Below are 143,253 nucleotides of genomic sequence, written 5' to 3'. Positions count from 1 at the left end.
ATTTCAACGCAAGTTCATTCTTACTGAGTTTATTCTATTCCCTGTGTTATATTACATTCATTGAGGTTGTATTTGGAAGGAAGTATTTGATTTGGAGAAGGATTTGAAGAATGTATTTTAAATGTCACTTGTTTTAGGTGTATTGAATTACGTTACAATTGCTATAAAAAGGGCTTAACTTGATATTGATCACTTGGATTTAGTCCATCTAAACAAGTCACGGAGTTTGAAATTATTTTAAGTCATTAATCCAAGCGTAACCTACAGGAATTTTCAGGGTTTTTAAGATTTGCATATGTTAAACATGTGTTAATGATTGTTGAATTGAATATGTTAACGGAAAGGGGGTTGTGAGGGGAAAATAATTGTCCATGTAGCACATTATCAAAATGTAATGTTTTAGTTGCTCTACGACTTTGAACATTGAGTTGCAATGATCCCACTAGCCATAGTTTTTGGCGGTGAGGGCTGGTCAGTCCTGATTATTGTATTGAATAATTTTCTTTCTCAGATCTGAGTATGATACAATTGGCACTTCAATTAAAGCAGCTGTTGTTTATCTCATAACTACATTGGTTAAGGTTGGTCGTTTTGGTTGAGCTCTTTTAATGCAATCCCATTTGATTTTCCTCTTCGTTTTCAGGCGTTCTTATTCATGTATTTTATTTTGCAGCTTGTTTGTCTTGCCACATTTCTCAAGGTATCTGAAAGTGACAATTTTGACCCATATCAGGTATCCTTTTTCCATATGTTGACATTTTTCTCTTCTCCTATCTATCTCTATTCTTTGCGTGCGTGTTGCGAACTTCTGCTATCATATATCTGCAAGTCAAAACACTGTCAAATATTTGTATTCTTATTCTAAAAAAATCTAACACTCCACAATGGTCTCCATGTCCATGAAGACACATCAATTTGTTGTAAAATGTTAATTTTTACAATTCCATTAATTCCTAAAAATGTTGCTTAAATGTTGCCTTGCCACAGTGAGTACATTTTAAAGATGAGACATTTATCATTCTTTTGATTTGTAATTTTGTGCGTCAAATTTTAACATGGGAAATGGCTGAATTGATGCTTTGAGAAAGTTCTGATAAACAACCTTATATATATATTATGTGTTTTCTCCCTTCAATCTTCTGCGATTTCACTTTCGATGATGGGAGGAGATTTAAAATTATTTGAAAGGTATTGTTCCTGGTACTTGGTAGGAGACTATGAATAATGATAATTGGTCGCACTTCATTAAAAAAGCCTTTCTAATGCTAAGTCTTTAATTTCTTTTTCGTCTCTCTCGTTCTCTATCTCAGGAACTGATGAAAGCTATGATCGGGTTCATAGATGTTGCCGGACTTTATTTTGCTTTAACACGGCTGACTCACAGAAATATATCTCAAAATCACAAATTCCAAGCTGTTGGACTTGGTAAGTACGTATATGCTCATCACTATTTTTCTAATATTGGGTAGAAAACATATTTTCTTTTCAATGCCTCAGCTTTAAGGTTGAGCGGTAATGTTTCCATTTTCTCAGTTATAGTTCAGTTATATTGGAGGGTAAAGTGATTGAGTGCAGAACAATATTATACTTGACGTAAAAAGTAAAACTTCTCCCGCACTTGTGAAATTGAAATCATATAAAATCAAATCATTCATTTCAGGGTGTCTTATATGTTAAATTAACAACCGTTCATCTGGCCCCTACAGACAATCAAAAAGAATGGCCAGTTGTGACAGGTTTAAAATGTTTCATCTTGCATCATTGGTTTACTAAATGTTTTTTTTTGTTGGCATTATAATCTATTTCGATTTTGGCAGGTTGGGCCTTTGCCGACTCTGTCCTGCATAGGTTGGCACCTCTTTGGGTTGGTGCCAGAGGCTTAGAATTTACCTGGGACTACGTTTTGCAGGGTCTTGAAGCTAATGCCAATCTGGTACTTAATTGTTCCTCTCGTATTATACCAAATATCACTTTTTCCTCATAAATTTAATGAATTCAGCTTTGTTTCGTATGTTCTGATATTTTCATATAATTCCACGATATTCCAGGTATTGAGTATATCACTTGCAGCATTATGCTCTTTAATATGGCTTAGGAAAAACAAGCCCAAGCCTTTGATTCCTGTCATATACACATGTGCAGGGATTGTTGCCACAATGCCATCAATCACGAGGTGCATTTGTCTGCAACGCATGAAGTTAAACTTTTATCTATTCAGTTTCAGAATCCCTCCTTCAAAATATCTCTTATCAAATACCATGCACATCTCTACATTACTGTGTTTTATGTGTTTATCCATGTGTTTGCAGCTATCTGAGACGATGCCTGGGATGGCACTTCCCCAAGGTAGTGGGATTCGAGCTGTTCATTTCTTTGATAATGGCTTTCATCAGCTGGCAGCTGTTTGTTGCCTGCCAGAGATCTAGCTACAAGATCGCGATGACATGAAGAGCAAATGGTTTAGCGGCGTCTTTCTGCATTGAAGCAACGTTCTAGTTCACCAATTTTAGGTGGCTGTTGTAGAATTTCGAGGCAATACTCTGCGTCTTCTCGAGTAGTTCTCTTTATTCAAAACCTTATCTTTGTAGTTGTCAATCATTAGAAATTTTGAGTGGTCAGAAAAGAGTATTGTGCATTGATCTGAAGCTTGTGTTTCTCACCACGACAATATATCCACACACATTTTATCTGGCAGAAAACTAAGCCAGATCATTTAAGTTTTTTTTTTCCTGGCTATGTGCTAGAACGAATACTAAAGCCGGGAGTAAAACGGAGAAATATTTGGGATGCACGTCTTGTTTTGGAAAAATAAAAACATCCCTGCGGCCATCATCGGAATGATTAAAATATAATGTGATAATAAAGAATTTAATAACGATGTTTGGAAATATGAAAATGAAAGAAAAATTAAAGGAAAAAAAAGGAGAGAACAAGTGATCGTATATTCGTATTTACTTATGTTTTGAGAGATGCAAAATTGTTTTTTCAAACGAGAACAAATAGGATGCTGCTGCGAATGCTTCCTTGGATATTTTTATTGTTGGTTTGGTAGGATGTAATAGCAATGGACATGTTCTTTTTGAAATATGACATTGTTTTCCAGGTCGATTCACTCCTCATATTGCCGAACTGACAGCAGTAAGGGAAGGAATTTTGAAGGCAATACAACTTGGTTGGCCCAAGTGAGCCGTGGAATCAGATGCACTTGCTGCCATACAACAACCATCTTCTCTATCCACGATAAGCATCATGTCATTGTCTTATACTAACACAATCTAAAATTTTGTATACTGTGATAATTCTAATGCAATCAACATTTCAAAAAATCAAGTACAACACTCTCGAACTAAACACATTGACATTAGACATCACTTTATTCAAGATTTAATAGAGAAATGATTGATTCAAATTGAATTTGTTGGTACAAATAACCAACTGGCTGACATATTCACGAAAGCATTAGATTTTGAGAGATTCTCCAACCTTAGGAAATCTCTCAGCATGTGTTCTATCTAAACATACATAGATGTTGTCTAAGATGTTACAACATCTCAGACAACACCTAACATGCATGTGCATTTCTAGGACTTAGACATAGTGCATTTGCTTACATACTGTGTTATATGATGTGTTGGAATAATGCTGCATAATCTTCTGGTGCACCTACAATTTCTTGTTCTATCTAATCTTAACACACTTGGATATGCTTAATAATCTGATTAAATCACAAAGTAGTTGAAGGATGATCATGTACTCCGTGACATTGTCCCATACGAAAAGTGACTTGAAAAGATGAAGTAAAAAAGACAAATCAATTTTGCATACTTCATATGCTCTGTATCAGAAGAAAAGATTGGAAAAAAATTACCTAAAAGAGTCCAATGAAAACTGTGCTTTTAGAGTGAGAGCTACTTCTTCTGAGTTTAATACAGAAAAAAAAAACATAAGAAGTTGGGAAAAGCTACCTAGAGGAGTCCTAAAGAAGACCGTTCTTCTAGTGTGGGAGGTACCACTTCTATAATCAGAAAGTTGATAAGTCTCTAAGTGTGCAGAAAAATCGAAATAATTTTTGAAATTGGACGTGTTGTCAGAAGATGTTGCCAACATTTGCGACAACACTTCATTTGTGAACATATCTCATATTTGTTTTCATGTTTCTATTTCTGTTACATTCTGTTATTAGGCATAAATAGGTCATGCATAAACATAACATTGTGAATATTGTTGTGTCAAGAGGGTATACGTATTTCAACAGAGAAAATATGGCGAAAATCCAAACTTTGCTAGAAATTCAATATTTGTGACTTTTGATGGTTCAGTGGTGTTAACTCGGTGTGGGTTTCAAACCTGGAAATGTTTTTGAAATGATCTTGATCATAATTATCTCAGAAGTTGCTATAGAGTGATAACGGCTAAATTTTTTTACCATTGGAATTGTAGGTTGTGTCTGAGCAGATTTTGATTTTTTTTTACCTTTGTGATAATTGGGCTATTTAGCTGTTAATTCATCCTCCTTCACCTGCTTTATTTGCAATATCGTCATTGTTACTCCTATGAAAATTCTCGAAAGTTAATCCTAAGTGATTTCAATTTTTTTCTGAAATTCTTCACCAATTCTCCCTCACTCGATATTAATTTTAATGGCAGGCAAGTGTTTCGATCCTCATGATATTCGGAGTGAGAGGGAAGATGTTGCTCCTACTGACGCAACATCTGAGACAATCACCACCGAATCACCTCCTGTTGAGCCATCCATGACTTTGATATCGGCGGATGATCAACCCGAACCACTGGAAGCCATTCTCCCAGGGGAACCCGGAAATGCATTTGATATTGACAACCCTCCCTGGGATTATGATGCCTACAGACGTGCGGTCCCACCTTCTGCTCCAAAACGACGATCCAAAAGAATGAGAGGATACAACCCGGACCTCACCATAAACAAGAGATCCCGTCATAAAGGGGAACCCTCAAATGTTCCTTCTTTTGCTGACCCTGATAACACTTCTGGGGACGACTCGGTTGATGGTGACTATGAGTTTGTGGCCCGCAAGAAGACTACCTCTCCGCCTAAGGACATTAGTATTTCCTTCAGCGAAGCCACTGAATCTGATAAGGATGGATCTCATGTTCCTTCGCCAAAGCCCTCACCATCCAGAGAGGAGGAAATCACGTTGGCCCAGTTTATGGCCAATTTGAATAATCAAAAGGCTGAAACTCCGTCTGTTTCTGTTTTTTCTCAAGATTCGAGCAGTTCTACGAACGAGCTTGCAGAAGAAGATAACATTTCTGGAGAACATGAGTTTGTTGAACAAGATGTTACCCACATGGAGGACAACACGGACCTCAGTGACTACGATTTGGACACTGTCTTCTTTACCAAATTCTACACTGAGCACGCAGTTGCTCAGTGGCACCTTTATGCGCATCGCGACTTCCTTGAAGCAAAGAACGTCGATGTGGATGCCTTTGGCAGACACAATCTGATCGCATTTCTCACGAACTGCTGTCTCTACTCCACAGTCTCTGCTGTCACACCTTACTGCCGGAAACCAGTTCTGGAATTTTACGCAAATCAATCACCAGGAGTCGGTGATGAAAGGGCAGACAAATATGGGAAGGTATTTATTCGTAATTTAATTTTTGATTTTAACCCTGTTTTGATCAATCTGCATTACAATACACCAACTGATGCCGAAGATGGACTCCCTCTTGATATCCATGAGGTCACCTCTACCCTTATTGGGGGTCTTACGCATTTCCCAACACATCCAGCGCTAGTCGGCTGCAAATCTTACCTCTTTTTACTCAGTGCTTCATAAGCTGGCTTTCCGCAACTGGAAACCATCCACAAATACCACCGTTATCACTCGACACCAAGCATTAGTGCTATACTCCATTTGAACAAATGGGGTCTTTAACTTTGGGAAGCTTGTGTTCAACATAGTGCTGCAGTATGCTGATGGTGGACTCAAAGCGTCGAAGCTCCCATTCCCAAGTCTGATATATGGACTGCTGATCTCACAAGGTTTTATTAGGGATATAGATGAGCAACTGTCAGACATTGGTGAACCATTCAAGATTGCACCTGCTTTCTTCAAAGGCAATCGAAAGATTGACCTTCCCTGGACTGAGTCTCCCATAGCAACACCTGTTTCTGGACTTCCTAAAAGCTCCACCTCTACTCCACCGGCTGATGGATTTGTGAAGTTCACTGTGTCTGAAATTCAAGCTCAAATTGATCATGCCCTTACCAAGATCTTCCAGGCTAAGACAGACATTGCAAACTATAAGGCTCTTGTGGCCAACCACAGGCTATTTTTGGAGATAGATATCTTTCCAGGACAAAAAAGGGGAGATGGTACAACTAATCAAACACCTTCTTAAGCTGGTCCATCTGGGACCAAGGAACCTGAAGAGGAAGATGCTTCTGATGAAGGGGATAATGGGAATTAAGTGTTTTGGTTGAGGGTTGATGTTTTTTTATGTTTATTATTCTACTCTATCAATCATCAGTTTGAATAGGATTTAAGTTTTTTCTGTGCCTGATGTATTTGCTTAATGAAATGTTAATGAAATGATGCAGGTGTTGTCTCAAGTGTTGCCAACAAAACTAACAACACCCGTGCTAACATTATCTTATTCAGGGGGAGAAATTTCTCTAACTCAGGGGGAGATTTCGAGAGCATTCAAGGATATATGTGTTTGATATCATTTTATCCAGAAAGGCAAAAAGGGGGGAGATTCAAGAGAAATATTATTTTCTTTATTTAAGTGATATAATTTCTTATCTTAAATATTTTCATAATATAATTTTTCCTTGTTGAGTTGATTGTGTAAAATATTTATTGAGATTTTGCCTTTCTAGATAATGAGATAAATATGATAAGTTTTATCATGATATGGTATGATGTTTAAAAGTGGAGTTGATTTACTAATCAAATTTTAAACCTTTTTTATCTTATAGATTTGATAGCAAGGAATTTGATAAATAAGAGAAGAGGAGGATAGTCAAGGCAGGCGACCGAAGATCAATCATATACTCTCTTCTCTCGATCAAATATACACGCACTTGTGCACGTCATAGATTTCAGAGAAATATTTCATCAATGGACGTGTTGTTTTAAAGAGCGCAGAAATCGCGTGTTGCCTTGAATGTTGGAGACATCTGCAGACAACATTCGTGACGAAGTTGGCTGGAGATCGTTTTGCTGATTTAGTTTTTCGCACACATTTTTGTTGCTTTCTTGAATAAGTTTTATTCTGATTATTTGTTTTTAGAAAGTTTTAATTTTCTCAACGTGTTGAGGAAATTGATTTTAGTCTTGATCACTAGTGATTGATTTTTGTGTAGACGTTTCGTTTTCTAGTGATTAATTTTTGCCCTGAGGAATCTTGTCCATCTGTTTATTTAAAGTGAATTTGTGTTACAAACTTTAATGTTCCGTTGCATGTTGTCTCAAATGTTGTAACATTTGGCACAACACTTAATTCTGATAAAACACAAATTTACATCTTATACTAATATTATTATATACATTTGAATCTGTCGAACAACGTTCCTAACAATATGCATTTCAACGGAAAATTTATGGGAAAATAGTTTTGATCCACTCACTTGTTCAATTTTGAGTTTTGATCAACTAGGTTTTTAAAGTTTCGTTTTAATACACAAATTTTTAATTATCGTCTATTTTAGTTCAATTGCTGATGTGCACTGAAATAGCCACTCGTTTAGCCATTTTCGGGGTAAAGTAAATTTACATAATGACAATGTTTAACTATTTTATAATATTTTCGTTCAGTAAAAAATAGCGTATTTTTGTAATTTGACATGTGCAACACCAAAAATAGTCACTACAAGAACCTCATAATGTTGTTTTATTTGGAGTATTATTTTTGTAAAATATATGACTTATTGTTACATTTTGATATTTAATTAAAATACAATACATTTTTAAAATGTAAATAAATAATTATATACATACCGTAAATGTGCCACTAAGTAAAACGTCCCAACATGGACAAAGTGAAACATATCCTCATACTAATTTTAATAGTTAATTACATAAAATAATTGTCAATCCATCCAGGAGTATAATACTAGTGAATTAATTAAATTAAACATGTAAACAAGCAAGTTCGACCATGCATCAAGCTGTTTACAGATTTTAATTCATGAATTTTATCAAACAAAACCCATATTAATTAGCTCGAAACCAAGCTTCATGTGTGTGCCAGTGGCATAACCATAATTTCATTAAAATCAAGTAGGCTAAAACTTATATAATATTTTTTATGGGAAAAATATTATATTTTTATTATTCTAAAGTCAAAATGTTTGATTGTTTGATTAATAAAATGATATGATCTCTACTAGCAACGCAATTTGGTTTCAAAAAAAAAATGTTTGAACTAACGTTTTTACCCAAAAATATATAAATTTGAGATATTTCTGTTTCATTGTTCGATTTGTTACAATTTATTTTACAGAGAAATAGGAAATGAAGGCAATAAATAATTCGATGTTGATGCAATAATGAACCCTTGAAATATCAGGTTTTAATTTGGCAACAATAATACATTACTCATACGTTAATAAATAGCCATCAACAAAAAATATCTTAATATCACAATACATGTATATATATATTTTTGGTAGATCTCTTGTGAGACGGTTTCACGAATATTTATCTATGAGACGGGTCAACCCTACTGATATTCACAATAAAAAGTAATACTTTTAGCATAAAAAGTAATATTTTTTTATTGATGACCCAAATAAGATATCAGTTTCACAAAATATGACCCGTGAGACCGTCTCACACAAGTTTTTGCTATATATTTTATGTAGATACATGTATATTTTCCGCGGATAAAACACATACTTACAAATATTTTAGTAACTCGACTGTGTATGAGTGTTTATATATATATATATATATATATATATATATATATATATATATATATATATATATATATATATATATTCATGAATTTTAAAATGTATTTTGTCCATATCTATCTTGAAAATCATGTCCATTCAAATAAGATTTAATAAGATTATAATTTCAAATCTATTCTCAAAGAAAGGAATTGAGGGCAATAAATAATTGACATAAAAATGGCTACTTTATCTATAATTTTCAGATAGCAATTATTTTCTTTTTTGCAAAAAAAATCTTGTTTACTAATTTTACAAATTAATAACTTAAAAATGCAAAAAGACTATTCTGCTAGTCTCTTTTCTTTTTAAGATGTCTGGCTTAATTTACATCTATACCATATATATATAGTCTATTGTTGTCAATAATCCATTATCTCCACCTTAGCAATTGGAGCACGCATAGCACTGGAAAACTACGGAATACATGTGCATTATATTCTTCAAATTCAACAATAAATGGATTTTTTCGATCAATTTAACTTTTATTCAACTTAAGGAAAACTAGCTAAACTAATGGAATACGACATTGATCACCTCATTGGCAATTTTTTTTTTATAAATGTATAGATCAATTCATTAGTTCATGTGGCATTATATGCTTAGTTTAGTGAAAGCAAGTTGAGCCGTGTAGCCTGTGTGAGCAACTTGAATTGCGGTTAGACCAACGTACAGATCAGGCTCGGACACTGGAGTTCTATCTAAGAGTAAGAACACGTTAAAAGAAAACTCTCAATCGAAAGGTCAATGATTATTTGTGTTGTTCCTTGTTAAACTTCACATTTTATCTTGTTTTTGAGGAGAAAATTATCAGTTTCATCCTTTGACATAGTTTTATTTTTACGTCTGTCGCCAGGTTAGAAATTTCCTTAGTTAATGTGTGGGAGCATCCGGAATTTTTGTTCGAGTTTTTAAGTTTTTACTGTCTATTCATCCAAACATTAACGTATGTGCATTATGCATGATTTACGAAAACCAAATGCATGGAATGTGTCTGCTTTACTATTTTTCTACTTCATAAAAACTGGGGTGGACGAAGGATTTGGGACGACGATATAGTTTATAATTGTTTTTTTCATTCAAAATGGAGGATACTATGCTCGGTCTGCCCAAGAATTATAAATGTAATAATGATAGATGCATAGATGATACATCTCTGAATGTTACGTTCTGTATACATACGACCATTGACTCAATTAATGTACGATTTGTTCGAATGTGTTGAAGAATTTGGGCTCTATGCCCGGATGATCATTTATGTCAAATACAACATTTTCTTAACAGGAAGCAATTATGCAGCAGATCAAGAATTTGCTTTACACAGCAGTAGCACAATTGACTTTGATAGTGTCCAAAGATGGACGTGGAAATTTCACCACTGTTACTCAAGCTGTGGCTGCAGCTCCGAACACAAGTTTCCAAAGGACGGTTATAAAAATAAAAGCTGGTGTTTACTACGAAAACATCATTATTACCGAAGAAAAGATTAATTTGTATTTCATAGGTGAGGGAATGGACGTCACCAAAATATCGGGTAATAAAAGCGCCGGAATGGGCTTGAAAACTAAGAATACAGCAACAGTCCGTAAGTAGTTTCATAGCGTTGGATTTTTTCCCTACTGATCAAAGTCATGGAAACCGATTACTCTATCAAATTAACTGGGTTCGTTGATGTGTTTCAGGAATCAATGCTAATGGATTCGTTGCAATGGATATAACTTTTGAAAACACTGCTGGTCCACAAATGTTCCAGGCAGTTGCTCTAAGCAACTATGGCAACCATACAGCATTCTACAGGTGCCGATTTTTGGGATATCAAGATTCATTGAATCCCCAGTCTCACACCCAGTTTTACCGAGACTGTGAAGTTTACGGCACCGTAGATTTTATATTCGGTAATGGGGCAAAAATTGTCTTTCAAAACTGCAACATCTACGCACGCAAGCCATCAGCCGGGAAATCAAACACCATCACGGCACAAGGCAAAGAGACACCAAATCAGGAGTCTGGCATTGTGATGCAAAATTGCAGTTTTTCAGGTACGCCTGATTTGCTAAAGGAGTTGAACGTGAAGACATTTTTAGGCAGACCGTGGAAAAATTATTCTACGACGGTGATAATGCAAAGTTTTCTGGACAAACTAATCGATCCGAGGGGCTGGTTGGAGTGGGAAGGAGTTAGTTTGGACAAAGTATATAATGCCGAATACAGTAACCGAGGACCTGGTGCAAGTACCCACCAGAGAGTCAAATGGTCACACGTTATCAACTCCAGAGCTGAGGCCGCCATGTTTATAGTGAGGAACTTCATTGATGGAGAAAATTGGATTAAATCCACTGGAATTCCATTTTTCCCTGACTTGTTATGATATAGATTATAGTGTAACGTTGAAAGAGAACTTTGTTTCGACCGAGCAATGTATATAGCCATAGAATTTGTTTTGTGATATGTGTGTATGTGCCGTCATCTCGATATATTTGGTCAAAATATTTATAATTAAAGATGCATATGAAATCAGTTTGCAAATATGATATAACCGATCCTTTAGGCTTTAACATCACTCAGTCCATCCAATTATATCTGTTGCACCAATTAATTCAAATATAATAAATTGATATTGGGAATATCAGAGAAGGCAAAATATATAATAAAGTAGGCAAATTTGAATTTAGAAATTATAATAAAATATTTCACAAAATGGGAATACCGTATCGTGAATCTTGCTCAAAGTAATGGTTTATATCAATCCCTTATAAGATGCACTATATTTTCTATGATTAATACAAGATCTTTGTAGTATTAATTCCACGAGATTTAGTGTTTTAAATGTCCGCTTACTTATATAAAATACTCCATAATACAAACTTTGACATGTATCAAAGAAAATAACCTAAATATACATATATATTATATATACGAGTAGAGATCAGAAATGTCTTCTCCTGTCATACAAGTCTTCCTAATCCTTTTCTTTTTCACCCAAGTTATGTCGATGGCAATTAGCAACAAAAATGTTGCTTTGATACAGCAAGTGTGCGAGAAAACACATAATTATAGTCTGTGTGTTTCTTCTTTAAAATCCGATCCCCGTGGTCTCAAAGCCGACTTGAAAGATCTTGTTGTTATTATGATGTGAAGTCAATCAAAATCTCAGAACTCATCATTAAATTGAACAAAACAGCATCTGATCCACTTGTGAGATCATGCTTTAACGTATGTAGTATTGAATACGATACATCGGTAGGAAGTCTCAAAGATGCTATACGTGCTTTTGAGTCGAATTCTTATGACGAATCATATGGGCAGCTTACTGTTGCTGCAAGTGGACCGGGAAATTGTGAGGATACTTTTGCCGAACCACCAGCACGCAAGTCTCCATTGACAGCAGTCGGTGCATACTTTTATTCTATGGTTACCATTGCAGAAGATATTCTATCGATTGTCATGAAGCACAAGTCACCATGACTTTATGTACGTAATCTTATTTTAAGTTTGGATTGTTCTATTTATGGCTCGTTTGCAACTCCTCGTAAAATCGGAAAATTAAAAATAAAGTGCCCTTAATACTAAAATTTATAAGTTATTGAAGTCAACTTACGTGTTAAGTTTTTTTACTTTTGTATATTTCGTTCTTACTAAAATAAGTAGTTATGATAAAAGATATATTGGGAAAGAAAAATTGTTTTTTTTTTAATTAAAGGGTAAAAAAATAAACATTATAAGGATTTCTTTATTAATAATATAATATAATATTAACATTTCTCTTTGTTCGTCCAATCTTTATCTCTTGGACAGATCGGAAGGTAATAATTTGGTAGTGAGTATAATTGATGGAAAATTAATTAAGAAAATATTTCGCATTGATATCTTAAATCTTCTCAACATAAGGATATGAGTATTTTATGTATCATAATCTTGTGCTGTTATTTCATAATATTAATTCCACTAAATATTTATGCTGTTTTTCTTGTGTTCTCTTGCATTTATAAAATATTCCACAATATGAACAAGTGATGCTACCCTGGTAAATTTGGTGAACTGGATGACCAATTTACCGGAGTTAAATGATGTTTTTTTTTTCTTTGTGAGTGCTAATGACCGGGAAGAGGGAGCTTGATCTTTATGATCTACACAATGTGAGAGCACATCCCAAATTTCCAAGCACCGCCCATTTGATTAATTAAGTTAAATAAATAAAATAATAATAGTAAATCTATCGTAATCTTTTCTTTCTCCCCGACTGCAATTGTCTTCAAAAGCCTCAACCAATTTCGAAGCTTTGTCCGCCGATTGTGGCCGCTCCGATTGCCCAAAAATTTAATTAAATACATATTTGGGAAGTCATCGACGTCAACTTTTCATGGATACCTCTTTTGCTAAGAAAGATCGGAACTTCCGGAAAACATGTCAAAGGCTGTCGTCCGCTTTCGTCGAAATTCGTGGGACAACTTTTGTTCTAGGCTTCATAGAGCTTGGTCTATTAGCCTTGAGTTAGATTTCGAACTGTGGAAGTTAAATTTAGAACTCTAGGGTTTTGAAAATTGAGTATTTCTGTTCATTCGAGTTTTTATAATTGATATGTTTTATGTTGTTGATTGTAGGTGCTGTATCTGAGCTTATTGGAGATATTAATAAAATTTCAAAATTTATTTGAGCATAATTTTGAAAATTCAGATTTATTTAATTGGGTTTTCGATCTTCAGTGTTTAATAATTAGATGTTTAAATGCTATAAAATTGTCTTATATTAATTTTAGAAGTATTAAAGCCTAAATTATGAATTTTTAGAATTTTAGGCTAAATTGATGAATATTGGAAAATAAATGGAAGTTGATGTGAAATGAATTACTTGCCACATGATCAGATTCTTCGGGAAAATTCTTAAGCAATTTCAGTAGTAAATTAAGTGTTCAGTTGAGGTACGCATGAAATGTTTCATTATGACGTCTATAATAACGTGAGATGATATTAAGTATTTTGTAATGAATTTTGGCGTGTCTTATATGCTTATATTAATAATGTGATTGCATTCACACATTTTTTTTTTGAGTTCATATGCTTAGGTTGATAAATAATCCCTATTTGTATCCTTTGAAAATCATTTAAAAATATGTTTATTTTGAAAGGAATATTTGGAATATTTGTCGACTAGTCATAAACTATTAGTGCATAACATTTTGTACATTGACTCATTTGATTGCTATCATTATTGATCTGTTGAGATGTCGAGTCATTGATGGAGTGAGTGATAAGATTAAATCACTCCTGACATTTCATCAATGGAACGAATAATAGGATTAGCACACTCTTGATGACTGCATGAGGATTGACTGGGTCGCTACTGGACCCTCGATGCTACGTGCATGGATGAGCGGCGACTTGATGTCGTGTTGCTGCATTCCTGGCACGGGTGGCCACTGTTCATATTGCTTAAGTGATTCGTTTGGACTCTTTTTTGGTGTGTGTGTGTGTGTGTTATATCATCAAGTCAGACATTTGCCAGGGATGCCATGTGTAGTTGTACTGTTACTTTTACGATGTTTTTTTTATGGTTATGTGATCGAATCTTGTCTGTTCTGCATATGTTAGTCATGATCAGTGTTTGGTCATTAAACTCTAATACGGAGCACATGCCCCAAAGTTGGTATCGGAGCCAGTGTATGTGGACGCCGCATGTTGTGACGCGTTTTAAACCCATGAGGTCCCGGTCCAAAGCGGACAATATCACAAGTGGGCTGGGCTGTTATACTTAAAAAAACTAAGAACGTTAGTGGGGCGCTGAAAGGATTTCCGTCAAATCCACTATGACGCTCAAGTCAGTCAAGTATTCACACAAAGGAAATGAAAGTGAAATATAGTGAGTATATAGTGAATGCTTGTGAAAATGTCAAGGGAATTTATCCCAAATGATCAAGAAAACTTGTGTATTTATAGGAAAAAGATAACAATGACATTGTTTTCAGTGTTCGGTCACTTTTAGTGATCAGACGGCTGCCCATGGCATGCCTCCTAACAATGTCATAACTGACAACACATACTGTTTCTAGTCTTGTCACATCACCCTCTCGTGTGCTGATTGACATGTTAATGATTTCGAGGCATGTTGACATGTATCTGTGGGTCCAGAATCAGTAGATGTATCGAGATGCTCGGGCATTGGTCCTGACATGAGGACACAAAAGGTATTCCGGTACCTTGAGTATCCATGGACAAGGTCCCTAATCCATTTGTCTTAGTCCTCTTACGCTCCTCGGGCTATGCTGGGAGCCGAGGTTTTATATGTATGTAGTAGCCCAAGCGACTTCCTAGTTTGACGTATGTCCAGGGAAGGTTTAAATAAGTTATTTTTTCTTTACCTAATTTGGCTCTCGCCCAGTCGTCTCCAGGACCAGCACTGGGCTCTCGGTCTCTCTTTCTTTACCCGAGTCCAGAGATGACCCGGGCCTTTTACCAAGTATCACCACTCCCCTCGAAAACAGTTGGGCTAGAGCATTACTCGTTGTACCGAGTGGTCAAATTAGGCTTGGGCAAGAGAACAACTATGTTTCTAATTTTAGGCGAGCTAGGGCTGATGGAAGAATGACGTAAGCCTTAGCAGTTGAAAAGACAATTCTGACGGGCGTTGCTTCGTATTCCTGACTCGATTTTTCGTCTTATTTGATTATCCTGTTCAATTTCTGAGACGCATCATGTCCCCTCGTTAATCCCAAGATCTACAGATGAGATTATTCATCTACACCTATAAATATCAATCGCCTTCATCCATTTCCCACTTTTGCATTCTCTAGATTCTGCTCTTGTTTCTGCTCTTGTTTCTCTGTGATTCTGACGTACTCCTTACCTGCTACTCGCAGTAATTCTAGTCACATGACTTTTTCCTACCACCTTCATGAAAGTTTTAAGTCTTTTTTTACTTTAAAATATTTCTTCATTTATTTCTTCTATATCCGGAGTCAATGTCTATGGTTTTTTGGAATATGAATCCATGTTGTTGCACTTCGACTCCTCTCCTATTAAAAAATCTACTTCCACTAAAAATTTCTTTCCTGCCACCTCCTCCCGAGACCCAGTTTGCACCCCCCAAAAAATCCAAAAAAGCTATTTTGTGGAAGTATAGCTCAAGAAAAGTAAAAGATATATATTCAAAAGAGTTTCAAATATACATTAAATTATCATCAATAAACATGTCTATTACCCTCAATAATCAGAAATTTTTGACACTCAATGCATGCAATTCAAGATTTCCATAATTTGAAATAGTTAATGCATGATATAATTCTGTCAAAAGCACTCGCTGTTTGCATATTATACTGGAAACCAATTTTATTCTATTTATCTTACGAAATTTATGTAATCCAAAAATGAATTCTGAAATATCTCCTCTTTTCAGCACCATTTGTTTCGAGATCGAGAAATAAAAAACATTAGTATCCTATTTATACAAAATTTTAATTATTACGCATTTGCTAATGTGATAATTTTCTTCTATATTACAAATTTTATACTATATTTAAGAAAGTTTTTCAAAATTAGCGAAAAATAGTTTCTTATTTTTATTTTTTTATAATTATATATTTTTTTACAATTTAAATATCTATTAGTTTTTTATAATAATTAATTTTTAATAATATCATCCCGTGCATCGCACGAATTGAATACTAGTCTACATTAAAATGAAGTGTTTTTGGCTAGAGATTTTTTTAAAAGTTTGGGACGAGTTTGTTATAATTGGATCTCAAATTCGAGACCTCGTTCAAAGCTTGTGCTATTGTGGCCAGATGAGCCATAAGTCACCGGTTTGTTGCAGATTTTAATACTTAAGAGCTGGAAAAAAGGAAAATAGATACATATAGCCATGAAAAATCTCATATCTAAATTGCATACTAGTGCTCAATGGACCTGACAAGTACAAACATACAGAAAAAACTCAAAACATCTAAAAATAACCTAAAACAAGATTTACGAGAGATCAACGAAATTTAAAAAATTGTGCTTTCTTGCTTCTTACTTATATGCCGAGTGTCACCCTCTGGTAATCATCCTTGCTCCCATTGCTTGTTCAAATGAAGTCCAGTAGATAATCTAAGGATCCACTGCTAGATGATCGTGGGAGACTGCCGAACCAACATTCCAATTCATTCATTTCCTATCCAGATATATCTCAGGAACGGCGAATCATTTTACCAAATCAGTAAAGGAAGAGAACCATAACTACGTTATGGTCAACTTTCCTCCACGTCTGATGGCTTGGCATGATTCTTCGCTTCATTTCGGTAGTTTAAACCCTTCTTCCTGATGCCACATACGTGTACACGCATTTCGCATTTTCCTGTAAGCTCGAAAATGCAAATATCTACAACCTGGATATCGTTATCATGAACAAAGGCCATCCATTCTCCACAAAAAGTATGCAGTGTCTGAACCCTTGTAGTGGGGATCAAATTCACAGTCCAGCATTGTCCATTTAGGTTACGCAGAACAATCTTTGTTTTGAAGTTTGGCAGGTGTTCCATCGAAAACTGATATGGAATTTTCTAGATGATGAAAATAAGAAATTTTTGTGAATGAGCAATGACAAGTGAAGAAGGCAGTTTGCAGAAGAACAAGTTCTATGGTGGGAAAATAGAAAATCAGAGCAAATCAAGGAACATATGGGAAATAATTCAACAAATCCTAATAGTAAATATCAAGATTAAAATTAACGCGGTCTGCTTTTATACCATTAGAAAACAAAAAAGAAAAAAAATGAGTGAAGTTAAACAACATCATAATTTATAAATTCAAATTAGATACACGATTGTGCCAAAAATTGACCTATAAAAATAAAAAAGAATGCTCACCAGAGAGTACGAACAACAGACGTTGAACTTTTTCATTACTCCGACAAAATGAGGGAAAATAGATACGAAGTGTTTAGCAGCTACTTTTTCTCCTGGCGCATATTTCATTGACATACACCCTTTGGTGTGCGAACGCCTTCTGTCAGCAGAGCCAAAGCTATTACCAATCTCTGCTCAAATGCAGGAAATGAAACTTAGAGAAGGCCATGAAGGTTTAAAGAAAAGATAATGACATAAACTACACCTATCAAAAGTTCAAGCATGGGAGAATAGGCCAACAATAGATTTACAATTATTCGTGAATTTTAAATGGGATTGTGATCCAGTGCTTGGGAAGGTGCACAACAAATATCTTAACAGAACGCACATCAGTCAGCTTTCAAAGGACAGATTCGCCGCCTGATTCTACGAGGCAAGTATCCAATTGAGAGCCAAAAACGGATCCTCTGTCGTAAGGTATACTTATGATCTTTGATTTACACCTAGACATTTTAGGTGATGTTGTAAAACCACGGATACTCCCATCGCGAGCTGCCTCACTATTGTGACTACCAATTTCTTCCTTTCGAACCCTGAGAATTCGAACATGCAGCTCAAACTTGCGCACAAGCTCGAAGATGCATATATCCCCGATATCAATATCATTATCACGAACAAAACTCAGCCACCCTCCACAGAAAGTATGTGACGTTTGCACTTTTGTGTTGGGAATTGAATTAACAGTCCAACATCCTCCATTTAGATTATGAAGCAACACCTTTAATTTGCATTTGGGAAGGTGCTCCGTTGCAAATTGGTAAGGGATATTCTGTGCAAGGAATAACAAGAAGCATTTAGATGACAACGGTAAACATGGATGAAAGGACAAATTGTAAATACAAAACAATTGTTCAATAAAAATACATATAGAAAAACCCTACTATTTTACATGTACACAGAATTTAATCAAAATGAAACTTAGTATGAGATAATTGGCAAATCATTATGTTCAAAATAAAGTATGACAAAGCTCGAGGTAAAAAGATTGACTCACCAGAGTATAAGGACCACTTATGTTAAACCTTTTCATGACTTTTACGAAGTAGGGAAAAGATGAGGCAAATGATCGAGCTATTCTTTCTGCTTCCAATGGTGATAATGGCGTGTTTAGCTTGGTGTTTCTATTGCTGACAGATAGATCTGTTTAACAAGTTCATAAAGAAGATTAGCCTATATCTTTTATGAAATCGAGTATTTTTTTGGTTCAAATATGTCATTGTTAACATATCAAGTTGCATTCAAAACTCTTGGACATCTTAAATTAGTTTAGACAAGTAATAAACCAAGTGTCAAACAACAGTTCTGCATTAAATCACAATAGTTGTTTTTACTGGATGATTGGTCAAAACAAGCAGTGACAGAGCCAAAAGTATTGCACAGAGAGAATCTAATACCCGATGAGGTACTGATGTGAAACCATAATTTATAACAATATATAAAGTTAGGTCTCACTCTAGCTTTGCCACTTGCAAAAGCATTGCCCTACATACTAAAGTGCAAACATGCATGTGAATATCTAACAAGAATTGCTAGGAATTATTACCCGAGTGATCATTGTGAACTGCAGCACAAGGTGATACAGCAACAGTTACAGCATTATTCAATTTACTATTTTGACCAGCCTCTTATGTGCCGCCATTATCATCACAAATATTCGTACTGTCTAAATGGATCTTGTACACACATTCAGAAAATATTTCAGAGCATCTTGCTCTTTTTGGAACACCTTCGACTATGCTATCTGGTAAAGCTGATATATCCCTGTCTCTCTTTTTCAACACACGACCACCATTTTTGTTGATATCTCGACGGTTTTCAGCTTTAAGCGCGGCCTCCTTCTCGCACATACTCTGATAAAAAAACTAGTACTGTGAACTGCAAATCTCCATCGCATCTGAAAACTAAAAAATCTCCTTGTTCAAGAAAGTGATCGCTAACAAATGCTTCCCAACCATCACTGAACAATAATCCATCACCAATCAATACAAACTCCACATACCAAATATTCCCACTAGGACCAACCAAAGTAGCAATACCCGATGCTCTTCCTTCCATATGTTTAATGAAACTACAAGGTTATCCTAAGAAAAAGAAATACTTGTCATGAATGTACATGGTATCATAACAGAACTACGCTCCAACCGTAGCAACATAATTTACAAGAGTTCTCATATTTCAGCCAATACTCATCTCATTTTTGCAACAAATATGTACTAAAAACTTCAATTAGATGCATACACAATTGTGAATACAAACATAAAATTATTTTAGTTAGCAATTTGCCGAATTTTTTGAAACAGAAATGCTCACATCGAGGTAGAAAAATGATGCATCGGGCGGCAAAGCCAAAGCATACACCACTAACATCTATATCCCTATAGGTACTAAATGCAACATTGGATCCATATTTTTTACAAGCCTGTCATTGCAGATATTGAACATTAAGGTGTCCTCACACTCATCTTATCATAACCTTTCAAATAAGAAAGCAACTTTTTCTTCTTCCAAATCAACTATAAAGTTAAAAATTATCTAAATTTTCCCCAACTTCATACAATAGTACATTAACAAACCACTGCTATAATTTTCTAACACCACTCGTAAACTCCATTTCCTGGCCAATTAAAAAGAAACCTTGAACCACATTCCGTTTGGCCAAAACTTTCTCAATTCATTAACAATATATGTAGATAAAGATCCAGAAATGAAGTATAGTAAAGTAAATTTCTCCAGAAAAAAATTAACAATCTTTCTGAGCACGTAGAAGGGGCAAAACCCAGAAGAAAGTGAGGCCTTTTATATCATACATCGCCCCTCTCCTCGACTTCTCTCTTCCTTCTATATATCTCCTCTTTCTCCAAACAGAAAACCCATAAATTTCTTGAACATCACTTGTCTTAATTCGCCCTGCTCACCTCTTAGGTGGAATCAGGGAACTCGAGGTAGCTAGTGACTCGACGGATGCAAGATTTGTGAAATACCTGAGGATTTTTGTTTTTTTGAAGAAAAATACCTGAGGATTTTTTGTTTCTTTCACAAATTATAATTCTTAAGTTACTAATTTTTTTTATAATTCTTAAATAATATATATTTTCACTACCAAAAAATATTTATTTTTAAGTTATGTATATATTTTTTTTATTATAGTTTGAAAATAAGTTATTTATAGGTTAAAGTAGCTAACTTGTGCATAACAAATTTATTTTAAAAAAAATGTATAATGCAACTGTTTAATATCTGATTATAGAATCAATATAAACAGCCACCAAGTATCAACTTAATTATTTTTTATAATGTTATTTCACATCATTTCAAATATTTCATTATATAATTATAATAATAATAAATTTTTTTTTCCAGAAACACATTTTATCAAGAATTTATATTTGGTTGATCTTGTAGTTGGGCTCTATTAAAAGATTTCTTCATGATAAACCTCTGTTGCCTTATATGTTCTCACAAGATCAATAGATTGAATAGTAAGTATCTCGTGAGACGATCTTACGAATCTTTATCCGTGAGACGGATCAATCTTACCGATATTGACAATAAAAGAAATACTCTTAGCATAAAAAGTAATATTTATTCATGGATGATCCAAATAAGATATCAGTTCCACAAAATACGTCTCGTTAGACCATCTCACATAAGTTTTTGCCTAAATATTGAATTTGATGCAAATATTTTTTCACCTAGTATTTCTTCTATTTAAACAAATATTTTCTCAAGTCATTTTTTAATAATAATTGTGGGTTAATTGGACAAACCCCTTTTTAAAAATTTAAAAAATACATAAAATCTCCTAAAAATATTAATAAATCAATACATCTTTCATTTATAAAAATAAGAAACATTCCACTCATAAAACTCAGACATATTCACCACATCTGATAAGAAGTTTCAAGCATGATATTCAAAAGCATAATTGTATTTGCACTAACATAATCACATAAAATCTTGAAATTCATGAGCTTTAAATCGATAATTTCATCAACATTTATACTCTTTTTGTTCGTAGATTTTACTTCAAAGAAATTAACATATAATTAACCACAGTAAACAAACAATAATAATAACGAAAATCAATACCATACTTCCAATAATAAGTTTTTACAATTTTTTTCCCTAGAAACCACATACAAGATGATGGTTATGTAACATCCACCATGACCAAAACCATACAACTCAAAATAATTGTAGAACGCCCTGAACCTGAAATAACTTTGCCAGATCAAACCAGACTGTGTCATTTCATTCTTAGTTAGGAGGTTTAAAAAATTTAAGTTTCATTCCACTGTTCACCATGCTCCAACTGCCTCCAATGGAGAAAGCCAAGCTAAAAGCAATACCCAGCCAACCCAGTGTCCAGTTAAAATACCAGCCGAAGCTGTATTTCATTGGTTTTTTAATAAGAACCCACATGAAGCACGGGTATGCGAAAGTGACTGGAAGAGTCAGTCCTCCTAATAAGCCTGCGAGACTAGACAAGAATGGAAGTGCAACCCCGATGAATAAAGAGATGAACCCATAAAACACTCGGAAACCTGATCGGACCCAGACTGAGCAAGGCCGATTAGTCCGGCTCGTGTAGCCTGCTTCAAAGCTGTCGAATACTGGCATTGAGTATATCTGGAAGCTACTCAGGCAGCTAAACACGACAAGAAGAAATGTCATGGCAAGAAGTCCCCTTGAAATGTCGTGAACATGGAATGCAAATAGCGCGTTGAGAATCCCTCCGGAAGGCATCTGCAACGATCAGAAAAGCATCGAATATAGGTACAAAGCATCATTATAGATGTTAAGCTGCAGCAATTGCAATCACTATATATGTAATATGTGGCATCATCGTGTCGCTATTATCATTATATGGTTTAAAAGATTTCAATTGCAATGTCCCTGTCAACCATAACATTTGTACAATACTAGATACTTTCACCTAGAATTTGAATCTTGTGTCCAATTTAATATTTTCAAGAGAACCATTTCCAAAACTGGCGAAGCACCATACTTACAAGGTTTCCATAAGCCCAATAACCTCCAATGGCAACAGGGAAGACGCACATGGCAACAAAGACATAGGCGACCTTTGCTCCCCTCCACATTGGCATATGAGATGGCTTCTTGAAAGTCGATGGCATTGTTGCCTAAAAAAACATCATATAAACTTTTTTTCAAAATATGGACTTATCTATTGTGCATTCAAGTAATCAAGGTCAGTACTTGTGTAAGGAGATTGGACAGACCTGAATCTCCAGGGCCAAATTGTGGCCTCTGAATGCAAATGCTATGATTCCAAGGGCATTCATGACGGAAAACAAAGAAGCTGTTGCAGTAGGCAATGCGAGTGGTTGATATGAAATGGTTGGTGGTCTCGGTTGGCTGACAGAGAGCACCCACACCATAGTCGAGTACGTGATGGCTGTGACAGCTCCTACAAGCGAAAGTCCTGCTATGGAGTTGAGATTTGGGAGTTGGGATAATACGATACAAAGGGTGGTGAAAACCAGGTACCACTCTACAGTTGTTAAAGGATTCGATGAACAAAGTGGACCGCAAACAATCTGAAAGAATAATTTCATGGTCTCCCCTCCAACCAGAATTAGAGCTGTTGCAGTGCCAGCTGATAGGTAAACGGTGGGAAAGAGAGCAAGCCAGACACCCAATCGTTCACCTAAAAACAAAACTCGTACAAAATGTAAGAGCTTTTGCACGTAATAACATCTTAATAATGTTTAGGGTAAACATGTTTTTTGTGACTTGTGTGATTAGAACTTTTCTGACTCATTTTTTCCCTGAAATACGCATCTGCACTTACCAAATGCTGCTTGTGCAAGTTCTACATATCTATTGTATCGTTTTCCAGGGATGGCTTCATGCAGCTGAACCAGAATCCACAATGTGTACAATTGCCAAAGATAGGCTATTATTAAGGAGATTATTCCCCAACTCCTGCATCGAAATGACGAAATATATTTAATGGTTTTTAAACCAAATATTCGGAAGATGGGGGTGCAGTCATTCACGTTGTCAACCTCAAATCTTTGGCGACAAGTGAGGACTATTACCATGAAACTCATGTTTACCGAAACATAAAATTTTGGAAGATATGATAACCACCACCACATCACTAAAATATAGTGAAAGACAGCCGAGACAAAACACCACATACGAGTCTCAACACTACAAAACAACTTGGTGTGGTTCATTGTCAAATGAAAAATTGCAATTCAGGGTGACTAAGGAATTATAACATAAACATGGGCCAGTAGAAGAGTTAACTCGTTTGTTCAAAACAAATTACACATAGAATTTATTTATTTTTGTCATTTTTTGTCGAGAATGAAGGTCCCACTTGGAATGCTATGGATTTTTAGTCAAGAATCTCTGCACTAATGATACACAAGGGGTGTTGAAACAGTTCTGCACACAAGCTTATTTGAGGAGCTTGAATCAATAATTTTATATGTAAAAAGGAAAAAATAAAATCATAAACCTGAGCATTTGGAAAAAGAAACGGACACGCCGAAATTTTAAAAACAGAAATAATAATCCCAGATAATCAAGTATAAAGCAATTGCACTCTCTGGATTTCCATAAAATATCATAATTCTTGGACCCCCAGTTGAAGCGGCATTCATATTTGAAAAGCAAAAAGTGAAAGCATTTGCAAAAGAATATCTGTGGTTTCGATTCAAATCATGTTCATGATAGCATTTGGAAAAAGGTAAGAAAAAATATAATCCTGGCTTAAAGTAAATCGCCAGGTGGAGCCACAAGTGTGCTGGAATGCCAACAAGAATACAAGATTAGAATTAATGAGGATTGAACAGACAACGCAAACTTTTATCAAAGAAATCGTTTTCAGCGTTTATTTGTAACAGGGTTAATTAATCAGAAATTGCACCCAAAAAATGGGGTCGAGCATGCCAATCGAGTTAAAGAGATGACGTTTTTTGGTATAATTATAATGCTATGGACTCCAGATGAACCAAAAAATCGATAGAATTGAATTAAATTAAGTACTGTCTGAAAGAGACCAACCACAATCGATTGGAAAGCGACCACAAAATGCTATCTTGAATGTATTGAATTGCCCAAAAAAGGGGAGAGAGGTGGGAAGAAATGCAGCTAAAGTTAGTCCTTGCCAACCCCTCTTTAATGCAACAACACAATGAAAAATCTTCAGAACCGTTAAAAAGAAATAAATTAAGGTGTTTTTTAGGTCATTTTCAAGAATCATACTTAACAATTAAATAAAAAAAAAAGAAAAGAAAAGAAAAAAGAACTCACCATCCAAGAAAAGAGAAAGCAACAGGCAAAACCAAGGCCTGGAACCCAACACCAGCATTGAGATTGTGAAAAGCAGCATAATGTGCGTTCCCATTCCGAGACTCGGTAATGGGAAGCCATGCATCTTGAGGATTAAGCTTCGTCAAATGCCCAACTTCCTCCAAATAGCACTTCATATTAACCAAGACCCTATTCATCGGAGTGCCGATGGGGCTCAAAAACCTCGGAGATATAAACGAAGTCGGCGTCCATGACTTGGTCGTGGCCCCAGCCGCCGCTGACCCCCTCGGCGATCTCTGCCCAGAGGGAGTGAGTATCTCCGGAGTGGAGGTTCGTGGAGTCGCCGGGATCGACAATAGCTCAGTCTCCGGCCTCTCCTCCATGATTAGTGAAGTGGGTTCCGTTTCTTTTGCTTTTAAGCGTATGTTGTTTTCGGAGCAAGGAGTTGCAGAGCAGAGTGAGTGTGCGTGTGGGACAGAAGCGAGTGGCCAGCCCGAAGAATAATAATTTATAGCGAAGAAGACTTACTTGCCTGTGCTGTGCGGTGACATGCAAAATTAATGTGTGAAATGGTGGAGGTGAAATAAGCGCGTGAGAGTTTGCAAAAATGTGATCTTGACCATCTGTAGCTCTGTTCTGGCACGAATCTCCATGGTCTTGCTTTTGTTGACCACTGCGTTGAATTTTTTACTTCCGGTGATTTAATCTATTTTACCTTCGGTAAAATTTAAATTCTCCGTAAAAATTAGTTCTTGTATATACGATGAAATGAATTGATTTAAGAAATAACATACAAACACGGTTACTATTGTGAGATGAGTTTATGATCATATTTAATTTGTGAAAAAATATTAAAAAAATTACTTTAAAAATATTATATCTCATGATAAATATGAATTGGATTGATTTGTTTCACGAATATAGATTTATTAGATCGTTTCAACTCAATAAAGAATGAAAAAATAATCTCTCAAGTAATATATTATCATTATTATTAAAAATAGTGTAATTTGATATAGTGTAATTTTGAATTCAACGAGCAATCGATTCGAATCTTGAACAAATTCAAAACAAAAATCATCCATAGAACCAAGCGAAATTATAACAAAACAAATAGCTCGTGTCAAAAGCGTGTTTTTTTTTAAAAAAAAAAAACAATTTACTAAATATTGTATAATATAATATTTATATATCCTAATATATGTTTTTTTACTGTTTTCCCACGTATCAAAAAATTATTATAACTTAGTATTAAATTCATATGAATACAAATAATAATAAATAAATTTATAATATGATAAAAACGAGAATCGGTTAAATAATATTTACCATTATTATTCAGTGACCATTACAACTATTATTTTTATTAATTTATATTGTTTAGGATGATTCTCATTTTTTTGATTTATCTGTGATTAATTATTCTTTTTATTATTATTATTTTTTCATTTAAACAAAATATTAAAAGAAATGAATGAAATAAAACAGTACGCAAGAGGCAAAATATTTATTTCAGAAAGGCTGATTCAGCCTAATCATACCATGTAATATATATGTTTTTTTTAATGCATAGTTAATTATTTTATCTCTGTGCTTTTTTTCCTTTGAAATCTAGCAAACTCCCTTCTCAGAGGATCACGAGTTTAGTCGAGTAGAATCGAGTTGTACCGCTTGATGTTATGATCGAAAACAAATCAGCAGTGCCGTGCTTCTGCGACTGAATATGCGTTAGAAAGGTGAATTCCTCCTCTAAGACACCAAAAAAGGCTCGTGGCACGATTAGGTTGTATCAGTCTTTATGGAATAAACTTCAGCATCTTGTGAACTTTCAATTACTGTTTTATTCAATATTTATTCAACTGTGGTGAAAATAATTCAGTTATCAGCACGTCCATGCAAAAAAAAAAAAAAAAAAAGAAAGAGAAAAGGTGCGATAACGCTTTTCCGAAAGCACCGCGAGACAATCTACCACTAGTCTTCGGTGGGAGGGCTTTATTCCTGCCTGTTTCCTTCGTGGAATCCCCGAGAGTCGGGACCAATCTCAAGAAATGAAGTAAAGTTTCGCCCTTTCCATTTCATGCTAGTTCTAGCTCCAGCATGAAAGTCGAATGGTCTGCCGTAAATGTCTTAATTGAATCTCTACCATCCCCCTATTCAAGTATTTTCTGACCATTTTGATTGGCGTAGTAGGTTCACATTTTGCAAAATGGGGAAGACCTACAATTATTTACTAATTTATATAAAAAATTTCTAATTTTATTAAATTTTTGATTTTAATATAAATTAAATATAGAATAATAAAGTTAAATATAAAGACAAATGCAAGTAACACACGAGTGAAATATTCTTTTTTAAATCTAATATAACATATAGTAATAGTTCTAGATTTATATTAACTCAATTTAATGTTTGTGTGTTATTATTATTTTTTTTTTTTAGAGAAATATACTCAATCTATTATAGAAATATGATCAAATCGAGTTCATATCGGGGTGCGAATGGCATCCACAAAGTTTGGTGCCTCATCTCAAAGACAAGAATTAGCATAATACATTGTATTCTTAGCTAAAGTATGAGATAATTCATTCGCTATTCGTCGCACAAACCGCATTGTGTGATCAGGCTTGTCCATCATAAACAGCTTACAACGAGCCATAATAGAAGCAAATTCAGAATGATAAATTCGGAATATCAACATTATTCAGGAATAGTTTTAAAAAACCAACTCAAACTGTGGGTAAATTTCATTATAAATATTTGTTTGTGAACTTTTTAAAAAATCCCTCTAAAATCGAATTAAATCCATATGGCAATCTACGGTGTAGTTGAATCTGGTTGGTTTTCTAAAATTAAAATTAAAATAATCATGATAAAGTTTTTATATGGTCGTGTTCGTATACAATGAAACATCATTGACATATTTTAACATGATTTTTTTAGCTAAATTTTAATATTTTTTAAAAAAATTAAAATTTTGACATGTTTCTTGGTGGGACAATAAATGTGTATCCGTTTTTTTTTTTTTTATTTTAAAAAAAAACAAATGTGCATTCGCTGACGAGGATGACACATTATGGTCGACTCTGATGAAGTAAATGAAACGAATCGAGTTAAATATATCGAAAATTTTAAGGGTCGAATTCGGCTTGAAAGAGATATATTCGAGTCTGAGATCTATTCGAAATTGAAAATTTTAAACTTTTTTGTTCAAGTTCTGCTCTAAATATTCGTGTATATTTGTGAGCTATTTGAATTACTGAAAAATACTCGAAATCCTAGAATCTATCTATCTAACATATATTAATAAAATATCAAAATTCGTGAACGTCTCGAAAATTTTGCGAGCCGACACCCTAAGCTGACTGTCAAGTGTGTAGACTCAAGGGAAATTTTTAGATTTTGTCCAATTCCGTTAATGAAACTTAGGTACAGTTTGGTTCGTGATATGAAACAAATAATATGAAGATAAGTAATATTTTTTAATAATAAAATATATATTAAAATGATATTTGATATAATATTTGATCTGATTGATTAATTTGATTAAATTTGAGATAATGTGATATTATCGTTTTGCCTTTTTGAAAATATTTATAATATTATTTATTAAAGGTAATATTATAATTTCAATTCAATGATTTGATTGATGTGAGATGAATGATTGATGATTTGATTGATATAAAATAAATGATTGGTAGGTGAATAAATAATATAGTGCATCAAACATGATATTAGATTAGGTAAAAATGTGAATAAATATTATATCGAACCAAACGATATATCATTAATATTTAACATGAAGATCACCGACTTACTGTTACTTTTTCTTTAAAAAAATATATTTACTAATGCGTTATATAGTATAAATATTTAATTCAAATTTATAGATCATGAAAGAATATCAAATAGTAGTGGTCACTTCAATCAAGTACATGGGATTTGTCATATCATTTTGTATGCGTTCTTACTTGGAACAAAAGCAAAACAATCACCCATTTCTCTTCACGCCATTGGGACACAGACATTAAATTTTCTTTATTAAAAGTTGCACGCCACAATGTCACGTGGTCTGGAAAATTTGATTTTTTTTTTCATATGTTTACCTTTTTATTTATTTTTTTGAAAAATCATAACCGCAATGTAATTTGATTTAGTGTTGAATAATCAGGGAGATATTTAATAGATCAGTCAATTTTTTTTTAAAAAAATTGTTAATGTATAAATATTGGTTCGTGTTTGACAAACGCATAAGCAAACTATTTTTATCACGACGAAACCATCGTTGATAAGTAATATAATTAATTTTTATATTATATCGAGTGTTTTTCAACTATATGATTTATGTTATACCGAAGCGTTTCTCCGTAGGCCAAATTTTAGTTTCTAGATTCTCGGTACATTGTGTAAATTTCTATTAAAATGTGATGGACCGATAATATAATGGTATAGTAATCATAGACTAACCCTTTGGTATATTTTTTAAAAAATATGGTTTATCTAGTTTGATAAGATCTATCGTTCAAGGAAAAAAGTAAGAATTTGATTGGGTTTCGATTCCAACAGCTTTTCATTGGAAATCCAAAAAACATTATTTATTATTTTGGAAGATACAAAACAGTGGCTATGAACAAAGACAAAAATTTGTGTGACATGATCTCACGATTCTTATTTTATGAGACAAATATTTTATTTGGGTCATCTATGAAAAAATATTACTTTTTATTGTGAATATCGGTAAGGTTGACATATCTCACAGATAAAGATTCGTGAGACAGTCTCACAATAGATCTACTCACGAACAAATCAACTTATGCTCGAAATCATTGAATCAAATCTCGGTGTGAACGTTTTCGATTTTTTTAAAAAAATCGAACTTGATATCTAATTATTTTGTTCGACAGCCGGAGAGTTGCTTCAAAACTTAAATATTTTATCAATGTAATATAATTATATATCAAATAAATATATTTTAAATATTTCAAGTATTTATTTTCGAGGAGTAGGCAAGATACTCGGTTAGTTCCAAAAGGAATATAAACTTTATAAAAAACAAATGACAATGCAATGCAATTTGACTTAAATGAATAGTTTTTAAAAAAAAAATCATGGAAATTCGATAATTTCATAGAACGTGGGTTAGTGGCACTTGATTGTTTCAATGAAATTATTGAAAATAATAATTAATTATAAATAAATAAAATAAAGAGACAGTCAAAGTTCCCCATCGAAGCAAGCATAATAGAATAAATAAAATGGTTGCAACCAGAGTTGGTTAGTTAGGAGTTGTTGCTAGTGTAGTTACATTTGGAAGAATAGATCGATGTGTCTTATTTCAAGAAAATTTCTTTTTTTAAATTACAACACACGCGAAGAGAGAGAATCGAACCCAGAGAACCGGCTACTCCGGCAGGAGGTGATACCATTGGGCTACAAGTCCGGTCTCATTTCAAGAAAATTTCGATACTTGATATCTCTAGTGTATTTGAAATCCATGTCACGGTCCAACTCACTTGTGATATTGTCTGATATGACTAGAAGCCTCACGACTTTACATAATTTAAGTTGAAATTCTGTAACTCGACATGTAACGGTTTTAAAATTAATTTCAAATTTATCAACCCAAATAAATCAAAAAATCCGAATTCCATCTATCAAATACAACTTTAAAAAAATTGGAAAGCTAGAGTATTTTTAGCAATAACTTAAAAACATTGAACGGGGACTTCTAAATTATGAATCCACTTGCGCTGGACAGCTTAGCGGTTAAGCCTCGTTGAATTTACTGATGATGCATGCGCATGCGTCACACTACCTGCGATCCCTCTACGTGTAAAATTATTTATTTTATAGCCAAGCATTTGATCTGACTGCTACGAAATATTTATATTTATTTTTTTAATTGAGTAGGTTTAGACAGTCTCACGGATCTTTATTTGTGAAACGAATCAACCCTACTGATATTCACAATAAAAAATAATACTCTTAGCATAAAAAATAATATTTTTTCATGGATGACCCAAATAAAAGATCATCTCACAAATATAATCCATGAAACAATCTTTTTACCATTTAGGTTTACCCTTTAAACCATCAGATCGAGTGTTGGTATATAATTCCATTACGTGTTGACCTGGTCGAAAGTTCACACCCAAAATTTCATTTCCATCCATTTCCCCTTCTCCGAAGGTGCGCCGCCGCGATCAGGGTTTGCTTTACGTAATTTGCCCTTTCTCGCGGCTGTTACTTCGGATTTACCTGCTGATCTAAACCCACCTTTCAATTCTCCCCTTCTTTCTTCGATTCATCACTGATCTCCTTCATCACGATGTCTTTGTTTGCCTTGTAGAGCTCTTGCTCATCACACAGCCCGTCGCAGACCCCGAAATTTTCCTTTACTTCTTACTTTGCGTATTACAATTTGTATTCATGGCTCTACGATTTACCGTGACCTACTCAGGCTACATCGCCTCGAGTATGGTCACCTCCGCCTCCTCCAAATGTGCTGGTTCTCGATTCCTTCACGAATGTGCGAGTCGATCCAGAATCTTCCACCAGCCGCCGTGGCAGAAGCCCGACTCTGATTTCCGCAGCTCCAGTTCGAATTCTTGCCCTATCAGTCCGATGACTTCGATGTTCTCGACGCTGACTGGGGAAATTCTTGGTGGAAAATCTCAATCGCCCTTGATTTCTGGGATCATTTCTTTGATGAAGCAGTCAACGGGGGCTTCCTCCAACGTGAGTGAGTTGGGGATTTCGCCTCTTAAAGCTTCATCAGTCATTCCGTTCTTTCAGGGTTCGAAATGGCTGCCCTGTAATGAGTCCTCGAGCACAGAGGTTGATAAAGGAGGAACCCTCTGTAGCGGCGACGACGACGACGACAACGACAACAGAAAATCAAGTAGATGTTCGGAGGCCTTGTTCATGGCCAAGGATCGTAGCTCTTGTAACGTGAAGGTTTCTTCTCAAACATCGGGAAGTTGTAGCAATAGTTGGCTGTTGAAATTGATGAATCTTTGCTTCACCTCTGAAGATGCTAAGGCGGCTTTTACGGCTTTCAGTGTTAGCATTTTGTTTAAATCGTGTTTGGCGGAGCCTAGGTCGATTCCCTCAGCTTCTATGTACCCAACCCTTGATGTGGGTGACCGGATTTTAGCTGAAAAGGTATATCTTAAGCTAGGCGCATCTTATCAAGAATTAATATATATCATTTTTGTGAGTCGTTTTATTGGTTGGGTTGGACGGATATGTTATATGTTTACTGTTCAAGCATATGTTTTTATCTTTTGTTTGTGCGTGGGGTCGTGGTCATCCGTTCTTGAGATGTGTATTGCGAACGTTTAATGTATAAATTAATTGGTTATTTACAAGGAATCAGAAAACTTCTTTGTTCCACTAAACTGAGGGATATGGTATCTTTAGTATTTGCAGAGGACTGGACTGTGGTCCTCTTGATTCACTCAGAATACAGAATTAGTTTGTATGGTGGGTGTTCTTTTTTATGATATTGGATTACCAACAAGTTGCTTAGACTGATCACTGATGGACTATCTTTATATGGTTTTGAGGTATTGTCTTTGAAAAAACCTTTTCTTGATGTTTCGAGATGCTACTAAAACGATCCATTATGATTTTACCAGTGTATAATATGTTTCTGAACTCGATATGCAAGATGGTTAAGCAGTTACCTCATTTTAACTCAAAATCATGCTAGGAGTTCGGATTGATTGGTACATAATCATTTCTACTGATGGTTGTTTGCTTGTCATTAAGTATATGTGGGTGTTCTATATATTATAATTTGTAGACCATTTTATGTTGTTTTGTTGAGCTTCATGGCATTAATATCATGTTGTGTATGAACTAACTGTTTTGGTTCTTGTTCTTTTGGTCTCCCTTGCAGGTTTCTTATATTTTCAAGGATCCCGAAGTGTCAGATATTGTTATTTTCAAGGCTCCATCGATACTTCAGGTGTCTTTTGGTTTTGTAAATAGCCTCATTGGCTCAATGTAACCTTGTCATAGGTGACATAGTATGTGTGTTAACTTTGCAGGAATTTGGTTTTAGTTCATCAGATGTGTTCATTAAAAGAGTCGTAGCTAAAGCTGGTGACTCTGTAGAAGTAAGTGTTGTCTATTAGTTGTTTAATCAAAGTTATTTTCGCCTTCTCTTTGCTATCAAGTAGTCTAATTTATACCTCCCATAGATTCGTGGTGGAAAATTGTTGATCAATGGTATTGCCCAAGACGAGGATTTCATCTCAGAGCCACTTGATTATGAAATGGATCCAGTTGTAATGGCCTGCACTTGTTGGTTTATCTTGTTTCTTTTGATCATGGTCATTTATCTACTGTTATTGGGAGAAAGCTTATAGTTTTTCTTCTATTCTATGTAGATTGTACCTGAAGGCTGCGTGTTCGTGTTGGGGGACAACCGTAATAAGAGCTTCGACTCTCATAACTGGTAATTGCTAAACTTTTGTGAAATTAATTGTGGCGACATTTGACTCAATGTTCTGTAGATTCTGAAATGTATTATCTACATCCCATCACTCTATTTTTTCCCACATCCTTCTCATATGGTTGTGTCCAGTGTGCAGTGTTAGATCGTGTTCCTTCTCTATTACAGTTAGTTTCATAAAAATTCATGGAGAACGATAGAAATTAAAGTAAATATATGTATTTTCAACTACTGGCTCAATTTTTATAACCTCTCCAAGGGGGTAAAGATTGAGTCTCATTTTCTCTCTTGCCAGGGGTCCTCTGCCAATCAATAACATAGTTGGTAGATCCGTATTCCGGTACTGGCCTCCTTCAAAAGTATCGGCCACGCTGTATGATGTGTCCCAGCAGAGAAGTGCAGTTGCGTTTTCGTGATGCTAAGCCTCCTTGCCTCCGCTGAGGTTGTTTCAGATAAATTTTTTTATTGAAAATTTTCACTTTGGAACCCCTCCAAGCTTATTTGGTTGTGCATCTACTTGCAGCCATATGGACTTGTGGGGTTGGTGTGCTGTGTTCGTATTTGTTTAACCTTCTACTCGAATGTACTAAATTGCTTATTGGTGATGGATATCTCATCTATCACCATCTCATGACCAACGGGGAGCCTTCTTGTGGCTGGCTGGTTATGAAATGTGTACAACAATGTTCCATTTTCAGTGAGAATTTGAATTCTAAGGATTCAGGGGAACTTCGTCTCTTCCTATCCTTATATGTGATTCGAATGTAATCAAACAAGCCACAGCCTCTCTCACCTAATTGCGCACTGACACCCAGAGTCCGCACATGGTCTTGTAATTTTTGTCCAAGAATCAAATTTGATCCTTTTATTTTACCTAGGGGTGTCAATCGGGTGGGTTGGGTCGGGTTGGATTTCGGACCCGTGAAATTTTTTTATTTTTTTTTCAACCCGAACCTAACCCGAACCCGAAGTAACCCGAAAACCCCCAACCCGAACACGAACTCGTATAACTCGATTCAACCTGCCTAACCCGAATTTTATTTATTTTTTTAAAAATTTTAAAAAAAAATTAATGAAAAAAATTCAAAAAAATAAAAAATAATAATAATATTTTAATTTAAACACATAATAACAAAATTTTCGATTTAAATTTGAAATTTTAATCGTAGAAAATTAAAAGTATATTTATTAAATTAAATAAAAAATTGTTAAAAAAATAAAAATATGCAAAATAAATATTAAATGAAGAAAATTTATCATATAAATATACAATAAATTTTGTTTAAGTATACAATATATAAAAATATAGGTAATATTTTCAAAAAAAAAGTTCGCGGGTCAACCCCCGACCCTACCCGAAACCCGCCTAACATGGCATTAACCCGAATCAACCCAACCCGAACCCAACCTGAACCCAAAAAATCCCAACCCGAACCTGATTTTTTTCGTGTTGGCTCGTGTCAGGTTGACGGGTCGTGTCGCATTTTGACATCCCTAATTTTACCTATGCATTATAATATTCCCTCAAAATTTCTGAATTAATATAATGTTGACAAGAAGGATTAAAATTTGTGATTGACTAATAGTTTAGTGAAAACTATACTGAAACTTATTCGAAGGATACAAAATTTTTAAATAAAATTTGATACTAATTTTTGCTTTTGCTGCTCGGTTGGTTTTATACATCCAGCCCGGTTGTTACCTAAGACATCAAGATTATGTCGAGCATTGTTAACGTTCTGCTAATAGATCATCATAATTCCTAGCCCATGAAACTTTTGCCGGAATCTGTCGATTTTAGTTGAACATTTTTTTTGTAATATTATTAATATGATATGGTTTAAGGTTAATGAATTCCTTTTTATATAAAAACGATTAATTTTAGTTATTTATAAAACACAAAAATATGTCACATGTATATATATATATATATATGTATATATATAACTTCTATCTGATCATGTCTGCTTGACTTAGTTTATGAAAATTTTTATTTTTTATGTTAAAAATATTGTTTTTTGACGAATTTGTCTTACAAGACCTGCTAAATGTAAAAACTACTACCAAGTGTTGGGTTGAATCAGAACCAAAGGAGAAAATATTAAACAAAATAGAATCTCACTAACATCACCAATGTAAAACCGACATTTGAACATTTTATTAATATATATGTTTGGTCAATTAAAAAACCATTTCATGGTGTAGCATCTTTCCCAACGCTAACATTGATACTCTCCTCAACATGATCCCAACGACTCTTTTCCTCTTGCACCATCTTGTACTTGTACCAACGAGCACACACCAAGTACATCCCAAAATTCAACACACTCACCCCAGCAAGCAGCCAGTAGAAATACTCCAACCTATCCCTATTCAAGTTGTTGCTCCCCAGCCACCCTTTGCTTACCTTATTCACCACACTCACCACCACCGTGCTCGTAAAATACCCGAATGCCAGCGAGCACCACGAGATAGCCGTACCCAAGGACTTCATCCCCGACGAGCTTTCGGAATAGAAGAAGTCCAGCATTCCCGCCAACGTGAACATATCCGCCATGCCGAATATAGCATACTGTATCCCTAGCCAGAATACGCTTATCGGTAAAGGGCCGGGGGAGTCCACCATGCCATGCTCGATGGCTACGTTCTTCCTGCGTGTTTCTATTACTCCACTCACTGCCATTGATATGGCTGAAAGCACGAGCCCAACACCGACCCTTTGGAGCTGCGTGATTCCCGTAGGGATACCGGTGAGCTTTCGTGCTACGGGGATGAATACCTTGTCGTAAATGGGGAGAAGAATGAACATGAAAAGGAGCGGGATTACTGGGACAGAGGATCCTGGAACTTCGAAATTTCCGATTTTTCGATTCATTGTGGTGCTTTGTTGAATGGAGAATGTCTGTAGTTGAGCCAAACAGGTGTTCATGAAGACCGTGCTGAGGATTATCGGTAGCATTCGGACAAGGATTTTTGTTTCTTCAATTTGTGTGATGGTACAGAGTTTCCAAGACCCTGAAACAGCTGATAGCACTGGTCCATCTTCTGCTGTTATAATTGCTGCATGATCTAAACATCTGTAAACATTTGGTTTATTTTGTTAGAGATAGATCAAAGGTAGATTCAATTTCAAGATTTTGAATTTGTGTTAGCAGAAACACGACTGACTTGAATTGATATGTTCTTTGAAGAATCTGATTCTGTGCAGCTTCTTTATCATGAACTTCATGCAATTCTCCAGCCATATCCGGCAAAGGAAGTCTCCATTTTCTAATGGCTGCTACAAATACCTGCACAGCACATTAATGAAAATATTCAACCATCGTATCTGAAGATTAAGAAACCAGCAAATTTCACGTATAATGCCGTTAAAAATGTAATTTTCACATCCAAAATATATCAAGTTGCCGGCGTACACCTGTATAGTTCGAACTAAAGGGCTTCCTTTCGGCAGGTAATTTCGATAAATAGATAGCCCCATGCTAAGAAACAGAATTCCCATGGCCACAGCTACAGCACAAACACCAAAAGCCCAATCCCATCCTAGATTTGAACTGATCCACACCACAAACGTGACACCAAGCATCGCTCCGAAAGTGAGGGAAAACATGTACCAGTTGAAGAAACTCGAAAGGGAAGTAGCCTCCCTCGAGTCTTGTTCATCGAATTGCTCTGCGCCAAGTGAAGGCAAAGCTGCTTTGATCCCACCAGTCCCGAGTGCTACAAGATAAAGACCGGTGAATAGAATAGCCTCTTGACTTCTCGTCGGGGATTCACAATGACTTGTTGCACTCGGGGCTACATCTTTGCAGGGAAAAGGTCTCCGCTGCTTGAAATGTGCTTGTACTGCTAGAAGAACAAAACCCTGAAAAATTGCCACAATATATTTTTCGAGTGTTATATTTATTTGAAAAAAGTGACTTTCACCTCCTTTACTTTTATTTCTTTAGATCTAACTTTCTGAAAATCTTAAAGAGTAATATGCAGGAAATGCATGACTAAGAGCTCGATTTTTACATACCATGATTTCTAAGCAACCAAAGATGAGACACGTCTTGAACCTTGACAAGTAAGTATCTGAGATAAATCCTCCAAACAATGGAAGCAAAAATGCAGTCCCCATGAAATTAGTGAGTGAAGTTGCTGATTTTGTCAAGCTGAAGTTCATGTACCCATAAAAGTATGTGAATATGCTAACACCATTTGAAATGAATGCCATTGTTTCCAATGCTGCCATTGCTGCATAAAATCAACACACTCAAACCACATTTGTCAAAATCAAAATAACTAATAACATACACATCTAGGACTGTTAGACTTAGAAATTCAGTCAAGTAAGCCGACGGTGGCTCGTGGCATGGTCTTTTGGACATATCAGTCAATAAACACATCAGTAAGTGATTTAGCTAAAGCTCCAAAGTTAAGAATTAGTATATGCTTTCTTGTCGAGTCAATGCGACATTATAACAGAAAACGAGTACAAAAAATGACAGATATTTAGAAACGGTATAGAATGGCTGGTATGAATATTGTATTAGTGTAAACGTGGATTATTATCTTATATCATTATATTACTTTCTTTTTATTTAACTTAAAATGTATCGAATGGTTGCGATGGTTCCCCCCCGAACATGTGGCTAATGCGAACCATGGAGGCAGGCAACCTAGTGTATTTTGAGAAGATATAAGATTTACGTGCGTTTCGGAAAATTAGATATAAAGGTTTGAATTATTTTTTTATTCGAAAGCCAACTGTTGTGATGTTGGCTCGTAAACTCATGATATATATCGTATAAACTATTTGCTAAATTGAAGCACGGGCATAGTACTGTTTGACTATACCGAAAACAAATACGGTAGCTCTACTTCCACCCTTGCTTGGCTGCTGCTTAAGCTGAATTTTGACATTTTTATCGAAAATTCCCTGGAAAAATCGACAAATTAAATTTCAAGGGAAATAAACAGTGATAGTAAATTAACTAGAAACGTGATGGCTTTTCCATATAACTGCGCCGTGCTTACCATTTTCAGGGTTTCCTAATTCTGCAATCTTCAATAATTTGGCAGATTAATGAAGATTGTGACATAACTTGGAGTGCTTATATAGAGTTCATGTCGATATTAGCCTCAGAGAAACTGACAACCAATGAACAAAAACGAATCTAGTCGACCATGAGAGAATAATCATATATAGTCAACGAGAGGGTGAAAGGTTCTTTTTAATTAGTTGGGTTGGATAAAGTAATTATTATAAAATTCAAGATCGATGCGCATGCATAATTAGGCCGTATAAATACATACATGGATACATATATATGATGAGGTAAGAATTCAGACAAAAGTTTTCTTAGGAGGCTTGATATTGTTTGATTGTGAAATGGTTCCCGATGCTTAAAGATGCCATTGGAATGGCAACTCGTGCAAATCACGGGTGGTTGTTTAATCAGTAAAACACCATGTATGTATGCATATTCTTGGATGATTAAAAAATTAATAATTTTTCGAGAGCAATATGTTGGAATATCATTTGCTTGCACTTAAAGAGTAACATAAATTTAATTATTTTTTTTATGTTCAAAATATTCATTGACATCATATGATTTAAACTATTCATAGTGTGTTTTAGAATAGTTTATCTTTGCATATATAACGTCGGCTCCAACTATTTCAGATTTTAAGATGAGATAACTCTTATCGTAAATTTCTACGAAGTGATATTTCTGCTTCTTCAATAGTCTAATCAGATCCACGACCAGAAACTGGATTCCTCGTATAGTTCGCACTAGAGATCTAAACGAAATTTGCATCGAGAGTTGATCGTTGGAATTTCATAATTTCTACGCCGTCCTGGCGGCGGCGTGACAGAGAAATGGAGTCACGACCGTGTGCTTCCTTGAGGAGGGTGGCCGATCTTTTACTTAAGTAGAGAGATAATTTATTGTCAAATTTTGGTGGAAAAACTTATGTGTATAAGTAAGTATTGATTATACATATATAAAATCTCTTTCTCATCTAATCAGGACTATCTTTTTATAATGATATTGTTTTTTCATTATTCAAAAATTCTTATTTATGTATTTTTCACTCTTGAAAATACCATGCATAAATTATTATCAACTTTTGATATTACAATATATGTACATATACACGCATATATATACACATATATATTCTAGAATGTTTAATTAATTATATAAATAGTTTTTATTTAATTACTCAATTAATTATTAATTAATGTGTTCTAGACTCTTCTAGAATGTTTCACAAGAATTTTGTACTTAGTAGTCACTACCACTAATTTATTATTTAATCAGTATATTATAAATTTACTAAATATATAATTGTAAACTCAGTATAATATCGATCAACTGTCGAACAATACCAATGTATCAATGGTACAAATCTTGTTCGTATAATGAAAGTGAACTCTTTTTGGCAGCTGTCAGTTTTTGAACTCCGTAACTAAAAGAGAAATTTCTATTCTTTTAACTTAATTAGTAGTTAAGCTAACTTCCACAACTTTCATTACATGAAATCAACATAGAATTTCCTTTATAAACAATCTGTTTGATCTCCATCAACATGCAGTCGCCAAATTCAATTCTTTGAATTTGACTATCTCAACAGGAACATGAAATCCAATACTTGTTCAATCCTCAATGATTCAGGAATACAATTAGCTGTGTTAACAACTTCATTGATTCATAACAACATTTGTTCCTATTCGGGCTTATCCTAATTAGCCTCATTCTTTTCATCAACCCTTTGATTAAGAAAGTCAGAACTCAGGCCTAATTACACCATTCGGATCATGGTAAGAGCGTCTAGTAGCATCGCCCCATTATTCTTTAGGTATCACTGATAGTGTCTGCAATAACCCTAAGTTATGGTTAACGTACAGCATGACCCCTCCAAGTTATATATCCTGATCGAATCTGTAACCATTGGTATATCGAGAGCTGCAAATAAATTCGACAACGATGTGATGTATATTTGAGTAATAATAGTGGCATGATATGTGCAACCGAGGAAATACTTTTCAAAGATGCAACCGTCTTACGCTGGCTAGAGATTACTTGCACTGTTAACTAATCAGATCACATAAGATATTTTCACCCATAGATGAGAAGTAAATATGTGACTACAATGCATTGACTCCTACGTATTTCGAAACTATACTCAACATCGCCACCTGATGATCCTTAATGGAGTCGGTAAACGGATCAAAGTGCATGCTAGTACGTAAAGACTCCACATTATCTCGGGTCAAAAGGATAATGGTGTACAGTCATAACCACATACTATTTCATTCGATAAGTGATAACCTCTTGGAAAATTCAATGGAGTGTTGTTTAATGCATCATCAAATGCTCACTCATCTGTATGAATGAACATCTCCAGTCCTTACCAATAAAACACGACGTTTACATCACATATGCTAGTCTCAATCTCGAGCGATCTTTATCCTTAGTTTAGGTTGTTGAATCGATAAGGAACCAATTTAGAATATACAATACACTTCCTAATGAGTTTCATGATCTTACATAGAAAAACATACCTCATGATACTTATTGTATATTTAAAGATTTTATCTATGCAGGTTGCATGTGTATACAAATAACGTAAATGTCATAATTTGATAAAATTATAAAATATTATTAAAATAAATATTATTTTTATACAATAGTCAATAAAGTCCAATATATAAGTTGGTTCGTCGGACATCTACTCTAACACAATAATCAACGTCAATATCTTGTCTGATCGTTTATTATATAACTTAATTACTGAAAACATCAAGTTGTTAATTGGAAAACTATCGAGAAGTTTTTAGTCTTAAAACCCAAATTTGATAAGTAGAATGACGAAAACTTAAAACAAGACAACTTAAATGACCGAATTAATTGTTTTCTTATTAAGCTCAAATACCACGATTGATCCTGTATCTACAATTTATTATGTTCAAAAGACACATTCCAATTGTTAATCTTCATTAATCAATGACATTGATGGACTATCCGATATTTACAATTTATTAAAAAATATATAATTATATTGTTGGGGAGGGGCAAGCATGGTAGGTGTATTTCTTTATTTTCGCCAAAAAAAAATATTTATTTGGGGTCCTCCGACTGAGAAAGGCAACCGGCAGATGAAAATAATAATAAATTCTTTTTGCTTTCTTTATTTTTTTTTTCCTGTTAAATTTCGGTCCTAGAAAAATAAAGAATAATTGTTACTTTCTTGTCTGTTGGAACACTCCTCCGATCCAAGACCAACGATATCCGTCAGATAAGCATCTATAATTTACTCAAAAAATGATTCTATTTTGCCTTTTGGTCCGATAGGCATCTTTAATTTACTCTGAAAATGATTCTATTTTGCCTTTTGGTTTGATTTATGTTGGGTTTGGCCCAATATTTTCTTTGGCCCATTACTATGGCCACCTTTATTTGTATATGGGCTATAGGGCTTAAAAAGGTGGAACGCTCCTTTTCATTCTCCCTAGCAGTAGCCGCCTTCGTTTTCTACTCCCCCAATAATTGTGAGCTGCCGATTGAGAGATGAGAGAACGTGAGTCTTGAGAGAAGAAAAAAGGTTGCTTCGGGTGTGTCTTCCTTCGGTGACTGAGTGTCTTCGGTGTTCTCTCTATTTTTGCGTTCATTTCTCTCTCGTTTGTTCTCTTGACAGCAAGGGGACGGATTCTCTGTGTGTGTGTGCAACCCCTGGCCGTGAGAGCATGCGTTACAGGAAGGGAAAACTTTGTGGTCTTCGTCTTGGTTTACTGTGTATTTGGAGAGGCCAAAATCAGTCCGTCTGAGCCTGTTTTTATCCCAACACATTATATTCTATTGTTTCCTGTTATGTTGAAACTTGCAGGTTGGCTAGCAAAATATAAAGAAGATACGGCATCACCGATGGGCAACTAACAGTGGTATCAGAGCCATTGGTTGCTGCCTGCTTTGCTGCTCGCCTTTCTGCCCGCCGTGCCGTCGCCATCGGTTCATCGGAATCTGAAACTCTTACTTAGGGTTTCGCTCTGGTATATTGGCTGGAACCTCTTTTACTGCATTTAGTAGCGTAACCGCTTGCCGCGGATTTATGTGCTGGAATTTGCTGTTGGTAGAACTCTAGGTTTTATGTGCTTGTTGAGTTTCCATTTCCGTGGCATAAAAGTTGATTCCGCTGTGTTCGTTTTGATCTTGTGTGATTTAAATTTTTTCTGTGTGAAAATTTGTTGTTTTTGATTAACTGTTGAGATTTTTTGAAAATGGCTATGACTGGATATCATCTCGAACCTTTTAACGGAAAAACAGAGTTTTCAATATGGCAGCAGAAAATGAAAGGTATTTTGGTACAACAAAGAGTTTTCAAAGCGATAGACTTGTCATATTCTGCTGCTGAAACTCCTGAAAAAAGAGCTGAAATGGATGAGTTTGCTTATTCGTCTATAATTTTGAACTTGTCTGACTCTGTGTTAAGAAAAATTGGTAAACTAAAATCGGCTAAGGAACTTTGGGAAAAATTAGAAGATCTTTATACTGAAACTTCGTTGCCCAGTAAATTGTTTTTGCTTGAGAAATTTTTCCGGTTCAAACTTGATTTAAACAAGGGCATTGATGAAAATCTTGATGTGTTTACCAAATTAGTTCAAGATATTAAGCAAACAGGAGATAAGAATATTGATGATTACACCCCTATTGTTCTTTTAAATGTCATACCTGATTCTTACAGTGATGTTAAATCTGCTATTAAGTATGGTAGAGATCAGGTAAGTTTAGAAACTGTTGTGAACGGCTTGAAAAGCAAAGAGATAGATTTAAAAACCAATAAGGGTGGTAATAATTCTGGTGAGGTTATGTTTGTTAGAGGAAGGTCTCAACATAGATTTCAGAATCAAAAACCTTCAAACAACCACAACCAATCTTTTGTTAAAAATAGAGGTAAGAGTAAGGCGAGATCCAAGTCGAGACCCAAGAATAGAAAATGCTATAATTGTGGTGAAACTGGTCATTACATTAAAGAGTGTTCTAGGCCTAAGCAAAACCAAAACCAAAACTTTAAAAATCAGCATGATGACCATGCAAATATGGCTTCTGGTAGTGAAAACATGGGTGATATTTTTATGGTGACTGAGGTATGTGATGTGTCTGTGGTGAATTCTGTGCATTCAAGTTCTTCATGTGAGAATGAATGGCTAGTTGATTCTGCATGCACTTTCCACATGTCCCCATTTAAAAATCTGTTTTCTAGTTATAAAGAAGTGAATCATGGGTCTGTTTCAATGGCAAATGAAAAATTGTATGCTTGCAAGTTCTGGTCTTTCAAAAATGTTCTGGGGTGAAGCTGTTTGTACTGCTGCTTATTTGATAAATAGGTCTCCTTCTGTGCCTTTGAATGGTAAGTGTCCAGAATCTGTGTGGTCTGGTACGCAAATTAATTTTTCAAACTTGAAAGTTTTTGGTTGTTCTGCTTTTGTGCATCAGAAAAATGACAAACTTGAACCTAGGTCTGTGAAATGTGTTTTTCTTGGCTATCCTGATGGGGTTAAGGGTTATAGATTATGGGTAAGGGACCAACCTGGTTTTAAAGTGTTAATCAGTAGGGATGTTGTTTTCAATGAGTCTGAATTTCCCTGTTTATCTATTCCTTTACCTACTCCTGAACCTGCCACTGCTCCAAACAAGGTGGAGCATTTACTTGGTCCAAGTCATGATTCTGAAAATGTGCAGAATGCTTCTGATGTTAATGATTTACCTGAAAATCTGCCTGAAACTGTTTTTGATAATCAAGTTGATGATGATGTGCATGAAGAAATTGCTGAAAATATTCCTGAAACTGATCTTAGTGATTTGAATGATTATCAATTGGCTAGGGATAGATCTAAAAGAAATATAAGGCAGCCACAACATTTTGATGATTTTCATATGACTTCTCATGCATTTAGTGTGTTTGAGTCAATTGATAATGTTGAACCAAAGTCATATGAAGAAGCTTTAAAATCTGAAAACTTTGTGCAATGGTTAAATGCGATGAATGAAGAAATTAACTCGCTGCATGTTAACAACACTTGGATTCTTGTACATTAACTTGAAAATTGTTCTGTTGTGGACTGTAAATGGTTATTTAAGGTCAAGAATGAATGTGAATCTGTTAGATTTAAAGCTAGGTTAGTGGCTAAGGGCTTTACTCAAAAGGAAGGGATATATTATACTGAATATTTGCTCCTGTCGTAAAGTTACTACTGTGAGAATCATGCTTGCCCTTGTTGCTCAGTTTGATTGGGAGTTGAAACAGTTAGATGTTAAAACTGCTTTTTTACATGGTGAACTTGATGAAAATTTTTTTATGAGGCAACCTGATGGTTTTGTTGATTCTAAGTATCCTGATCATGTTTGTTTGCTAAAGAAATCTTTGTATGGATTGAAGCAATCTCCTAGGCAATGGAACAAAAAGTTTGATGAATGCATGCTCTCTATGGATTTTACTAGAAGTAATTATGATCATTGCTTGTATTTCAAACACAATGCTAAAGTTCCTGTTTTCTTGCTTATCTATGTGGATGATATGCTATTGATTAGTCCTTTTGTGAAAACTATTGATCATGTCAAAAATTGCTTGAGTGCTAAATTTGATATGAAATTCCTAGGAGATGCTAAACGTATTCTTGGCATGAACATTTATAGGGATAAAAAACGTTCAGTCATTTTGTTGAATCAGGATACATATGTTAAGAAAATTTTGAGTAAATTTTCCATGTCGAATGCAAAACCAGTCAACGTACCTTTAGCTGGTCATTTTGTTCTAAGTAAAGAGCAATCCCCTAAAACTGATTTTTATATTAAAAACATGAAGAATGTGCCATATTCAAATGCTATAGGTTCTGTCATGTATTTAATGGTTAGCACGAGGCCTGATATTGCATATTCTGTGAGTTGTTTGAGTCGGTATATGTCTAATCCTGGTGTTTACCATTGGCTAGCTGTCAAATGGCTTTTGAGATATCTGAATGATTCTGTAAAGCATGGTTTAAAATTTTCAAAATCTGATGTTGGTGTTAAATTGGTTGGATATGTGGATTCTAATTATGCAAATGATAGGGACAATAGAAAATCAACAACTTCTTATGTGTTTACATTGTGTGGTGCTTGTATTAGCTGGAAATCTCAATTACAACACATTGTTGCTCTTTCAACCATTGAATCTGAGTATGTTGCTGTCACTGAAGCTTTAAAAGAATCTATTTGGTTGAAAGGTCTTATTTCTGAAATTGGTTTTCTTGAAGGTGAAGTTGTAGTATTTTCTGATAGCCAGTCTGGTATACAACTGTGTAAGAATCCTGTTTTTCATGATAGAACTAAACATATTGATGTTAGATTCCACTACATTCGTGATGTGGTTGCAAAAGGCATAGTCTATCTTGAAAAAATTCATTCTCAATTTAATCCTGCTGATATGGGAACTAAGTGTTTATCAGTTAAAAAATTTATATCCTGTCTAAAAATTTTAAACTTTGATACTTCTGATTGATGTGTTCTGTTTCTGTTATGTAGTGTAGCTTACTTTGTGTTTGCTACATATTGGTACTTGTACTAACTTTGTGTTTTCTGCAAGTGGGGCAATGATGATGGCTGTAGGTGACTCTCCTGACCAGTTGAACCAGTGTTGGGCCAAAAGGTGGAGAAATGTTGGGTTTGGCCCAATATTTTCTCTGGCCCATTACTATGGCCACCCTTATTTGTATATGGGCTATAGGGCTTAAAAAGGTGGAACACTCCTTTTCATTCTCCCTAGCAGTAGCCGCCTTCGTTTTCTACTCCCCCAATAATTGTGAGCTGCCGATTGAGAGATGAGAGAACGTGAGTCTTGAGAGAAGAAAAAAGGTTGCTTCGGGTGTGTCTTCCTTCGGTGACTGAGTGTCTTCGGTGTTCTCTCTGTTTTTGCGTTCATTTCTCTCTCGTTTGTTCTCTTGACAGCAAGGGGACGAATTCTCTGTGTGTGTGTGTGCAACCCCTGGCCGTGAGAGCATATGTTACAGGAAGGAAAACCTTTGTGGTCTTCGCTTTGGTTTACTGTGTATTTGGAGAGGCCAAAATCAGTTCGTCTGAGCCGGTTTTATCCTGACACATTATATTCTATTGTTTCCTGTTGTGCTGAAACTTGCAGGTTGGCTAGCAAAATATAAAGAAGATACGGCATCACCGATGGGCAATTAACAATTTATATTATCATTTTGACAAAAAATTGTATGAGATGGTCTAATGGGTCATATTTTGTGAGACAGATCTCTTATTTGAGTAATCCATGAAAAAATATCAGTTTTTATGCTAAGAGTATTATTTTTTATTGTGAATATATGTAAGGTTGACTCATCTCACAGATAAAGATTCGTGAGACCGTGTCACAAAAGATATACTCTATCTTTTTTGTCACTTTTCAAAATTTGTTATATTTTTTTGTCCCTAAAAAATTTGGTATTATGATTAATGTTCTTTTACACGATTAATTACTCAAATCATTTCTCCTCCCAGAATTCTTAATTTTACCCTTTAAAATCCTTTTTTCTTAAAAATAGTTTTTGTCCATGGATGAGGAAAGTATAAAATTTCACACATGAGGCAGATATCCAATCCGACCGAATTAATGAAAAATATTATTTTTTATGCCAAAAATATTATTTCATAGTATATATGAATCAAATCGACTCGTTTCATAAATATACGCCCGTGAGACGGTAAAATTACTCTAAAAACTATATTAATTTTATGCACAAACTTGTGTGAGACGGTCTCACGGGTTGTATTTTGTGAGACGGATCTCTTATTTGGGTCATCCATGAAAAAATATTATTTTTTATGCTAAGAATATTACTTTTTATTGTGAATATCGGTAAAGTTGACCCGTCTCACAGATAAAGATTCGTGAGACTCTCTCACAAGAGACCTGCTCTTAATTTTATTTCAACTTAATTTATATTTTGTTTCCCATTTCTCGTTCTTATTTTTTCTCTGAAACACAGCTAACTTTTTACCAATTGTTGATGGTTATTCACCCTTGTGATACCTATCAACGTTAATACTGTTGGAGATATATTCACCAAAATTTATTTTTTCACAGAATGAAATGTTTGCCAGTATACGAAATAATGTAGCTATTTCACAACAGTACGGCCTGATTTTTTTCAAAATAAAATAGCAACTAAAGCGTCACGATTCATGGTTAGACCACATAAACGGCCAGTAGCCAACTAAATGGTTACTCTATGAGCCACTCCAGAGTAAAACACTCTTCAGGGACATGAACACTTAGGTCCAGTACAATCTTCTTCATTTCTTTCCACAGCCAAGAAACATCTTCATCACATATAACGCGGCGTAGAGATTGCAATCCTGCCGAGGACGCTGGTAAATTCTTCATCTTTGGACACCCGCTCGTATCAATCTTCTCCATACTTGTACAACCACCCATTCCCTCTGGGAGGCCTTCCATGTTTACACATTGGGCAATATCGAGATAATTCAAAGAAACCAAGTTTCCGGCTCCTGAAGGAAGCCTCCTCAAATTCAGGCAAGCATGAAGTCTCAAAATTTGTAGGAACTTTAGTCCACCCAAATCAAATGGAAGTTCTTGAAGACTGTCAAAATTGGTGATACTTAGGCTCTTGGGCATGTGCATTCTACATATGCTCGAGGATAACTGGAGCAAGTTGATACAGTGATCCATTATAAGTTCTGAAAGATTTGGGAAGAGACGAGGGAGCCCAACTGTAGAACGATCAAAGGAGATGCATACATCGCACAGAATTAGTGAAATCCTTTTTAAGTTTTTGAGGGGTACGGTGGTGTCAGGTAATAGAGGGTCCGAGACCAATATCTTTTCAATCCATAGGCTTCTCAAGTTAGTTAAGCTGCTAAAAACTGATGTATGGTGAAGAATTGCCGTTGATGTGCTTTAGTTTATCAGTATAAGTACCCTGAGTCTGGGCATGTTTTCAAGAAACGGTGGTAGGAAGTACTCATTTGATGAAAAATTTAGTACCAGCACTTCAGCATTTGGACACTGGATCCTTGACCAGTCCATCTCTCTCATTTCACTTACAACCGAACATTCAGTATTAGTACTTCACTATTCCTTTTAGATATGAATGTTTCTCGAAGGTTACAATGCCTGTGTTACCTGTATGTGCAGAAATAACACCAGCATTGATCCGATCATCAATGTTTCTCTCCCATTCTTTAGGGAGGCTAGCTTCCCTTCTTGGCATAAGCAATCTTTTCCTTTTATTTACATGATCAAGATTGCTTAAATGTCTAGCTAGATCCCGCAAAACATCATGCTGATAGACTGAAATCTCGTGGTAACTGCTATACTTATCTCCAGCCCTACAACAACCACATAAAATTCAACTTCACGAAACAACTTTAAGATTACAAAATTTATATTCAATTTTGAGGAGCATAACCTTGAATCTTTCGCAAGCGACAAGAGATTTTTGTAAGAAAGCTCAACTAAAATGACAAAAGCTTCGTCTTCCTCAATATTGTGTAGTTTCCACCCACATATTAACAAGAATGTCGAGTGGAATTTTCTTGTATTCCGGAAAAACACCCAAATCGAGGAAACACTCCCTCTCCTTCTCTGGAAGATAATCAATACTTATTTTCATCCGCTCGAGTTGTTGGACTTCATGGGATTCACAAAAACGTAGGCTTCGTGATGTTAGGTGAGAGGGCCCTCCATTAATGTTGATTAAAAAATTGGAAATAGACTTTGTCAACAAAATAAACGTGTCAAACTTCATTTGTGTCGGCAGAAAAGGAAATCGTTTCCTTTGTTCATACGGAGGATTGCACCTATAAATAAGTGCATCCTTCGTATTGTAAATCTATCCCAAAAAAAAAACAAAGCAATTACAAAGCTTTGTAAATAAGAGAGAGAAAAAAAAGAGAGTTTTTTTTGTTCTCTTGTGTGAGTTAGAGAAAATATTTTCTCGGTTATACTCGGGTTGGGAGTGTGAGATACTGAGTGTATTGTTGTATACACTTGTTGTAATATTTCTTCCAGTTATAAAAGTTGCAGTGCTCCGTGGACGTAGCCTATTTTGGGTGAACCACGTAAATCTTTGTGTTCTTGTTGATTATTTTATTCCGCAAGTTTGGGTACTATTATCATCGTGGTCGGCATGGCTTCGGGGTAATTTTCCAACAACTGATATCAGAGCCTTGTTGTGAAAATTCTTAAGAATTCTGAGTATGCTCTGTGGTTGCAGCTTTGTCTGATCTTCCACATCAGAAAAGTTTTTTTAGATTTTTTGCTAAGGCTAGAGAAGTGATGGCCGGAGATGATGGATCGGGACCGGGAATCAACAAGTTCGACGGAGCAGATTTTTCGTTCTGGCATATGATTATGCAGTTGTTTGAGAGTAATCAAAGGCTGTCCAAGTTGGTGGACAAAGGGAAAGTGAAGAAGAAGAAGCTCATCGAGAAGAATAAGGCAAACTGTGTGCATGCAAGAAACGAGTTGAATGACGCTGTAGGAAAGATTTTGTCCCACGTTGAAGAGATTGCTGAGTTGAAATTGGAGAATCAAAATCTCCAGTGGTAGCTTGCAGACTTGATAGACCCGGATGTGCCGGAGGAAGATCCCGAGGAGGAAGAATCCCCACCCGACGTGGCCATGGGAAATGGAGAGATAGAATAGACGTCTTTGATATCTAGTCCTAGGAAGTTTTACATATGTTGCACTTTGTTTCCGTACTAGACATTTGATTCAGTATTACTTTCAGTACCTTTGATTCTGCGTTTTGTTTTTAGATGGTCACTTTAGAATTTGGTATCAATAAAATATTTGCTTATTATCCAGTGATCCCAATCTTTATTCTGCATCATTTATGATTCCTGTCTTTCTTATAAGTACGACGACAAACCCCTAGAAACTTGTACACTTGTAGGAAATGGCCGGAAGACCTCCACGAGACAATTGCAACCCGTGGTACGCCAACAACCGCAACGACAATAATGAAGATCCAAATTCTAACGGAAATCCACCTCCCAGAGTAGGCCTAAGCCAAGTTGATCTTATGGCCATAGCCACCATAGTGGCGACAACACTTCAAGGGTTGGGAAACCCGAACGCCAATCAACCCCCACCACCACCACCGAATGGAGTCAAATTTCATTACGAGTCTCTCCGTAAGAGCAGGTGTCCGACATTCAGATGGGACGCCGATCCTGAAGTTGGCCAGAGTTGGCTAAAGAGTGTCGAGACTCAGTTGAGGCTATTGGAAGTTCCCGAGACACTCAAAGTGGATGTGATTGTGCCTTTTCTGGAAGACAGACCAGCTAAATGGTGGGAAGCAGTCTCGCCAGCCATGACCGCTACTGGACCAATCACACGGCGAAACTTCCGAGAAACATTTCTGAAACAGTACTATCCGGCGGAAGTCAGATTGCAGAAGTTAAGTGAGTTTGAAAATCTCACTCAAGCTCCAGATATGTCGGTAGTGGAGTACACATATCAGTTTAATGCCCTTGGGTCGTATGCTCCGGCAATCATGGCGGACAAAGTTTTGAAGCTGCACGGTTTCAAAAAAAGATTGAACAGCCGAATCTAGTCGGCCTTAGCAATTTATCAGCACGCTAATTTTGCAGATCTTATGGGCGCAGCTATCCGAGCTGAAACCGACATCCGTCGAAGAGAAGGATAGAATAAGAACAAGCGTCCTCTTATCGGTCAGTCTTCTCGGGTGGTCAGAAGTTCAGGAAACCCAATCAATCAGGCGGACCTTCTTCAGGGGCAACCCTCAGCAGCCAACTATCAAGGACCCAAGCCGTGCTCGACATGCCATTTCAGACACATTGGGGAGTGCCGAAGAGCTAGTGGTGTATGCTTCGGATGTGGGAAAGCAGGGCACCGAATCGCAGAATGTCCTACTGCCGCCAATCAAGCAGCCGGGCCCAACAAAGGAACTGGGTCGAATGTGGGAGCTAACCCCAACAAACCAAAGGAGAATAAGCCTAATGCCAGGGTGTTTGCCATCACGCAAGAGGAGGCAGACGACGCAAGCGATGTCGTGTCAGGTACCGTATTTATTCAGCAAGTGCCTGCTTATGTGTTATTTGACTGTGGTGCTACGCAGTCTTTTATGTCTAAGAGATTTGCTAAGAAGTTAGGATGTAAGCCCGAGAAACTAAATGAGCCCTTTCGAATAGCCACACCTACAAGTAGGGCCATTGAAACCCACGAAATTTACAGAGGTTGTAAAATCAGTATCGGTAATCAGACTTTTAGCGCCGACTTGATACAGTTGATCATGGTCGATTTCGACATCTACTTAGGGATGGATTGGTTAGCAAGAAACAATGCAATAGTAGATCGCAAGGGAAAGAGGGTCAAACTCTGAACCCCAGGTCAGGAAGAAGTCGTGTTTCACGGTAAATCCAAGGAACGAAAAGCACTCCTTTCCGCTTCCCAAGCATGGAAGGCCTTGAAATCCGGAGAAGACATCTACCTAGCAATGATCAGCGAAGTGCAAAGAGAATTTGAACTAAGGATAGAAAACATCCCAATAGTACGTGAGTTCCCGGATGTTTTTCCAGAAGAACTCCCAGTGACAATCCCGGACCGCGAAGTTGAGTTCGAAATTAATCTAGTTTCTAGTGCAGCACCGATTTCTAAAGCACCTTACAGGATGGCGTCAGCCGAACTCAAGGAGTTAAAAGAGCAACTCCAGGAATTGCTGGACAAAAAGCAAGTTCGACCTAGCGTGTCCCCATGGGGAGCACCGATACTCTTTGTAAAGAAGAAAGATGGGAGTATGAGATTGTGCATCGATTATAGAGAACTGAACAAGATCACTATCAAGAACAGATACCCTCTCCCGAGGATAGACGACCTATTTGATCAGCTTAAGGGAGCTGCGGTCTTTTCTAAACTGGATCTGAGGACTGGATACCACCAACTGAAGGTCAGGGCTGAAGATATCCCCAAAACAGCTTTTCGGACAAGATATGGGCATTATGAGTTCACAGTGATGCCTTTTGGGCTGACCAACGTGCCTGCAACCATCATGGACCTTATGAACAGAGTATTCAAACCATTCCTGAACCGATTCATAGTGGTGTTTATTGACGACATCCTCGTCTATTCTTCCAACAAGAAAGAGCATGAAGAACACCTCCGCCTTGCACTACAGACTCTAAGAGAGAAGTAGCTCTATGCTAAGTTTAAGAAATGTGAGTTCTGGCTGAAGAGTGTCCTTTTTAGGACATGTGATCTCCGAAGGAGGAGTATCCGTGGACCCCAAGAAAGTCGAGGCAATTACAGAATCACCAAAGCCTAAGAACGCCACAAACATTAGGAGCTTTCTTGGACTGGCAAATTATTACAGAAAGTCCGTCGAAGGTTTTTCTTCAATCGCCATACCACTGACTAAACTCACTCAGAAGAATTCCAAGTTCATCTGGGACGAAGGTTGCGAGAAAATTTTTCAGACATTGAAAGAAAAGCTCGCATTCACGCCAGTACTAATCTTACCCACTGAAGATAAGGAATTCACCATCTACAGTGACACATCTAAGGAAGGTCTGGGATGCGTACTCATGCAAGAGGGAAGAGTGATCGCCTACGCATCAAGGCAGTTGAAACCGCACGAGAGGAACTACCCTACGCATGATCTTGAGCTAGCACCAGTTGTCTTTGCCTTAAAAATTTGGAGGCACTATCTCTATGACGCCAAGTGTGAAATTTTCACAGATCACTAGAGCCTCAAATATTTGTTCACCCAAAAAGAACTAAACATGAGGCAAAGGCGGTGGATTGAACTACTGAAGGATTACGACTTGACTATAAGTTACCATCCAGGTAAAGCGAACAAAGTGGCCGATGCGCCAAGTGTGAAATTTTCACAGATCACTAGCTTCACTCTCCGCTCGGCCATGTCTGCAAGAGACGGTCAAGTTAAATCAGGACCGAGACCCCGAGCTAAAGAAACTTAAGGAGCAAGTCGAAAGCGGGAAGTCTCAAGATCTACAAATTGATGACAAGGGAGTCCTATGGATGAAAGAACGACTGTGTGTACCAGATAGCGATAACCTTCGCCAAAAAATACTATCAGAAGCACACAAGTCCAAATTTTCAGTCCATCCAGGGAGTACAAAAATGTACCGAGACCTTAAGGAGAATTTTTGGTGGAACGGAATGAAAAGAGACGTGGCAGAATTTGTCTCTAGATGCCAAATTTGCCAACACGTCAAAGCAGAGCACCAACGACCCGGAGGATTATTGCAACCTTTGGAGATACCTGAGTGGAAGTGGGAACATATCTCCATGGACTTTGTGGTAGGGTTACCAAAGTCGAGGCAAGGAAAATCTGCACACTTCCTACCCGTCCGTATGAACTACAATCTGGACAAGTGAGCATCCTGTCTGACAGAGACCCAAGTTTCGTCTCACGTTATTGGAAGAGCTTCCAAGGGGCCATGGGAATGAAAGTTACTCTTAGCACGGCCTATCACCCCCAAACCGATGGCCAAACCGAGAGAACAATTCAAACCCTGGAAGACATGCTGCGAGCATGCGCCCTAGAATTCAGTAGCAATTGGAGCAATCATCTACCATTGATCGAGTTTGCTCATAATAACAGCTATCACAGCACTATTGGGATGGATCCATATGAAGCTCTGTATGGAAGGAAATGTCGGTCACCCTTATATTGGGATGAAGTGGGAGAAAAGGCTGTAATAGGACCCGAACTAGTATAGATAACAGTAGACAAGGTTACAGTCGTCCGAGAGAAACTCAAGGCAGCTCAAGACCGACAAAATAGTTGGGCAGATCTGAAAAGAAGACCAGTAGAATTCAACATTGGCGAGAAGGCCTACGTAAAAGTCTCGCCTATGAAAGGAGTTGTTCGGTTCAGTAAAGCTGGGAAGCTAAACCCCCATTATGTGGGACCCTTTGAAATTTTGGAAAAAGTGGGCACACTGGCATACAGACTGGCACTGCCACCAAACATGTCTAGAATTCATAATGTTTTCCACGTGTCCCAACTACGGAAATACATCTCGGATCCCAGTCACATGTTAGAAGTAGAACCGCTCATGATCGAAAGTAACTTGGGAGAAGAGCTGAAGTACGAAGAAGTTCCCATCAGAATCGTGGACACCAAGGACCAAGTACTAAGAAGACGAATCATTCCCTACGTCAAGCTGCAATGGTCTAACCACACTGAAAGAGAAACCACGTGGGAGCTAGAAAAAAGGATGAAGAACCAGTATCCGTACCTCTTCATAGACCAAGCCAACCCAAGTTTCGAGGACGAAACTTCCCATAAGGAGGGAGGGATGTAAAATCCAAGATTTCGGTTTTATCATGATAGTATTTGTAATTTTAGAATACTAAGATTTTCTAAAGGTTGTGTGGATAATTCTATCGTGTGCAATATTTTGGACTCAAGAACTTAAGGTAATATCGTGTATATTTTCGAAATCTAAGCAGATAAAGATCTAAGATTTGAGATGATATTGAGATACCAAGATAAAAATTAAGCAACAGATAATGAAATCCCTAGAATTCGAATTCAATAATGTATTTAATATAAAATTTCGAAAATTTGGATGAAAGATTTAGATCACGGATAGATTTGATTCTCGATTTAAAATTTGATTTGAAAGTTCAAACGCACGATCCGGATAGCAGCCAATCCCTATAAATAGGAGAGCCCTGTAACTCGAAATTCACACCTCTAAACTCAAGCATATTTTCGAGTTACAGGGATCTCCTATTTATAGGGGTTGGCTATTATCCGGATCGTGCATTATCCGTGCGTTTGAACTTTCAAATCAAATTTTAAATCGAGAATAAAATCTATCCGTGATATAAATTTTTCATCCAAATTTTCGAAATTTTATATTAAATACATTATTGAATTCGAATTCTAGGGATTTCATTATCCGTTGCTTAATTTCTCAGATTTCGAAAATATACACGATATTACCTTAAATTCTTGAGTCCAAAATATTGTACACGATAGAATTATCCACTCAACCTTTAGAAAATCTTAGTATTCTAAAATTACAAATAATATTATGATAAAACCGAAATCATGGATTTTACAATTTAACCAACGTCCCCTGTTAGGTAAGATGGTGGACCAAAGTACTCTGCATACTTTTCAAATGCGGCAACTAGCAATTCATTTCAAATACGGTAACTAGCAGATGAATTTTCAAATATGGTTGTTGGAAACTAAGCAAATGAATTTGGTTTCACATGCACGGGAGCTCTATAAATAGAGCTCCCGCATCTCAATTCTAGATATCCCAAAACAAACAAAGCAATTACAAAGCTTAGTAAATAAGAGAGAAAAAAAAAAAGAGATTTTTTTTGTTCTCTTTTGTGAGTTAGAGAAAATATTTTCTCGATTATACTCGGGTTGGGAGTGTGAGATATTTAGTGTATCATTGTGTACACTTGTTGTAATATTTCTTCTGTTATAAAAGATCTGCAGTAGCTCCGTGGACGTAGCCTATCTTGGGTGAACCACGTAAATCTTTGTGTCCTTGTTGATTATTTTATTCCGCAATTTTTTGGGTACTATTATCATCGTGATCGGCATCACTTCGGTGTAATTTCCCAACAACTGGTATCAGAGCCTTGTTGTGAAAATTCTTAAGAATTCTGAGTATGCTCTGTGGTTGCAGCTTTGTCTGATCTTCCACATCAGAAAAGATTTTTTAGATTTTTTGCTAAAGCTAGAGAAGTGATGGCCGGAGATGATGGATCGGGACCGGGAATCAACAAGTTGGACGGAACAGATTTTTCGTTCTGGCGGTTACAGATATGAGATTATATGTACAGTAAGAAGCTGCATCAACCTCTATCAGGAAAGAAACCAGAAAAGATGGAGGATGATGATTGGGAGCTCCTTGACCGACAGGTGTTAGGTGTGATACGACTGACCCTAACGAAGAATGTGGCACATAACGTGGCGGAGGCAAAAACCACAGAAGAGGTGATGTCCATTTTATCGGACATGTACGAGAAGCCATCAGCAAACAACAAAGTACATCTAATGAAAAAGTTATTCAACTTAAAGATGGGTGAAGGTGCTTAGGTGGCTAAACACATCAATGAGTTCAACACGATTATTTCTCAGCTAACATCGGTTGAAATTAATTTTGATGATGAGATTCGTGTACTTATTCTTTTGGCGTCTTTATCAAATGTTTGGGAACTAATGCGGCCAGCGGTTAGCAACTCTGTTGGAAAAAGAAAGCTACAATTCAATGATGTCAGAGATCAAATTATTGCTGAAGAAGTTCGCAAGATGGATTTCGGTGAAGGAACATCATCGAGATCTACTCTAAATCTCGAGAACAGAGGAAGGGGCAGGAGTGGCGAAAAGAGTTCTAACCGATGGCGCGGTAGGTCCAAGTCAAGAAATGGAAAGGACAAAAGCAACTTTGAAAAGAATTTGAAGTGTTGGAGCTGTGGTGAAACTGGTCACTTAAAAAAGAACTGCAGATCAACAAAGAATAATGCCAATGCTGTCACTGAGAAAGTACATGATGCTCTGCTATTATCCATGGAAATCCCCGTTGATTCTTGGGTTATGGACTCGGGAGCTTCGTTTCATACCACTAGTGATCGCGATGTATTTAATAATTACATCGCTGGCGATTACGGAAAAGTTTTCCTGGCTGATGGAAAACCATTGGAAATTGTTGGTATGGGTGATGTACGGATGAAGATGTCAAATGGATATGTCTAGAAAATCAACAAAGTCATGCATGTACCAAAATTGACACGCAATCTGATCTCGGTGGGACAACTCGATGATGAAGGCCACAATGTGACCTTCGGTGATGGTTCCTGGAAAGTGAACAAAGGAGCCATGATTGTTGCTCGAGGAAAGAAAACTGGAACACTGTATATGACTTCCAGTTGCAGAGACACATTAGCAGCTGTGGATGCTGGAGCCAATTCAAGTTTATGGCATTATAGACTTGGACATATGAGTGAGAAGAGAATGAAGATGTTGGTGTCAAAAGGAAAGCTATCAGAATTAAAGACTGTTGAACACCAACTATGTGAAAGCTGTATCTTTGGAAAGCAGAAGAAGGTGAGCTTTTCAAAAGGCGGTAGAGAACCGAAAGCAGCAAAGTTGGAGCTGGTTCATACTGATGTATGGGGACCATCTCCTGTAACATCCCTTGGAGGCTCGAGATACTATGTCACATTCATTGATCATTCGAGTAGAAAAGTTTGGGTTTATTTTCTGAAAAATAAATCTGATGTTTACGAGACCTTTAAAAGGTGGAAAATGAGACCAATTTGAAGGTGAAGTACTTACGGTCTGACAATGGTGGAGAATATGAAGATGATGAGTTTAAGAAATATTGTGCACAGAACAGGATCAAGATGGAGAAAACCATTCCTGGTACACCTCAACAGAATGGTGTAGCTGAAAGGATGAACAGGACCCTGAATAAACGCGCAAGGAGCATGAGATTGCATTCTGGATTGCCAAAATCATTCTGGGCTGATGCTGTTAACACTGCAGCATATCTGATCAGCAGAGGACATTCGATACCGCTTGACTGCAGAATACCCGAAGAGGTATGGAGCGGCAAAGAAGTAAACCTTTCTTTCTTGAAAGTATTTGGATGTCTATCCTATGTTCATATTGATTCAGCAAGCAGAACAAAACTTGATCCGAAATCAAAGAAGTGCTTCTTTATTGGTTATGGAGATAATGAGTTTGGTTATCGTTTCTGGGATGACCAAAATCGGAAGATCATTCGGAGCAGGGATGTAATCTTTAATGAGCAACTTCTGTACAAGGACAAGTCAGACATTGGAGCTGGAGATGAATGTCCTGAAGTCAAGAAGACTGATGAAGTGCCATTGACATATATTCCTGTGAATAAATCGAAAACCAGTAACCAGGAAGATGAAGAAGAAACTGCACAAGATAATGACCCACAAACTCCGGTGATTGAACTCAGGAGATCTTTGAGAACTATTAGACCACCTGAGAGATACTCCCCTGCACTTCACTATATTTTGCTGACAGACAAAGGTGAACCGGAGATTTATGAAGAGGCAATGCAAAATGATGATTCAACCAAGTGGGAGTTGGCCATGGAAGATGAGATGGATTCACTGTCATCCAATCAGACTTGGGAGTTGACAGAACTTCCGCAAGGCAAAAAGGCGTTACATAACAAGTGGATGTACCAGTTAAAAGAAGAGCATGATGGTAGCAAGCGGTACAAAGCAAGACTTGTTGTAAAAGGCTTCCAACAACGGGAAGAAATTGATTACATCGAGATTTTCTCTCCGGTGGTTAAATTAACCACTATCAGGACTGTACTTAGACTAGTGGCGAAGGAATACTTACATTTGGAGCAGTTGGATGTAAAGACTGCGTTTCTTCATGGTGATCTAGATGAATAAATTTATATGAAGCAGCCACAGGGATTTGAAGTACGGGGAAAAGAGAAAATGGTGTGCAAACTTCAGAAGAACTTATATGGTCTCAAACAAGCTACAAGACAGTGGTACAAGAAGTTTGATGGATTCATGAGTAATATTGGTTTCCTGAGGTGTCAGGCTGATCACTGTTGTTACGTGAAGAAGTTTGATGGTTCTTATATCATTCTACTGCTATATGTAGATGATATGCTGATAGCTGGAGCTTGTCTGTAAGAAATTGATAAACTCAAGAAAGATTTATCGAAGGAATTTGCCATGAAGGATTTGGGTGCTGCAAAGAAAATCCTTGGAATGAGGATCTTTAGAGACCGGGTGAATGGATTCTTGAAGTTGTCTCAAGAAGAGTACGTGAAAAAGGTGGTTATCAAATTTAATATGGATGAAGCTAAATCTGTGAGTACTCCTTTGGCTAGTCATTTCAAACTAACCAAAGCACAATCACCATCGACGGAGCAGGAGCATGCTTATATGAATAAGGTTCCTTATGCTTCTGCTGTCGGAAGCCTCATGTATGCAATGATGTGTACTAGACCAGATATAGCACACGCAGTGGGAGTTGTGAGCAAGTTTATGAGCTGTAACGCCCCAGATTCGACGACTGTCCTCACTGTATCAAGACGGGTCTTTCCAGCGTGCTTATGTCCTCACTCACACGCACCCCGAGAAACTTCCCAGGAGGTCACCCATCCCAAAATTGCCCCAGGTCAAGCACGCTTAACTTTGGAGTTCTTATGTGATGAACTACCGAAAAGAAGATACACCTTCGTGATATGAGTAGTACCAATCAAATCTTTTAAGCCCTCTTCAACTGTACAGTCCATTACAGTGAACAGTCTCGGAATCCCTCTCATTCCGGTGTGGGATCGGTTCATTCATGTTCCCTCCACCTAGAAGCCTGCCAGGAGCCGCTCACTGTCCGTGCAATCTCATGGCACCGGCGATCACCCCCCGCCCTCTTCGGCCCCGGGCCTCACATACCCACCAGCTTCCGCTTGGTTCGTCCCCGAACCACACCGTACTAAGAGAGGTCGGCTCTGATACCACTTGTAACGCCTCAGATTCGACGATTGTCCTTACTGTATCAAGACGGGTCTTTCCAGCGTGCTTATGTCCTCACTCACACGCACCCCGAGAAACTTCCCGGGAGGTCACCCATCCCAAAATTGTTCCAAGTCAAGCACGCTTAACTTTGGAGTTCTTATGTGATGAGCTACCGAAAATAAGATGCACCTTTGTGATATGAGTAGTACCAATCAAATCTTTTAAGCCCTCTTCAACTGTACAGTCCATCACATTGAACAGTCTCGGAATCCCTCTCATTCCGGTGTTGGATCGGTTCATTCATGTTCCCTCCACCTAGAAGCCTGCCAAGAGCCGCTTATTGTCCGTGCAACCTCATGGCACCGGCGATCACCCCCCGCCCTTTTCGGCCCCGGGCCTCACATGAGCAATCCAGGAAAATAGCACTGGGAAGCAGTTAAATGGATTTTAAGGTATTTGAAAGGTATTGCTGGTTTGTCTTTATGCTTCAGAAGGTCAAAATTGGGTTTACAGGGTTTTGTCGATGCCGATATGGGTGTGACCTGGATGGCATGAAAAGTACTACTGGATATGTGTTCACATTAGGTGGTACATTCGTAAGCTGGGTGTCTAAACTGCAAAAGATAGTTGCGCTTTCAACTACTGAGGCCGAGTACGTTGCTGTAACAGAAGCTAGCAAAGAGATGATATGGTTGAAATCCTTTCTGGAAAAATTGGGTCAGAAGCTTGAAGATAGCACATTACACTGTGACAGTCAGAGTGCTATTTATTTAGCCAAAAATCATGTTTATCATGCTAGGACAAAGCATATACAGGTTAGGTACCATTTCATCAGATCAGTGCTGGAAGATGGAGTTTTGATACTGGAGAAGATTCATGGAAGTAAAAATCCAGCTGATATGCTCACGAAGACGGAAACCATTGAGAAACTGAAGTTGTGTTCAACTTCAGTTGGACTGCAAGAATAAATGAGGAGATATGAGCTGCTGCAATGATGATGTGAAGACGTAATTGAAATCAAGTCTTCAAGTGGGAGAAATGTTAGGTGAGAGGGCCCTCCATTAATGTTGATTAGAAAATTGGGAATAGACTTTGTCAACAAAATAAACGTGTCAAACTTCATTTGTGCCGGCAGAAAAGGAAATCGTTTCCTTTGTTCATACAGAGGATTGCACCTATAAATAAGTGCATCCTTCGTATTGCAAATCTATCCCAAAAAAAACTAAGCAATTACAAAGCTTTGTAAATAAGAGTGAGAAAAAAAGAGAGTTTTTTTTGTTCTCTTGTGTGAGTTAGAGAAAATATTTTATCGGTTATACTCGAGTTGGGAGTGTGAGATACTGAGTGTATTGTTGTATACACTTGTTGTAATATTTTTTCCAGTTATAAAAGTTGCAGTGCTCCGTGGACGTAGCCTATTTTGGGTGAACCACGTAAATCTTTGTGTTCTTGTTGATTATTTTATTCCGCAAGTTTGGGTACTATTATCATCGTGGTCGGCATCGCTTCGGGGTAATTTCCCAACACTTGATAACCGGCCGGTTCCTAGCATTAATCCAAAACATCTCGGATTGACGATTTAATGAAGCTCCAATCACCTTAGGGCATCTCCAACCGTTCTCCATAATGGAGGATTCCTCCATTATGGAGGATGAAATCTTCTCCAACCATGCTCTATTTGCTTTCTCTATTTTAGAGTATGCAACAGTGATCCTCCATTTATGGAGGATCACTGTTCATATAGAGAATTGAAAAAGAGTGGGAAATGATTAAAAAATAGATATTTTAAAAATTATAATATAGTACTTTTGAAAAAAAATTTAGGAAAATATCACTCTTCATGGAGCGACTGGGCTTGAAGTCACACACCCACACTTAAGTCGACCAAAGCAGATTTGGTCATGCTTTGGTCGACCAACCAAAACACCATGCTTTGGTTGTGCTTTGGTCGTCTTTGGTCCACCATGCTCCAAAACTCTTGCTTTGGTCGACCAAGATAATACTTTGGTCGACCACGCTTGTTTTGGTCGACCATGATGCTCCAAAGCATGGTCGACGAAAGCAAGATGATCTTGCTTTCGTCGACCAAGATAAAGCTTGGGTCAACCTTGTTGATCAAAAGTTTTAATTTTTTAATCAAATTTGTGTGTTGTTCTTTAAATCATATGCGTCTTTTATGTTTGTCTTGATATCTATTTTATGTCGGTATGATGAATGTTGTCTCTTGTTTGCAATTTGATGAAAAAATAAATGTATTGTTTTAAATATATCGAGTCGAATACACATGTAGTTGTGTCATATTTAGCGAATTAATTAAGTTTAGTTAAATAATATATTATGAAATTAATTAATTATATGTGTGTGTATGTGTATTCGAAAATGAAATAAATTAAAAAAAAGTATTTGGTAATATTTAGAGGTTATGGATTGAAAATGAAATAAATTAAAAAAATATATAGTATTTGGTAATATTTAGAGGATATGGGTTGGAGAATGTTTTTGAAAATAGAGATCATGGATCTCTATTTTGGAGAATAGATGATGAAAAATAGAGGATATGAATTAGAGATGGTCTTTTAAGTGCTAGTGGAAGCCCTTCACATTCATCCACAATACATCAGTTTTTACCTGCTTAACTAGTTGTTTGTCAGCACTGAGAGGCATGGAAGTTTGTCCAAAAGCGGAGTAACAAAACAAGGAAATGGCCTCGTTTTCACGCAGCAACTCTAATTCTTAGGCAAACTGGACAATAGATGGAGGGAATCTAGAACGCGAAACTACAAGGAATTTGCAACAAGGACTCTTGATGATCAGTTGTTCGAGAACTGCTTGGGACCAAACATCATCAACAACTACGAGTGACTGCACAGTATTTTCAACATCAAGATGTGCTGTTGCTTGGGAAAACATTTCACCGTAGCCCATAATGTTGAATCCTGATATCAGACAGCATATATTTCTTCTCGATCGTTTCTTCTTAATATTCTTATGAAACATATTAAAATTTGAATCTCCCTTTTGTACGAATGGCTATGTATGTGTTTTGTATAAGCGGGTCGAAGAAATGTGCTCTTGATTACAAAGAGTATATTAGAGAAATGTTGAGTAATTTGATTATATCGACAGTGATAAGTTAAACATGTTTGAACTGCGGGGTTATGTCGAAGATACATGATATATCAAGTCATGGCACAAATTTGGAAAACTCCGAAAAATTTCTAACAAAATAAATTTATTGACAAAAGAATTTTGATTTGTTATTTTATTTAAATTCCTTTGAAAAATTTGCCAAAGATTATTATAGTGAACATACGGGTTAGGCCAGCACATAATAAACTAAGGTAAAAACTTATGTGAGACGATCTCACGGATCGTATTTTGTGAGACATATATCTTATTTGGATCATCCATGAAAAAGTATTACTTTTTATGCTAAGAGAATTACTTTTTATTGTGAATATCTGTAGAGTTGATCCGTCTCATAGATAAAGATTCGTGAGACCGTCTCACAAGAGACATATTCATGAACTAATTATATCAGCTGCATTTTTAGGTTTTTTGAATTATTTTTTGTTTTTTTATTAAAAAATAAAATTTGTGACATTATATATCGGAAAATCTAGTAGTTACGTCTTTTTAGTTTACCCACAGAAATATCATAATTTTGTACGAAAAGTACAGTGAAAAGACTCGTTCGGAGGCACGTTTAGGATATGAAGATGAAGAATAATGAATTTGTTAAGTTTGTAAATTCACCAGGAAACGGAGTAGGAACGTTCATCCCCCCTTGTAAATTTGTTAAGCTTCAGTTTACCTCTGGTTTCCAATCATTACAAAAAAACAAAGGAAAAAAATCAGCCATATTTATTAAAATTAAATTTTTATTAATTATTAAACAATTGATTTTCCCACTTTATCCCCCATTTTTAGTAATTATTAAAAAATTAATTTTATTTATAAATTATCAAGTTATCTATTTATCGAGTTGATTGATATATATTGATTTATTGATGTTTAAATTTTAACTAACTTTTATGTTTACACACAATTTTGAGAGAGTATAACGAATCAATTTTATGAGACATCTCTTTTATTTAAGTATACATTAAAAAATATTACTTGTAGTGCAAAAAATAATACTTATTATTGTAAATATGAGTTGGGTTGACATATTTCATGATATCGTCTCACAAAAAACCTACTAGTATGTTTATGTATTTTATATATAGATAACGGAGATAATATATATTAAAAAAATTTCATATGGCGACCGTTTCGAAACTTATTAAAAAAAAAGAAAAATATGAGAAAATGTGAAAATTTCAATGCTAAATTGTTGGAACAATTGGTTAAATGTAATAAATTAATTATTAAATATTTATATAGTGATGCTATTTTATTTTTTGCCTGGTTCGCCCGTCTAACTTGCAATTTGAGACAATTTGGATTGAGTTGATCTTTTCCCAACCTACCCCATTTACGGCGAGCTGGTCGGTTCTGCAAACTATAGTCATTATCAAGATCATATAAATTTGTGCAAGTTCTCTTGCCTACTCTCCGTTTCGAGTTTTAATTCTTTTTATGTTGAGTTTTCATCATGTAATCTTGTGTTTTATTGATTTTTAGTTATATTTGGTCGGAATATTGACATTCCACCAAAAATGTTGAAGTAACATTATAATTTTTTGCAAGATGAAAATCTTATTTGGGCCATCAATGAAAAAATATTACTTTTTATGCTAATAGTATTATTTTTTATTGTGCATATCGGTAGAGTTAACCCGTCACACATATAAAGATTCGAAAGATCATTTTACTAAGAGCTGCTCAAAACAAAAATAGTTGTTAAATTTCTTTTGACCAAATCTTGGAATTTTTCTCACTTTGAATATATAAATATTGATCTCCTGCTTTTTTATCTGAAACTTCATTTTTTTAAAATAAAAATAAAAATAGATTTCACAGTTATATAAAGTAATAAATTTGTTCAGTCGTCAATATATATAACATACAGATGAAATAATTTATTATATTTTACCAGATTGAGGAAATTAATCAGCCGTACAATAGTGATTAACCACTAAATGAACAAATTAATTAACTAACTAATCATGATTTAACAATTAATTAGAAATGAAAACCCACGCCAGAGCTCTCTGGAAACGTCGAAGTTACGTACTGCCTCACCTCCCTCGCTATCACATTCCTCATCCCATCCCAGAACTCCGGATGCATGCTCTCCGACATCCCACCGCAGCCGCTCATCCCCGGAGGCGCCAACGTCAACGCCGTCATCGGATCGTACTCATCAAAATGGTCACCGCTCCCGCAGCTCACATTTTTCTCAGTATTTCTCCGTTCGCCCACACACTGTTTCTGTATCTGATTTTGCTGATGTCTCCTTCTCAGAGCGGAATTCCAGTGGTTTTTAACAGCATTATCCGTGCGTCCAGGGAGCAGCCTCGCGATCGTAGCCCACCGATTCCCGTACTTCTCATGGGCCGTTAAGATGAGTTCGTCCTCCGCCGGGGAGAAGGGACTGTGCTCCACATTTGGGCTGAGCTGGTTGCACCATCGCAGGCGGCAAGACTTTCCGGACCGACCCTTTATGTATTTACTTATCAGAGACCAATTTCGAGCTCCGTAGCTCTCCACCAATCCAGTCAGGATCCTGTCTTCCTCGGCACTCCACGGTCCTTTGATCCTCTCGTTCGTCAAATCGGAGCACGAATCGGAGGAAGAAGAACTGGTTGGCGAACACGTGTTAAATATGTCCATCGTGTAAATCACCAGGGATTTGAAGAAATTGTTGCAGAGGGCGGCGAACTAGTGGGTGAATACAGAGTGAACACAAGTATACATATATATATACATGAAATTCTCTGTGGGTGGGGTTTTTTTTTTTTGTTGGTTTGGTTCTTGGAAAGTGCCTTGTGTAAGGTTGGTGGAGTATCGGAGTATTTCAAACTATTCTCTGCATGTGCTTATTATGCATTATAAATAAATTAAATTTTCTTTATTATTTTTTCTAGCTGAATTTTATATAATTTTATGTGATATAATTTATGTTATCACTTATATATAGTTATATATATATTTTGAATCAATTATCACATATATTCTCCATATGTGCATGTGACGAAATATCTACTGCGACATATATAATTCATGTCATTTAAAGTAGACTTAAAGGGGTTTATGAATTTTTTTGTTGTTTTCGGCCTCTTGAATTTTAGAGTAATACTTTTAAAATAAAAAAAATATTTTTTCATGGATTATGTCAGGTCGAACATCCATTTGATAAAATTTACTCGAAACGGTCTAAGAGTTTTTTGCAGGAAAAAAATTCAAATAAATATCAATTCAATGCAATTAAATAATTCATGATTTATCTATGTAAATAAAAAAACTTCCATTAACTTTTTTAATTTTTTGAAGAATTCAGTCTCTCAAATTTTAGAATTTTATATTAAATTCAACCTAAATGTGAGAAACATTTGCTAAAAACGCGCAACCTTTTGCAGAAACAAACAAACAGGTGATTTTGTCGTGATTATAGGTAGAATGACACATTAGGACAGACAGACAGACTTATTTGGAATCTAATTGTGTGATTAAATCAATTTAATCAGATTCATTGAATTACGAGTTTAATATAATCATGTGTCGCCTACCCCCTTTGGGTCCGATATCAGATACTGTCCTCTGTCCGTACGACAAACTTGAAAACTCGTCTCAATTTTAAATAATCAATGATAGATGTGTTATATGCCTACAAGCCATAGGTGATTTGCGTTCATCGATTTTTTGAAGGTAGGTTTCTCGTGTCACGGTCTAAAAAGTCTATATCTAGGAGACATATAGTCTCGATTGATACTTAACATGAAAAATAATATTTTTGACATAAAAATTAATAATCTTTATTCAAATAAACATATATCATTACACAATATTTTTTCATGAAATAAATAACATAAAATGATATATTTGCAAAAAAATAACATCACATATATAAAAAAATAATATTTTCATGGGTCAGGTCGAGAATCTATATCATAAATTTGATCTGTGAAATAATCTTACATAAATTTTTCGGGATTTCAAATAAAATTTGATTGTGTCTCGAAAGTAACAAATTTACATTTAATTTTATAAAAATACAAGCAAATCACATTTGAGAGAATTTTTTTAATTGGGTGTATAATATATAAACTATTTAAGACACAAAAGTTAAGCCAATAACGATAGATACATATAATTGAAATTAGGTACTAGGTGCAAAATAGATATATATGATTCAATTAAAAATTCAATTTGATTATATGATCTCTAATCAATTGTTTTAAAGTCCAATTATTTTTCTTTAATTTAAGCTAAATAGACGTTTTATTTTTCAATAGTTGGTGTTCCAAAATACATTACATTTTGGTAGGCTCGTCTAGTTTGTATTGAAATAATGCCTGCTTTTTAATACATTCAGCTATACTCGAAACTTTCATGTTTTAAGTGATTTCATATGTTACTTCCACGAGGGATGACCTCGTGTTTGAAATCCCACTTTTGCCCTTCTGCTCAATTCTTTCCGCTTTATATGATAAAATATTAATGAATAACCGGAGTAATCGGATCCATATTTATAATTAAAAATAAATTATTTTTATGATGTAGTTTCGACGATATGTACCGATCATAGATCCAAAAATTCAAGAAGCAAAAATTGTAAAACATTTGAGACCAGAGAGCTCAAAACGAGTGTTTTTTTACATGAAAACGAGTATCTGATGTATGTTTGGTCATAAGAAGTGAATCATAAGTTGGAAATAATTCTTGAAATTTTGCGATAAAAAATAGTTATATGCCTCGTAAATTTAGTTGAGTTCATTATAATATTATATGATATTCCTATTTAGCATCTCTGTTACTCTATAAAAACATATTTAGAGTTTAAAATTTGTTTGGACTTTGGACAAATATTTTTAAAAATAATTAATAGGATGTTCGAACAATTAATCTATATAAAAAAAAAATTAATATTTGTATTTTTGAAAAGATCTATATTAGGAATTTACGACAACTATTTTATCAAAACAATAAATAAATGAAAATTCTCCTAGGATGCTTCGTAGTGTCGTCCTCAAATCAACAAATAATCTTTCGAAGACAGTTAAGAACATGGACAGCCACCCGACACCCCATTTCAAGGGGACAATATGTATGGGAATTAGGAATACTGTTTGAGAAATTTTAGTTTTATACAAACACGAAACACTAATTTCACGAATTCACCTAATTCAATTGTGCATGTCCAACATTTCTCAACAATCACTGTCTCAATTGTTAAAACATGTTGTTATAGAATATGCACTAACACTCGTACTATAACGTTCCAAATTCGACGATTGTCTCCATTATACTAAAATCGGTCTTTCTAGTGTGTTTATATCCTCACTCACACGCACCCTAGAAGACTTCTCAGAGGTCTACCTATCCCGGAATTATCCCGAGTTAAGCAAGCTTAACTTTGAAGTTCTTATGTGATGAACTCCCAAAAAAAAGATTCACCTTTTTAATATGAGTAGTACATATTAAATTTTTTATTTAATTATCGATTACGAAAATCATAGTTTGTTTGAGAGAACCCAGTGAATCATGATCCTAGATACAACACAATGGTATCTAAAAGAACCTTCAATTAGATTTGTGAAATCCTTCTATTCCATGTTCTAATAGGATTACTACTCCATCAATTTTTTATTAGGAAAAATTAGCCCATTGATCGGTGTGATAATTTTACTAATTTGGGCTTTAAGCAAATAAGCCCAATTAAGTTCATTATTTTATTCTGGTTGTAAGATTAGCAAGAAGCTAGAAACTTCTTGAACAATATTTTGATTTTGCAAAAAGAGAGACATAGGCCCAATAAGGATCATTCTCTGGATAAATCTGGACCCAATTTCGCTAAAAAAAACCCGGGTTCTAGACCCGAAAAATTCATTCTTCAAAAAATAAAATGTAGATTACATCTTTAGAGACCGAGCTTGTAGCCAATGATCTCACCCCCTGTCGGAGTAGCCGGTTCATTGGTATCGATTCTTCCTCTCCGCGTGTGTTGTAATAAAAAAAAAAGATCCGAAATACTTGTGTGTACTTTGTGGCCGCGCTTGCTAAATTAATAGCTCTCTGAATTAGATCACTCTTAAGTAGTATTGTCATCACATTCGCTTGGTGGATCAAAATTTGAAGTGCTATCGAAACGAGACAGACTTCCACCTAATTATAATATTTTTAAGCACCGTTCCGTCTCTTGAGTGATAAAAAAAAAGACGAGAAAATTACAAAAACAAATCCGTATAAACTGAATCGTATACTTGGTTGATATAACTTAAAATCATGAATCTTGATTTGAGAATCAAGATCCAAGTTGAAACAAGGGCATATGCTTGAGGTCACATGATGTTTTCTTGAATGGTACTCCGACGGCTTAGGCTTTTGTGGAGTGGTGAAGGGGGACTTCTCCTACTTTGGCGAAAAGAAGGATTTGTTCTTTGCTTAGATGGAGTTGATGTATGATAAGTCATGCCTTTAGAAGAGGACAAACGTTAGGACCACTACGTTATCTTGTACTATATGTTTGAACTGTTAATAAGGTTTTAAATGTAAACTTAATTATGACCATCTTACTTCTACGGATTATCTCTATTTTAGGTTTCATATCTAAAAGTATTCTTCAAATTTTTTAAGCTCTCAGTATTTGTTTTACTTGTTTTAATAGGTAGACATCAAACGAGTTCGTAAACAATACCCCATTTTATTTTCCGATGATCGGGTATACTTTTTTTTCGAGAAAATCACACTTATGGTAATATAAGTTGTAGTTTTTTTTTTTGATGATATATGTTATCAGTCAAATTTATCGTCTTACTACACTAACTTGTATTTTTTTTTCAATTTCTGTAGTCAAGTCAACATTTTCCGGTGTCAAAATGATTGAAATAAAAAATACAAGTTAGTGGACTAAGATTGTAAATTAATGAAAAATATGCAAGCTAAGTTTTATGGCCAAAAATAAAATTTTTTATATGGAAAACATTAAATTTTTCCGATACCAAAATCAAATCCTACAAAATTGAATATGTAAATCTAATGTGAAGAATGTGATCATCTAATTAGTTTAAGTTTGTACAAATTATAAACGATGTTGGATTTGAAGACAAACTCTCTCGAGCTTAATTATAATCATAAATTATAATTATAAACATTTTATAAAATATATAATGGAATTTTTTTAAATTTTTTTCATGATATCTTTGAGACGAAATATTTGTGATAAAAGTAAAATTTATTAAATTTATTTACAAGAACCAAATTATTAATACACTTTTCACTACAAAACCTATAAGCTATAACTTGTATACATGAAAATCCAACTCCAAAATTGCTGAAATTGTGAGAATACCAAAACCAAGCTAACCTTGTTCAATCATATGTGCAGAAGGTATCTAAAGCTAAAATCATAAGGTATTATTCGAAACGACTGCCATAACGACTCGCCTTTACCCAACTCGACACATTTCATCGCTTCTTTTCCTAGTTCGGTCGGCAGTTGGAGGCATATCCAGTCGAGCAAGGACTCGATATCCTTGGCAAAGTCTAGGAGATACCAATCGAGCAGCTTCGGTATTCCTATTACTTTTTTCGCAGTTGAAATACCAATTGCTGCTTGTAAGTACTCTCTTTTAGCTGTTTGGAGCTCGTTTTCGACTTGAGAGGCCGTGTACACTCGAACCTTCAAACACGAAAATAGTCCAGTAAGTGAGTTTTTTTTTCTCTTTTTCTTTAATGGGAAATAGTTCATTTATAAATTAAGCAATCCTTCCATACAAAAAATGGTGATCTATCAGAAGTGATTACATTGCGGAATCTAATGAGGCCCGGGAGATTGATATAAGTCGTGTTTCAATGACGGGATCAAATATCCGACAATTCCTTCGAGCAATTCGATGATAACTGATAAGCGAGTTTTCATTTAAGATTGTTAAATTTCGTAAATCTTGAGAGTATAATAACTTACTGCAGGGGATGACCAGCTCCCGCAAGATAGAGCAAATGTTACCAATGGTTCGGATAACTCTAAGCCAAACTTGCGACGCGTTGTCACCTCATCGTGTTTTGCACCTTTCGACAAAGTCTGGGGCGTAAAAAAACAAATTGGATTACAACAAACCAAATTCCTGGACTCGGTAGATGGCCAAAAGTTCGATAAATCTTACAAATTTCGAATAATAAGGCAGTCTCAATATGAAATGCTTCAATGGTTATTGCGTTTAGAACGTGCCCACCAGCGGTCACCGTTGCCTGATAATAATGCATTATCGAAGGTGTACTTCAGACCATGTTATACATATAGCATTAAATGGTAGAGAAAAAAGGACTAAATTAATGTTACCTTATGCATCAGGGCAACGACCATTTCAGGACTTTCTGGGATGCCATACTCAATAAATGCCTGCAGCAATGGATTATTCATCAATGCACAATAAACTATAGGTTTTGGGAGGAGACTAAAATGGCTGGTAACTGGAGGGGTTATTGTGTCATACATTCATCATGCACGAATTGTAGACGTTAATCCAGAAAGCGAGCTTTTCTTGATGCGATAGTCCATTCAAGTTGACTGCTGCAAGTTTCTGAAGTAGAAGCCTATACAAGAAGGAGATATGCATAAGCATCAATATTATATAGCATAACTGTGAGAAATTTAAGCTAATCATACAGTGGCTTACTTTAGTCTTTGGACGAGGAATACCGAAATTGTTGTTTGGTTTGGATTGATACAGCAAGAGTCGATAGCCAATAAATTCTTGTATGAACCAATGTCCCTCTTCTCAAATTTTGAACATACACTATAAGGATCCTTGTACTCGACATATGCGAAGCTTTCAGCACAAGGAAGCGTTTCGGTAGTGCTCCTACCCTTATTTGAGCTCATTCTCAAGAAAATGTTCATCAAGCATTTCAGAATGCTTTCGGAAATTTTGTTTGGACACTCATCTACCATTGATATCTCCTCTGGACTTAAATGATTTCTCTCTTCTGAACTCCGGCGATCAACTATTTGGCTCTCCAACTGATGAATTAACAAAAAGGATTATGTCAACCTCTTAATTATATAGCGGGAAAATGGAAATTGATCAAATAAATTATTAAATCATGCATCCATACCTTTTGAGGCTCTAAACACTTTTCGGTTGATCTGCGCTCAGTGGGAAGCCGTTTTACCGGAGTTCCAGCGCCTTGCTCTTTTATATTCGGTGTTTGTTGTTTGATCTTTGAGAAATTGGTGCTCGAGTAGTTTTCTTTTCCCCTTTGTTCATCTGATCACATGCTTAATTATTTTTTTTTAAAACCAAGATAACATTGTAATTCTTAAAAACAAAAAGAAGAAGACAGTGGCATTACCTGAAAGTGAATACAAATTCATCCAAACATATGCTGTAGAATTTGCTTCAGTTTGGAGTGATGACCTTGATTGCTTCGGTTTCAAATCTTTACCCTGACCAGGGTTGCATAAATCAGTGGAATTGTTCGTGTTCTTCCTGGAGGATGAAATGTAGACCGCTTCTTGATATAGCCCTTGACGGAAATGCACCACTTTCTCTTCGAGCCGAACGACTTCCTCCTCCAAGACTGCCACTTCAGCCAGAAGCTCGAGTGTCTAAACACATGAATTCAGTATTACATTCTCATTTACACTTATTGAATAACGATATCAAGTTCAATAAAATTCTGTAGAATCAGGCATTGTTACTGTATTATATATAGCTTATAGTAAAGATGCGATTCAAATTTTTTAAATCAGGTACAAGCTCAAATGGTTTGACTATTGTGTTACATATGCAAACTCAAAGAACCACCAAAGTTATTTTGCTCACGATCGAATTCATTTATTCCCTTTCATTTACATCACAATGTTTATCAATTTGAATCAATCTTCTCAATCCTGTATAACATAATGCACTGCTACCTAACCTATCAGCGGATACGAATAGCTAGAGTTCTTCGTTACCGAACACATTGGAAACACAGAAGAAAAACAAATTCACGAGCTTGTGACTAACATTGGGCGGAAGATAAGGCGGGAGACGAGGGAGAGCTCCCAACGGTCTGGTAAACGCTCTCTCCAATGCTCTGTGGACATTTTCCTCGTGTCTCAACTTCTTCTTTAGCTTATCCACCTATATAGTGCATCATCATAATAAGTACAATGAACAAAAATATCGATGCAGATGTTATAAAGTATAAACAATAGAAGTGATCAATTAAATCCCACGTCTTGTTGCAATGCCATCTTCCTTGCTCGAATCAAGCCACGTCGACTTGTAGTCGGTTTCTTGAGATCCATGGTACGACTATTGTTCATTTCCACTTTTTCCTTTAAGTTGCCACAAAGATAAGGCAAGAATCAGCATCCACAAGAAAGGAATTACACATTATAGAAAAAGATAAAGTTCCTTGCACTAAGGGGCACTTATATGTAAAAGAAAAAGGAGAAAAAAGAAATATCAACAGGAAAAAATACATGGATAAGAAGAAAAATGAAGATCTTTTTTCTAAGAATGATAATCACACAAAATAAATTCAACAATTGACAGACCAAAAAATAAAAAAAATCAAAAGATAGTCTTTTTCCTTCTCATTCCCCAATTTGATCCAAAACCCATCAAGCATGATTACCAGAGAAGCTTAATTTATTGAAAATAAAGACGACATTTTTCATCTTCTCGAACATTTTGCATTAAATTCCACCACATCACAACTTCACAATCTCTAATCCACACAAACTGATTAAAAAAGAAAATCAGATTCCCATTACTTTTTCATGCTTCAGAGGAGCCTTCATAGGCTGCAAACTGCTCCTGGTTCTGGTATTCATCCTCTCCACTACCAAAACAAAGGAAAGAGAACGATCCCTGCCATTAACACACCATTAAATCCATTGATAACCCAAAAAAAAAAAAAACTACAAAATGAAGTCTATTATTTATTTATGGCCATGGAAAAAAAGGAATTAATAAGAAACCTTCAAAGGAAAGAATTCATTGTTGCAGTCCCTGGAAGAAACAGTGGCAGCGGCAGGAGGCGGAAACTGTGCACAGACTGAAATACTGTTGAACAAATCAACTTTAATGGTTTTCCGTTCATCACTCACTCCAATCTCTACAAAGTTTCTCGCTCAGTTGAAGTAAATGCACATATCAAACACAGCAGATCATATCACAGGCATCTTCTATATATATAATTTATTTTTAAGAAAATATATTCCTATTATCTACATATATGACAATTCCTTGTATATATTTATATACACACTCGCTATGTAACGTAGGCACGCTTGATTTGTTTAGATTTTGTGCATGTGTCGAGAGTGAGTGTGGGAAAAGACAGAGGGCGTACAACTGTGTATGTGACTTCATTGGTGGAAAAATTAAATATAATATATTTTTTTAATTTTATTTGGTTATTAAATAATTGTTGAAGCAGATAAAATAAATTTGGGGTTGACCGATTTTATTTAAAATAATCAATCTAGTGAAAATAGAACTGGATGGGGTCATAATGCTAGCATGCGGATTGGCTCAGGTGCGCCGATAGATTGTAAACGGGCCGATGCGATGCTAACTTTGGGCACCACTTGATTATAACATAATAAATGATGTATAATGTAATATGAAAATGATAAATCAATAGATTTGGATAAGTTAACGATAAATAATATTAATTTTTTCTGTAGAAATAAAGTCAACCATTTTACAATTACAAAATAAAGATGGATAATCGATTAATGTTATATATTTTACACCAAACGGTGCCTAAAGTACTATTATAATGATGTATCTAAAGTTGAAAATTTATCGATACATTTAATATTCAATAATTTTTCAGTTTACCTCATATTTATTATCTAAAATTCACCTTTAAAAAAAACAAATGATAGAGTACCCTAAAAGATAGCTTGAAATTTATTATTAGACATATTATTTCATATTGATTGAAGAGTCACACTATAAGATTTTGGACTTTCATAAATAGATGCTACACCTTTAGGTTTTGTTTGAATTGAAGTATTTGGACTCATAAAATTATTTCAAATAATTAGGTTGAAGAGTGTACTTGGACAAAACAAGATATTTTGAATCTTTCATTCTAATTTTGAGCCAAATACGATATATTTGAGATATGAATTTGAAACCAAATTCACTCATAAATGTCAATTCAAATAATACATTAGATTACATTCAAACAAAATGGAATCAATTGAAAAACATGTATTATATTGAATTAAACATATCATAACGAGCTAGCGGAGCTGCCAGCAATCAGTCATTATGCGTGGAAGTTGGGAAATTACCAAACAAACTCACCCCACCTTTTTAGGCAGCGGGACGAGCAGACTCGACGGACCTAAATTTGATGGACTTAGATGAGTCTTGGAATTTTCAACTCAACTCACTTATTTTACACTGCTAGCGACCTGACTGACGAACCTGAGTAATTTTTATCTCTCTATGTTGAATATACATACTCATAATAGAGTATGTCTCTTGTGATATGGTCTCACAAATCTTTATATGAGACGGGTCAACCCTACCGATATTCACAATAAAAAGTAATATTCTTAGCATAAAAAGTAGTAATTTTTCATGGATAATTCAAATAAGAGATCTGTCTCACAAAATATCACACAGTTTTTTATCATCATTAATAATATCATATCTTTTTCAAATGATGTAAACATAAGAATTGCATCAATTTTTTTTGGCAGTGCAATGTATTGTAATAACTTCATTTAATGATCGAGGTTATTTTCAAAGAAATTCTAATGGATTTTTTAAGATAAAAGTTAGTCAAATGGTTTTCTTATGTATAATTGGATATACAGTAGGTATCTTATGAGACGATCTCACGAATCTTTATCTGTGAGACAGTCAATCCTACCGATATTCACAATAAAAAGTAATACTCTTAGCATAAAAAGTAATAATTTTTAATGGATGACTCAAATAAGATATTCATTTCACAAAATATGATCCGTGAGATCGTCTCACATAAGTTTTTGATTTGGACGTAATATTCTACGTAGGGTGTTTTTTAATTAATATTTTCAGAAAATTCTACTCTAGATTTATTATTGTATTTGTTTACTAAAAAAGTAGAAGGAAGGAAAGGGTGAAGAAATTGAGGTGTGTGACGGAAAAGCGAAAGAGCAACTAGGCGCATGATAGTACCGCACGAAGTAGACAGACCACCTTGTGTTTCATCATGAGCTAACGTGAGCGTTCTTTTTTAGCCATAAGTAACCCGGAAATGCCCCCAAATTGTTGGCACCTCCTTTGGCGCCGTTTTCAGTTTCCCTGGGCCAGTTGGCCTTGGTGGGGAAACAAGGGCAAAATTAGAATTTCATATGGCAAATTTAACATAAAGTTATTGTAGATTATATTTTCCTCAATTGTGGATACAAATCGCTAAAGCTGAATTAAATCATCACATTATATATATATATATATATATATATATATATATATATATATTGTAATTTTGGTCATAATTATATGTTGGACTTGTAAGTTAATTATATGGTATTGATCAAACATTTTGTTCACGCCTTTCGTTAATTTTTTTTATATATATAAATTAACCTTTTCATTTATAATAAATTGTTTGGTGCAAATGATAAGGTATTAAATTATTATAATATATATTTATTTCATCTAACGTCTGACTTAATTTTTCAAATATTCAGAGTAATACATTATTATTTTATCCACATATATTAGTGTATCATTCATATATTAAGTAATGACAAAACTGTCGCTATTATACAACGGAATTAATTTCTCGATTAACTCATATATAGTAAATTCTAATGGTTATGATCTAGTATTTTTTTCGATTAACTCGTATATCTATTATTGGGGAAAAAAGAGTTGAATTAAGTTTAAGTAAAATTATAGTTGATTAATTGGTTATAAAGAGAGAGTGCTAGGAGGAAGGAAACCATGCATGATGATAAGTGGTGGATATGATGATAGTTATTATGAAGTGGACCAATTAACCACTTTTCACGTTTTGAGTAGGTTTCTTGTGAGATGGTCTCACGAATCTTTATCTGTGAGACGGGTCAACCCTACCGATATTCACAATAAAAAGTAATACTCTTAACATAAAAAGTAATAATTTTTCATGAATGACCCAAATAAGATATTCGTCTCACAAAATACGACCCGTGAGACCGTCTCACACAAGTTTTTGCCAAAAACTTTTCGCCACTTTTATATTCTTCACAGAATTATTTTTTTAAAAAAATCAACGTTAGTCCCGATAAATACAAAAACAAAGTGTGTATCCGAAAGTTCAGTTTAAAAATTCCATGGACGTATAGAAATAAATAAATAAATAAAGATCATTGGATATAATTTTAATTAATATTATGAAGATACGAAAAATATTATCAACATGAAAGAAATTAAGTGATATTGCACTAATAATTATCACATATTATATGTCATTTACAAGACATAAACTAAAAAATAAAAGGGAAAGAGAGAGGTTTCATGAATCTGAAATGCTAAGAATTGTAACATCTAAATAAAAGAGAATTATAACATTTAAAGAGAGTCATAATGAGTATCTTTCAGATTATTTATTTGGAGACTATAAATAGTTGTTTGAGCTTGAGGAAAATCATATATTAGCAAGCACAGAAGACTCCAAATTTTCGATCCATAGCACCAACAAGAAGGAGAAAATTTTGCTTCCATTTTTTAAGGTTTCCAAGCCGAAATTTTTGTCGAAACATAGTTTGAATTCAAGCAAATTTCTAGTGATTTTCGAGTCAATCTTTTTATACGTTTTTCTTATTCAAAACAATCAAGTGAGTGGATTTTCTATTTTGAATCGAGATATATGTTTTAAAATCGACCATCATATATGTATTATATTAAAATCTAATTTTTGAAATATATATTTTTGAACTTTTTGAATTAATGGTAGGAATATATATTTTGAATATTTTTTATTCCTGATTCCTGACCTCACTTTTTAGAGGAAATAACATATAGGAGCTAGTCATTAAATTCATAATTTGTTCAATGCATAATTCTATTACATGTTTATTTCTGAAAAGTAAGAATATTTTGTATATATCTGCTATTACTTTTTTGTTGGGAAAAATGATTTTAGGTGGAGAGGAATCTCTCTGCTTACTGAGTAGAGAACATATCACTCACCTCCTTTCAGATAAGAATGATGATCGGTTAAAGAACGAAGAACAATCTCAACTCTAGAGATGATAATTAAGAAAGAGAATACCATTTCTAAAGTTTGATTTCATTTTTGTTATAATTATATTTCAAGTAACGAGCTTTCGTACTATAGTTAAACATTTTTTGATTATTTCGGAGTTTTAAAGATAATGTTTTCTATTTATGAATGAAAAGACTTGTTTTGAAATTATATAGTTATGAGACTTATTGTTTTGTAATTATGTGATTGTGAGACAATGTCAATATCATACGTCTCGATCTCGGAGCATGACATATCGATTTAAGGCTAACATCTCATTAACCAGAATATCATTTGAAATTTAATACTTGAAAGAATAGATTAAAAGAACACCTTATTATCATTAATTTATTACTAATTGAAGACCTCACTATCTCCTTGCATGAAAAGTTGTAAACTTATTAATAATGATTATTCACCTTTGATCACACTTTAATCATTGTCCCGTAAGACTGAATTCCAGACAACCTGCAACACAACAAATGGAAAAAAAAAGCACCCCAACTAACCATTATTAAAACCAAAATCAAAATCCACAAAATTAATAATTTATTTGAATTGATTCTTTTCATGTCGGTTCTAACCAACATTTCAAGAAGCTTCAGATTCTTTTTTTTTTTTTTTTCAAAATATCATCTAAAATTTAAATTATATGCATGTGCAATACAAGATAAACGGAGGGGGGTAATATAATAATAAATCTTAAAAATGAATGCATATATACTTCTTTCTTTCTTTTTTTTGAGACGGGGACATGTTTGTTATATTACAATTAGTTTTCAAACTTCGTTTTAAACTTGAGACATTAATATCATATCGATCATCAGTCGTCTATCGTACTTTGTTTTTAATTAAACACCAACTACCCTTCACATGATCATAAGCCAAAAAAGGGGTTTTTTAACCGATTGACGGTGAAGGTTCATGTCAAAATCCACGAACCTCCAAAATTGCTTTTGGCAGAGCTCGAGATAGTAATATAATTTCTCTATTCGTTTATTTTGTAGGTATGAGGTAAATTTTGTTTAGTATAAATTGTAAAAAGAATACGAGAGTTTGTGTGTATCAGATTTAAATGTTGTTCGAAATGTTATAACACTTGGCACAACACGCATCGGAACAATATAACACAAATAATTAATTTAAACTAAAATAAGTTCGAATTAATAGTGTATAAGTATAAATACTTGCGCGTTGGCTCAGAGAAAATAAATCACTAGAAAACACTTTTCAGTTTACAAAAACCAATCACTAGTTATTTTAATGAAAATTAATATTTCAATGCTTTGAGAAAATAAATTGCTTTCTAAAATAACTATCAACACTAAAACTTATTCAAGAAAGCAAAAACACGGTGCCAAACACTGGAGAATTAAACATGTGATCTTCAGCCTATACTTCCAAACGTGTTGTCTGCGGATATATCCAACAATCATGGCAACATGTGAGACAACACTCTTCAACACAACAACGTCTTTGTGAATAGTTTTTCTCTGAATTTCACAATATGCAAAAGTGCACCAGTAAGAAGCTACAAAAACTTCCAAGCGAAGAGTCAAAAACAGAATAATCGAAGAGTCCCTTTTCTTAGATTGCTTTTCTTATTTTTAATTTCCTCATCTCCTAGGGTTTATCTCTAAAAAAAATCATACAAGATATGAAAACCAATAGTTTTATTAGAAATAAGCTCTTTGTTTAAACAATGATATTATATAACAAAATCCTTAGCATAAATATCATATATCTAGAAAGTCAAAATCTTAATTCAATATTTCACACCATATTATCAATAAGAAAATTAATTTTTAGGAAAAGATTATTTCAATAAATAAATTATCTCTTAGAACCCAAAACCAATTAGTCGATGGATTAATAGTCTCATGTATGTCAAGTAATCCAAACAATGTGTGTTAGACAAGATGTATTTTAAATGGTGTTGTATATGATACATTATATCTAAGTGATTGTGATTGTGTGCAATAATTGTCCCTGCTTGATAGAGCGATCGAACCGTGGTGTTCGAGCTGTTGTGCGCTTTAAAAGATTTGAGTTGCACCATTACCACCAGCTATAGCTTTTGGTAAAGCGGCAAGCGCTCGGTCCTACAATTGGTATCAGAGCCAAGGTCATGTGTTTGATTCACATTGATTGCAAAGAGTGCAATTATTGGGAGGGAGATTGTTGGGTGCAATAATTGTCCCTGCCTGGTAAAGCGATCGAACCATGGTGCTTGAGTTGTTGTGCGGTTTAAAAGATTTGAGTTGCACCATTACCACCAGCTATAACTTTTGGTAAAACGATAAGTACTCGGTCTTACATAATATTATCAACTTTATTTTATCCTATGAAATTCTGATATATGGAATAAATTTATAGATGCTTGCGGTGGAATTTTAATGGGTATATATATATGACTAGACAAGGTAATTAATGTTAATTTTATCCATTGCAAAATGACCACGATAGCTTATACACAAGGGGACTTTTATTGTGTGGGGACTACTTTGTTTCATTTGGAAATCAATGTCATAATTCCATTTTCATTCAATAATTGTACTCTCTTCCCTTCCAACTTTCCACATATCTTCACCTTCAATCCTTGTCTCCTCATAGTATTTTTCATGCTACACCCCCAACATTAATTTCCTGCATCTCCATATGAACAGTTGTTCATCTACAAAACTATCGACACACGACACTTGTACGGTTATATGATTTAAATTATAACTATGTTAATACGACAAAATATTTGATTTTACAATTAATGTATAAATAATTAAGGTCACATGTTCGATTCTTATGGATTGCATGAAATGCATGCAATTATTGAGATTATGATTAATGATTCCGATAATTGTTAGTGATCAACACGTGACGTTTGAGTTGTTTTACTGTTTACAATATTAAAGTTTTATATATCTAAAAATGAGCATCGTATGTATATACCTCTTACTTCTATTCCAATGCAATCTCTGCTCTTGCAACAAACGCAGTATTTTGGCGAGTCCAAGCCCACAGGCTAACCGAGACCATGGCTCGAAAAACACTTTATTTTATGTATCTAAGACAATATTTGTAATAGTTTATTTTAAATGTTTTTAAAATTCTAGTCAATGAAATGTTTGAAAATTATACGTAGAAACTGAGATGCATTTAAAATAAACTTGTGCAGACGTCATCTTAGTCGGCTCGATGGATAATTTGTCTAGGTAAATAAGGGGATACACCCAAAATATATCGATTAATCCAATGTCATCCAAGTAAATTAAGAAACATACATTAAGATAGTAAGAAATCCAGTCGCACGATAAACTTCCGATTGCTACTAAAATAAAACCTCCACCTACAATTATTACCTATAAATTAATTCAACAGCAAGATTGGATCAACTTGCCCTGGGGAAAGGAAATCGGCATGCGATAAATTTTAATTTACTCAGTATTATAAATATACCCTTTACTTCTTTTAGGTAAATAGAAGCTATTTTTTTATCCAACAAATAATATGAAAAAACATTTGTGAGACGGTTTCACGGATCGTATTTTATGAGACAGATATCTTATTTGGATCATCCATGAAAAATATTATTTTTTGTGTTAAAGAGTATTACTTTTATTGTAAATATCGGTAGGGTTCACCCGTCTCACAGATAAAGATTCGTGAGACCGTCTCATAAGAGACATACTCCAAATAATAATGAAACTTGGGATCGTCTCACTTTTTACGAGCAAGAGGACAAAATAGAAAATAATTCACTTTTTGGTGTGTGAAATAATAATAATAATAATGGAGATGATAAAAAGAGTGGAAGCATCCCACATGCCAAAAGCAGTTAGAAGTTAGTGATTCCACCACACAAAAAAAAAAAAAATCACAAATTTTTTTTTTAAAAAAATTTAGATTTTGTCCATATAAATTGAATAATTACGTATAAAATTTATTGTATTTCTGTATATTACTACATAACAACTTAAGTCGTATCAACCAAATGCTTTGTCTCATAAAATGTATTTGGATGCATAAGTTTGATGAATTAATACTAATAATTGTTAATTATTTATGTATTTAGTATGAACAAACGAACTTAAATTCTATATACATCTTAAAATGTGAATTTCCATTATCGAAATATAAAAAAATACTGTACCCTCCAGATGGTCGCCAGCCAATAAAGAAAACAACTGGTTCATCTTGTCTGCTTACAGAAGGAATCCTTAACTAATATGTAATAAATAATAAATTCCCAACATCCAACAAAATTGGTTGATCAACATACACACATTTTGTGAACATAAAATTGGGAAAGCTTTGAATGTGGATGAGAGGAAGACTCCAAAATCAGTGGAGGTTTGCAAATTTAGTAATGAGACAAAAACAGACAAATAAATAATCAATGAAGAAGAAGCTCTGTTTAAAGACCAGTCCTTGTCTGATACCACCTTGGATCTTGCCCTTTGCCAGCCCACAATGGTCCTCCCACACTCGAATAGATTCAAGAATTTATTGTCAAACCAGGATTTAGAGTCATTTGGATGCCTTCCAAATCATGATTTATATTTTTTTTTTAAAAAAATGACAATTTAAGCTTATTATTCTTTTCTCGTTTTCATCTGTTCCTCCTAGAGTTCACTTGGGAGAGGAAGACAATTGGGATGTTTTTATTTTCATTCTCTTTCGAGACCGATTGTAAATAACCTCATCGTTTTGCTTAATCTCTCCAGGATTGTCTTGTAAATGCAAAGGGTAGAAGTCAAATAATACAATCCGGACTCAAACCGAGCACCTCCCAAATCCCAACCAAAGTTTGGCGCCATAATTTGGAGATTTTGAGTTACCGTTAATGTTAATAAGAAATAATGGTATCATCGGAAGTATGTTTATTCTGACCGAGAAGTTTCGTGTCAAGTCTCACACTTCTAAACAAATGTTCAATGAAGTTCCTATGGAGCTAACACCTAAAACATGCCAAAATTCAATTCCGGCTCCCATGCTTGGTGGAGCTGCCTGTCAAGATTCTACATACCCAGGTGCTCAACAGATATGCGAAATCTCTGATGTGGTGCTCCCCTCCGAGAGGACGTGTTCATTTTTGCGAGCGCGTTCAGCTGACTTGCTGTTGATGGGTTCCGTACATGGGATAGGCACCGTAGACAGCTGCAGGGTACATGCTTGAATCGTGGGGTGGTGGCAGAGCGTAGCCATAGCCATCATAGAAAGGTACTCCATAATATTGCCCCGTCCATTGATTTCCATATTCAGCTCTTGACTGCAGGTTGTGGAAAATAGTTAACATGGGATGCGGAAAACCAAAGCAAACCAAGGAGAAAAATGAAACAAGGTTCTCAAGAAACGAGAGAGGTATGAAGCTCGGGCCAATTCATCGCTGGAGATTACACAGGGAAAAAAAATTAACAGTACAGCCTACTTCAATCCACGGATATGATGTTTTATAGTAGAAAAACGAACTATAAGATTGTAAATATCAACTTGTTAATATAAAACGTAAAAGTACCTGTTTTCGAGTTATGTATGATCTCGTATTCCCGAATTGCATCCAATGGCAAACTTTAATATATCATTTAACATCTATTAAGTTGTTTGAAATGAAACATGTCTTGCAAGCAAGACACAAATTTATCTCCTAATTTTTTTTTTCTTTTTGATAAGATTTTGCATAAAAATTTTAAGATCAACACAAATCTATATATATTGAAGAATTATTGATGCACAATTGACGCGTTTGAAAGGTGCTAGAGAAGCGTGACAAGCAATACACGAAAGAATTTTATGAAGAACTCGCAAAGACGAAGCATCGTAATTTTATTGTTTTGCCGTCACGTGTTGGAAACATTTGAAGACAACATCCGTACAAAGTGTGTGAATAATTTTTTTGTTGCTCCGAATTTCAGCTACACATATTTGCATCTTTGTGTTTCGGTTATTTTTATTATTGAGTTTTAGGATGCAATTTACTTCCTTAATTTGTTAACGAAGATAGCTTTTCATTTTTTTACTAGTATTGTTTTTGTAAACTTTATTTCTTTTCTAATGATTATTTTGCCCTTAGGCTGTTCACTTGTGCATAATTATGACTGTATTATTTTGATTATTTGTGTGTTATATTATTCCGCTGCATGTTGTCATATGGTGTTACAACATTTGTGACAACACATATATGTTACACACAATTATTACCGTTTATGTTAAACAGAATCCTTTCATTGTTCAAAGCAATATTTGAAAGAAGAGCAAAAATACTGTTCTAAAATAGAAGTAGATGTAGAAATGTAAAATCACACGAAGAAAGAACATAAGGTGAAAAGTCAAGTTACCTGTCTGTTCATGGGATTACGGCCCCACGAAAGTCTTACGGTTTGCATCCCGATTATCGTACCGTTCAACTTCTCCAATGCCGTTTCAGCTTCATTTCTGCCAAAATGCATAGTATTATTCCAATTGTAGCTAAACCATGGCAATATGGTACATGCAAAACTAAGACACTAGTAACTATTAAATTTACCTGCTAGCAAATTGTACAAAGCCACATCCTTTCCCAACCGGAATTTTAACGGATGTGATTTCACCGTATTCTAGGAAAGGTTGTCTGAGTTCATCATCGGTAACATTGGGATCAAGTCCTCCAACGAAAATCTACAAAAATAATATGTTATACAAGATTTTTTATGGCAAAGAGGAGAACGAGAAGGATTAGATAGCCAACTGTAGTGTTCACAGATTCTGCATCAGACTGCGAGCCCTGAGCTAATACACCATTGGAGTACCCACCTACTAAAATCATTCAGGATAATTAAAATACTGCACCAAATATCAGAGTAAAATAATTGCATAAAGGAATGTCTTGAGGTAGAAAGGAGGTAAAATAATTGTTTAAATTGAACAATGCAGAAGCAGAACTGTAAAACATCTAATGTGAATCCGAACATATTATTTCACAGAAACATGTCAATATGCTGCTTCATGATGGATAACAAAGATCACATGATCTAATGCAAATCACAAAGAAATAATGATAGTAATAATGATAAGAAAATTTCATGTTTTCTTTTTCTATTAGTCCCCTCTCTTGGCAACCATTCAGATTTATCCTTATAGTCTTTATATAATCCAAATCACGCAGGAAGGAAAATACAATCCCTATTTTAATACTTCTACATGGTCAATCAAAATAGAAGGGTAAATAAAAATAGCACATAAAGTTTTCACCGGTTGCAAGATACCTTGTGGTGAGTATGGGGGTAGATAACCAGATGGCTTCCTTGGTGTTGCTGCGCCAATGCGCATGGGACGACTCAAACAATACACACCATTCATTTCAGTTAAAGCTTGTGATCTTTCACTGTCATCTCCAAACCTCACGAAACCATAGCCTTTTGAACGGCCAGTGTTGGCATCAATGACTACTTTAGCTCCTTTAACAGAAGGGTATTTACTAGCAAAAGTTTCATGCAGTAAAGTATCAGTAACATCTGCAGCTAAATCTCCTACGAAGATAGAAATATCAGAGGAATTATTTGGGCGTTTATCACCCATGCTAAATGTAGCCCAATTCAAACGGAAAAGATGATCAGTTTTAGGCATGATAAAGCTGGTATAAGTTTCCAGTACTTTCTCGGCAGCCGCATGAGTAAAGAATTCCACAAATCCGTATCCCTCAGTAAACCTTGTTTGCTTGTTGCGGATAACCTTTATGGACGCAACCTACACGGGGTATATTTTCTTGTAGTGAAGATGCATCAATGTAGAACTTGAAATCAAAGTATCTGAACTTATGCTAGAGAGGTTGGTATCACTTATATGAATATCTTTGAATTTGTGTGTCTGTCAAAGTCAGTCGTTTAAAGTGTACAATGAACATCTTACACCACGCCAGTCAGGGCACACCCTTATTGCAATGCACCTTGGCTAATAATACGTGCAGGGGATTGTAAGTGCCTACCCAACTTTAAAATAAGCAAGACAAGGTAGATCTTCAAATTGATAGCAAATGGAAGTCAAATAAGAACTTCCACTGTTCAGTTGCAGATAAATTGCAATTTACTAGTAATTCATATTTGCTCGCATATATAAATATCTGCTTTATTGTTGTACAATAGTTTCATTTTGGCCTCATGTGCCTGTTTCAAAGAAACTGCTACTAATATCCTCCTATCAGGATTTCCTTTCAAATTATTTTTCAAGAATGCTCTAAAGGTCTTGACCTCCTCGCCTCTATTTCAATAAACGTTCCTCCATCTCAGGTGAAGCTGATCAACTTTTTTTTAAAAAAAAAGAAGAAGAGAAAGGAGTTTATATCTTTAAAAAATTCACCAGAGAAAAGGAAATAATCTTTCTTAAAAGAAAAATGAACAGCAATTAAAACTGATGTAAATACTTGCTGAATACCTTGTTTGACCTCTATACTTTGAAATTCATGCATTCAATACTAAATTGATAGAAAAACCTTCCAGAAAAGTAATTATGGCCCTTTAAACCAGACATACCAAATATCGAATCAGAGATGGAATGGAGAATTCAAATTACTCCTTACGCTAAGCTACACATTAAATGAAGTCCAACTTTAACAATTTGGAATACTGAAGCAGCAGAAATGCCAACCAACCCCAATTAAAAAAGCTATATATTTTGATTGATTTTGAAAAAATGCTACGCGAAGCTCTACTTAATTATTTGACATCATGTTGTAATATTACAAACAAGATCTGGATGTGCAAAATTTTAAACTGAAAGAAACCGTTTTCCCCTAAAGGAGCTAACTTTTACCAAAATATCTATCCGAGACAACACCGCAGATGGGATAACAAATCAATTACCAAACACTATAACACAACAGTCCATTCAAAATAACTTCACTTAAGTTTTCAGCCTTGAGAAACAAACTTTCCAAAAAATAAACTTAACGACGAATAACAAAGCTAAACCAACAAAGCCTGCAACTAAAGATGCCACCTTTATTTTAAGTATCCTTCCTTTATACTATCACAATATGCCCAATACAACATCATGAATCCAACGACATCAAAATATCACAGAAACCCATTAACAAAAGCAACCATTTTTATGGAAAAATAAAAGTAAGACTCTACACAAAAACAGATACGTATACACATATACCTCTCGACTGGAAGCAAAGCAGCGGCGCAGATATTCCTCGTCCATCCAATAATCGAGGTCGCCGACCCAGAGCGTGCGGTTCTCCTCATTCCCATTGCTGTTCTGACTCTGATACGGCGGCGTGGGAGGTGGATTGTGGTGTTGGTAGTGGGGATTGTGGTACGGCATGTAGTGCGACGGGTAATGCGGCGGCGGCATCATCCCATGCTGCATTACCATAGCCGCCGTCGGGTATTGCATCGCAACCCACTGCTGTCCCGGAACCGGCGTCACCACACGAGGTGGCGCCACCTTGTTATTGTTATTATCCCTACTATTGTCGTTATTGTTCTCTTGAGAATTACTCTGTTGAGATTCCGATTCGCTATTTGCTTCCATCTCCAAGAAATAAATCCAAGGACTGTGCAATTATTACCAAAATAATAATAATAAAAATAAAAATCAGCCTACTGTAATATACATAGATGTGGGGAAGAAGTATGCAAAGGTGAATCTGAGTTTCGGAGAGAGGAACTGTGGAGGCTGAATGAAAGGATGCCCTTACATGACGCGTTAGCTCTAACAGCCGTTAGATCTCGAAACTCCTTTGCAATCTAGCCCGTTCATTCATGCATCTTCTCAAAATAAATATGCTACTAATTTATTCAATTTTATCATAATAAATTACAATGATATTTCAATAATAATTATTTTTTCTTAATTTAAGACAAATTCATTAGATTTTTACCTAAATAATCTTCAGAAGTTTTATGTTGAAAGCTTTAATTTGGTATACATTCGTTCCTTGTTGCTATAAATTATGGCAAAAACTTACGTGAGACAGTCTGAGTCGTATTTTGTGATACGGATATTTTATTTCGGTCATTCATGAAAAAAGATTAATTTTTGTACTAAGATTATTACTTTTTACTGTGAATATCTGTAGGATTGACGCATCTCACAGATAAAGATTCGTGAGACCGTCTCACAAGAGACCTACTCATAAATTATATATGTTGACAAATTCTGATGCATGTCAAATTAATTTTTTGAACGTTTATTTTATAGAAATTTTCCTTACAAATAGACAAATGGTAGTATTTATACTATGAAAATAATTAGATAAGTTTTAGAAACTATTATAAAATCCATAATCATCAGGATAATTTGAGTAGAGGTCTTCTGTGATTAAATTAATAATGTCCATGGTAACAATATAACATTACAACAAGATTAAATATTGCAGACATATTACACAATTATATTCATTCTAGTTAGCTAGAAATGATTAATCCAACACACATCAATATATCATGATGTCTCCCAAACCACACACACATATACCAATTACATGATTAATTCCAACTTCATGGCTCTAAGCTTGATGGTCCATGAGCATGGCCAACACCAGGGCTGTGCCCCGGTGTCGTAGGACGAAAATCATCCTCTTCTGTTGCGAGTTCGTCTTTACGATCATGGCCTCTGATCAGGTCGAAACTTTTCGAATCACTTTTCACTTCAAGATTCATCACATCTTTCCTGTCGATGTTCATCAGGTTCCTTTCCTCAGTGGAAATAATTCCATAGCTGAAAATTAGTGAAAACATAAAAACAGTAACAAAGATGGGCTTGGCATTAATAGCCATTATATTGGTTATGACTTTGCTTTGTCTGATTTCGTGGGAGGAAGAATTATTGACGTTTGGTGCTTTGTCGTTGGTTTCTCTTGTTAGTATTTATAGAGGAGAACTTGTAAGTAGTGCATGGAACTAAGCGAGACAAGTTGGCTGGCTTAATCAACTATCAATTTTTTTACGTTAAATCACTTGTATCAAAATTAGCTCCGAATTTACGTAAATTTATACAATTAAATTAGGTAGTTGCTTGATTCTGAACGTGGGCTTCACAATCAACTGATCTCCAAAGTCCTCAATGAAGGATCCATAAGAAAAGTCAACTTTAGCGTCTTTCATTCACTCCATTAATCTGTCCAATTTTCGTACACGCATCCGTGGAAAAATTTACTTCCAACAATATTAAAAAAACCTTAACACGTTATGAATAAAAGAACATTGCACATAATTTTCTTTTTATTATATTCGTTTAGCGATGAAACCTAACGAAAAATATGTTGAAAATAAAAGGAAACCATGCAAAATTTATATATAGATGAACTTATATTTCAATAAAAACAAATTAATGAAGTCTTTTTTCTTTTATTATGATGAAATTTGAAGTAAACTTGATATATAGTTTGAAAAAAAAGGGTGATAATAATATTTTTATTTAAAAAAAATAGAGAGAAAAATGGGCGTAAAACTCTTCCTGTTTGGCTCCCATTTCCGGGGAAGCTGGATCCTACCACTGAAAATGATTTTTGACTGTTGAATAACATGAGTGGCATAAGTGGGTAGCTTTTTACTGTTGTACTTTTACAATACAGAGATTATTTGAGTTGTACATTCATGAATCAATCATGAAGGCAGTTGAATTTTGAAGAACACCATTGAAATTGGGAGATTCTTAAAAATATTGGGATCTCTTTTAACACTACAGGTGGGGCTGAGAAGCGTTCGTTAGGTCTCTGATCGTTTGGATTACTTTTAAAATTCATCGAACAATAAAATTAGTTCGAGTTAATTAACCAAGCAAACAAAAAATTTAGGTTTTCTTTTTAATTGTGAATGATTTAGTTTGGTTTGATTTGCTATTTAGTAAAATCGATGAACTTGGTTCGGTTCGAGTTTTTATTAAAACCCGAAACAATCCGGTGTGTAGTTATTGAATCAAGTGTCGGTTTTAAATGGCATGATCTAACTTGCGTGAGAATTTTATTTAAAAGATGGAACAAAACATTAATTTACAATTCTTATATAAATTTTGTATATTATTTCTTTGTTCGGGTAACCCAGGTATCCGGGCTTTGGTTCGATAAATCCTAAACAAAGAGAGACGAATAAATTTTGAGTAGGCTCTCTCATGACATGAACTCATAGATCTTTATTCGTCGTGTTCATATTTACAATAATAACTAATACTTTTGACATAAAAAATAATATTTTTTCATGAATAACCCAAATAGAATATATGTGTCACAAAATTGACTCATGAGAACATCTCACGTGAGTTTGTGTGATAAATTTTAGCTACTGAAACATATGTATTGTGTTTGCATAATATTTTATATTATTATGATGTTGGCATGTTGCATGTGTATGCATGATATATGTTTCTTCCAAGACATTCAGCACAATTATATAAGAGAATTAATTTAAATAATTAAAAAAAATAAGAAATACGGTATTTTATTGTTATAAAAAAATATAAAAAAAAATTTCTAGCTCGTTAAATAAGTTAATATCATATAGATACTGGAAAATATAGTGCATTAATGGTTTTAATAGTAAAACCAATGACAATTATTTAAATATACTTTACACTAAAAAAAATGATTTTTTTTTTAATGTTCCCTCTACCATTATAAAATATAATCGATATTATATCCTTCCATATTTTTTATGAAATCTTTTTAAAAAATTAATTTTTACCTCTAGCAGACAGAATGAAAGCCAAATGTACCGCAATTAAATTAAACTTCGACGGGAAAAAAAATTATATAATTTCTGAAAATTACAAAGATTGATCCCATAAAGTTTATGGTACCATGATATGTATAAACTTTGAAGTTCTGTATAAACTTTGAAGTTCATCCAGATCTCCTAGAGGTGGATATTCCGGAAAATTATACGGTGTAATAATTATTTTTATGTATTAAGAGAAAATGGAAGTAGAATCTAAAAAAAAATTACATATAAAATTTGAAAAATTTAAATCTAATAAAAAGGACTAAATTGTCGGAATACAAAACCATATGTGCTTCGAACAATTTTGAAATCGATCCATCATACGTATTCATTGTGTACCAACATCGAGCCTCGTCATCCGAAAATTACGATCAAAACTCGTAAGTGATTGTCGTGATTTGTTTGTAATTTTTGAGGGAACATTTTTGGGAAATTATGTATGCCATGAAATTTAATTGCAATGAATTAATAATCATTTTTTAGAAAATTTTCATACGAGGTTCCCTTTAGGATTTTCCGGACATCGTTCCAGTTTTCTATTTGGTTAGATAGGGAGCCTCTGTGTATTTTAACCTGAAGGCTTATTAGGTTTCTTTGTGGCAACTTCAAGAATTCTTGAACATCCACAAGTTTCTGCCAAAACGAGAAAAAAAATAGGCATAAAATAATTGCAAATTAAATAAAAAAAAAGAATTATATTTAAAAAAATGAGCTAAAAACAAGAAAATTAAAATACCTATTTATTAACATGGAAATGAGACGAGTACGTACTTACAGTGTGATTTGTAAGTAAATCTTCATAGTAGAGAAGAATGTGGCGAGTGGTTTTGAAGTACTCCAGAGCTTTTGCGACTGTCTGCGATGCCGCCTTCAAGTCGGAGAGGAGTACTGTTACATTAAGTGCAGGCTTATACCTCGCTAGCACTTGAGCCTGCAACATTACCAGCAAGTTGTTTCAATAATCATGCATGTTTCTTTCCCGTCGAGATAAGATTCGAATTTCGGGGATCGTATCGAAAAACGAACATGATGAACACAGGCAAGAACAAGCATTTGTTACTAACATCATGTGTGGAATGAACATGTGATTTATGTGTTCCATTCAAGAGCTTAGCATCCTTGTCATATATATTTGCAAGCAATGAAACCATCCTCCTTAGAAGATTTCTTCTGAAGAGAAATATCACGGAAACTCCTCTAGTCTTCATGTAATCTACTATCTCTTCATGGTACTTCATCAATCCCTTCATAAATTGTCGAAATAAATTTCATTCTAACCATTTTGAAATGAAAACCCAATTCTATTATGTTTCTTGTGTGTGTAATTTTCTGAGTAAAGTAATCTTAAATTTCAAGATCTGAAATACTGACTTGATTAAGCATCCATTTGAAGCCAACGGCTGCTGAGCACTCATTCTTGGATGCACTGCTAAACCAATCAAGATTATAAACTTTGTCCAAGGTCTTCAATATCACTGAAGCATTGCTCCTCCGGCTTTGTGCCCCGAAAATCTCCCCATTCGAGCTCAAATTCACATGACTGTTCAACAATGTCTCGAACCATCCACTCCCAGATCTTTGCATCGACACAATAGCGAAAAGTCGTACTGGATTGCACGCACATTCCTGTCTAATGGAAAAAAATCCGAACTGGTTGATAAATGTGGTTTCTTGCATATTACACAAATGAACTCAAACAACTAAATAGATAAGTATATTCTCGCTTTTTAAGCATTATTAACTTGCCCTCCATCCATCTTTACTTATGGTTATTAGTTGGAACTGTAATACCGATGATGCACTAGATTTTCTAGGCATAAAATTGAGGTACCATCTCCAGCTAATTTTGCGACAAATATTAAATCCGTCGGCAATCGCCTTAATCTATCTAGTATCAAATGGATTTTTACCTGCTAAATGTTTCAGGATTTGGAAAATGTACATAAGGGGTATCATGTGCTTGAATTTCAACGTGTCTACAAGCTCGATTTTGTCGAGAAATCACTTGGATTTTGGTGGGACGAGATCTTTCTTTGAATGGATTTGTCTGGTTTAAACAGATTGAAAATATGTACATCCCACATATCATGGCAAGAAACAAAACAACCATTCTCAGTATCAATGGAGACCTTTTAGGTGCCTTTGCAGCCAGAAAATCCTGCATATACATAAATAATAATAATTTTTAATCTATCTTTTTAATTTGTTACAAACAAAATAAAGTATATGTTTAAGATATGGAATCACATGGTTTTGTGTTTTCTTTTCTAAAAATGTAAGATCACGAGATGCTTATTGAAATAAGAATCACAGAAGGAACCTAACCTCTGGCTTCCATGTAAAAATCTCCATGAGGATTATACGAAACCCTATGGGGAAAAAAATAGAAATTCGAATTGGGTTTTGTTTAATTAATTTTTATTTATTATTGTGTTCGCTCCTCGGTTAGAGAAATATGGAGAAAGAAAGGGTCAGAGTCTTCATCTTCATGGAATATTTCAACTCAGAGCAAGGAAAAACCTCATTTTCTTTCAGTATCCCCAACAAACATTTATACCAGTGCAACAAAGTTTAATAAAAGAAAATTGTAAAAAAGAAAAAAAAAAGACAGCAGACATGTACACACACATATTAGCACCCAATCATGATATGCAATAATTGTTCTTGGTAAATAAAACAATTAAAACATGACGTTTGAGTCATTGTACGGTTTAAAATATTTGATTTCCACCGTTACCACCATCAATAGCTTTTGGTAAAATGGCAAGTGTTCGGTCATACAATTGATATTAGAGATAATGTCACGATTTCGATTTTTATTGATAGTAAGGAGTGCTATTATTGAAAGAGAGATTGTTGTTGTGCAATAATTGTTCATGACAAGTAGAATAATCGAAATTTGGCGCGTATTGTTTAAAGTATTTGAGTTTATGTCATTACTACCAACTATAGTTTTTGATAAAACGACACATAGGTAAAGCCAACTTTAGATTGACAACCAAGTCAGGTTAAAATGAACGTTGGAATTAGATTGTAAGATATTATAATGGACTCGTATAATTAGTTAATTCAATTATTATCGAATAACCAAAAATAAATACATACCCTCCGAACTCAATCGTACGTGCATGGTAATGAAACTTTTCGTGGGTTTGAGCTCAAAGCATGACATAATTTAAACTCATTTATAAATTTTATAATGACTTAATCAATTATCAAGAACAAAATTTTAACCAAATTCCCGGAAATCAAATGATCTGAAGGGAAATATATTTTCTTAATAATTTCTTAAATTAATTTATTTCTCTAATATTATCTTTTCCTTATTGGTTTGATTGTGTATAATATTAGATAAGATTTTGCCTTTCTAGATAATATGATATTTAATGAGATCTTGACTTTCTAATTAATGAGATAATTATGCTAGGATTTTATTCTAGATAATGTGATAAATATGATAAGATCTTTCTAGATATGATATTTGTGATAATAATTTTTATGATATGATATTTTATTCCTAATAGAATTCTTGTTTACCATATCTTGTAGATTTCTTTATGAAGATAAACTCTAGGATAGAGAAAGCCTAAATATAAGAGAAACTAGGACATTGTTGAAGCTCTCTCTCACTCTCTCTTCTCTCTCTTGTGCATATTTAATCTCGTCCATCTATTTATTTAAAGTGAATTTGTGTTACAAAATATAATATTCCGCTGCATGTTGTCGTAAATGTTGTAACATTTGCCACAACACCTAATTCTGATAAAACACAAATCTACGAGTTTATACTACTTTTGATATATTTACACACATCTGTCGAACATAAGTTCTTTCAAATCCATCGATCCTCGTCATCAAGAATTGATTTACTCCAGATAATTAACGTGTATGCAAATTCAAAAATTGCTGGCAGCCTGCAGATTGCTTCCCTGGCAATGCCTTCTCCGATGTAATAATTTGAGACCAAATACACAATGATTTCCTCCTACGTTGCTGGGTCAATTAATAATGTGTCCCAATTGTAGAAAACAACATATATGATATTTATTTGTTGACTGATTAGTTTAATAACTAAATACGTTAATAATCTATATGTACATACACCATCATCATCACCATCACCATCACCATCACCATCACCATCATCATCTATAACGACCAAAGTTTTATCCCGTAAGAAAAATAGTTCTCATTTTTTCTTAAAAAAAAAAGGACAATCAGCATCGCTTCATTTTCATTTTCATTTTCAGTTTAATTTATCTCTTAAAAGCATATTTTATATCTCTTAACGTTATTTTTAGTTTTATTTTAATATCTCATCTCTTATAGAAAAATTAAGATTTAAGTTAGTCTGTTTTGGATTTTAATTATATAACTTTCAAATTTTAGTTTTCATCCAGCGACTTGTATATATATATATAGATATATATATATAGATATATTTTGTTCTTTTTTATCCTAAAACTAAAGCCAACATACATTTCTTATTTAGCATTGACGTTATCCTACGTGGCTCGTGTGACGATAATAAAATATATATTACATATATTAAAATCCACTTTAGAAAAATGAAAAACTTTTTTCCTCTCATTTTGAAATATCGGGCATCGTTGTGATTTATTTTTTTCTTTAATTTTGCACAGTTGGATTTTAATGTGTAGCATGAGCTTTGTTTACACTTTATAAGTTACGTAAGAGAGATTCTGTGGGGCCCTTAACTCCTAATCGTTATTACAACACAATCTGATTATGGTTAATTAATTACAGCGGAAAACGAGTTTAAATTTTTTTTTACAATGAGCCCAAATCATTTTATTTGAATACTAAAAATAATATTTAATCTCATATCATAAAACTCGCACACACATAATCAAATCCAAATATAGTCAAACAACTCATATCTTCGGGACATGCCCCGGTATATAGATACATATATATACTGGGAACAAAACATAAAACCTCAACTCAAACTGTGACTCCCTCCAGAAGTACCATCTCCGGCCTCCTGATATCCTGGAGTACCTGCCATTGTCCACACACAAAGACAACAACAGCCCCCCTTGGGGGTGAGCAAAGCTCCGTATGGAACAAGTACCATCATATATACCACAAGTATCTAAACAATGATATATGGTATGCAAGGCATGTATGTCGTGGAGGTATCAGGTCAAATGCCCATCCACTGAGCACATGTTAGAATCAAACGAATCACTATCAAATCAATGCTCGAGCTGGCACACCGGCCTCAATCAGGGATACTCGTATGATAACGTCGACAAAGCGTCATCAAATCCCAAATCTCAATCAATCATCGAGGCCACAAATGTCTATGTTTTAAGGGTCATGTAATACCAAACATAGCATTGTGTTCACAAACCCCAGAATCCAATCAAATCATATCAGGGTATCCAAGGATCATAGCTCAACGTGCATGTCATGTATCGATGTATGCATCAAACGATTTGTGTTAACAAAACATTTACTTTATACATCGATATTCAAATCACAATGTCATGTATGCCACATAAACTCAACAAATAAGGCATATAGACACGTATTCTCATTTCAATCAATCAAACCAATCCAACATATATCATATAGTACAGATACATGTCGTATGTTACCCGGTCGCAACATACCTCAATTCTTCGTTCCAGTTGATGTAGCTTGAAGATATCAGTATAATAATCTATCTTCATCAATAACATATTCATTTCAATTAATAACATGATCCAAAATCAATAATATAAGTTCCAAATATCTTTTGAAACTTTGAAAATTCATATCAAATCAAAATCATAACATAATTCAATTCCGACTTCGAATATGAGTTTCTTGTCGGTTATTCTACCACATATAGGAATCTCGACTTCAAATACATGCTATTCCAGCACTTTCATATTATGAGCTGCTGAAACTAGAAGAAATTTACCTCAAAAGGAAGCTCTCAACGCGAAGATTCCGAATCTATAATTTGTTTCACGTTTGGACAACGTTTCGAAGTCGATTCGGACGAAAGAAATCGATTTTCCTTTCTTTTTCTCGAAACTTAAGAAGAGAGAATGAAGAAAGAAATGATCAGAAGCTTGGTCTTATCTTCACCGCCTTCGCGCTCGGGCGGTAGAATTCTCGCGCCCGAGCGAGAGATGTTCTGCACCCGAGTATCAATTTCACCGCGCTCGGGCGGTCAAAAACTACCGCTCGGGCGCGGAAAGTTCTGTCCGAGTAATAACATGTTCTACACTGGCGCTCGGACGCCACACGTTTTGTCCAAAATATTGATTTTGTATTGTATTGGCGTCCGGCTTCTCCACTCGAGTTCTTACAACTTCAATTTTGTTAATTAATCAATATCTAGTACGATATTTCATTATTAACACTTATTTTCTCATTTTTCATTGTCATGATATACCTCATATACATAATCACATGACAATTTCATAAATTATCGATAATCAACATAGGATTTACGATAATACGATACACGGTCCTTACAGATTCAATATCAAATAAAAAATAATAATTGAATTTAGTAATTTCAGACAAAATAACCAAAAAAAATGAAAGTCACTATACGATAACCAAACTTTGATAAGTTACAAGACTTAAATCCAAGACAGAAGAACTTACGGGATCAAAATCATAATTTCCTCCACCTCTTACAGTTTTACTATATATATATATATATATATATATATATATATATATATATATATATATAAAGTTTTAAAATAAAATCATAATATAAAAATTAATTGTATGCATACAATTAACTTATAAAATAATACTATAATAATTTTTTTGGTCTCCGGTTTGATTAATAAAGGATAAATTAATCTAATAGATCAAGCGGTGCATTGTCAACAACTTGACGCACGAAAACTTCCCATGGGATCACACATTTCATTAATATCTCACTCATTCACATTTAACATAACAATAACCATTAACTAAATAAAAAAAATCATTAAATTTGTTCGGATTTAGATTTTCTCATAATACCCAATATACCAATGTAATATTATTTCAATAAAAATACATATAATTATGATTTACATACTTAATTCAACATGGTTTCAATTCTTCATTATTTAATATAAATAATAGTTTAATTATCGATGAAACGTAGTTACGTATCAGTGGTATACAAATTTTATAAAATAAAAAAAGAAGCACAACATAGTTGTAAAAACAGGTCGTATATAACAATCCCAGATCATGGCGACTATGTCAAATTAACGACTCATTTATTATATATAGTTATCGATCGGAGAAGTGCACCAATGAAATTCGTGTGATATCATGCACGTATAGACTAAGTTATAAATTCAATGAACATGTCTTATTTTGGATGATTTTTATATAAATCAATGATACAACTTTCGTTTCGGAAACGAAATGTTGAACAGCAACAAATAAAAATAATAAATTTGTTGGGATGCAATCACCCATATTAAGAGATTAGCTATCGAAGTGCGGTATTAGTATTGTTGTGTGATTTTAAATATTTGATTGAGCTGTACTATTATCAATTAGCTGGAGTTTTTAGTAAAATGATAAACGATTGATCTTACAATTGAAATCAAATTCAATATCATGCGTTTGATTCTACTGTATTACAAGAAATGAAATTACTAGAAAAAATATTATCAAGATGAAATAACTGTCCTCGTTTGAAGAACCATCCACACATGATTTTTGGAATGTTATATAATTTAAAAGATCAAAGCACATTTTCCAACTCTCGTTTGAGGAGGCAAAAGAGTTCCGGGGACAATAAAAACAAATCATAGGGTATATTGATATCAAGAACATGTCAATTGGCCTCAATGACGTTTGTTTATCTTTTTGGGAAATATAATATTCCCCCAAAAAAATATACAAACAAAAGCATATTTACATTCTTCTTAAAAAAAATGCATACATATATATATATATATATATATATATATATATATATATATACCCAAAATATTCATAATATGTTATTTTTTATATTTATTTTCTAAAAATACTTTTCCATTAATACTATACTATATTCTAAAATAACATTATGTTTCAAACTTCAAGATAATGAAATAATATTTTAAAAATTAATGATCAATACATTATGACATTTCACTACATCTATAGTAAAAAAAAAAATCTCCTCCCAAAAACATAATCGACTGAACATATATATATGTCACATTTATATATATACACACACACACACACATTAATTTTCTGAAATTATTTTTCAAAAATATAACCAAACATACGTATAGTTGCCTAAATATATATTTAAAACAGGATGGACTGGAGCATGCATGACAATTATACTTGGTCTTTAAGGCATATCTAAAACGTTGAGTTTTAAATTACTGTATTTTCCAAAAAATGATATCATAAGATGTTATTAAATTTTCTTTTTCTGTCCAATAACTCCTATAAATAACCCCGTGGGAAAAAAAAAACACTCGAAAAGCTGATTAGGGTTATCTTGATTCTTAATTACAATTAGGGTTAAATTTCTTTCACATTTCATGCTCTTTTTCTTTGTTGTTAATACAAAAATCTGTTACATTTACAAACTAAATGAATATTAATGCGTCATCTTATGATCTTTCTCATATGCAATCCTGTGCTAACGGAAATCTCATCACAATTCTAAGTATCGATGGTGGTGGAATAAGAGGGATCATTCCTGCCACCATTCTTGAATTTCTTGAAGCTCAGCTTAAGGTAAAAAGTTCATCTTTTTAAGGCCACTTTATCTTTCAAAATTTGTTTTGATCATCTCAAAAAATATATGGCACAATAAGCCCTCTCATTCAGAGCAAGATCCTTTCTTTCTCGTCCGCTTATAAAAGGGGTGCAGAAAGACCTGCGCGTCATAATTATTGAAAAAACAAGAGATTAAATTAGGGCACATGATTTTTTAAAATTTGGAAGTTAAAAAGTGTGCTTGAAAGAATTATATTTTTGGTCATGCTGACCTGCATGTTTTTCATTTTTAGTCATTTTCTCTTTCGGATTCCCTTAAATTTCAAAATTTATCAAGTTTTGTGCTAGTTTTTAAATTTGAGTCATGTTAATGATAAGAGTAAGATTACTAATGAATTACCATTCTTATTTCAATCACTAAAGTATTCTTTTTAATCAATGATCATTTTTGGCAACGTAAGAACAAATAGTAGTGTTGTTTTTTTAAGGATGATTGCTCAATAAAAATAGTTAAGATTCTTTGGAAAAATACTTATAAAATATTTTTATAAAAGTGTTTTTTACAAAAAAATTATAAAAGGTCTTAAAAGTTATTTTAAAAATAAACATCTGCTTTGACAACTATTCTATAAAAACATTTTTAAAATACTTGTTTAGATAGAGCATTATTTGATGACAATTCTATCTTCGTCCTAAATTAACCATGATTATTATATATTTCATTTATCTTTGTCAGGAGCTAGACGGAGAGGATGCAAGACTGGCAGACTACTTCGACATGATAGCCGGAACAAGCACGGGCGGTTTAGTGACTGCGATGTTAGCTGCTCCGAACGAGAATAATCGTCCTCTTTATGCTGCTAAAGATATCAAGCCCTTTTATCTCGAAAATTCTCCAAAAATATTTCCTCAAAGATGGTAATACTTAAGATATTCCTCCATCTTCAAATGTCATGTTAAAATATTTCCTCATATATACATCTTAAAATGTTGTTTAAATTAAATTTGTGAGTGCATACGTAACCTATATATATATATATATATATATATATATATATATATATATATATATATATAAATTAATTAGTAATGCTGATATATATATATATATAAATTAATTAGTAATGCTGATATCAGGCTACTTGATAAATATATTTGCAGTGGATTGCTGGGATGGGTAATGGGATTGCTCAATTCTGTAATGGGTCCAAAATACGATGGGAAGTATCTTCACCAAATTATAAGGAAGAATCTTGGGGACACTAGATTGAACGAGACTTTAACGAATATCACTATTCCAACTTTCGATATCAAGACTTTGGAGCCCACGATCTTCTCAACTTATGAGGTCCTACAGCTTCTTCTTTTGCTCATGTTTTTCCAACTTCTTAAATTAACAAACATGGCCGACCAAGAGATGGGCGGTCCCAACGCCGCCTTTCCCCGACCAGGTCAACCCTCCAGTGATGACAAATAAAAAATAACAAATTGTTCCGCAAATAATTACGTGATTTAGAAGGAAACTTGTAAGGACCGTGTATCGTGTTATCGTAAATCTTGTGTGATTATCGATAATTCATGAAATTGATATGTGATTATGTTTAATGTATATTATGACAAGGAAATTGAGAAAATGAATATTGAATATGAATTGACGTTGTAAGAGCTCGAGTGGAAAAGCCGGACGCCAATATAGTACAAAAATTTATATTTGTACAGAACGTGTAGCGCCCGGACGGTAGAAAATGACCGTCCGAGCGCCCTGTATGTAAAATTTGTGTTCGGGCAGAACACTCCGCGCCCGAGCGGTAATATTTGACCGCTCGAGCGCGGCACAACTCACACTCGGGGCAGAATGTATCGCGCTCGGGCGCGAGAATTCTACCGCCCGAGCGCGAGAGCGGTGGGAAGATAAGAACAATTTTTGCCGTTCGTTTTCTTCATTTCATTTCAGAGGCTTCGAGAGAATACGAGGGAATTCGAATTTCTTTCGTCCGAATCGACTTCGAAACGCTGTCTAAACGCGAAACAAATTATATATTTGTGATCTTCGCGTCGAGGGCTTCTGACTGAGGTAATTTTCTTCTAGTTCCAGCAGCTCTAAATATCAAAGTGCTGGAATAGCATGTATTTGAAGTTGAATTTCTGATATGTAGTAGAATAACCGACAAGAAACTTGTATTCGAAGTCGGAATTGAATTATGATATGAATTTGATTTGATATGAATTTTTGAAGTTTCAAATGATATTTGAAACTCATATTAATGATTTTGGAGTATGTTATTGATTGGAATGAGTATGTTATTGATGTAGATAAAGTGTAGTATCAATATCTTCAGGCTACATCAACTGGAAACGAAGAATTGAGGTATGTTGCGACCGGATAACATACGACACGTATCTGTATTATATGATATATGTCGGATTGATTTGATTGATTGGAATGAGATTATGTGTCTATATGCTTTATTTGTTGATTTATGTGGCATACATGACATTGAGATTGAGATATCGATGTATAAAATAAATGTTTTGTTAACACACATCATTTTATGCATACATCGATACATGACATGCACGTTGAGCTATGATCCTTGGATACCCTGATATGATTTGATTGGCTTCCGGGGTTTGTGAACACAATCGCTATGTCGGTATTATATGACCCGTAAAGCATAGACAATTGTGGCCCCATATGATTGGATATGAGATTTGGGACTTGATGGCGCTTTGCCGACGCTATCATACGAGTATCCCATATTGGCCGGTGTGCCAGCTCGAGCATTGATTTGATAGCGATTCGATTGATTCTGACATGTGCTCAGTGGATGGGCGTTTGACCTGATACCTCCACGACATACATGCATTGCATACCATATATCATTGCTTAGATATCTGTGGTATATGTGATTGGTTGTTCCATACGGAGCTTTGCTCACCCCCAAGGGGGGCTGTTGTTGTCTTTGTGTGTGGACAATGGCAGGTACTCCAGGATATCAGGAGACCGGATAGGGTACTTCTGGAGGGAGCCACAGCTTGGGCTGAGGCTTTATGTTTTGTCTTGTTCCCAGTATATATGTATATGTATCTATATACCGGGGCATGTCCCGAGAATGTGAGTTGTTTGTATATGATAGATTTTGATTTCGTGTGGGCATGTTTATGACGTGAGATTAAATACTATTTTTAGTATTCAAATAAAATGATTTGGGCTCATTGTAAAGAAAATTTAAACTCGTTTTCCGCTGTAATTAATTAACCCTAATCAGATTGCATTGTAATAACGATTAGGAGCTAAGGGCCCCACAAAACTCATACTAATTAATTTGATATATACCGATACAAAAGTTATCTAACATTAAGTTCCAATATGTATGCAGGCCAAACGAAGAGCGGTACTGGATGCTCGATTGTCGGATATATGCATCGGCACATCAGCAGCTCCGACCTATCTGCCGGCGTATTACTTCAAGAACCAAGATGAGCAAGGCAACTCCCTGGAATTCAACCTTGTAGATGGTGGTGTTGCATCAAACAATCCGGTAAATCATATCACGCTCTAGCTAGTAATGCAAACTTGACTATATGTTAGAATATTCCATTCAATATTTTTTTAAAAGTATCAAAATCTATATATTATACTATTAATTTTTTTTATGGGTTAATGTATTTTTAAAAAAAATTACGGAGAATATTAATGATGTTACTTTATACTCGTAATTAACAAACCCTGATTTTGCAGACTTTAGTCGCTCTCAGCGAAGTGACCAAACAAGTTTTCGAAAGAAATCCAGGCTTCTTCCCCATTAAGCCTATGGACTACGGGCGGTTCTTGGTGATATCTGTGGGCACTGGTACCCGAAAGTCGGAGAATTACAGTGCCAAAAGCGCGGCGAAATGGGGCGTTCTGGGTTGGCTATTTAACGGAGGCTCCACGCCAATTATAGATGTTTTCATGCAAGCAAGTGCAGACATGGTTGATTTGCATGTTTCTGTGGTTTTCCAAGCTCTTCATTCTGAACTCAACTATCTTCGAATCCAAGTATGTTTAAGGAATCAAATCTTGAAAGAAAAACGTTCAGGTCTAATTTTAGGATTTGAGCTCGATTAAAATTGAGAAGCAACTCAAAAAAAAGGAGAGAAATCGAGATGAAGCATAAGTTTAACGAATTTCTCGTGAATGACATGATTTCATATTGCAGCCAAGCGAGGAAAAATGGAGTACTAGTTAATTATATTATTAACCAGATCGAGTTATATTATTAACCAGATCGAGCTACCATATCAAGTTTATATATATATTTTTTTAAAACTAAAATTCTTTTCTTTTATACTGATATTTTGTTTTTATTTAAATGTTAGGAGGATAATTTAACAGGTGGTGTGTCCTCGGTCGATCTTTCAACGGATGAGAATTTAGAAAAACTAGTCCAAATTGGAGAAAATCTGTTGAAAAAACCAGTTTCAAGGGTGAATTTGGAAACTGGTGTCTTCGAGCCAATCGAAAATGGCGGTACAAATGAGGAAGCTTTGAAAAAGTAAGTTCTTAATAATGTATATTTCAAAATATATATTTATAAAATTTTATTATTTTTTTATCAAATACGTTCACGTAGCATTATATACATGAATATCACGTCACGTTAATCTCACATCAATATTAAAGGGAAAAAAATAAATTACGAATAAATAAAAATAATATATTGATATTGAAATTTGATAATACTGATGATAAAAATTGCAAACAGACAAATGTTTAGGATCAAATTTATAATTTTTCACAAAATTATTTATATCAATATTCGAATGTTATATAATTCAAATTTAGTTTCAACTACAAATTTTATGTGTAAGTTGTTTTTGCTTGCAGGTTTGCGAAAATGCTATCCGAAGAAAAAAGGCTTCGCCAGTTAAAATCACGTCCCTCCATCAATGAAACCTCAAATTAATTCAGTGACATATATAATTATTTTATTAATTATTCAATCCATTGTAATTAATTCTTTGTTCTCACTGTATGGATTTAATCTGTGAAATTCATTTATTGTCTAATGTCTTGTAATAATAACTTGTAAACATGTGCACGTTTGCAAATCCTCCATATGTAATTAGTTGGTTTTTCAATAAAATCAATATGTGTTGTATTGTTGATAAGTTACTAAACAAGATCGAATTTTTTTAATGACGATGAAACCTACACATCATATGCTTTCTTTGTGATATAATTAAGGGATATTAGAGGCCTTAGTATTTTTTTCGCGTGACATATTTTAGATATATAATGATAACAACATCAACAACAATAATAATAAGGATTAAGGACTATGATTTTATATTTATAGCACAAATTTTATTATTCTTACGGAAAAAACTTGTGCGAAACGGTCTCACGGGTCGTATTTTGTAAGACGGATCTCTTATTTGGTCATCCATGAAAAATTATTACTTTTTATGCTAAGTCACTACGCCAAAAACGCTAAACGACAACGGATAAAATCCGTTGTCATTGGTGTTTTAAAACTGTTGTAACTGAGGGTGTTGTTGAAAGTGCGTTCAATGACAGCAGATAATATCCGTTATGGTAGCTACTATTTGCGATGGTTTATCAAAAATCGTCGTTAATTAACGACAAACTTTATGTCAAACCGTCGCTAATTTTAGCGACGAACAAGATAAAAAATTGTCGCTAATTAGCGATGGTTTACTATACCGTCAACGGTTTTATAAAACATTGTCGATTTTCCAAAAAAATGCACTAATAGACCATGGTTTATAGAACCGTTGTCTTTGACTCTAAAAAAACGCTCAAAGACAACAGTTTTTAGAAAACCGTTGTATTTGACCCACAAAAAGACAATGATTTTCTAAAAACCGTTGCCTTTTGCTTAAAAAAACACACCTACGATAACTGTTTTCACTAAAATCGTTGTTAAAAAGTATACGACAACGATTTTAGTGAAAAACCGTTGTCGTAGGTGCGTTGTTGATTGTGTTTTTCCTTGTAGTAAGTATTACTTTTTATTGTGAATATCGATAGGATTGACCCGTCTCACAGATAAATATTTGTGAGATCATCTCACAAGAGACCTACTCTTATCTTACAGTGCTCATAATTTGCTATATCTATTGGAAATACTGATGTACACAGTCACACCTTCTTTGTAACGAATTATGTTGTGTGTTATTTTAAAATGTTAAAAAGGTTATTGGGTTATTTTTTGTAAAAAAGAAAAAAAAATTGTTGGAAATCATGACGAATTATTATTATTACTCTTTTTTATATATATCATTTCTTCGTTTGTAAATTCTAAAAAAAAAATTCATTTGTAATATATTGATATAATATACACATAGATGAACTGAACGTTCGCCAATTTACCAAAAGATATATATAGTTTGTGGAACGGTTCAACTCAATTTTTTTAAATCATCCAACAACTCAAGCATCACGTTTTGATTGTCCTATCTTTAATAACTACACTTCTTTCAATCAATGTGAATCGAACTCGTGACTTTGACTCTGATACCAATTATTGGATCGAGTGTCTGTCGTTTTACCAAAAATTATAACGGGTATTAATGATGCAATTCAAATCTTTTAAATACAAGAATATTACGATATGAGTGTAATAAAATTTTAAAGTATCTAAATGGTTTTTAATATTAAGAGCAAAGATTCCAAAAAATTATATTTTTGTCACTAATTGTTTGACATTACAAAATAAAAATATTAATTTTACGATGTCGAAGAAATGTTCATTTATATAATCAACCAAATACATTACACTACAAGGTATTTTAGACAAATCAAAAATTATATCACGACTCCAAAAGATTATTTTATGATGCTGAATTATTATAATATAGTAAAAAATATGTAATATGTTTTAAAATATGTTGTTAAATCTGTGTTATTTGATCTTAAAGATTTAACTAAACATATTTGATATCTTATACTTAGAATCGTGTTTAAGTTAATGAATTTTATAACTATAAATTATTAAAAATATATTTCAACATCAAAATAGTATTATGAATCATCATTCTTCTTAAATTTAAATAACTATATTCAAAATTAAACACACTTTTAAATAAAAATAATAACATTCTTCAAAAATTAAAAAAAAAAAGCTAAAGTTATTTTAACGACCATGGGCTATCCCGATCTTGGGCTCCCTCGGGGGCCTTGTTCCCATTTTGGGTTCCCACTGGGATTTTTTCCCTCACGGGCTTTCCACGTGCGTCATTACTCATAGGACTCTCCACACCAGGTTGGTGGAGTGATACCTCTCCAAGTCTCGAACCCATGACCTCCTGGGATAAATACATTGTTCAAAGAGACTTGGTACTAGTTGGGCTAGTGGGTCAATAAAAAATATACAATCCATTTAAAATTTTATTAAATAAAAGGGATTTTGAATTTTTAAAATCGAGAAAAAGGAGTTGAATCTGTTAGTTATGTGAGATCATTAATTAGCACATTAATTAGTTAGTTAGATTTCACTTTGAAAAAAAATTAATTGGTCTCGTCCCTTTCGTCTCCAGGTTTCATGGTTTCATTCCAACTATTTTTGTGTTACTCAAACCAAATAAAACAAAAATATAATCTAATATCATTTGAAAATTTGAATATTTGTAAGAGAAACAAGTATATATTTGTAATGTTGTTGCTATTATTGTAATGTTACACCAACTAAATTTGTTTCAGTTTAGGTCTTACTTCGCAGAAAAGGTAGCGGAACGGTCGGAACGATAACGAGGCCCACCGTGACGAAGTTCCGGGGTGTGAACATTGATGCTTTGGGTCGGCCTTACGTAAATAGATTACGCTGTGTTATCGTTGGAACGAAACGGATCGAAGAAACACCGAACGAGTCTTAAAAATTGGGTCGAGCTCGACCCAAACTCTTAAAAAATTGGGTCGAGCTCGACCCACTCTTCAGATCTAGGTCGAGCTCGAACTAGGTGTGAGTGGGTCGAGCTCTTCATTGTGTATGTAATGTTTTAGAAACTATAGGTCAAGCTCTTCATTGTGTATGTAACATTTTAGAAAATCAAAACGTCAAACTTCATCCTTATCATTTATATTTTATGAATAATAGTATTATTTTGAGACCTTTTAAAGTTTGTATGCTCAAATTCAATCATACAGTAAAGTTTTTTTTATTATTATAATTATAATAATTTAATGAAATTAGGAGAATTTTGTTTACTTAAAAATTATTTTTAGCCTTGATTTCATGGAGGATGTCATTGAAGATAATCAATTGTTCACCTGGGTCGAGCTCTTTGTTTATTTTAATTTTTTACTCTTCTTATTGTGTAATTTTTATAAATTTCATAATTTGTATAGATTTCATATAATTTGTATAACTTTCATAATTTGTATAGCTCGACTCACTCTTCTTAATTTGTATAGATTTCATAAATGATACATATTATATGAACTTTTAACAAATTGATAGAAGAACATAAGAGTGGGTCGAGTTTTGAGGTCGAGTCGAGAAGGTTGGGTCAAGTTGTGTAGGTTAGGTCGAGTGAGTGGAGTTTGAGGTTTGGTTTAGGGTTTAGTTTAGGGTTTAGGGTTTGGGTCGATTTTGGGTCGAGTGGATAGAGTTAGTGGATTTTGAGCTTTTGATATAATATACAATTGATATTTATGATGATCTATTTAAATATAATTAGAATGTATATGAAGTATATAAAAAATTTATAATTATGTAAACATTTTAATACGAATTATATATTATAATTTAAGTAAGTTGTTAAAAATTCATAACAATAGTGGAACCTTATGTTAAAAATGTATCATTCAGTCGAGCCAGGTGAGTTGAATATCGACGGAATGTTTTAATGTATATAAAATTTAAAACAAATTTCATAACAATATTGGAAGCTAAAAAATTCATAACAAATTTCACTCCAAATTAATGAATGTTTAATGTATCTCAATGGGTCGAGCTTCCATGTTATTTGTGTACTGAACGTGGGTCGAGCCACCTCCAAAAACTCCACTTTGGGTCTAGCTGGGTCCACCTCGACCCAAAACCCCAACCCAAGCTCGACCCAGCTAATTTTGCTCGACCCAAGCTCGACCAAATTGGGTGAGGCTCAGCTAATTTTATTTCGATTTTAATTTTCTAGAATGTTTAATTAGTACTATCATTAGTCAATTTACTAAGTAAATTTAATATAAATTTAAAATAATAAACATTCTTTGGGTCGAGCTCGACCAAACTTGGGTGAGCTAGATCCAGCTAATTTTATTTCCAACTTTAATTTTCTAGAATGCTTAGTTAGTACTATCATTAGTCAATTTACTAAGTGAATTTAATATAAATTTAAAATAATAAACTAATGAATGAGAATTAATTAAATTTGAAAAAAATTAATAATCAATGTTATAGATATCATAAATTTATGATGTACTAAATTATACTTATTATAATCCATATAATTTATCGACAAAACTATTTTTTTGTTATAAATTAGCTCGACCCAATACAACAAGCTGGGTCGAGCTCGACCCGAGTCGATGGGTTGAGTCTTTGGGTCTTTTGGCTCTACCTACACAATCATATCATCGACCCGATGAATTGTTTTCATTGTAATTTACTGAAACCATAAAATTCTAATCAAAACTGCTTTAATGAATCACATAAATTCAACTCAAAATCAATATAAAATATCAAATAATTGTTTTTATCCTGAATACTGAAAATATACGTAAGTATTATAAAATGGGTCGAGTAGGGTCGAGTGGGTCGAGCATGGGCATAGTGGGTCGAGCGGGGGTAGAGTCTTGTTGCATATTTCAAATGGGCAATAGGTTGAGTGGATCGAGCATATGACATATTTCAAATGGAAGTTGGTCGATCATGTAGTGTGGGTGGAGTGAGTTTTGTGATTTTGGGTGGAGTGGATTGAGTTTGGGTTGAGTTTGGGTGAAGTTGGTGGAATTTGAGTTGAGTTTTGTGATTTTGGGTTGAGTTTGGGTGGAGTGTGTGGAGTTTGGATACATTTTGGATGGAGTGGGTCGAGTGGGTGGATTTTGGGGTTTGATGTTTTGGGGTTTGGGTCGAGTTTAGTTCGAATAAATAATTTGAGTGGAGGTTGAGTTTAATTGTTAAACATGTTAACACATAAATAATTTATACTAATAAAATATGCACATGCATTGCATGTGTTATTATTATTTTTAATTTGATCAAATAATATTAAATAATTAACACGAAATTATTTTCGATTTAGAAAAGTTGTTCGATTTAAAAGGGAAATTTTATTTTGATTTTTTTCTATTTAAAATATGGAGTGACTTGAAAAGGTTTTTAGTATGGTTAGAAGGGCAATTATGGAATTAAATATTTTGGTGTCCTCAAAGTTAGTTATTCTAAGGCTCTCACACTTAATATAATAGTATAGATTTATATTAAACATTTTAATATGAGATAATTAAATAAAAATTGATAATTAAAAATTATTTATTGAGTTTAAAATAAAAATTGATAGTGTTATAATATATAATTGATATCTTATATTTAAATATTTTAATATGAGATATATATTATAATTTAAGTAAGTTGTTAAAAATATTCATAAAAATCACAATGTGTATTATTAAAAATGCTATCAAATGTAATTTATAATTGATATCCCTTTTAAGTTTCATGGAGAAATAAGTCTGAAAAAAAAAACAGTAATTGTAAAAAATTAAAGTTTTGTGTTATAGTAAAAAATTGGTGGGTTAAGCCTCGACCCACACTAATCAAGAAAATTAAATTTTAAATAAAAGATAAAAAAAGTAAATTACTCTCGATGTCCTTTTATTGAATAAACACTTGCGCCGCTCATTTCCCCGTGAAATTAGGTTCAAAATTTAAGGCCATTGCTTGCTTCTAAAGAAAAAAGAGAAGGGGAAAACTCAAGATTCAAGAGTAACGAGATGTCGGGAATGGAGAGACTTCAAAGAATGTTCGCCGGCGCCGGCGGAGCCCTCGGTCATCCACCGCCGGACTCACCCACTCTTGATTCATCCGAACAAGTCTACATCTCATCGCTGGCGCTTCTCAAAATGCTCAAACACGGTAAATCTAAGGTTTTACTTATGGTTTTTGAGTAAATTATATCACGAATAAGTATGGATTATGCTTTTGCCGCCGGCGGAATGGACAAGTAGGGTAAATCTTGCTGTTTTATTATGAATAATTATTAATTCAACCGTTATCATTCAAGATTTTCTGAGTATTGATGCTATCTGGGTTTTTCGGTTTTGTTTTTCTTGATTATAGGTAGGGCAGGGGTGCCGATGGAGGTGATGGGGCTGATGCTGGGTGAGTTTGTGGATGAGTATACGGTGCGTGTTGTTGACGTTTTTGCAATGCCCCAAAGTGGAACTGGGGTTAGCGTCGAAGCTGTGGATCATGTGTTTCAGACTAATATGCTGGACATGCTCAAGCAAACTGGAAGGTTAACAAAATAAAGCTATCACAAACCGTTCACTGTCTGTTATGTTGGAGCATTGCTCTATTTTGGCAATTGGAAGGAGGCTAGGTAGTTTTAGAAATGGGAGAAAACTACTTTTGTTGGGTCGGGTGAATGGGAAGAAAATTGTGTATAATAAGTTATCAAGTAATCAGCAATTTGGTTCACCAATGTGATTGGATCCCAGGTCACCGAAGCAGGAAGATGAAATGGAAAAATTTGTGAATAGGATTGATTAATCAGCAACACTGCTCTGTTCTTACTTCAGAATGAAATAGGAACTCAAATGTAGTTTTCTTTACAGCTAATTTCTACCTCTTGTCCACATCAGCAATCCTGTTCAGTTCTTTCTTTGGAAATGATCTATTTGCTTACCTGTGGGCATGCAGCCACTTTTACTTGAATATAGATGCCGTTGTACTACCTCCTTGGAGCTGCATGATTAAAATATCATCATAGTGGCTTAGCTTGAACCCAACATAGAGAAATCATGTACGATTAACCGACATAGAGAAATCATGTACGATTAAGAATTCTATCATTTTAGTCTTTCAAATAGAACCATATATTTTCTTGTGTAACATCAAATTCAATAGGTGTGAAATAATATGATTGTTTCAAATGCTTTTTAGCTGAACTCAACTTTTATCAGCAAAAGTGAAATTTTTATTGATATATTAGAGTGCTATAAGTCAACCCGAAGACATTCATCAAATTGTAATCCCAATACTTTCTAGTGATAGGTGTTTGGCATTTTCTTGACAAGACTACTTCCTACTTCCTGGTGAATGTGCCAACTGTCAATGATTGATGGCGTGTTTTTGGTTTTTTGGTTCCACCAGTGAAGCATTTCCTTGATTGCGTACGGGTTCATTGGCATGATATCATTCTAGGCACCAAAGTTTGATATGCTATGCTCATTTTCCAATGTCAATGTTTTGTTTGGATTTTATATTGACCTAAATGAAGGATTTATTGCCAATAAAACTGATTTATATGAATGGATACAGGTGTTTAACTTTGTTTTGTTTTGATGAATTTATAAATTATTTCAAATTATTGACTTTGACTTACATTTCATATAACATTCTGGAAGAATTTATCATATATCCCTTCTTTTTGTTTGATATAAAAGTTTCTGGATTGCTTTTAGAAGATTAATTTAGATTTTGCATTGTGCATTTTTTTCATGATAAGTGTATTTGGATATTAACTTTTTCTTTCTCGCAGACCTGAGATGGTGGTGGGTTGGTACCATTCGCATCCTGGTTTTGGGTGTTGGCTTTCTGGTGTTGACATTAACACACAGCAGGTACATGCTCTTCTTTTTATTGTTGCGTCATGGACCAGTCATTTGGAGTTTTGCGGCGAATGATGCTATTTATTCATATGCACATGCTGATTGTGATAATGTTTTCTAAATATGTTGCCATGTTGGATATTCATTTAAGCATTCCTCGCCCTTTATTTGTACCTTTTGTCATTCTTGCATTGTGCTGATTGTGCTCTGGCGCTATCCGTGTATGATGGGACATTAGATTTTGCTGTATGACTTTTTGTCGTCAGTATTTTTTGTTATAGTATTTATGACACACGGTATAAAATGTTTCCTTACTTGTGTACAACGACTAATTGAGCCAATTTTTCATTTAAATCGCTTTTCTTTGAGCATTAAAAATTTTCCTTTTCCTGTTGTGTCACTTAGAGTTTTGAAGCTTTAAATCAAAGGGCAGTTGCAGTGGTGGTGGATCCAATTCAGAGTGTGAAAGGGAAGGTGGTAATAGATGCCTTTCGACTGATTAATCCCCAAACCATGATGCTGGGTCAAGAGCCGCGACAGACAACTTCCAATTTGGGCCATCTTAATAAACCATCTATCCAAGTAATGGAGAAAGCCTTTGGTTTATTTTATTTCAGTGTGTTTTCTCTGTTTCTAATTATTTGATTTTATTGCAGGCTCTGATTCACGGTTTGAACAGGCATTATTACTCCATAGCCATAAATTATAGAAAGAACGAATTGGAGGAAAAGATGCTATTGAATCTTCACAAGAAGAAATGGACAGATGGATTGACCCTTCAGCGGTTTGATGCTCACTCCAAAACGAATGAGCAGACAGTCCAAGTACTTTCGTTATCTTTCATGATCTTTTCTTTCTTTTTTAACAAGCAGCGGATAACCATGAATCAAGTATTTTTACGAATATAGCGGTTCTTTGATCAAAGCTTTAAGGGAGTTTTTGCAAAAGATTATGCTTTTATAGAAGTTATCAAATTTATAGAGCGTGAAGAAGTGGGAAAAATCAGAGTTGATCGGTGTTTGAAACTAAAATGAAAAGCTGAAGATTTTTTAAAAGTAGAGTTGTAAATAAGTTATTCTAATACTAGTTTTTTAATAAAATATCAAAAATACTGTTATTGGAGATAGGATTTGATTGTGTATGTAAAATGTAAATGAATGTAAAGAGTAATTTTAGATTAGACAAAAATAATGTGGTAAGTGTCCAAAATAACTTATATTTATTTATCAAAGTATCATAATCATTTTTGAAGAATCACACTCAGCATGGGACCAACTTCTGGATTTGAAAGAAATTAAGCTGAAGCAAAATTTGAGATCTTTAAGAAACACAAAAAAATGTTCTCTTTTTTTCAAGTGAAAAGTGAAGAATCATTTGTTTCAGTGGTTGCAAACACTCCTTAAGTTCAGTCATCAAATTCGATGGACTAATATGTCATACTTTCAGGCTGGCTTTTACAGGAAACATGAACATAATAATTTCTTTATTAAAGTACTGAAATCAGTCGATACTATCACCATGTGTAGGCAGTTGTCTTACTGGTGATTTTGTGACGTTAGGACATGAAATCATAAAGTATCATGTTTTGGTTACCTTGCAATAAAAATTACGAGGTTTGGTGGTAGAACTAATCCGGTAATGTCGATTCTTTCTCGACATATTGGCGAAATCAACACTTCAAAGTTTACAGTTTTATTATGATTTTCGGTGAATCAAATGCTGCCAGGTCAGGTATAGGCGTTTTAGCATGACATTTCACCCTTATATGATTCCTCTCTCCTGTACTGACTTACCAATTTTTTGTTTCTAATTGTACAGGAGATGCTGAATCTAGCGATCAAATATAACAAAGCGGTTCAGGAAGAAGATGAGTTGCCTCCTGAAAAACTAGCCATTGCTAATGTAGGAAGACAGGATGCAAAGAAACATCTCGAGGAACATGTCTCAAACCTGATGTCTTCAAATATTGTTCAGACGTTGGGGACAATGCTCGACACTGTTGTGTTCTAGATTTCGGAGCTGTGAGATTAGGAGAAATGTGGATTATCGTACTGTTCTTTGCTCTTTGTCTCCTATACTTGATCAGCTCTTTTGTATCCTGTGAGAGCTCAACTGTTTTGAAGTCTTGATTTTAAGCTTTACTTGTTTACGATTTCCCCCCTTTCCATCGAACTCGTATTTGCAAACTTCGGTCATGTAAACGAGAGTAGTTTATAGAAGGGAGTGAGACTAAAAATGATTTCACATACCAAAATAATACTAATTAGGCCCAACGTCTTCGGAATCTCTTAATCTGGATCGATGATTACGGTTTAGGTCTCTCCAAGAGCCATATCTATAGATTCACCTAATAAATTTTTGGTAGTGGAATTGTATTCACCCAATCTTTCTTTGGAAATCTATTGAACGGGTCCATCTCTGATGAATAAATAAATCAAGATTTTATCATGACTGCAATTTAATCAAAATAGTTGGAAGATTCTTCAGGCAAACTAAAAAAAACATGCAATTGTGAATAGTCTTTCATTTGAAATCCATTGAATTGGTCGATCCTCTCCTCCCGGTTTGTTTTAGCAACCTATCCTAAGGTCTCCCAACCAAGAGCTCGCCGACGACCAACCCGCCGCAGATCAATCTGTAGTTTTGCAATGAGCCACCTCTATGCAATTTTTGTGTTATTTTTGAAAATAAATCGGGACTGGAAATCCGTTGAATGTCATAATCAAGTCTCATCTCATATGATGGATGTACAACACCGAGCTCTCCGAGTGTAGCATCTCTCCACATGTGAGATTATGTAGTCAGTATCTCAACTCTATGCAATTTTTTGTGTTATTTTTTAAACCAACACTCATCATATTTGATGTCAGAATTGCTTCAGAAAACTTTGGATGAGTATAAATCACTGAAACAATGGATCAAGTGCATGTCAAATTTCACAGTCCAATTTCTTAAATATTAAAAAATTATTTATCTCACATATTTCTTTTCGGCGCCTTCGTTAATCGTTGGGGTCGCATGGCATGGCCTCTCACTTCACCGGAAAGACGTGTAATTTAGTCTTCTGGTTCTCAATGTTTTTGTCATTACTTAATAAAGCCTTGTTGGCCTACAATTCGTTTGCCATAGTTGGCAGACGTGCACAATTATTGCCCATTAAAATATGAGGATTTGGAATGATCGCCATTATTATTTTTTTAGTTGGGAAAATGTTGATCTTTTTCAAAACTGTTATCATTTTCTCAAATTAGTTAATTAGGCCGTCCTATTTCATTGGATTAGATTGGGATAATATCTTGCTATAAGGAAAAAAAGACTAAATCAGGAAAACTCCAAACTATATTTATGGACTAAAACGTGTATGAACCTGATCTGCTACGAGATTGAATATTCTATAAATGATTGCAGGGAGAAAATAAAGACGATTTTTTTAATTTGCAGGAAGAAAATAAAGACGATTTTTTTAATAATGAAGTAGTCGAAATACAAGAATGAGCTTCAACAATTACAGATAGGACACAAAAACAATGGAACATAACTAAACTTGCTGGACCACAAGTTCGTAACTTTTATTTCCTTTTTTCGGGTAATCTTTTGTTTTCTGTATCATCTTGTCTCGAATTCCACATTAATCCTTGTTCAAGAATTCAGCACATTTCTTGATAAGTTCCATAGCTTTCTTCGAATCAGAATCAATGATATGAAAGACATGATCCTCCCCTTCTGTTTCAAGAAATTGAGCTTGCCCTTTCCATGCACTCTTCACCAATGATTCGTAGTACAATCTTCCTCTTTCCCTCAAAATATCGTTCCCTGCAACGCAAACAAGAATCTTGCTACAAGCCAATCCCTCAAGACTCGGAGGCCCGATCACGAACGGGTTGATCCACGGGTCATCGCAGCCGAGATCCGACGGGCAGACGAATTCCCACCACTTGTCCACCACCGATTTGAACATCGGATTCTCCGCTTCCACTCCGATCGGATCCTTTCCCCAGAAATATGGGTGCACCATTAAGATCCCGACAATCTTGAGTTTTCCTAAGCTGTGATTTTGTGATGGTAACCCTGCCTTGATCGCCAAGTGATGCGAAATGTTAGCGCCTGCACTGTCTCCTGCTAAGTACACTTTGTCGAAATCAGCATACTCTTTCAACCAAATTTCGCTACCATTTTCGATGTGTGAATCAACCCATAGAAGCGCTGCCCACGAGTCCTCGTACGCCGTAGGAAGTGGGCTTTCAGGGGCTCTTCGGTAATCAACTGAAATAAGGACGATTTGAGCCTCTTTAACTAGCTTGCTCAGCATGTCGTGGTACTTGGGATCGGCAGGAGATGATATGCAGAAAGCTCCGCCGTGGAAGTAGACGACTAAAGGGTGTTTCTTGTGGTGGTTCGCCGAGGGATTGGGGCGGTAGAGCCGGGCTGATACGCCGCGTTCCGGTAGGATCAGGACATCCTTGGAGGAGACTCCGGTGTCGGAATCTAGTGTTGGTGGGACAGTTTCTACTCCTAGAAGCCTTTCGACGGTTCCATCTTCGTATACTTTTAGGTAGGGTGGAACATCATGGACAACCGCCTTTGCATCCATCGAGGTTTCTATGTGTAATCCTCTCTTTCGTGTTTGTTTCTGCGAGGGAGACTGAACTAAGACATGAAGAAACTTTGCAGCCGAGTTAGAAAAATGTGGACATAAATAGAGAGGATTAATCCATTTATGTTTTTCTAAGGTTTTTTTTATAATAATACTGACATACAAAATAAACTCACTTAATATTTATAGAAGAAAAAAATTACTTTATTGTTATTAGGAGAAATGGTAAAAATGTGTGTAAAACGGTGTCACGTGTCGTATTTTGTGAGACGGATCTCTTATTTGAGTCATTCAATGAAAAAATATTACTTTTTTTGCTAAAAGTATTACTTTACTCTTATTTTTTATTGTGAATATAGGTAGAATTGACCCGTCTCACAAATAAAATTTCATAAAATCGTCTCACAGAAAACCTATTATCGTGAAATAGCAAAATACATTGGTTTCAGTTTCTTGTTTTATTGGCATTTAAATAGGGTTGACTATAGACAGATACGTAATAATTGATATCCTCACTTTAACTAATTAATTAATTCCACATAATTGTGAGATGCAATATTCTATTATTATATGAGAAAGAAAATCTTTTGCGATGGAGAAATATGAGATAAAATCCCATTTAATATTATTTAAAATACTAGTCTTTGAATAAAACTAAATATTTGTAATCCCACCAAATATGACTAAAAACGACAGTCAACGGAATCAAATGATTTATAAATGCTCTAAAGTCGTGGACTACATAGAGTAATATCGCTTCATTTATGTTAGACAAAATAAATAAAATGATGAGATATTAATTATTAATATAAATTAATTAAATAAGATAATTACAATTAAAAAACTACGAATTCAATTGTCAATGATGGATTCAATTTCAAATAAAAAGTTAAGAAACACAACATACCAAATTCTACTATATTGAAACATTTTAAAATTCAATTAATTATTAAATTATCGACAATCACGGTGAAATACCCATTTATTTATTAAATGATTCATTGAGTTGATAAACCTATTGAGATATAATAGTCTAATTATTTCAAATTGAATTTAATTAGATACAAATGCATTTCTTCGCGGGATTTCAATTTTCACCTAAAATCATACATTGAAATTGAATAATATTTATAGTCGATTTACTATGTGTTGATTGAAATATTTGTTGATATATTTAACCAGTCATCTTTCACTTCGATATTAATCAACAAACATAGAAATATGTTATCACGCTATTACAAAGAAATATTAACATCAATCAACATCAATAATTAAAATAAAAATAATAATCCATTGAATTACTAAGAGAAAGTTGTTGTCTTCCTGATCTCTGTACTTCTCCTTCCTCCGTATCATGTACTTGAATTGAAGTCGAAGTCATTCTCAAAATTTTTAATGCTCACTTTATAATTCCTCGCCTTATTTTCACCGCAATTGATCTCCCGTCACCCACCCCTGGATTTGTTCATTATGTTCAATCTGCTCAGTGTCTCAAATCAGCCAGTTATATCTTCCCACGTATCAAATTTCTAACTTCCTAAATAACATCATCATCTCGATATTTCTTTGCACAGGCCAAATTGCGAAGCTCGTCTTAGTGGATACGGTTGTTCACTCAGACCAGTTTAGAAGAGGGTGAAACTGCTGCCCAGAAGTTTCAGCAGGCAGCAACCAAGAAATCTCTCCAGTCTTCTTGCCAAATTTTCCACCTAAAACCATTGCATCGAGTCTTTTACAATATCCGAATTTAATTTTGAATTTTTTAACATGGCGAAAACTAGGTTTATACTGATTCTCAATACTAAGTCACCACAAACGAAATCTGGGTTACATTTTATTTTTGTTGTTTACAAATTAATATACGTGACACTAATTAATCTCCGTGGCCTTGCAATTTTGATGGACTTGATAATGTACCATCAAAATGTAGCCTTGATCGACACCCAAATATTGGGTTTGTGACACTCGGACATCCTCACATGATCCTAGTGAATTAACCATATGTTAGCATGAACAAGCCATGCCGGGACGGAGCCACCCCAAAGGTTGGGGTGGACTCCAACCCAAGGTAAAAAATATGATTATTATGTATTTTAATTATAGATTATGTTAAATTTTTGTAAAACTCATTAACAAGTGAAATATTTATTGTTCCGTCAAGTTTCAGCCTAGGTTCCCTTGAATCAGAGCCCAGGATGTTACTACGCCCATGAAGCCATGTGATATGCATGGGCATGCATCTGTTTTCTTGGTGTAGTATTTCTGATCAAAATAATTTTAACTACTGGTTCACTTCTCCAGCCGACACGATGCCATATCCCGATGAGGAATTATATTACTTCCAGCCCGATGCGTTATGACCTGGCCCAGGCTCAAGACCAGCCCTTAAATAAGTCCCATTGTCCTGTCCTGTCAACGAACCCGCCCGGAATCGGCCTGTTTAGCGTGTCTCAATGGTCTGCGAGCAACTTTTTTTTAACAACCAAGGGTTTAAAATTGTTTAATTTATTTTCAATTATCATTGTGTTAAGTTGATATTATTTAAAAAAATTATATATGACATTTGTGATTTTTCTATGTTTTAACTTTTTTTTAGATTTCAAATCAGAGTTTTTTTTTATTCAAATAGAAATGTATATATAATGATTATCCATTATTATTATTATTATTAAGTAATTATATGTTAGAATGAAATATTGAGTTGTCAATTGATTTTTTTTTAACATCATTTATTCTATTAAAATGTTGAGAATGTGATGTATTTCAAAAAATAAAAGAATAGTTATTTCTTGATTATTAATTATCTTCATTTCTTCCTCCTTTTCCCTCTTTTTCGTTTTAAAAAATGATTGTACATCAAAGTTCGTATCATCAAATAATTGGACTATGACGTCGAAGTGAACGTCATTTCTTAAAAATAGAATTTATACAAGTAAAAAATTTAATTTATATTTTAGATTTTTTATATAGATATGTGTTCATCTTTCTCACCTTTTATTATTTGTATTTAGACATGATAAGATAAACTTTTATTATCTTATTTTTAATATTTTGAGACATTATTATCCAACACCTTTGAAGGAAAAACTGAAATTACCTTTATTTGATTTAGAGTGATACAAAACCTAAAATGTAAAGCAACATAGATCGATTTTGAAATTGTATTATTTGTGTTGGGATGAGAAACATAAACAATCTTGATTTTGATGATAACAAAATTTTGTTTCTAATATATTTACTCGAGTGTGAAGTTGTCATCTCAAGTTGGAAACTGAAACTCGAAATCAACCAAATTGAAAATCCGGCGAGCTACAAACTTTTGATGATATCCCACAGCTTACTGATGTAAATAACAAGCCGGGAAAAAGACTGAATATAAAACTCAATTTTACACATGTTATATCTCACAACATTACATTTGTTTCGAATAAAAAAACACTTTCCAGATTGCTAACATATTAATCTATTAGGCATATTTTTCTCATACGAACTTAGAATTGAGTGATTCTTGCTTCCATAGAAAGTAAGAAAAAAGGATACAATTTTGATGTTCATCACTTTACCCAAAAATCAACGAATCAAGAAATATAACAAATCAAAGCCAACAGCTCGACTTGTACTAGCTTGGTAACAGCTCACTTGGAAGAGCTCAGATCAAACCAACAATTCAAGCTAATAATAGGCCAGATCAGACCATCAGATCAGCATAGTTTAATGGACAGAAACACGAATTTGATCGTTGTAATGTCAGAATCAGTACACAACCTTTCCAAACGGTAATATTATTGTGTCTAACGTATATATCATTATTGAAAATTATATAGACAACATATTGAAGATTAAACATAAGCTTTGGAAGATGATTCAAAACACGGAAAACCTACATGAAGAAATTAGCTAGAATGAGAGCAAACTCAAGTGTGAGGATACATTTGATATATAGATATAATGTAACATTCCTCACACAAAATCACTTACACATATACACGAGAGTTGAGTTTCAAAGTTTAGTTGAGTGAGTCTTCACACAAAGACATTAAATATTGTATTTGTAGTTTTGACATAAGAGACGTTAAACATTATGTGAATTGTGATGTTGCAGCCTACAATCAAGTGTATGAGAAGTTTCAATTAGGTAATAGATAAATCCTAAGTTGAAACGAGTTTGTACAATGAGTTGTATATATCAAAATCTTCTACCGAATCCTTCTTATGTGGAAGAAGAGGTGATGTAGAAGTTGTTAATATCATAAATATGTTGTATTTATGAACTTCAAGAGTGATATATATGTTAGACACAAGAATATGACCGTTTGAGAATTTTGTTTACGGATTTTGACATTGCAACATGCAGGGTCCAATTTGTGTTTCTAACCATTTTTATGAAACTGGGTTGTTATCATATTGAGCTGATCAAACTGTGTTGATGGTCTGTTATGAGCTTGACTTGTTGGCTTGATCTGATCTGTTCTAAGTGAGCTGTTATCAAGCTAGTACAAGTTGAGCTGTTGGATTTGCTTTGTTATTGCTCTTGATTTGTCGATTTTTGGGTAAAGTAATGAACATGAAAGTTGTATGAAAAAGATATGCTTGACAGAATAGGCTATTAGCAATCTTATTACTTGTTCTCTATTCTGTGCCGAACCGATAATTTTGTTGAGGTTTATTAGCTTCTTCTGATCTGATTTAGTCTTTGCTTATGCAGATGATTTGTAGATCTTCTCTTAGATTTGTAATATATATTGAATCGTTACATTTGAAAAGATGAGCTGAGAGATATGACCAAAACACCAGAATTGCTTCATTCAAGCTTATTGTTGTTTCTGTTTCCATCAGCTCAACTTTGCGACTAATGTTTCGCCTAGATAGTTTTCGAACCAAGTGAGCTCTTGTGAAAATATGACATGTGTAAAATTGAATTTTCTATTCAGTCGTTTTTCCAGCTTGTCATTTGCATCAGCGAGCTATGGGATATCATCAAAATATTGCAGATCGCCAGATTTTTAGTTTGGTTGATTTCGAGTTTCAGCTTCTAACTTGAGATAATAACATCACACTTGATTAAATATATTAAAAATACAATAAAAAAAATTATTATCATCAAAATCATGATTGTTTGTGCTTCTCAATTCAACAAAATGAATATCGAATTTTTTTGTATTTAAATTAAAGTACATGTTAAAAAACCATGAAGCTTATCATAAATGTTAAATAAAGTGCTGAAACTTTTGATAGTTGGAATCACACAAATCGGGACAATGAGAGATTCACAAGTCTTCGTTCCAGTGCTTCAGCCTCCACAGGTGAACTTTTTAGGATATTTTTTTCATAATTTAACTTCATGTAATATTTTTTTTGAATTCTTAACAGACTAATACCATATTTCGAAGCACTAAAATAATAAATAAGGTTATTTCGATTCTCTGAAAACAATACCTTATACTTCCGGACTCCAGCGACAAATATTTATTTTATTATATTTTATCAATATATTAAAATATATTTACTTTTATGTATGATTTATTTGTTGAATTGTGATTTTATTAATATAAAACCATAATATTGATAAAAAAAATTTATTATTATTTTATTATATATTTATAAACATGTTAAAATATTACTTTTGAATATATAATTTTCTTGTTGAGAGATAATTTTTTATTTAATAATTCTAATATAAAAAATTAAATAATATTCTAAAAAATATATATCTAATTAAATTTAATAAAAAAATAATGTCAAAAACTTGTGTGAGAGGTCGGATCGTATTTTGTGAGACGAAAAGACCTGTTCAAGGATAATTGAGCTGGAAAGCACAGAAAAGTAGCCACCCGGAAGTCACAATAATTGGTTTTTTTACAGGAATAGCTGAAGTCATCATCATAATTATACAAACGATACAAATCCCAATCACAAAAGCTCAGTGTAATTCGGGGAAAAACTCAAGAAATTCTTGAGAAAATGGTGAAAGCGATGATGCTGAGATCGCTCTGTCGTTCAATTTGCCGCAGATCTCAAGGTTTCTCCTCCTCCTCCTCCGCCGTCAACAACCACATTTGCCACCTCCATTTATCTTCTTCGTTTCCGGCCAGTTCTCCCAAAACCCCCCCATCCGGTAAATCATTTTCTTTATTGAAATTGTGATTTCGTGTTCGAAAGTAGAGTATTTATTCTTGATTTATGAATATTACTGTGTTGTTCAGTTAGCTTTACCCTGGGCTTTGCATATGTTCGTTGGCTAAATAAACTTCTGACACGATTTTAATCACAAAATATTTTATGAATGTGATATGATGCGCGAGTGTATAAATAATCTGAACTTCGGAGAGAAAATGTACATGAATTGACGGGAAAATGATTATTTTCTAATTTCTACAAGTCTAATTTGATGCTTCGAAATTTAATCATTGCTTCTCTTAGAATAGCTCAGATTCCTCGCTCAATTTCTGTTTTCACCAAATAAGTCAGAAATTCTTTACCAAGTCTATTACGTTAAAAAATAGATTGTTTTTTCTTAATTACCATGGCACTAATTTTTTTGTTTAATTCACTTGTTGATGGGACATGATATTCTATTCCTTTGAATACCGAATGATTTGGATAAATATAAGCTGATGGGAGTTGACCGTTTGTCCTTTTAATTTTCCCAAATGATGCGATTATAGCTGTCTAGTGTTTATTGTTGTTATCTATTTATCTGACAATACCTGTTGGTGCATTTGCTAGATATATTGGCAACGTCATTTTGTGCCATAAAATGTATCTTTCTTTCGTGCTGCTTCTATCTTGGTAGCCTCTGTCTATATTAGATGCTTTCTTTCGCTTGTGCATATTGTTAATGTTAGGAATGACAACCACGGAAATATGGACATGATGCTCTGGCTAATGTACAGTTTAAATTTTTTTATTGCGTCTTTACCACCCGTTGCAACTTTTGTTACAATGGCAAATGCTCACTCCATGGTTAACTTTTGAAATCTTATGTTTTTATATTACCTTGTAGATTTCCTGCGTCCATTTGCTTTTCGCTTTGGGGGTATACGTTATTTCAGTGAAGACACTACTCATATACCAGTTATAGAAGACCACAATATCAAATGTGCATTGAAAGACTTATTGGCCACAGACTGGGATGAGCTTCCTCCTGCAGTGGTCGAGGATGTACAGGGGGCATTGTCAAAGAGTACGGAGGATAAGGCTTCCCAAGAGGTTCTAAAAAATGTGTTCCGAGCTGCTGAGGCAGTTGAGGAGTTTACCGGAATTGTCATGTCACTGAAAATGGCAATGGATGACATAATTGGTGTGAGTGGTGAGGTAATGAAAATGTGGATGGTATTTTAGTATTATAATTTTTTGCCAGATCTTGTATTGTGGTTGTCTGACTATTACTGTCTTTCATAGAATGTGAAACCCCTGCCAGAAGAACATGCAAAGGCAATGCAAATACTTTTTGACCGATATGGTGCATATTTGGCCTCATTTGGGCCACAAGAGAACTATTTGAAGAAGAAAGTTGAGACCGAGTTGGGAACAAAGATGATATACTTGAAAATGAGGTGCAGCGGCCTTGATGCTGACTGGGGAAAGGTACGGTTTTTTTGTTTGGATCCAATGTTCACCACAGCAAATGTGATGGCTAATCTTTGACAATTGTATATAATTGACGCACATGTTGTTTTATTATACTTGTTTAGAATCGCTTATTGCTTTGATTTTTATCTTCATCAGCTCGATGATTGTTCATTGTAGTATAACCTCATAGTATTTCAAAATGACTTGTCTGTTAAGTGGAATATTTTATCCGAGATTTTTGGTATGCACTGGCATGTACTTCCACATTTGCAGCAAGTGCTGTCACTCTTTTACGACCGATCAAAATCTTGCATCTTCTTCAAGTGTATTGTGTTCTGCTGTTGCAGGTTACCGTACTCGGGACTTCTGGAATCTCGGGTTCTTATATAGAGCACAGAGCATAAACTTGGAAAAATAGCCACAAAGTCTTGCACGACTTGCAGGACATTGTCTACAAAATTTCTGTTCCAAGGAAGTTTCTCATCATGCCCTGCTTGTGCTGTTTTGTAGTTGAAATTTTTCGTGAAACAGAGTTATCTATTATAATAATGGCATACTTAGCTTGGAGAGGTTGGGTTTTTCGATATTGGCATTCTTCTTGATTTTCTATGCTGTGAATATGAAATGCATTTTGCTTAATCTTTAATTTTAGAAGGATTGTCTGGGAGAAATAATTGCACCGTGTATCATATTCACCTATCTATGTGGCACGATTATTTAAACAATGTGACTGGTAATTGGTATATGGATTAAAAGCACAGAGGAGGTGAGTGGTTCAAAAAATTAATAATAAAAGAGAAGTTCCATTGTGATAACAATGTTAAGCTTCCTTTTCCAATTAAATAAATAAGTACGTCTTTTGTGAGACGGTCTCACAAATCTTTATCTGTGTGATGGGTCAATTTTACCGATATTAACAATAAAAAGTAATATTTTTAACATAAAAAATAATATTTTTTCATGGAAGATTCAAATAAGAGATCTGTATCACAAAATACGACCCGTGAAACCGTCTCACATAAGTTTTTATATACATAAAAAACATATATTTATGGATGATAAATTTTATATACATAAAAAACATATATTTATGGATGATACTTCTTTTATTTCATCGTATTTTCTTCTTCCATAGAAGTCATAACCACAAAAACCTATTCTGAACACATCCATGAATCCTCACCGTTGTTACACTCTTCCTCCACGGCCAAGAATCTGCCGGGGATTTTGGCAGTGGAGGTGGCAATAATGCTTTCCGGCAAAGTCCAAACGGCCAACCCTTGTGGTGACAAAACTCCATAATCATGGATCTGTTACCAAAATCGCATAAGTTGGTATGATTTAAACTCGAGCTTCTTGAAAGCCATTTCTTGACAGAAACGAAGGTCTCAAAGCTAGTAGCACTTGAACATCGGGATAGCCGACTCCTGATGGAGTAAAATTCGTCGACTGTCTTCACCACCGTTGTTATTGTCATGTATCTGCAGTGTTGTTGGGGACAGAGCCCAGTGAATGGTATCCAATCCAATGGTAGAGTTTCTCTTGTATTTTAACTCCATATATTTACTTATGACAGCTGAAACAAATACCTGCTTAGAATTTGTCAAATGATTTCAAGAAAGTAAATGGTGAGTTTATTTGAACTCCTACAAAAAAAAGAGAAGAAATATAACTAATTTTATCTTACATTCATCCAGAGAGTTTTAGCTTCAAATATAAAATACACGGAGATTTTCAAAGTAACTACGGATGAATTATAAGAGATCAACTTTCGCTGAAGGCGAATGTTAAAAAACAGAGATGAAATGAGTTACTTCATCTTCTTCATCGAAACCACCGGTTGTTTCGAGGCTCGAAACAGAGAGCTTCCCTCGAGAAGAATGGCATTTGGCGAATGCATGCTTGAGTGCAGAAGCAATGCATTAGCATTTATTGGAGGAATTTCAAGTCTCTTCCTCTTGATAAAATATGCTCATCATGGAAAGGGAAAACTTGGCAGCCTCTGGAGGAATTTGCTTTCTTTGAAATTTCAAGTCTCTTCCTCTTGACATCTTTGCTCCAAAGCAGTAAAGAATATCCTACAATTGTATTTTTTAAGATAAAAAATTTAGATTTAATTTCATGTCTAATTTTAAATTTGAAGTTATAATGATTTGTACATAAAATTTTGCTAAATATTGATATTATTTTCACATTTTAGTGTGATTTTGTTATGTTGTTACTTAGTTATACATGTGATATTTGCATAAATTATAATGAAACAATTGAATTTTACCTTTTCAAGTGTTTCTTTGTGTTTTATAAATTGCTCAATAGTGATCTTAGTTGAATTTTCGATTCACTGTCTATCCACGTGTAGTTCATTTTTTCTTTGTTATTATTGTTTTCCAACCTCTTGATATTCATGTTTAATATCATTTTTGGAAATAAATTTAAATTATAGTTGCAATCAATTTTTAATAACTTAACTCATTTTCAATTTCTGTATTAAAAATTCTAATCGAAATTTTTGTTCACTTAATTTTTAAGCATATAAATTATTTGTATGTAATAATGACTTCAATAAACGTTAGTGTCATCGAGTGGATGAAATAAATTAAATTTTTTACAATGTTTTCATCTCTATTGTCGCATTCTCATTGTCGCTGATGATCGTAATATAATTTTCGATTTGGATGAAGTTTAATCTAACAAAAGTATTTTTTCATCCATTAAATTTTCCTAGATGATTTTAGTTACAAAATTCCCCAAATTCTCTATGTTTTCTCTCTTTTTTCCCCACTATCACCTACGTATCAACCCATTGAAAGGGATGATATGAAAAACGATTTAAAAAATTTCCAAACTAATTTAAGCGCTTTGATAAAAGGATTAAATTTGAATGTAGAGATTTGAAATGAGGATTTGAAATGACACCCGTCTATAATAAAATAAGACTCTTCTCTGATGAATTTCAAATCCATCGTAATCAACCTAAAATATCACTCCCATTGGTTATCTTCCCCAAGTCCTAGCCAACCATTGTGTGAGGATTGAAATAATATCTGTTTCTAATGAAATAAGACTCTTCTCATAATGAATTTCAAACTCATCATAATCAAGCTAAAATATCACTGGTTGGTTATCTTCGCCAAGTCCTAGCCAACCATTGTGTAACATTTATACAAGCAAAACAAGATGGATCAATATTATTGATTTTCTATTAAATGTACTAAGAGGAATTGTTAGTTAAGGGGTGTGTGAGTTTACTCTCACATTTAATATCATTTAATCATAAGTATGGTGGATAAAATTAGTTTTATTTTTTTTTTTAAAAAAAGAACCAAACAAGGATTTAACCTCAAAATCATTCCACAATCCAATTTATCCCCTCGTACACAACTCATGCTACGAGTATATGTTGGGATATTGATATGGATTTTTAGGATAAGTGTGTCAAAAAAATATTGCTCAGTTTCAGGGTTTTTTTTATAATTAATGTAAAAAAAAAATTTAATTTCAAAAATAATTTTAAAAAAAATATTTGCAAAACTAATTTAATCCGCGTTTACAAAGCGCGGACGCTCCACGTGGACGAGCGTCCGCGCTTTGTAAGCGCGGACGCTCGCTTACGTGGACGAGCGTCCGCGCTTTATTATTATTTATTATTATATTATTATTTATTATTATTTAATATTATTTATTATTATTTTGTGATCGTACGTAACTTTATTATTATTATTATTTTTTATTATTTTAAATAATTAATTTAATTTGAATATATTATTATTATTATTATTATTTTTAATGCTTTGTTGTTTCCTTCACTTTTGGCTTTCTTATTTTTATAGATTGATTTATTTAATAAATCTATTAATAATAATAAACCGATTATATATAATTATATGTTTTACAATTAATTTTTTTTATGAAATATGTGTTTATATAATTTTGAGAGAATTCGAAATGGGTCTTCCTCAAATATCCTTTTGATCAATTGATTTTATGTACGTTTTCTTGAAATAATAATTTAAAAATAAAAAATATTTTTCAATTCTCTCATATTTTTAATCATCTTATATTTTTAAAATGAAAAAACAATTTAAAATGAAACAATAAATATTTTTTCAATCCTCTCATATTTTAAAAGTATTGATTTTATGTACGTTTTCTTTCGATCCTCTCATATCTCTAATTTTTCAATCACCCAACCAAATAATACAAAATATTTAATAATTAACATATATTATAAATATTTATATTTTATATTTTTCATTCGAATTAAATTAATAATTAAAAATTATAATAAATAATAATAATAAACTTACGTGACATCACAAAATAATAATAAATAATATAAAAAATAATAATATAATAATAAATAATATTAAATAATAATAAAATAATAATAAATAATAATATATCTACGTGGACGAGCGTCCGCGCTTACAAAGCGCGGACGCTCGTCCACGTAAGCGAGCGTCCGCGCTTACAAAGCGCGGACGCTCGTCCACGTGGAGCGTCCGCGCTTTGTAAGCGCGGATTAAATTAGTTTTGCAAATATTTTTTTTTAAAATTATTTTTGAAATTAATTTTTTTTACATTAATTATAAAAAAAAACCCTCAGTTTCATGAATGATTATTTATAATGGTATCAAAACTATCGAGAACTAGGCAAAAACTTGTTGAGACGGTATCACGGGTCGTATTTTGTGAGACGGATATCTTATTTGGGTTATCCATGAAAAAATATTATTTTTATGCTAAGAGTATTATTTTTTATTGTGAATATCTGTAGGGTTGATCCATCTCACAGATAAAGATTTGTGAGATCGTTTCACAAGAGACATACTCCAAGAACTAATAATTGTGTAATTTTTTTAATAAAAAAAACTATATAGCAGCATAAGTGTCACGTTAAACCATTTCTTTATCAGACGATAATTGCTTTCTGTTTGAACAACAACACATGGAGAACGATAAGAGGGTGAATGAACTCTTTCAAGAATTCAATCAATTTCAAAAGATTCTTCAATATTCACATGTATTGCGAGAATTTTAGACCGGCAACAACTTTCGATCTCGAAATGTTCACATCCGAGCTATGAATCTTAGCTTCTTAAAACTTAGAATAGGATATTAAAAATTAGAAATCATCATTTCAATTTTTGATATGAAACGTATGGATGATAAAGTTTATATTATGGTATCTAAATTACCCTTAATTTTAAAATTCTCCTCGTATTTATTTTTAGGATCTTAAAATTATGATTTTATATTTCAACTTCTCCGTACCTGCGGCCTATAATTAATCGTAGCTCCTGCGGCTGAGTCCACAAAATTCACTTTTTCTGTTACTTTCCAAAAACAAAAAAATATCACAAAATATAATTCATTGTGAATGTGGACACACGTGTGCGTGCCTGCACGTGCACCATGCACATGTTCGGTCTGCTGAAAGGGAAAGAACGAAGACAAGAGTTAAAAGTAATTAATTTTTGTTGATGTTGCAAACATTCTCTAACATATGGTGTACTCAACATGTAACAATCATGGGTCATTAGGCTGAACCAACATGGGCTTCGGCCCATACCCATGCACGACTATTGGTCATGGGTCGTTAGGAAAGTCCAACATGGGCCTCGACCCATGTCCATGCACCGCCACTCATAGAATATCTTACTCCTGGAAAGTGGTTTATTTCGCCTCCTCCAACACTTGAACCCAGGACCTCCAGGTATAAGTACCTAGATTCTTAAAGTGTTGACTGGTACCAAATCTCTTTGAACAATGTACTTATGTCAGAATGTCATGAGTTCGAGACTTGGGGAGGTACCACTCCACCATCTTGGTGTGGAGAGTCCAATGAATAATGACGCATTTGGAAAGACCGTGAGGGAAAATGCCCCAGAGAGAACCCAAGATGGGAGAAGACCCCCGAGTGAGCCCAAGATCGGGATATCCCATGTTCGTTACAAAACACGTCCAATTTTTTATTTTTTTTTGAATGTTATCTATAGGTTTAGTCCACAAATTATATTTTTTTTGCGATTGACGTAACACAGTAAAACGGGCAATATACATCGATGTCACTTCAGAAAAAAATTAAAATTGAAAAAAAAAGCTAAAGTTATTGTTGATTGACCCATAAAATGATTGAAAATGAAAAACGTATAATCTAAAATACAGAAATGTAATTTTTTCAATAATTTTATATTATTCATATAAAAGTTTTAACCTTTCCCCCCTCATTAGGTCTTTTACTGTGTTTAATCCAACCCCTATAACGTCATTCAGAAAGGTCATCGGTGGGAAATCCTTTTCGGTTTCCTGCTTTTCCCATTAGGCCGCCAGTTGAATTGTTGTTATATTCTTGAAGACAAAAAAGTGTTAGGAAGACAGGACAGTCAGCCAGCAAGCAACGTGACATAAGACAATAACTTTGCAATCTCCCTTTTTCCCTACGCTTATCTTAAAGATTGTACCACGGATTTTTTGTGGAGAAGATCAATCTGCCCGCCCTTAATAATGCTTCGTTGATTGAGATTATACTTGGCAAGCCAAGTTTTTTCAAGTCAGGTTCCACCATTGGACCACTACGTGCACGTGTGTGTGGCCCAATATCAGTCTTGTCATTACGCACTTGACGGCAGCAGGGACGGATCGATCTAGGAATATGAGTTGAGAGGGGCTTGAACTTATGATAAGATATATATTATTAAAAAAATTACATTATATTGTTCAACGAAGTTGTGTCCTACGAGATTTTAATACATAAAATTCATCAATAATAGAATTTACATCTATATGTTATTAAGGAGTAAAAAAATTCAAATAACAAGAAATATGTTATCAAATGATAAAATAGAATTGAAAATTCATGAAACATTCACGCAATAATCTAACTTTTAATTGAAAATTTTAGGAGAAAACTCAACTTTTATTTATCATTATAAATAATAAAATAACCATAATAATTTCAAGTTCCACATCATAATTCAAAAGTATCTTTTATCTCTAAGACTGAGAATTGTCGCTTGATCTTTCAAACTTTGTGCGAGAAGAATTTAAAGGGCAAATTTAGTAGTTTACTTAATGAATAACGAGTGTTATAAATAAATGAATGATAAATAACAAGAATTATTAAGAAGAACAAGCAATTATTATATATTTATGTGCCGAATCTTAGGAAGAACAATTCTCAATGAAGACTGAACAATTCTTAATTTCTTGTATGTGCCGAATCTTGTGTTCGTCAATTCCTGATGGACCGAATCTTAGGAAGAACAAGCAATTATATATTTATATGTCGTGCTATCAATTAATTACATACACTAACAGGCAAGAACACATAGTGGTGAAAAAAATTGAAGCTAAAAGAATACTAGTTACGATTCGAGTCTCGAGACGACACATGCCTTGAATTATTCATCCCTCTTCTACCTGAAAAATCAGCTAACAAATTATTGCAACCTATTACATGAAAAACCAATGGAATTAGAAATGAAAAACGATGAGAGATGAAGAAATCTCGCAACGATGAGCTTGTCTGGAAAACCTTAAATTTGGTCTCACCCGTGGAAATGGGCTGGGCTGGATTAAGACATTGGTGGATGAGCTGAAAGGGCTGGGCTACAACCCAGTATAGCCCTAACATACATCCGTCTCTGGACGACAGCCAGATGTGCTGGGTAAATCTTCTTCGGGTGTAGCATAAGAGCAACCTTCGAGAGGTCAGTGCTGTAATTTTAAATAATAGAAGTTTTCGCGTGTCGAATGTTGTATCCTTGTTGTTATTATTTCTGAAAAATATACGAGTTTATATATCATAAATTACTTAATAAATACTCCATAAATAAACATAAATACGATCATTATCGAAAGAGTAGGTCTCTTGTGAGATTGTCTCACGAATCTTTATCTATGAGACGGGTCAACCCTACTGATATTCACAATAAAAAATAATACTCTTAGCATAAAAAAGTAATATTTTTTCATGGATGACCTATATAAGAGATCTATCTCACAAAATAAGACCCGTGAGACCGTCTCACACAAGTTTTTATCACACAAGTTTTTGTCAATAATAAAACAGAGTACTTTGTTATATATATATATATATGTGTGTGTATGTAGAGTACTAGAGTTTGTGCATCATGAATTATTGGATAAATAAAATATATATGTAGTATTTTCTCAGACCGGACATTAAAATCCAATTATTGTAATTGATGTTGTAAACCAACCTAGGTAGTTGATGTGTATGTTTGTTCACAAGTCAAAATTCAGACTTGGACTAAAATTTCCTTTCACATTTATATTCCATCATCGTGGTGCCAACTAGTTCGACTTATCTTCCATCACACGCGCTTTGGCTAGTACCTCAGGTTTAGATCAAATGGTCAAAAAATGGCCACACATGCCTTTTTATGTAGTCTTTAAAAAATGACGTGACTCTCTTTATAGCCGGTGGATAAACACTTGGATTATTACCTCAAGGGCAGTGATGATCGAATGTTCACCGGGTTCCACCAAATATTGGTGTATCATTTTCTCGTACCCACGACGCGACAAAAGTTATAAAATTTTTGTTTTCACGTTCAAAACGTTCTTGAACATCGTATGATTTAGTGAGTTGTATTCAATCCAGAGTTTTGATGACTTTTAATGACTTTTTCAAATGATAGACTTTTATGGATTTGATAGATTTTTATTGAATTTTATGGATTTGATAGATTTTTATTGAATTTTATGGAATCTAACAGATTTATAAACAGATTTTATGTGGATTCATGTAGACTTTTTTACAAGATTTTTATTGACTTTTACAGAATCTCACAGATTTATAAACAAAATTATGTGGATTCATGTAGAATTTTTTGCAAGATTTTTATAGACTTTTGTGAAATTTTTTATAGGATTTTATAAATTTTGTACTTAATTATAACATATTATTATTTTTATTAATTTCTTTGAACCAATAATTAATTGACATATATAACATATTCAGTTTGAAATAATTGTTCAATATTTATATTAATAAATAAATTTACATATTTAAAAGTAAAATCATTTAATACTTACATGTGTATATATGTGGGTTTCTATGCATGTTTGTAAATTTTTAAAAATACATCGATTGATTAATCTTTAACCTTGTTTTTGAATTGATAATATACATATGAAAAAAATATTATTTATCATTGTGTGAATAAAATTTTGTATGAAAATATCATAGCTTACATATTAATTAAAACTGCTAAAAATAATTTAAAAAACCATGGTTGTTGCGAGGCTATTCAATTATTAAGAATTAAGCGGCATTTTTTTGGATCATATTTTATTATTATTGAATATTACATTAATTTGTATAAATCATAAATTAAAAATCACAAAATCAATTCTAAAATTCAAAAATTCCTATGATATTAAAATAAAAAATTATTAAATGAACAATCAATCAAAAATTGAAAATTTTGAAAGGAAAGATGAAAATATATATAGAGACACATTTCGAAAATTTGAGAGAGTAATAGAGATAGATGAGAGGAGAGAAGATAAGAAGAGAGGTGATGTGAAGCGACAGAGGGAGAAATAAATAGCTTGTGTACGACTTAGAAGTTTTAAAAATCCATCCAAATCTTTGGGTTGAACCTAATACAATTTTTGACAATTTATATTTGTATTTTAGGCTTTAATGTTTGTATATTAATAAATTTCATGAAGTTATTAAAAGTCTATTGAAAATTTGAATACCTCTAGACTTTTATAGAGTTTTAAAAAATCAATGTTGAATATCACTTGACTTTTTAAAACTCTATGAAAGTGTATTTGAATACCACTAGACTTCTATAGAGTATGCAAAAGTCTTAATTGAATACATCTAGACTTTTAAAATCTACAAAAGTTATTAAAAGTTAATAAATCTCCTACATTGAATACACCCCCCTTAAATTCTGTTCATAGGAAGTTTAGATTAATTTACATTTGCATATGTAATGCTGTCACGACTATCCCGGTATTTAGCCGATGATAACACTTCTTATAAATTCGTACAAGCTTTCTTCAACCTTCTAATCAAGCTCACGAACAAATTTTATTTTCATCGTGTAGACTGCACTAGAAATTCACACGAAATTTGTGTCGTATTTAGATCGCCGTAATTTCAATGATCGGTAGCAGTGCGTTGGCATCGGGGCGGCGGTGTTGTGGAGGAAAGAAGATCATCCATGGGTTTTCTTCAAGTTGGGGTGGCCGAAATCTTTTGTGAAGGAGAAGGGAAAGTGCTTATATGTTGTCAGATTTTTGTGGACAAAATTTTGTGAACAAACTTATGTAAATTTTATATATGTCAATTGTATTTAATAAATACACACTTCAAACTTCACCAAGATTCTCTTTAATTATGATACTGTATTTTTATTATTTAAAATTATCATCTAGTATTTTGAACTCCTGAAAATACTACATTTATTTAAATTATTATCAACTTTTGATGATGTATATAAATATTTGTATAATTAAATAATTAATATTTAATTACTTAATTAATTATTAATCAATTCTAGACTTTTCTAGAATATCATATAATAATTTTTTATTTAATAGTCACTACTGTTAATTTATTATTCAATTAATATATTCTTAATTTACTAAATAAATAATTTTAAACTCATTATAACCTCGATCGACGATTAGATAGCGCCGATATATCGAAGTTACAAATATCATTCATATAATGAAAAAATGAAATTTTTGAAGGACAAAATTTCCACCGATCTATTTTTTGATGTTGCCAGTTTTGTGAATTCATGCACTAAAGCAAACACTTCTACTCTCATCACTTAGTTAGCAGTTAACTTAATTCCCACAAATTCCAAAATATGAAATCAACTTATAAAATATTTTATAAGCGATATATGTGATCTTAATCAAACTACAGTCGTCAAATTCAATTCTTGGAACTTGTCTATCTCAATGGGTACATGTAATCCGAAACTTGTGTGACCTTCAATATTTCAGGGATACAGCTAGCCGTTGATTCAAAATTTCATGCGATTCCGAACAATATTTATTATTATTCGGGCTTACCCTAATTTGCCTAATTCTTTTCATCAATCTCTTGATCAAGAATGTTAGAACTCAAGTCTGATTGCACTCATCGGATCATGATAAGAGTGTCTAGTATCATCGCCCCATGATCCCCTAGGTATAACTGATAGTGCCTGCAAAAACCATAAGTTATTATTAGCGTATAATATAGTTTCTTCAACTCGTATATCCCAACTAAATCTATAATAATTGGTATATCAAAAATTGTAAATGAATTCGGTAACAATGTGATGTATCTATGAGTAACAATAGTGACATCATATGTGCAACTAAGAAAACATATTTCCCTAAAGAACATTCTTGCTCTGGCGAGAGACTCTTTGCTCTATTAACTTATCAGATCACATAGGATATCTTCATCCACAGCCGAGCGGTGAATCTCCAACTACAATACATTATCTCCTACGTATTTCAAAATTACACCCAACCTCGCCACTGATGACCCTCAATGGAGTCGGTAAACGGATCAAAGTACATGCTAGTACGTAGAACCTCCATGTTGTCCCATGTCAAAGAACTAATGATGTACAACCATGATCGCAGACTATTCTACTCGATAAGTGATAATCACTTGGACAGTTCGAGAAAAGATTGTTCAATGCCTCACAAATGATCACTCATCTGTACAAATGAACATGCTCATGCCCTTAACAATGAAGTGTCGTTTTTACCACAAATGCTAGTCTCAAGTTTGAGCAACTTATATCCTTATTTTAGGCGTCTGAATCGACTATGAACATATTTAGAATATACAGTACACTTCTTCATGAATTTCATGATCTACTAGACTTGTGGACCTCATGGTACTTATAATATATTCAATAACTTTATCTCTACAACTTGCATTAGTATACAGACAAATTAAATGTCATAAATGGATAAAAATGTATAATATTATTAAAATAAATATTGTTTTACATAAAAGTCTATAAAGTTCAAACCACAAATTAGCTCGCTGAACACTTACTCTAACACTAGGACCCATACCAAGCAGAATAGCGTTGAATTCCCTGAGTTTATTGTGCCAAACTTGGCAGTCGTTTTGGGAAGCCGAATGTCCAAGGTAGTTGAGACAAGGTGGGAGGCCCATCGGTCATAATATTTGGAGAACTTATGACCGAGGTAACTTGGTTAGCAAAATATTTGGAAGATGATATCATTAGCTTAATTATCGTATTTAGTCCAGAAAATACGGGACTTAAGAAGAGTATTGTTATGACTCTGCAACGTGTAGCTAAGGGTACAATCGAAGGATAATCATGGGAATCCAAGTGCGAAATTAACGGATGTCGACGAACTGCAGGTTGTAAGAGCTCGGACTCTGAGGCCATCATTACTTTCTCGCCTATAAATACCATATGATCTCATTCAAAAATTGAGTCTCTTTCTATCATATTTCTTACACTTGTATTTATATTCTCCAGAATTTTCTCTCTTTTGTGATCTCATTATAGACTAAACCGTCAGAGTAGTCATGCCAAAAAATCTCTCCGACGACCATTCATGAGGTATGCTGTTTGTTTGTCTGCAGGAGCTTGACTACCTACCGTGGATCTCAAGTACCGACCTACGAAAGATGAACATATCTGAGCTCGGAATTAAGCATCCTTTTTACCCCCAAATTTCTCGAGCCACATCAGGTAGCATCGATCTGAATGTTGTTACACTATCTTATTATTTGCTTAGAATTTTCTAATAATGTCCAGTCATCCGAAAAATCTAGTATACATTACAATTATCACTATTCATACCCCCAGAGAAGACTCGAATCTTGGGTACTGATACTCCCGGGTCATGGGTTAGGTCCTGGCAAGCTTTGAGCCGGTTCGATAATAGCCGGGCAAATGACTGCCCGAGATATCATCTTCCCGGGTTACCAGAAGTCGGGCTTCCAGACGAGTTCCTGTGTGATAGTTCTCTACCAGGTTACCTCGATAATAACACCTTACTCGAGTGCACAAGTATGTGATACATTATCTCGGTAGTCATTACTGTCAGAATCTCATGGCTTTGACAAGGTGAAAGAGGACAGTTTGGCGTGTCAGAGAAGTTGGTGTAAAAAAACAGGATATGAGCAATCATCTTGCCATAATTAATATATGGGCACTGAAAATAAGATCATAATTTGACTTTCTTTCTATAAATATCAAGTTTTTTTAAACATTAAGACATTCATTGTTTCATATATCTTCAGTCTCTATCATTTACTCTCCCAAAAAGTACATCATTAATACAACATTTCTCCTTGCTATATTGTTTCTCATTATTCACCGCCTGACTTAAGCATCTGAGTGACCACGCCAGACATCCCTCTGACGCCCATTCACGTGGTTATCTTCATGTTTGCATATCAGCACCAGCTTTTCTCGAGAGCAAGATCTCTAGTCTTGATACATCTTGTTGTGCTCTCATCCCTCATCATCTTCATAACTCGACCCGGTAAAATTGCCCACATTTCTTGCACCCATTTTTATCCGGTCACATCAACTATATTTATAATTAAATAAACCGTTAAATTTGAGAGAAATAAAATCTATTGATTCCATGTCCTCAAATTTACATTTTATTATATATTAATTAATTTGGTCATTTTTTTTATCACATATCTGTCGGGGAAAAATGAAAATGAGTAAACTAAAAAATTACTTTTCCCCATTAAAATTTGAAAAATTCAAATCTTTTTACACATTTAAAAATCCAAGATGATTTTAAAATTAGAAAATTTCTTTATTCGATTTTTTTTTGTATTTTTATTTAATTATTTTTATCTATTTTAGTGGGAATATTATATAAGTAAACAGACAAGTATCCCATACTTCATATAATGAAATTATCATAAAAATTTGCTTTAGTAAATCCCTAACCACCCATAGTTTCCATAAAAAAATATTACCAGTTTCTCAAATTCTTAAAAATTTACCAAAATATTTGTCACCCTTATCAAATTATAAAAGTATAGAATAAATTATATTTTAAATCCAGTCATAGTTTTAAGTAATAGACTATAGTATCCTTATTTCATTCAGTATATATTATCAGAAAAATTTATTTGTTAATCCACCTATAACTACCATATCCAATATTATCAGTTTCTCAGATTCTTAAAATATCACATTATTTATGTACATTTATCAACATTTTTGAATTTATGTAAGTATACAAGGAATAAATTTTGTTTATAATAATAATAAAGATTTTAAAAATAAACTGAAAAATTTATGTACGGGAATGTTTCTTGTAGATAGATTATGACAATAATTCCATGTCGATAATAGATTTTTCCATGGCAAAAACTTGTATGCGTGAGACGGTCTCACGAGTCGTATTTTGTTAGACAGATATCTTATTTGATCATCTATGAAAAAATATTTTTTTTATTCTAAGATTATTACTTTTTATTGTGAATATTGACTAACTTTTGGATAACTCGAGGGGCCAACCACACATTATGCTTTTAGTTTACAGGTTTAGATTCTTCTTTCCATGGAATGGCTGAACATGACTTCTCAACTTATACTGGAATCAATTTTGATACAAAAACTTAAGGACAAATAGTGCTCTTCATTAATTGGCTTTCTGGCCTTAGTCAAATTTGGTTTTATCCATACTTTTAAGAAACACGTTAATTTTTGCACGTATCTTTAGCCAATATTAAAATGAAAATTTAAGGACTTGATGTAAATACATACATTCGAAATTATTGAACTCGAACTGATTGGATTCACATTTATATGAATCTTGATTTGTATTTATAATAAAATTATTTTCAAGATCTGAAATAATCGAATCGAATTTCGTAAACTGCATATGTACAAGTTTATCGCACAACTATACTCACATGCCCCCTCCCCTAGCCAAAACATGTTGGCTCCATAAATTACTGATTTCATAGCATGTACAGGACAGTTTAAACTTAGACTCGGAAAGAGGCCCTCCCATCCTCCCCACAACACAGACTCCACTCCCTTCTGATTATCCTTATCTTTTTGATAAAATTTGCCACCATTTGAAACTATAACCATACAAAAACAGCGCAAAAAAGCGACGAAAAAAACCCCATACCACATCGGTTTTTAGCCTCTTAATCATCGATACACAGCTGCCATGGAGACACAGCAACAGGTGGTTAGAAACAAGGAAGAAGATAAGCAAAATGAAGGCCAAAGAAATGGGATACTGAATCCAACATCGTCGCCTTCGAATTCATCCTCTCCTGCACACGAGTTCACCTTCACGATTTCTCTCCATCCGCAATCGAAAATATCCGAGAAGAACAAATCGCACCCTTCATTTGCCGTCGACTTAACCCCAGCAGATGAGATTTTCTTCCACGGACACTTGCTCCCGCTGCACCTCCTCTCCAATCTCCCCGCCTCGCCCCGCTTCTCCACCGATTATTTGGACAGTTTCACTCTCCCGATAAAGGATTTTCAAGACGAAAACGACAGGAACTCCATGACCATTGATCATGGATTCATCAACATTGATCATACTCATCCCACTTTCGATCAAGAGAGTTGCAGCAGCAGCGCTGTTCCGCAAGAAAAAGAGACAGCGAAATCAAGATCCTTTTCTTGGATTCCGAAATGGAGAAAAGGGTGTGAAACGAGAGATGGAAAAGGTCATCAAGAAAAAGAACATAAACAGAAAACGAAGACTAAAATTGATATAAGCGACGCTGTAAAGAAGTACATGAGATTGATCAAGCCTCTTCTTTCTTTCAGAAACAGGAGAATGTCCCCTCAACTCCATCGCCAGGCCTATTCGTTTTCGGGGAATTTGCGGGTACGAAACAAGAAGGAAATAAGAGGGAAGAAAGGAGAATTATCCGCGCCAGCTTCAATGAGGACGTCTCCCACAAATAGTGGCCTTCTGGTGGCAAGTGGAACAACCACACCTACCACAAGTGATAGCACAATGGAGGAGGTACAGGCTGCAATTCAATCCGCCATTGCTCATTGCAAAAAATCCATTGCAACAGAAGATAAAATCAAGACGCCATAATTTATAGGTTTGGTCATATTTCTTACGTTTAATCTAGGAAAACTTTTCCTTCTCCGTGTGTAATAAAATATATTTATGTTTGAATTAATAAATTAAAGGATATTCATTGGGAGAAAGATTAGATTCTATATGTTTTTTAGCCATTTCTTAGGAGTTAGGACTCATGTTGGTATCGTTTTCATAAATAAAGAGGACGAGGTATCATCTCCTATTCAAATCCTTGGTGTATTTGCATCCCTAGAGACATGCAAGGGGAAGGGTGCAGGCGTAGAATAAGCATGCAGTAATTTCTTCGATCAAACTTTTTTAAAAATACAAGTTTTATACTAAATTGAAATCATTTTATTAAAATGATTCAATCCATCTTTAAAAATGTACTTTGGCGCATGTCTCTTTTGTCAATTGATGTTTCATTTCATATTTTTTACTCCCAATGATTTTATAAAAATTGAACAAATATTCAAATTGACCTCTCATTAACCTCGTCGCAACTGCATAGGGACCATTTCTTATCATTTGCATTAAGGTTTAAAGTGAGTGGACCCGTTTTCCGAAATTGAACTTCGACAAGTGTCATTTGTAATGTGCCCTTTTTTGTTTCGATCCTATTTTTTTATCTCGTGGAAACGGCAGCCACTCCCTGTTACGGGTGATTAATATCTACTTTATATATATATATATATAGACACACACACGCGCACACACACACATGCAATACATCCACTATATTATTAAGTTTGAAACACTTGGAGTAATTAAATTTGAGGTCATGTTGAATTGTTTAAATACCAACAACTCACCTATAAAAGTATAAAAATACTCTATTTTCATTTAACAAAAAATATTATAAAAATCTATTTTAGTAAATTTGTGGGCAAAAACTTGTGTGATATGGTCTCACGGGTCGTATTTTATGAGACATATATTTTATTTGGATCATCCATGAAAAAATATTACTTTTTATGATAAGAGTATTACTTTTTATTATAAATATCGGTAGGGTTGATCCGTCTCATAGATAAAGATTTGTGAGACTGTCTCACAAGAGACCAACCCAAATTTGTGTATTATCTTATCACTATCATATCCATTTTCCAAAATTTTTAAAACTAATAAAATATTTTTGTAAACTTTATCCAAATTTTAGAATTTTATAATCTTTCCTAATATAAAAAATTATTATAAGAAAGCTTTAAATTTAAAATAAAAAATCAACACGAAAATAACACATATATTGCATGCGAAAAGTCACTAGCATACATAAAGAGCGTGAGACTTCAATTTGTGACACCAATTAATTTTTACGAAAATACTCCATTGATTTAAATAAGTAATATTTTAATATAATTTACTCATAACTACGCTATCTAATCCACTTTAAAAATTCATATATTATCTCTATAAATAATTTACTTAATATAATTGCATTCGGCGACTTGACTGCTCTGAAAAATTACGTATACTTTGACGATATTTGTTTTCAAGTGAGAACTTCCATTAAGAAATTTGATTTTTAGTTACTCAATCCGATGAACCGTTGTTTGGATAATAAAAAGTGCGAGCATTTTAATTGGAAAATCGAGTACTTTCCACTGTTTGTTCCAGCAAAATCCATCAAGTCACTATATCGATCATCCATGTCTAAAAAAAAATTTAAAAAATTAATGCAGAATTTGAACTTAAATGGATTGGATCAATGATTGTTGGTAAATACGTGAGTGAGTTTTGACTAAAAGAGATGAGAACGAGAGAGTAGACATATATGTATACATATAGCGAGTTTTGACTAAAAAAGCCGTAACCTGCAAACTACGGAAACCATGTAATCTCGCATAAGACTGCAAAAAATCTCAAGCAGAGAAAACTTTAGTGTGATTCAAACTTTGGATATTAGTTTTAAACCTCACACACTGCACCAACGCAGTTGTTCTGTGTGGTTGAAAAGACGTATTTTAGTTATTTAATATTTTTTGGGATTTTCTGAATTTTTAAAATATATAAATAATAAGTAGGTCTCTTGTGAGACGGTCTCACGAATCTTTATCTGTGAGACGGGTCAACCCTGTCGATATTCGCAATAAAAAGCAATACTCTTAGCATAAAAAGTAATATTTTTTCATGAATGACACAAATAAAAAATTTGTCTCACAAAATACGACTTGTGAGACCGTCTCACACAAGTTTTTGTCATAAATAAAATCCTTTAAAATGTTTATAAGATGCCAAATATTTTATTTCGACATCTTATAAACCCTTCGTAGAGAATGGGCTTGTAGCCCAATGGTCTCACCTCCTGTCGGATTAGCCGGTTCTTCGGGTTCGATCCCCTCCCCGTGTGTGGTAATCAAAAAATA

General features: G+C 34.2%; 16 protein-coding genes and 2 pseudogenes across 20 annotated transcripts in view; 9 read left to right on the top strand and 9 right to left on the bottom strand.

Moving 5' to 3' along the window:
• The window catches only part of LOC142551552 (uncharacterized), a 3,154-nt gene extending 509 nt beyond the window's left edge, over positions 1-2,645 (top strand). The window contains exons 2-7 of the mRNA XM_075660840.1: positions 512-581; positions 674-733; positions 1,311-1,425; positions 1,818-1,933; positions 2,049-2,173; positions 2,310-2,645. Of these exons, the coding sequence (XP_075516955.1) occupies positions 512-581; positions 674-733; positions 1,311-1,425; positions 1,818-1,933; positions 2,049-2,173; positions 2,310-2,448 (625 nt within the window). The 3' untranslated portion in view covers positions 2,449-2,645. The remainder of the gene's footprint in view (positions 1-511; positions 582-673; positions 734-1,310; positions 1,426-1,817; positions 1,934-2,048; positions 2,174-2,309) is intronic.
• A 6,943-nt stretch (positions 2,646-9,588) lies between these two features.
• Positions 9,589-11,403, top strand: LOC142550922 (pectinesterase 2-like). The gene is made up of 3 exons (XM_075659968.1): positions 9,589-9,654; positions 10,232-10,532; positions 10,630-11,403. Exons 2-3 carry the CDS (start codon positions 10,241-10,243, stop codon positions 11,313-11,315), a joined length of 978 nt encoding a protein of 325 aa, XP_075516083.1. The 5' UTR covers positions 9,589-9,654; positions 10,232-10,240; the 3' UTR covers positions 11,316-11,403.
• A 536-nt stretch (positions 11,404-11,939) lies between these two features.
• LOC142550729 (pectinesterase inhibitor-like) lies at positions 11,940-12,412 on the top strand. Its single transcript, XM_075659803.1, has 2 exons — positions 11,940-12,079; positions 12,169-12,412. The coding sequence occupies exons 1-2, from the start codon at positions 11,940-11,942 to the stop codon at positions 12,410-12,412; spliced, it is 384 nt and encodes a 127-aa protein (XP_075515918.1).
• A 4,385-nt stretch (positions 12,413-16,797) lies between these two features.
• LOC142551550 (B3 domain-containing protein Os03g0620400) lies at positions 16,798-19,509 on the bottom strand. Of its 2 annotated transcripts, XR_012821582.1 has the most exons (5): positions 19,369-19,509; positions 18,820-18,965; positions 18,154-18,594; positions 17,787-17,956; positions 16,798-17,480 (listed from the first exon to the last, which is right to left on the bottom strand). XR_012821582.1 is itself a non-coding variant. In XM_075660839.1 (4 exons), the coding sequence occupies exons 1-4, from the start codon at positions 18,853-18,855 to the stop codon at positions 17,169-17,171; spliced, it is 927 nt and encodes a 308-aa protein (XP_075516954.1). In that variant the 5' UTR covers positions 18,856-18,951; the 3' UTR covers positions 16,798-17,168. The 2 variants fall into 2 exon arrangements, 1 of the variants encoding a protein (XP_075516954.1); XM_075660839.1 differs by lacking the exon at positions 19,369-19,509 and having other exon boundaries at positions 18,186-18,594; positions 18,820-18,951.
• Positions 19,510-21,871: 2,362 nt separating this feature from the next.
• Positions 21,872-25,745, bottom strand: LOC142551549 (lysine histidine transporter-like 8). The gene is made up of 5 exons (XM_075660838.1): positions 25,116-25,745; positions 23,641-23,774; positions 23,069-23,496; positions 22,838-22,969; positions 21,872-22,571 (listed from the first exon to the last, which is right to left on the bottom strand). Exons 1-5 carry the CDS (start codon positions 25,496-25,498, stop codon positions 22,083-22,085), a joined length of 1,566 nt encoding a protein of 521 aa, XP_075516953.1. The 5' UTR covers positions 25,499-25,745; the 3' UTR covers positions 21,872-22,082.
• A 5,489-nt stretch (positions 25,746-31,234) lies between these two features.
• LOC142551548 (thylakoidal processing peptidase 1, chloroplastic-like) lies at positions 31,235-34,302 on the top strand. 2 transcript variants are annotated; one of them, XM_075660837.1, is made up of 7 exons: positions 31,235-32,276; positions 33,016-33,084; positions 33,167-33,235; positions 33,320-33,406; positions 33,509-33,576; positions 33,869-34,015; positions 34,097-34,302. In XM_075660837.1, exons 1-6 carry the CDS (start codon positions 31,542-31,544, stop codon positions 33,987-33,989), a joined length of 1,149 nt encoding a protein of 382 aa, XP_075516952.1. In that variant the 5' UTR covers positions 31,235-31,541; the 3' UTR covers positions 33,990-34,015; positions 34,097-34,302. The 2 variants fall into 2 exon arrangements, with proteins under 2 accessions (XP_075516952.1, XP_075516951.1); XM_075660836.1 differs by having other exon boundaries at positions 31,236-32,276; positions 33,869-34,302.
• Positions 33,868-37,810, bottom strand: LOC142551547 (protein NRT1/ PTR FAMILY 4.5-like). Its single transcript, XM_075660835.1, has 4 exons — positions 37,595-37,810; positions 36,992-37,438; positions 36,742-36,863; positions 33,868-36,650 (listed from the first exon to the last, which is right to left on the bottom strand). The coding sequence occupies exons 1-4, from the start codon at positions 37,808-37,810 to the stop codon at positions 35,768-35,770; spliced, it is 1,668 nt and encodes a 555-aa protein (XP_075516950.1). The 3' UTR covers positions 33,868-35,767.
• Positions 37,811-47,755: 9,945 nt separating this feature from the next.
• On the bottom strand, positions 47,756-49,286 carry LOC142550921 (disease resistance protein ADR1-like; annotated as a pseudogene).
• Positions 49,287-50,527: 1,241 nt separating this feature from the next.
• LOC142550728 (uncharacterized) lies at positions 50,528-53,991 on the top strand. The gene is made up of 6 exons (XM_075659802.1): positions 50,528-51,139; positions 51,225-51,653; positions 51,713-51,848; positions 51,984-52,323; positions 52,826-53,029; positions 53,484-53,991. The coding sequence occupies exons 1-6, from the start codon at positions 50,528-50,530 to the stop codon at positions 53,989-53,991; spliced, it is 2,229 nt and encodes a 742-aa protein (XP_075515917.1).
• An 11,140-nt stretch (positions 53,992-65,131) lies between these two features.
• On the bottom strand, positions 65,132-65,962 carry LOC142550920 (transcription factor MYB73-like). Its single transcript, XM_075659967.1, has one exon. The coding sequence runs from the start codon at positions 65,890-65,892 to the stop codon at positions 65,242-65,244; it is 651 nt and encodes a 216-aa protein (XP_075516082.1). The 5' UTR covers positions 65,893-65,962; the 3' UTR covers positions 65,132-65,241.
• Positions 65,963-70,432: 4,470 nt separating this feature from the next.
• Positions 70,433-74,539, bottom strand: LOC142551546 (uncharacterized; annotated as a pseudogene).
• Positions 74,540-83,316: 8,777 nt separating this feature from the next.
• Positions 83,317-88,109, bottom strand: LOC142551545 (polyadenylate-binding protein RBP47-like). 2 transcript variants are annotated; one of them, XM_075660833.1, is made up of 6 exons: positions 87,589-88,109; positions 85,695-86,175; positions 85,178-85,245; positions 84,977-85,107; positions 84,789-84,885; positions 83,317-83,722 (listed from the first exon to the last, which is right to left on the bottom strand). In XM_075660833.1, the coding sequence occupies exons 1-6, from the start codon at positions 87,964-87,966 to the stop codon at positions 83,558-83,560; spliced, it is 1,320 nt and encodes a 439-aa protein (XP_075516948.1). In that variant the 5' UTR covers positions 87,967-88,109; the 3' UTR covers positions 83,317-83,557. The 2 variants fall into 2 exon arrangements, with proteins under 2 accessions (XP_075516948.1, XP_075516949.1); XM_075660834.1 differs by having other exon boundaries at positions 85,178-85,242.
• Positions 88,110-90,849: 2,740 nt separating this feature from the next.
• Positions 90,850-93,753, bottom strand: LOC142550919 (uncharacterized). 2 transcript variants are annotated; one of them, XM_075659966.1, is made up of 6 exons: positions 93,477-93,753; positions 93,062-93,309; positions 92,523-92,781; positions 92,216-92,395; positions 91,923-92,082; positions 90,850-91,784 (listed from the first exon to the last, which is right to left on the bottom strand). In XM_075659966.1, the coding sequence occupies exons 1-6, from the start codon at positions 93,501-93,503 to the stop codon at positions 91,720-91,722; spliced, it is 939 nt and encodes a 312-aa protein (XP_075516081.1). In that variant the 5' UTR covers positions 93,504-93,753; the 3' UTR covers positions 90,850-91,719. The 2 variants fall into 2 exon arrangements, with proteins under 2 accessions (XP_075516081.1, XP_075516080.1); XM_075659965.1 differs by having other exon boundaries at positions 90,857-91,784; positions 91,927-92,082.
• Positions 93,754-99,728: 5,975 nt separating this feature from the next.
• LOC142550918 (patatin-like protein 2) lies at positions 99,729-104,806 on the top strand. The gene is made up of 7 exons (XM_075659963.1): positions 99,729-99,875; positions 100,594-100,775; positions 101,019-101,205; positions 103,238-103,399; positions 103,600-103,899; positions 104,220-104,395; positions 104,728-104,806. Exons 1-7 carry the CDS (start codon positions 99,729-99,731, stop codon positions 104,804-104,806), a joined length of 1,233 nt encoding a protein of 410 aa, XP_075516078.1.
• A 5,898-nt stretch (positions 104,807-110,704) lies between these two features.
• Positions 110,705-114,787, top strand: LOC142551544 (26S proteasome non-ATPase regulatory subunit 14 homolog). Its single transcript, XM_075660831.1, has 6 exons — positions 110,705-110,941; positions 111,146-111,323; positions 112,569-112,650; positions 113,044-113,220; positions 113,295-113,462; positions 114,457-114,787. Exons 1-6 carry the CDS (start codon positions 110,800-110,802, stop codon positions 114,646-114,648), a joined length of 939 nt encoding a protein of 312 aa, XP_075516946.1. The 5' UTR covers positions 110,705-110,799; the 3' UTR covers positions 114,649-114,787.
• Positions 114,788-116,082: 1,295 nt separating this feature from the next.
• LOC142551543 (putative carboxylesterase 2) lies at positions 116,083-117,370 on the bottom strand. The gene has a single exon (XM_075660830.1). It carries the CDS (start codon positions 117,227-117,229, stop codon positions 116,267-116,269), a length of 963 nt encoding a protein of 320 aa, XP_075516945.1. The 5' UTR covers positions 117,230-117,370; the 3' UTR covers positions 116,083-116,266.
• Positions 117,371-123,105: 5,735 nt separating this feature from the next.
• Positions 123,106-125,443, top strand: LOC142551542 (succinate dehydrogenase subunit 5, mitochondrial-like). Its single transcript, XM_075660829.1, has 4 exons — positions 123,106-123,347; positions 124,236-124,546; positions 124,634-124,819; positions 125,152-125,443. The coding sequence occupies exons 1-4, from the start codon at positions 123,194-123,196 to the stop codon at positions 125,206-125,208; spliced, it is 708 nt and encodes a 235-aa protein (XP_075516944.1). The 5' UTR covers positions 123,106-123,193; the 3' UTR covers positions 125,209-125,443.
• Positions 125,444-139,753: 14,310 nt separating this feature from the next.
• LOC142550917 (BRI1 kinase inhibitor 1) lies at positions 139,754-141,082 on the top strand. The gene has a single exon (XM_075659962.1). It carries the CDS (start codon positions 140,000-140,002, stop codon positions 140,897-140,899), a length of 900 nt encoding a protein of 299 aa, XP_075516077.1. The 5' UTR covers positions 139,754-139,999; the 3' UTR covers positions 140,900-141,082.
• The last annotated feature ends 2,171 nt before the right edge of the window (positions 141,083-143,253 follow it).

Source organism: Primulina tabacum, chromosome 7, assembly GCF_025594145.1.
Source record: "Primulina tabacum isolate GXHZ01 chromosome 7, ASM2559414v2, whole genome shotgun sequence".
In the NCBI taxonomy this organism is placed as follows: domain Eukaryota; kingdom Viridiplantae; phylum Streptophyta; class Magnoliopsida; order Lamiales; family Gesneriaceae; genus Primulina; species Primulina tabacum.
Note: the sequence above shows the minus strand (reverse complement) of the source record. Positions and strands in the feature narration are given on the sequence as shown.

What these genes read in the sequence shown, in the direction of transcription:
- LOC142550922 (XM_075659968.1), top strand. Translation starts at nt 10,241, where the DNA reads ATGCAGCAGATCAAGAATTTGCTTTACACAGCAGTAGCACAATTGACT. An exon ending in TAAGAATACAGCAACAGTCC is followed by an intron (nt 10,533 to 10,629) that starts GTAAGTAGTTTC and finishes GATGTGTTTCAG; the next exon opens with GAATCAATGCTAATGGATTC.
- LOC142550729 (XM_075659803.1), top strand. Translation starts at nt 11,940, where the DNA reads ATGGCAATTAGCAACAAAAATGTTGCTTTGATACAGCAAGTGTGCGAG. An exon ending in GATCTTGTTGTTATTATGAT is followed by an intron (nt 12,080 to 12,168) that starts GTGAAGTCAATC and finishes TAACGTATGTAG; the next exon opens with TATTGAATACGATACATCGG.
- LOC142551550 (XM_075660839.1), bottom strand. Translation starts at nt 18,855, where the DNA reads ATGAAAAGGTTTAACATAAGTGGTCCTTATACTCTG. An exon ending in TAAGTGGTCCTTATACTCTG is followed by an intron (nt 18,595 to 18,819) that starts GTGAGTCAATCT and finishes TTCCTTGCACAG; the next exon opens with AATATCCCTTACCAATTTGC. An exon ending in TCTGTTGTTCGTACTCTCTG is followed by an intron (nt 17,481 to 17,786) that starts GTGAGCATTCTT and finishes TTCATCATCTAG; the next exon opens with AAAATTCCATATCAGTTTTC.
- LOC142551549 (XM_075660838.1), bottom strand. Translation starts at nt 25,498, where the DNA reads ATGGAGGAGAGGCCGGAGACTGAGCTATTGTCGATCCCGGCGACTCCA. An exon ending in GCTTTCTCTTTTCTTGGATG is followed by an intron (nt 23,775 to 25,115) that starts GTGAGTTCTTTT and finishes ATTTCGATGCAG; the next exon opens with GAGTTGGGGAATAATCTCCT. An exon ending in ATTGGGCTTATGGAAACCTT is followed by an intron (nt 22,572 to 22,837) that starts GTAAGTATGGTG and finishes TGATCGTTGCAG; the next exon opens with ATGCCTTCCGGAGGGATTCT.
- LOC142551548 (XM_075660837.1), top strand. Translation starts at nt 31,542, where the DNA reads ATGGCTCTACGATTTACCGTGACCTACTCAGGCTACATCGCCTCGAGT. An exon ending in ACCGGATTTTAGCTGAAAAG is followed by an intron (nt 32,277 to 33,015) that starts GTATATCTTAAG and finishes TCTCCCTTGCAG; the next exon opens with GTTTCTTATATTTTCAAGGA. An exon ending in ATTATGAAATGGATCCAGTT is followed by an intron (nt 33,407 to 33,508) that starts GTAATGGCCTGC and finishes TATTCTATGTAG; the next exon opens with ATTGTACCTGAAGGCTGCGT.
- LOC142551547 (XM_075660835.1), bottom strand. Translation starts at nt 37,810, where the DNA reads ATGGCAGCATTGGAAACAATGGCATTCATTTCAAATGGTGTTAGCATA. An exon ending in CTTTAGTTCGAACTATACAG is followed by an intron (nt 36,864 to 36,991) that starts GTGTACGCCGGC and finishes TGTGCTGTGCAG; the next exon opens with GTATTTGTAGCAGCCATTAG. An exon ending in CAAAGAACATATCAATTCAA is followed by an intron (nt 36,651 to 36,741) that starts GTCAGTCGTGTT and finishes AAATGTTTACAG; the next exon opens with ATGTTTAGATCATGCAGCAA.
- LOC142550728 (XM_075659802.1), top strand. Translation starts at nt 50,528, where the DNA reads ATGGCCGGAAGACCTCCACGAGACAATTGCAACCCGTGGTACGCCAAC. An exon ending in CGGCAATCATGGCGGACAAA is followed by an intron (nt 51,140 to 51,224) that starts GTTTTGAAGCTG and finishes CTAATTTTGCAG; the next exon opens with ATCTTATGGGCGCAGCTATC. An exon ending in CGCAAGCGATGTCGTGTCAG is followed by an intron (nt 51,654 to 51,712) that starts GTACCGTATTTA and finishes GGTGCTACGCAG; the next exon opens with TCTTTTATGTCTAAGAGATT.
- LOC142550920 (XM_075659967.1), bottom strand. Translation starts at nt 65,892, where the DNA reads ATGGACATATTTAACACGTGTTCGCCAACCAGTTCTTCTTCCTCCGAT.
- LOC142551545 (XM_075660833.1), bottom strand. Translation starts at nt 87,966, where the DNA reads ATGGAAGCAAATAGCGAATCGGAATCTCAACAGAGTAATTCTCAAGAG. An exon ending in ACCCCCATACTCACCACAAG is followed by an intron (nt 85,246 to 85,694) that starts GTATCTTGCAAC and finishes GAATGATTTTAG; the next exon opens with TAGGTGGGTACTCCAATGGT. An exon ending in GTAATCCCATGAACAGACAG is followed by an intron (nt 83,723 to 84,788) that starts GTAACTTGACTT and finishes CACAACCTGCAG; the next exon opens with TCAAGAGCTGAATATGGAAA.
- LOC142550919 (XM_075659965.1), bottom strand. Translation starts at nt 93,503, where the DNA reads ATGGAGATTTTTACATGGAAGCCAGAG. An exon ending in AATCCTGAAACATTTAGCAG is followed by an intron (nt 92,782 to 93,061) that starts GTAAAAATCCAT and finishes TTTTTCCATTAG; the next exon opens with ACAGGAATGTGCGTGCAATC. An exon ending in TCAAATGGATGCTTAATCAA is followed by an intron (nt 92,396 to 92,522) that starts GTCAGTATTTCA and finishes CAATTTATGAAG; the next exon opens with GGATTGATGAAGTACCATGA.
- LOC142550918 (XM_075659963.1), top strand. Translation starts at nt 99,729, where the DNA reads ATGAATATTAATGCGTCATCTTATGATCTTTCTCATATGCAATCCTGT. An exon ending in TCAACTATCTTCGAATCCAA is followed by an intron (nt 103,900 to 104,219) that starts GTATGTTTAAGG and finishes TTTAAATGTTAG; the next exon opens with GAGGATAATTTAACAGGTGG. An exon ending in AATGAGGAAGCTTTGAAAAA is followed by an intron (nt 104,396 to 104,727) that starts GTAAGTTCTTAA and finishes TTTTGCTTGCAG; the next exon opens with GTTTGCGAAAATGCTATCCG.
- LOC142551544 (XM_075660831.1), top strand. Translation starts at nt 110,800, where the DNA reads ATGTCGGGAATGGAGAGACTTCAAAGAATGTTCGCCGGCGCCGGCGGA. An exon ending in ATGCTCAAGCAAACTGGAAG is followed by an intron (nt 111,324 to 112,568) that starts GTTAACAAAATA and finishes TCTTTCTCGCAG; the next exon opens with ACCTGAGATGGTGGTGGGTT. An exon ending in CGAATGAGCAGACAGTCCAA is followed by an intron (nt 113,463 to 114,456) that starts GTACTTTCGTTA and finishes CTAATTGTACAG; the next exon opens with GAGATGCTGAATCTAGCGAT.
- LOC142551543 (XM_075660830.1), bottom strand. Translation starts at nt 117,229, where the DNA reads ATGGATGCAAAGGCGGTTGTCCATGATGTTCCACCCTACCTAAAAGTA.
- LOC142551542 (XM_075660829.1), top strand. Translation starts at nt 123,194, where the DNA reads ATGGTGAAAGCGATGATGCTGAGATCGCTCTGTCGTTCAATTTGCCGC. An exon ending in TCCCAAAACCCCCCCATCCG is followed by an intron (nt 123,348 to 124,235) that starts GTAAATCATTTT and finishes ATTACCTTGTAG; the next exon opens with ATTTCCTGCGTCCATTTGCT. An exon ending in TTGATGCTGACTGGGGAAAG is followed by an intron (nt 124,820 to 125,151) that starts GTACGGTTTTTT and finishes CTGCTGTTGCAG; the next exon opens with GTTACCGTACTCGGGACTTC.
- LOC142550917 (XM_075659962.1), top strand. Translation starts at nt 140,000, where the DNA reads ATGGAGACACAGCAACAGGTGGTTAGAAACAAGGAAGAAGATAAGCAA.